The sequence below is a fragment of the Corvus cornix genome, chromosome 1 (genome assembly GCF_000738735.6).
Source record: "Corvus cornix cornix isolate S_Up_H32 chromosome 1, ASM73873v5, whole genome shotgun sequence".
Lineage (NCBI taxonomy): Eukaryota > Metazoa > Chordata > Aves > Passeriformes > Corvidae > Corvus > Corvus cornix.
The window spans coordinates 86111955-86256133 of NC_046332.1; the positions used below are offsets into that span (position 1 = coordinate 86111955).

General features: G+C 40.5%; 1 protein-coding gene across 2 annotated transcripts; it reads left to right on the top strand.

The window, feature by feature from the left end:
* The first annotated feature begins 3477 nt into the window (after positions 1-3477).
* On the top strand, positions 3478-119001 carry ATP10A (ATPase phospholipid transporting 10A (putative)). 2 transcript variants are annotated; one of them, XM_010394200.4, is made up of 21 exons: positions 3484-4329; positions 48237-48441; positions 66205-66290; positions 72604-72710; positions 72815-72946; positions 75267-75400; positions 76998-77250; positions 87536-87753; positions 89225-89419; positions 90896-91457; positions 96755-96858; positions 97030-97156; positions 99368-99552; positions 100893-101214; positions 103157-103233; positions 106588-106713; positions 110974-111174; positions 113306-113386; positions 113477-113581; positions 113926-114113; positions 114811-119001. In XM_010394200.4, the coding sequence occupies exons 1-21, from the start codon at positions 3887-3889 to the stop codon at positions 115514-115516; spliced, it is 4557 nt and encodes a 1518-aa protein (XP_010392502.1). In that variant the 5' UTR covers positions 3484-3886; the 3' UTR covers positions 115517-119001. The 2 variants fall into 2 exon arrangements, with proteins under 2 accessions (XP_019138499.1, XP_010392502.1); XM_019282954.3 differs by lacking the exons at positions 113306-113386; positions 113477-113581; positions 113926-114113; positions 114811-119001 and adding an exon at positions 111742-113290 and having other exon boundaries at positions 3478-4329.
* The last annotated feature ends 25178 nt before the right edge of the window (positions 119002-144179 follow it).

Below are 144179 nucleotides of genomic sequence, written 5' to 3' on the forward strand. Positions count from 1 at the left end.
CACATTTTAGTTCAGGTTATCCAGTAAATCTAGTCTTTGGCTCTTGGCTCCTCAGGCTTTTCAAAACAGTTTGCTTCTGTTTCTTGACGGTGATACTTTGTAAGATCCATGCATCATCCAAAGTGATTTGAAGCCAATTTCCTTTCGCCTCCTTTCCTCCAGAAGACTCCATAAGAAAGAGATGCAGATGTACTGCAGTTGACAACAAGAGCAACATACTTGTCCTTTTGTATTCAAAAGCTAGAGCCAGACTTGTGCACGTGTATTCTGTACCAGTTGAAAGCTGAATTTGCTGCCTGCCTGCCTCTTATTTCCAACCTTGCATACTTGGACTGTGTGGGCAGGGAGAGGTCAGATATGAGTTTAGGTACAAATATTTGTGCTTTCTCAAACCCTTTGTGCACAGTTTTATTTACAAATGGAAAGGAAGGACTAAATTCTTATAAGTGTCTACGTTGACAAAATTTTTGGCTAGAAAAGCCTAACAAACACTAGATTTTACAGGATTTTTAAAAGAAGGTTAACTCTTGTTTTTATTTATCATGGATTACATTTCATCAGGTTTTAGTATTAATATCCAGAATATTGCATTCCTTGGGTGACTGCACAGAAAGCAGAGGGTGCCACATCCTTTCCTCATGGCACTGCCTTGCAATATTTTAGCTTGTCTGTATTAGTTAAAAAGCAGTTTACTAGTAACAGAGAAAGCCCCAGTCAATGATATGAGACGAGCTTTTCAGCTCTTGACCAGTGGGGTGTGGCATATTTTCTACTTTTTTTATAATGAACTTTTCCAAGGGTGGCACTTAACTCTGGCAATACATACTCAAATACAAAGGCTTTAAACTGCTTTTAAATAAACAATATAGCAAACAAATGCAGAATTCTTCAGAGGCTCCCACCCAACTGTTTGTTATCTTTCTGCTGCTATATCTGTTGGTAAAACCCAGCTCACGGGAATTACACAAAAACTTTCAGCTTCTATTCAGTATCTTTAAGTTTCTCTCCTCTTACTCTGTTGCAGAAGAAACCTTGTTAATGTGAATCCTGAGCACTCCAAAACTATGCAAGTAAAACAGGTTTTAAAGTGTAGTGCACTGATTTATAGATCATTTCTTAAAATTGTGGGATTGTAACTGACAATTTTGGGATACCTGGTGTCACAGGTTTGGCCAATACCACTAGGTGTAAGCACAACTCATCCCAGGTTAGGCTCTCCAAACTTGCACAGGTGTTTTCCTTAAAGAAATGGTTTAAGGGTAATGTGAGAATTGTCTTTTCTTACCTTGCCTTGAGCACTGTGTTTGAAAGTTTAATGATACTACATATCTAATCCTTAATTTACTTTCGGTTACTGTTTGCTGAATATGCAGTGCTAAGCCGGATTTACACACCATTTCTTGATGATTTACACACTATTTTTATGTGGTGGACTCAGTGACTGAGCACTGGCTTACTTCGCCTCCCAGCACAGGCTCTCACTACTCCACAACACTGGTGTGCGCACCATCTTTCCACTCAGATGTGCTATACTCAAGACATTTGTGAGCCACCTGGCATCGATAAAGATATGAACAGTTTATTCTACTAGGTGATGCGCTTTGACAAGAGAAAGGAAAAAATATGACTGGTTCTCCTCTAATCACCAACCACTGTGTAAACAAGTTGGAGGGCTGTCTGGAGGAAAGATGAAGCCTGAACAGTGCTTTGGCTCCTGGAGGCCAGGGGTGAACCAGAGACCCACAAAACAGTGGGCTGCAGAGGTTGGCAGGCCAGTGGCAGAAAGTCCAGCAATTCACTTCTGGAGTATCCACCGCTGCCTGCAAGGAGCCCTTGGACGAGTGAAGCTCAGTTTATGGGAATATTGCACAATGATAAAATGTCCTCCTCATCCCATTCCAGCATTTCCAAAGCACAGGAAAAGGATATTTGTTCATTCCAGTTTACCCTTTGTTAACCCCAAGTGTAAGCAAACATACAAACAAAACAAAACAAAACAAAACTAACACAGAAAATTTAAATTGGGAGGGCTTTTTAAATTTTTCTCTTTTTTTCCCTCTTAACATTTTATACTTTTTTCCCTTACCAACAAAGAAGTACACTTTTCAAAAAAAAAAAAAAAGGCCAATTTTCCCTTTTCCCTTGCACTAAGTAAAACCTTGTTGTTTCAATATTCCAAGAGCCGAGAAAACCAGGAAATTCCTGCTAAGTTTGAAGTAGCATCAGAAGAGCTGACAGCAGGATTGGTAAAGGGTTTGTGGCTTCACACAGTAGCAGTATCAGGTTATGTGCTGAACTAGTATTCACCTAGTGCCTCATGGCCTGAAAAAGGTTCATAACTAACTGGACGCTTTGAAGAGCAATTACAAACATACCGAAAATGGGAGAAGGAAGGATGGAAACATAGCACTACATACAGGCTGTGAGGCTCAGGTAATGGCTTTCACTTCCTGGTCTTCGCAGAATTTGTCATGGCAGCATCTGAGTTGTGGGACTACGTACTTTCCTCAGAAGATGCCCCAGTCCTGTCCTGACCTCATACCAAGACTAGATGTTTATACTTTATGCCTGTTTTCTGTGACAACAAGAAACATGCTGACAGGTATAAAGGGCTTGCTTTTGTACTCAATATGATCCCACCTTGGGATATCATAGGATCAGGACAAAGGGTCCCACCATACAATGCATCTGTGCATTTTAGTTTAGACACAGCCTGGAGCGACCTGTGGCAGCCTTTCATGCTGCCTGAGGAATCCCATATCCAAAGGGTCTGCTCTTAAATCCCAACCTAAAGTGATGCTGTAAAGACTCAAGTCACACTCAGTAGCAATTATTTACTCTCTTATTATTTGTTCTTTAAATCTCTGCATTTATTTACTACATTTCTTTACTTGAGACTTTAGACTAAATATTTCGATCTAGATTATCTTCTCTTCTGTATTTCTTGCCTGTCCATCATGACCTGTAACCGTATCTTTCTCCAGAAAGTGCAGGGCGTAAAACCTCAGAGCAAGAGACTGGCATTTTCCAATCCTTGCTGGAAAGACCTACCCTACCACAAGGGAATAGAAAAACCCTCAGAGGCAAACGTGCATTACACCACACCACTGCCAGGGCGTGTGTGGGGGGGGCAGTGCCTAATGCTTTCCATCGGAAACCTCATTTTTTTGGTTGCCCCGTTTGCGGTTGTCCCAAAGCACCATGGCCGCCACCAACAGACTGTCTGGCATACCAGACAGACGTGAGGAGCTGGGAGATTATGTCCTCTATCTCCCATGCTAAGCACAGGGATGGGTATAAACGTGGCACACGGATTCAGGCAGAAAGTGGAGTGTTTCGCCGTGAGTCAGCTGGTAAAAACTCCCACCAGCTGCTGCTGGGGCACTGCGGATAAAGCGCAGCGCCGACGCTTCAGTGGGAATTTTCTCTTTCCTCACTCGAGCCTCTTTCCTCTTCCCACACGTAACTACAAGTCATAAGCCGCCGATAAAGTGTCCTCCCGGGTCCGTACGCCGGCACGGCACGGCACGGCACGGCACGGGACGGCGCTAGGGGCAGGCTGTGCACGGAAGGGCCGCTCCCGTTTCCCTCTCCCCCGGCCCTGCCCGCATCCCCCGCGCCCGGGACGGAGAGAGGCCCGCGGGCGGAGGGCTCGGCTCCCCGCCTGCCCACGTCCCCTCCCCGAGCCAGCAGGAGGAGGAGAAAGCGAGAGAGGTCCCGGCAGAGCGGCTAGGAGCGGGTTCGAGACAGCCCTCCTCCCCCCGCCCGCCCCCGGAGGGGAAGAGGAAAGGAGAGCCGTGGCGGGCGGCGGAGGATGATAACTTAGGGCCGTGCCTGGCCGTGGGAGCTGCCCGCGCTGTCCGGGCGAGGACACGGGGCGGCAGCGATGTCCCAGGGCACGGCAGGAGGAGAGGGAGCGCCCCAGGTGCTGCCGGAGGGGAAGGAGAGACAGAGGAAGAGGAGGCGGAGGAAGAAGAAGGAGAGTAAGACGCGGCTGGTGCGCTCCAGCCTGCTGTTACCTGAGGCCGAGACAGAGAAGTCCAGGAGGACGGTCCTGGCCTGCAACCGCCTCAAGACCACCAAGTACACGGCATTGTCCTTCCTGCCCAAGAACCTCTTTGAGCAGTTCCACCGCCTGGCCAACGTCTACTTTGTGTTCATCGCCCTCCTCAACTTCGTGCCAGCCGTCAATGCCTTCCAGCCGGAGCTGGCCTTGGCCCCCGTGCTCTTCATCTTGGCGGTCACCGCCATCAAGGACCTCTGGGAGGATTACAGCCGCTACCGCTCCGACAAGGAGATCAACCACATGGAGTGCCTGGTGTACAGCAGGTGAGGCAGGGCGGGTGAGTGCAGGGGACGGCAGCGCCGTGGTGGCAGCCCGCGCTGGGGTCCCGCCGGGCACCAGGACTCAGGCCAGCAGAAGTGAGGACACAGGGCAGTGAGCAGGTCCATTGTGGAGGGCTTTCATTTCCACTTCAAGGGCGAAGAAACTTCCAGTTGCCTGTGTCTCCCAACTCTTAACTCAGAACTGCGGGAGTTCATACAGTCCTGTACCTACAGGTGAAAGTGAATCCATTCTGACCGGTGGGGTCCCACAGTACATCACTTTATGCAAACACACAGTTTGACAGCTCACAATTTACAGTGTGAGCTGTAAATTACATTCATGTATAGTTTATGGTATTAGTTTCCTTATAGTAACATGAGAACTCATGCAATCTCCTATTAAATCTTCAATGAGTGAAGGAAGGATAGAGGCCAGAGGCTTCTGAATTTCATTTAGGTCTGTGAGATTTCATGACACGTGAAATTAGCGAGCCCAAACTTTGTCTTTCTAAAGAATGAGCCAGTCTTTCCATTGGACATTTACTTTTAAGCGAATGTTTTTTATTGATCATCTCAAATGTCATCATTCCCTGTGACTTTGCTGTTTCCCAGTGCTTGTGATGGAGCATTAGGTCATTTATGTCTCTCAGAATTAGTTTTTCTAATGATCTGGACAATACATATAGAGCACTGCTGTGGTATTTGTAAATCACACTGAAATGACTTTTGCATCAACATTTATGTTCTTAGAAGCCAGCTTTACAAAATTTTTGTTTTGCTTTCCTCATAGTGTGAGTCATCTCTTAGTAGTCCAAGGCTAAGGTTTCCTGGGGAATGAAAGAAGGATATATTTTCTGAGAAATCAGATTTTAGTTTCATTTCTGATGTTTCTAAGTCTAACAGAAATGAAACACGTGCCAAGAAGCTTACACTCTGATTCCACAGACTTGTCTGGGAGGGTCTTCTGGGCTGACGTAAGCACAAGACAGAGCAACTCTCCTATTGCAAGAAAGGCATGTGAAAAAAAAATACACTGAAAAAGAACTCGGAAAAGGCTGCATTTCCAACATCAGCAGACTCAGCTTGTTATTTCACAAACTGGTATCATGTAAGAAATCTCACCCAGGGATATTCCTCCACCAGTAGATATGCATGCATGAAAACACAAGTAAAATAGCCTTATTTCTGTAAACTAAACCAAAACCAATCCAGTCAAATCACACTCGTAGTTACTGCTAACCTATACCTGTGCCTACTGCCTTGCTTGTCTGTAGTTGTCCTTAACTCTGAACACTTCTGGTGTTGAGGAAGATGGATCGCAGGAGGTCTTGTAAGGGGCTATTCATGCAGAAAGTAAAATAATGCTAATAAGGATGGTTAATCTAACCTTTTCCAAAAAAATCAGTTTAGAAATAAGCTCTTGTGTCTCCTAGGTTGAAAAGCAGTAAGTGCCTGTTGCAGAAGATGTTCAAAATATTAACAAATACCAGTACTGGGATATTAATTCTGGAATGTTTTTCCCCCAGCAATTTTCCATATCCCTCTCTGCTGCCAAAAAAGTAGACATGACTATGGGAAAAGGCTTTGATGTTAATATCTCTTGTGGTCTTTTGTGAGTCCCAGCTAAGTGCACTGCCCTTTGTAATGCTTGTACTATTGCAGAGTAAGTCAGAATTGTTCCTTTTACTGCAGAGTTTAGATTGCTGCTGAGTGACACTTACACAGATAATTTGGGAGTGGTTTTCCTTTGCATTGGCATCAAAGGCACATGTCGGCCAAATCCTTGTGGGGTGGCAAACATGGAAGTGTGTGAGCTCTATCACCTATTCAGGCACAGCTTTCTGGCTGGATGCAGAGCTGAACGGTGTGTGCTTAACAGCCCACCACACAAGCGTGGTTCCCAGCAGCAGCTCACCTATTTTCACCTTCCAGCAGTCCCTAGGGAAAGCTTCCCTCCCACAATTGAAAAATACAATCAAAACATGCGGTTAAAGTAATTTGCTCACATGTTTTTAATCTGCCCACTTTTTCTTCTTTTGTAGCTTTTTTTAAACTTCACCTTTTTAAACACCCTCCAGCTCCAGTGAGCAAGATGGGACTAGAAACTTGCTACTTCTGCAGATAAGAGCTAAGATTCCTGCTTACTTGAGTGACGGGGTACCAAGGTTGAGAGATTTATATCAAGGTCATTGAAGTTGCTGGGCGTGAGTTCAGAAAAGCTGTTTTCTTAGAAAGGTGTCATGCCAGGAGAAACACAAGGGATTGATCCTGACTTCTTTGTTTCCTTAGTCTCTTTGTTTCTGGAAAAATGTTGAAGCATGTCACATAAGGAAGTAATAAATGACAGCTTTCTCCTCACATCGATTTAATGCTGATCCCTTATCAGTTTTACTACCTTTTGAGCAGACCAGACTCTCTCTGTCTCTCCCTCCCCCTACTTGCCACTTCCTTTTGGTAGGGGCAGACTTTGATGCAAATGCTGTCCTTGATAGAAATGCTGCTGTAGGTTAATGAACATAGCTGCAGTCCTGTGTTCCCCTAGGACTGTCAGGGAGCAGTAACTCTTCTCTTGCTGGTCAGTATTTCATAGCTTGGAAAGAGGCCTTCTGCAGGACGGGATGTATCTGACTTTCAGGACTCTGTGCTGTGATGGGCTCCCTTTCCTGCCAGCCTTCAACACAGCTGCTAGAGCCACCTCAAACACAGACTACAGCGTTCAAACACACTACAGCAAAATAACGTTGAATTGTAACAGTCAGCAAAATGGAGACTGGGACGTTTGCTTCAGTAGCAGAGAAAAGCCCTCTGTCTCATGTTCCATGTTATTTAGTGACCAAGTAAAGATTCAAGTAGGATACTATGTGTTCTGTCATGTATCCTTTTTATGTGTAATCCATACGTGCTTTCCTGGCTGCTGAAGTACCTGTCCTCTGTTAGGTACAAGCAGCATTTAGTGATGCAAAACCTACAGGACAGAATGCAGGAGTAGGCAGAGCCTAGGGCAGCGCATCAGGAGGAGGTTCTACACGACCCCTGCAGTGTCTCCTGGCTGGTGCTCTGGCACAGCCTACACAGGCAGATCGTGTCAAGAACTGATCTGGGTGAAAATGCTATTCTCCTGGTATGCTGACTGCTTGACAGCTGGCCTTCTTCCTCCTGCCTGTCCAGTGGACTCAGATGACCCATTCTCATACAGCCACTGTGGAATCAATGACTCTGTGACTCAGAGTTGGCAACACTTATGAGACAACAAAACAGCAAAGGATGATGCAACCTAAAGTAAGAAGTTTAAGAGAGATGCAGCTTGTTTTGACAGAAATAAGACAGTTTTCATTTAGAAATCCTGGATGTGGTGGAGAGTGGAAAATACCTCAGAAAATTATTGCTTTCTAGAGTCAGATGAAAAGGGAAAAGACCTGATTCTTTGAATAAATTGAAAGAAGCTGTTGAGTTTAAATTGGCAGCTTATGTCAAGGAGTGAAACACACAGGAGAATTGCAGACTTGCGTTGCTCTGTGATGGACTTAGCAGGTCTGTCTGTAAGAGCAGACAGGGTCTTGAGGAAGATCTCTTAGCCAAGAGGAGCTAATAGGACCTCTCTCCACAGGCCTTAGGGCACCTCTCTCATTTGGCAATACAGAGGAAATGAGGCACTTACTTTAGGAGGACGGTTTCACAGGTCACCTAGAATTTCAGTTCTGTACAGGTGCTTAAGCTAGGAATGCTGGATGACAGCCAAAACTCTTAGTTGATTTAAATGGAGGGAAGTTACAAAGGCATTAGAGCCTAGCCTGCAGAAAATTGTTTTTGCAAACCTGTGATCACCTTAGACTCCTCTCTTTGTTCCTCTTCCTCATTTCTATTGCCCAGGGATTGAGGTTGAATACTGGAGATTACAAATTTGCAATCTTCACAGCAAAATCTGTGTTAGTGTTGGACTTGGGAGGATGGAAGGGTGACATTTTTCTTTGCAGTTACTGTCCTCCAGTGCTCACTGGCTCTCATTGGAGTCGTGGATTGCACATGTAAATGTCTGCTGTTAAATATTTGATAGAACTAAATTTGTGGCTGGGGCAGAAGCTTTGATTTCAGTGTGCTGATACAAAATATGGTATATGTTTACATGACATGTAAATAGAAGATGAATAGGGATAACTACAATCACAACAAATAATAACACTTGTCCATCAGGGAATTACATTTTATTACTGTCTCGGGGCTGTGCTGGTGAAATAATCTCTTGTAACATTTTTCTAGGAGCCGTATGTTCAAAACCAAAGGGCTTTGTCTTTTAAATCTACTCTCTAACCCTTACCATGTCTATCAAAGAGTATTGCTAAAAACTGTAATGCCTCTGCATACTGATGAAAGAGTGATAACTGCTTCTCGTGTCAACCTGTGACTTAGAAAATCCATGACAAATTGCAATTTATGACTGGATACTTGTCACCCCTGAGGTGTGGAAAATGTTTAATGGGGCATTCAGACAGCTATCAAAGCAGGCGGTTTTGCATTAAATGTTAATTTCTTTCTGCAAAACTGACTGGGGAGGAGAGAAGAGACTGTGATGTGGGCGACATTTACTATAATTTCAAAAATACACTTCTTTCTTCTCTTTGTCAACTCACCTGTGAAAGCAATTCCAGCCTTGGAGGAAAAAGATGCAGCAGTATTACCAAATCCTCACAAAGCCATGGTAGATCCCACTCATGGCCTCAGAAACAGCCAGATGATGACTTGCTTGCAACCACTTCACTTCTTAGGTGCCTTATTTTGCTGGCAACACCAGTCTCTGAGGAATTAGGTTGTGAATATCTCCCACTGCTACCATAGTCAAGAGCAGCTTCTTGTCCCAAAATGTGCTGGCAGGTAAGACATTTCTCACTAGAAGAAACAAGCTTGTCTCCCTTCCAGAACACAAATGTCACTAGAAGTGATTCAAAAGGAAAGTACCTGGGATTACTCAGTTTCCTCTGTGAGTGAATTTGGTGCATAAAAAGCTGAAAGCAGGAAGTAGTGGTCTGAATCTGTTGGTGAAGTCAGTATTCCTTCCCTGAGTTTCAGAAAGATGCCTCTCTGTTCATCTTACTGTCTTTGCCCTTCACTTCAGTTTGAGCCAGGATGGCAGTGAGTAAACTCAGTGAGCAATGTAGTAGAGGCTCCTCTGTTAGACTGATAGTGAGCAGTTTTATTCTCCAGTAGAGTTTATCCAAGTAGCAAGGGACGTCTGTGCTAATCTTCTGAGATGTAGCCAGCTGGAATGCGCAGGACAACCCGTCTCTCTGTCCAACTGTATGTATGCAGTTTATTTGCTATTCCGTGTAGGGTAAATTTTCTAAGTGCCTGAGCTTCTCTATTGGAAAAGAAAAATGCTTGCCTCTTGTTACTAAGCTCTTTCATTTGTATTGGATGTCATGAGAACTGTTGTAGGCTATTTCACATGCCTCTGGCTGACTGCCAAAGAAGATGCTGTTAATCTCCACTGAAAGACCTGGTGATGTCCCCAAATCAATTTTTTCTGTTATACACCACACTCCAGAGAGACACCATAATCTCTTGTGCTAAGCAGACCATAGCCCAGAATTATAGGTGGCCACCTTGTGTGAAGATCTACTTGTTGTTTTGTGTCTTTATTAACTTGAGACCATGATTATTGTTGGAGGTAGCCAAAAGAGTAACAGCTCTATTTGTTTCTGTCAGAGTGCATTTCCAAAGAAAATACACAAGAGAATTGTGTGTACTGTTCAGCTCTGCCTGATATTGTGATTCCACCTTCCACCATGTGTCACGTAGTCAGCAGAACTGAAAACCAGAGTTGAAACCCATGACAGCCATGCAAAAATCAATGTTTATGGAACTGCTCACTAGCTAGCATGGCATAACTTAGTCAGGACGTTCCTCTCACAAGCAGATCAATCCTCCAGAAGTAATAATTGGAGAAAGAAGAAGGGTCCCTGCCACTGGGCAGGACTTTTACAGGTACCTCCTCCAGGCTTACTCAACCCTTATGGATGGGCAGGTTGCTTACCTTGACATAGCACAGGGAGAAGTCAGATTGCCACATCTCCCTGCTGTGTAATCCAGCATGCTTCCAATTTGCAGAATAGTTACTCTGTGTAAGAGCAGTCTAAGGGGTGCCTCTCCTCTTCCCTGCAACACCAGGCCTTTTGGGAATGTTGTGCTTTTTGTGTATGGACACAGTAAGGTCAATGCAGCTGGGAAGCCAAGTGCACAGCTTCAGGATTACACCCAGTCTGCAGGATTTATGCTGTGCAGCCTTGGTTTTAGCAATTGCATGTATTGAAAGCAATTAAGTTCATGAAAAGCAGAACAATTTGTTTCACTTCACATAGTTGTGGAGGTGAACCAGTTTGCATGGCTTACCTTCAGCCTTAGTGTTCTCAATTTGGGAGTTGTTACTAACGCAGCTGTGGTAGCAGCCAGTCATGTTTGCACCCAGAAGTGATCCACAGCAGAAATGTGATTTGTACCCGCCAGCAGTGCCTCACCAGAACATGGAAGCAAGACAGATTCTCCATGCACTGGGCCAGGGAGAGTGCATTTCAATGAATGGCATAAAGTGAGGAGCCTGCTAAAAGCCAGGACACTTGCCTCTCATGGGTAAATTTGTGTAGTTATGGGCAGCAGCTTCCTCGGTTGCACATCAAGCACAAAAGTTGACTCACACCCAAAATTCAGCCACAATGCATATTTGTGAAAGATGCTAGCTTACAGCTTCTCCTAAGCAGGTGCTAGTGCTGGTGTGCAGGGGAGAAGTGCAAAGGAGGAGATTTAACAGCCCTAATATTGAGATCCACTGAGAAAATGTACGTTTCCAAATGTATCTTTGATTCTGAAAAAATTAGATAAAGCAAACCTCAGATTTAGTTGGAGATGACCTGCATGTTCCTGAGTGAATTGGTTTAATCCTTGCTGTGTGTACAGGAAGTGGGAATGAGGGGGCTTCAAAGTAAGAGCTTACAGTGCCTGTAAGATGTGAGCTGAGAGGAACATCTTTCTCTTTTTTACTCTTTCAAGGATACACATACACAGCCTGTCCAAATCAGGCTAGCCATCCAGCTAGTAGGGTGTTCTGTCCTGTGGGCTGCTGGGGATAGCTAGTCCTTCTGAGCTGGGAAACCACCATCTTGTTCTTTGCTCCAGCAGGAGCAGTGTTTTAACTCTGTTTCAGAGCGGTTGCAGGTGAACAACCCTGCCGTGGTCAGCCCACATCCTTCAGTCTACGTTGGTTAAAGGACAGTCCTGAACTGGCAAAGCTGCATTTTGAAGGGTGGGAAACATCTTCCATCTCCAGTGCTATTTTGTTACAATTTTATTCTTGTCTGACCACAATTTCTCTAGAGTGACAAGTAGGCCAGTCTCTTCAGTTCAGTGGCCAACATTTGCATCATGGCCAGTCATTTCATAAACCCAGACTCTGCTGGAGATTTGTTTTAACAGGCAGGGAGGTCACTTGTTTTGTTTTTATGTTCTGGTTGTCTGGAAATACTGACCTACTTCAAGGAAGAGTTTAACTCCTTGACTGACAACTGACTTCAGTTCTTATATATCTGTGCTGTTACATTAACACTGAGGGTGTGAACACTATTGCAGAATATTTGGTATTTCTGTATTTTTGATGTAGGTTTTAGTTTCGACTTTCTGAATAAAAAGAGAAAGTCCACGATGAAGTGTCAGCTTTTGTATGCAGAGGTCTTTTATCTTTCTATGTTTTCTTACGCTTCCTGGGCTTTTTCTGGGTCTCACAGCCATGTACATGTAGCCTCAGACCCTGTCTTTTCACCTTGCAGTAGCAACCTGAATATGCCTGTTTTGGCCACGTTAGCTGATTTTGTGTGTGTGACTAGCAAGTCATTGGCAAAGTTGTTGTGAAATCTCCCAAAATACTGACGCCAACAAAGGAAGTGCAGAACAGCAGTCACCTCAATACATCAGTGAGTATATTCTCAATATCTAGACATGGAATAAGATGCCTCAGAAAATTTGTCAGTGAACCAATTTTAGCAGGCAGATTTAGCAGCCAAACCCTTAGAGATGCAGAAAGTTCATTAACTACATTAGAAAGATGTAACCTATTTGGGCAGAAGTAGATGACAAGAAATCAAATATAATCAACCTAAGTCTGATTCTGCAGTTGTAGTGCATTGTTTTTGCGTGGGCCTACACTTACATTTGGAGATTTGTATGGTTCCTGTATTTTCTTTTTCTCCCTTTTTAGGATTTCCATGTTCTCATTGTCAGCTTCTCCTTGCCATACTTCCCTCTGCTGTATAAGTGCAGAGCTGTGAAGCTAAAGCTTGATCTTACACCATTTACCAGAATAAAGACATATGTTGACTTTATCTGCATGTTTGAGAGCATGTAGGTCTTCCTTCCTTCACTCTCCGAGGTTCCAGTTTTATCAGAGAAGCATGGACTGGGGTACCCATCTCCCAGCAGAGCCACTGATTTATATCTTGACTCTTCTGCAAATGCCAATAGTTGCTTTCCCTGTAAACAGTAGTGAGCCAGTGACTGTAGCTCTCTTGCAAGAAGCCCTCTTAAGTGCTAATTAGGTTCTCTCTGATCTGACAAAGGTATTTCCTATAGGAATTTGTAATATTCTTTCTGGAACATGAGGTGAGATTTATTTCATGTGTCTTTTAGCTAAAAGGTACATGTCCAGTCTGACCAAATCATCTACACTTGTGCCAAAATTGGTGGAGAGCATCGAATGGTTTGGGGGAGGAAATCTTTCCAGCTTATTTGAGACACTTACCTTGGGTAAGTTTGGATCAAGAGCTCCTTACCTCTCTCCAGTGATGATACAGGTGAAGCTCAACTAGATGGCTTGCTTATACAGCTAAGTTCAGGTAAGGTAAATCCCATTAGTAAACTTAGAGGGGATAGATATTACTTCCTGTCAATTAACACGCCATACGGTTTTTGACTGTAGAAGAGTAAGTAGCCTGTTCTGCTCAATATACTTAATGATTTATTTAAGAACTATTATTTGAGAAGCACAGATATGAGTACACTCACCTGTCAGGTGAGGGGATAACCTAGCATCCAGTGTTTCATCTCTTGCCATGTTCTGCCCTCAGCAATAGTCATTAACTTACTGTTCATACTTGTGAAATGTATTTATATCATCTATTGCAGTGTTGAGAAACAATATAAGAGGTTAGTTGTTGTCAATAAATAGTTTTCTTCTTTGAATGACTGATTACATTTGCATTTCTGTGGAGTTTTCCAGACTGTCCTCATAATGTAGGGAATCTTGGTATTTTGGGGGTCTTATTTGTTCTTTAACTTCAGATTCAGCTTTTGGGGATGAGTGTTGAAACATAAGGTAGGAGGTTCCTAGTTCTGTCTTTTGTTTGCCTGGATGTACCTAAATATTAGGTCAACTAATAAAATTACTTTGCAAGCTGTGTCTCTGAAATGTAGAGGGCAGTTGTGTGTTTGACATAATCAGGGATGTTGCAAGAATGAAAGTGGGGCTTCACTGTCAGGTGTCTCATAAATATCAGATAGGGCTATTGGGCTTCTGGATTTTGCCCAGTAGGTTCAGATATTCAAACCTGCAGGTGATATTGCTAGGTTATCAGGGATCGAATCAGAGGAATCAATGGTGAAGTTATTCTGCTAATTTTGCTGATTTACCCGCGGTTACCAATTTCTCTGCTGGAATTTTAGTGTCCGTCCCTATGGGAGCATAAGCTCTTGCAGATATACCATGTAGCCAATATGAGGTGCAAGCTTCATAAGATGTCATGCCACTGTTTGCTATCTTCAGAGTCCTAAAATCTGTCCAATTGCAGCATTTGACCTTCTGCTCTTCCTGATCCTTTTAGGCTTAAATGTACTGAATCCTATCAGGTTTTTCCTACATGTATGTCCCATTTATTTTCAGTGCATGTCTGCTTTTTGTGGATACTGGCTGTGTGTGTAAGTTCCTCTTGCTGTCAGATCCTGTGCTTTCTAAAATTCAGGCTCAACAGAAAAGACGTACCACAGCTGAGCCAACCATCAGCCTAGTAGTGCTGATGTTTAATCTGCTACACCCATGTTCCATGAGTCCAGTTTAAAAGTCTGTAATAGTACTTTATGGACTGAACAATCCACGATATATCTTAAATTTGAGGAATACCGCTGTGGACTGACATCTGCCAGCTCATGCCACAAAAATGTGTGTGAGACCAGTGAGAGCAATCTGCAAAGAATATTGCAGTATGGGACCCCCAGACTGACAGTGCGTCTCAGTATGTAGAGCTAACAAAGCTAGCACTGAAATATAGTCTAGGTTGGAAACCCAACAGCCAGTGGATTTTGTGTATTTGCAAAGTATTTGGTTGTTAATGTGGTTTTTATTTTGTTGGTTTTGTGTGTGTGTTTATTTGTTTTTATATCCAGTTAATAAAAAGGTAGAAATTATCATTTAATACCCCAGTTTCAAAACTGTTAGAAGAATCAGCCTGATCTTTACCAATTTCACTAAAGATAAAACTAATGCGAAAACTTATGTCCAGAATATTTATTTCCTTTTAAACAGAAGTACTGAAGAAGAATCTAGCATAGAATAGTGGTTTTGAAGCACATACAGTCTCTAACTTTTAAAGCCTTTGCTCTGCATTTAAGTGTAAGATTTCTCTAAAATTCACTATGGTTGTTCTAAATTCAGTCCTCCTTGGAATGCAGGGAGCAGAAGAGGGGGAGGGTTCCTGAGTTTATTTTCAATGGCATTTGGTTTGGCTTGGAGGATTTTTATAATGCTAATTTGGTCGTTCCATATTAATTCATGTTCTTCCTCTGCTGCTCCTAAATTGGAAACTTTCCATTTTACATCTGGCAGTCTTGTCCTCAGTTGTTTAACCTTTATGCTTTATCACTAGAAATAGCTGTTTTGTGCATGGAATCCAGCCTCTTAGTCGTAAAAACATTCCCTTCGGCTGTCCTATCTGGCAACTTCTAGAAAGGTTTTCAAGTTTGGGGTTTTTTTTGGTTTTGTTTTTTTAACCACTATTTGCATTTATAGAAAGCATGCCTGAGTTGACAGCGCTGCACCCTACCAAAAAGTTTTAACCAAGAAAACTACCAGGCATACTCTTTACCACTGGTAGGAAGTACAGAAAGACAACCAAATGTAGAGACTGAAGTGGTTAAGACCTGTGATGTATCGTCCCGGCTAGTTGAGCAGTATTCAAATTAGATGCAAACCTGATTGCTGAACATTTGGGAGCACAGTTCTTACTTTTCCAGTTACTGAACATACATCCCAGATGCCCAGGTCTTCTTCAGGATGTATCCTCATTGATGTCTAACTCCTTTCTGACCTGTTCTTGAAACTCATGAGTTCCAGTTAGATTCCTCAGCAGTTCATTCCCCTGGGAGCATGGACAATATGAAAATACAGTCTGTGAAGGAGAGGTTCCCAGTCAGTGTTTTCTGTAACTTTTATTGCTGTGCTACACACCTGTATATAGTTAATGGGAGCTCTAAGGTGGTATGCAAACTCAAATAAGAGGCAAAACCCAGAAAAAGAGGTTTGTTTGGTTCTTTTTAAGTCTGACTTCCTATGCAGTTGGTTACATGAATGCTAGTTCTTAAAACTCTCAGCTGTAAAAGGTGTGTTTATGCAGCACACATTCTGCACGAATCATGGCTGTCCCAGCTGGTGTTTCTCAACACCTTCAGAGCCCCATGCAGAGGTGCTTGCTGCTCTGGAAGCAATTTGGGCCATTAGTGCTGTCCTGTCTCTTAGCAGATTTTGTCAGCTCAAACGTGGCCAAGTTCACATGACTAACATTTTTCTGTGTGTGGATGGGGCACAGCTGGTGGGGGCAGCCCTGCGCCCTGCTCTAATTTATTGTCCTTAGACTGATAAAACCCAGTAAGAAAAAAATGTTCAGTAAATGCATATACAAATTACATGATTGTGCTTAATTTGAGGGTGTTATTTCAGCTTAACTGTGACCAAATTGATAGTAAACCATGATTCCCATTACTGGCAGTTAATGCAGCACTGTTTCCTTAATATCTTTGGATCAGAAAGTAAATTGTATGAAATAAAATCCTGTCAAAACACTCCTTTTTTTTTTCTTTTTTAAGACATATAGATAATAAGTGCGATTTGCTACATCAGCACAGATCAAATTATCAGGAGACTCATGATTCAGGGTTGAAAAGCAGATGGAACAAGCTGGATATAGGCTTAAGATATTCAGGTGAAGCAGATGTAAGCAAGTGCTACTGCAAGTTGTTATCCTTCTATCATATTTCTACCATCTGAATTCATTTTTACTGAGAACTTACGTGAAAAAGCTGCTGTTAAATTCTTAGGAAGGGAGCACAACATTCTTAGGAGTTTTACGAAGCTTAAAAAAAGTAACGTCTTTGTTTTGCAGCAGCATCAGCAGTTCATGTTCCAGAGTAATGTTTACCCTGCAAGAAGCCTGTAGGAGAGCTCTATTTGAGCCATGAGTTTTGCACCTGGCTTTCAGAAATAAGACACTTTTTGCAAGTCAGACCTTCATTATGATTTACAGGATCACCTCCCATGGCCTTAAACATCACTGGCTTTCATACTTGACGTCTGCGTGCATCTGTCTCTGGTGTTAGGGCAGTCCCTGGTGATTTGTGTGAGGAACTCAAAGGTACATTCATTCCACCCTGCAGGGTCTGTATGGACGCTGCAGCATGCTGCTGTGTTGGCATGGGCTCAGCCCTGCACAGAATGACTCTGATGAGCATCTCTGAGCTGCTCAGTAAGGATTGACAGCCAGCGTGAGGCACATAACGCCTTGTCACAGTCACACTGCTTGGAGAGGAAAGCTCACCGTACAGCACTCAGTACAAAAGTCTCCAACTTGAGTTTCAAGATTATTTTGCACCTCAGAAGAGTCTCTGAGCCTGGTTTACATACACTAATCAAGAAGAAATATTGAAGTTACCATGTTTACAGCTGTATATGGCACCATCAAATCAACAGTCCTTGAATTGAGAAAATATTAAAAATATGATTGGGAGTTTAATAAGTCTTTAAATGGATATGAATGGAGTCATTGTTGTTTTTCTGTAAGGAAGCAGAGGGCATTTTGTAAGTATCAGTTGAGTGCTTTACAACAGGAGAGGTACAAGAGAAAATGGCCAGGGTGACAGTTTTGCTGTCTTGTCAAGAGAAAGTGTGGCTTCACACATAGCAAGTTAGCAGTTTCTGGGACAGCTGTCTTATTGCATAGCTGTGCTGTATCAAGAATCCTGTGAGCAGTAGACAGCAAACAGCTGGTTTTGGGGAGCTATGATAAAATAGCAGAGATAGGTCTTTTTCTGCAGGTGTTCAGAGTCCAGAAACTCATAGCCAACATAACCAGTGTTTTCATGGTACTGAAAACAGGCAACACACAACAGCCAAGAAATTGGAAATCCAGTATTTTTTTCATGTCCTGGGATTATGCTTTGGCCAGTTCAAGCTTTTGCTCTTGGTTTTACATTTCCAGGAGAGGTGTTTTACGTCTGAAGTTGTGTCTTGAACTCTCGTGGCAAAGGGAGGGCTGATGGTTAACAAAGAAATCAGTCTGCAAGGGTGGTACCGGCAGTCCTTAATTCAGCCTGCTAGGAGAAGGAAGAACAGAGCCAAACTTCATGCATCAGTAGCACTGACTCTGTCTCCTGTTTCACGTTATTAAAATAACACTTCACTGTTTTTTAAGAGGCATTTTCCTAAATGCTCTCTAATGCCCATAACAATTTTAGATGCTGGGAAGTAAATATTTTTATACTACCAGTAGGTTTTTTTGTTTTGTTTTTCCACCACTTGGCAAGCACTGGTATTTGGGGGGTTTTGTATTTTGTTTTGGTTATTCTTCTACAATATTTAGGATGGAGTAGAAATTAGCTTTGCTACCAACACCTTGCAGATACACATGCACAAAATACTTGAACGTGCCAAAACAAGTTATTTTTTGCATCAGCATTCCTGAGTTTATTTTCTGCTTGCATGTTTTCACAGAATGCTTCTTCCCAGCTGCTGTGGACAAAAAATTGGGTCTGCAAGGTCGAAAAACCAGTGGCTTTTTAGTTAGTACTATAGAGGTCAGCTCTGGAGGTTGAAGAAAAATATGCAAAATTTAATTATTAGAAGGCCACTTAAGACCAATGTTAAGATAAGTTAAAAAATAAGGAAAAGACAAATGTGGTTCCAGTCTTTAATATCAGTAAAATTAATTCTTAGTGCTTTATAACTGGGTCTTGAAATGAGCCGTGGGAGTAAACTAGGGCTCTGTGGTTTTTATTTACATCTAACCCTTGATTTCTTTTTTGATGGACACTTTTCTGTATCATGACAGACTAATTTCACTTCTAAGCACATGAACTCTCTTTGCAGCAAGATGGGAACATCACCTGTATGAGAAAATCAGCAGTGTCAAGGCAAGCTATATCCTCCCCCCAAGTTGGGGCTTCAAGGGTACCAGTGAATGAAGATGTGCTTGCTGTTTCCTTCCTATTTATCCTGAACACTTTTAAGTAACCCATTTGTGCAAGAGATGTGTTCTCTCCTGCCCCTTTTTTCCTTTTCTTGTTTGTTAGAGTCTCTTGCTGAATTGCTGAAAGGATTTGGCAATCGTTTTGGGAAAGAGGACAGTGTTGAATCTTAGAAGACACTTACAGGGAGTCAGCAGATCTCCACTTGGGTCTTCAAAAGGGTCTTGAGCAAGTTGCATAACCCTTTCTGTGTGTCAAAGTCATAGTCCTCAAAATGGGAAAACCATGATTTATTTAATAGAGTTTTTGCAGTTTGAGCCAGGACTTTTAGAAGAAGTCTTTGTTGTGATTTGATTCTGCTTAAAACTGAGTGGGAGTTCAGTGTTTTGATTTTCTCATTTCAGCAATATTCAAATCAGCTATCTTATGTGGAAACGTTTAATTTTAGTTTTTTTTCTTGGATTTTTGCATATTAGTGATCTGATTTCACCATCTTTTCAAATGGGGTAGCAAATAGGTTATGGGAAAACTACAGTTTCAGTTATAAAGAAATCTATATCTACCATCTGTAAGGGCCAGAGGAGTCCCAACACTACTGTGGTAAATGGGTTATCATTATTATACTTCTCCCACAATCCTCAGGGAAACTCTGAAATAAAAAAGATTTTGAAAGGGGATTGTCAGGCACCCCAGAAAAAAAAGGTGGGCATTTAGTTAAGACAAAGCAAAACATTTGGAGGTGCCATGTGCAGAAATAACCACTTCAGAAATGCCTCTTTACTGAAGAAATGTTACAGCACAATAACAGTTGCCAGCTGGTAGAGATGGAACACTTTGGAAGTAGAGGTGCAATTCAAAATAAAATCATATGTACAGTAACAAATTAGAGGCAGAAAGAGAGATTCTCCATCATGTTCCTTAGCTACAAATAATCCTGTGAAATATTTGTTCCAAAGGTCAAATAAAAAAAAAGACTTCAAAGCAAAAAGGGTCATACTGAAACTGTCTCTAGAAGATTTATTTCAGGAGGTGAGAAACCTTTCTCATGCAATAGTCTTACAGGTTTTAACTGTAGGTAATGAGAAGTTCTGCAAACATCTGGGCATGAGGATCGCTTATGTCATCAGGCTGAAAATGAGGGGGGTGGTTTTGGAAAAGTTGTTCAAAGAAAGTGCTGATAAGTGCGGGAAACATTAAGCCAAATTCAGTGTTCACTTACCTTCCCTAGGATTGGACTATGCAACAGTTTTAAACTCGAAGATTTAGATTGGACATTAAGAAGAGATTCTTTTAGGGTGGTGAGGCACTGGAACAACTTGCCCAGAGAATCTGTAGATGCCCCATCCCTGGAAGTGGTCAAGGTCAGGTTGGATGGGGCTTTGAGCAACCTGGTTCAGTTGAAGGCATCCCTGCCCATGGCTGAGAGGTTGGACTAGATAGTCTTTGAAGATCCCTTCCAGTCTAAACCATTCTCTAATTATATGCAGCAGAATAAAGGACATGCACATGAATATCTGCTCAGAGGGAAAACTGGGATTCTCGGAAAGGGTGAGATTAAGGCATAAATTAGCCTCTGTATCCGCCAGCCAAACTCTGTTTATAGCTTTGAAGTTGTTTGGTGTTCTCTGAAACCATTTAGATCAACATGAGATTTCTCTTGAAAGTCTTAAGCCATGTGGGTATTAGGCATCCTGTCCCACTAAACTCGTAGTCCTGCACACAATCCTGGGCAAAAAGATGGGCATTTCCAGAGAGCTGCTGGTCTTATCCATCTTCTGCTAAGAAGAATCGCCCACCAAAGATGTCCTCCCTCATCTTGCCATCTGCTACAGAGACATCTAAGCAAGTAGGGCGGATGAGCTCCCTCACATCTGGAGACCTTGAATAAGGTGGAATGAAAACCTTGTGTCACCAGGGGAGTAGATGTGGATATGCATAAAGGTGGTCTTAACTGGACAGTATTTTACCTTTATACTGATGGTTAGAAAATTGAATCATACTGACAGACCCATGCCGTGTTTGTTGTAAATATCAAACTTTGTTACCAGTTTTAACCTAAATGTTAGCAAGTTTTAGGCCTAATTAGTGCTGTTCTGTTGCTTTATACAAGCTGGGATGTGCTCTCTGAAGCAGCTCAAGTAGCTGCAAGTATCACTAAGATGCTTTTTAGTACCAAATCCCATGCTCCATTATAGACCCAATTTTGTCTAAACTCCTGTAATTTTGTTAGAGCACCTGCTGTTTTTCTAGCAATTGTCATGCTTCATTTTTCACTGGAGAGACTACTTTTTCTGTCAAGTGTGATTGAAGCTAGCAAACTGAGCAGCAAGTCCAGACCCAGGCCATCCCCAGCCTGCATGAGCATGGTGCCAAGGGAGCCCTCCTATGTCAACCTCGTGTTACTAGTGGATGGAGCCTTTCTGCCCATGTACCTCTGCCACCATTCGCACTGAAGAAACACAGGCTTTCAAAAGCTGTGAGCGTACCTGAGTCCTAGCAGGCCTGTAGAAGGGCTTTGGACTATAACAGTTCAGGTATACAAGTACTCGAATGCTGGGACTCAGCAGTGTTAGTCTGCTCCTTTTCCCAGCTCTGACAGTCAGCTGGTGTGCTCTTGGACATCTCCTGAAATGCACCCAGCAGTAATTTTCCACCTGCATCTACAAATCCCAGGAGATGCGGGAGGCATTACGCATCGGTTCCGTGGAAGATAAAAACAAGCTTATTGTCAGTAGCCTTAAAGTGCTTCACAAGAAAAATGCTTGCACATAAAAAATAAGAGAAATCACAAAAATCTCTGCTGTCACTTATGCAAAGTAAAATGGTAAATTTCCTGCTGTCTTGTGTTTGGGACTGCAACTGCTTCCGGTTTTGGGACTGAACAGTGCAAAGACTATGAGACAGTCTCATTTGATCCTATCCAGTTCAGCTATTTTGATTTATCTCAGCTAAGTTGCTGCCCCAGCACCCTTCTGCGCAATTTTGAAACCTTGCAAATATAACAAGTGGATAGAATCTAATTTAGTGCTTCTACTCAAAAAAACCCCCCATGTACTCAATCATTCAGTTATCACACTTACTGCTGTTATGCCATTGTTTATTTCCAGATAGAGCAATGTTGAACAAAAGAGGTTTTTGGTGTTTCTTCAGGGTGAGAAGGTGTAAGTTTATTCTAGAAATACAACCTAAGCTGACTCGCACATTTTCTGTAAGGAGGGCTGTGTGTCATGCCTCAAATAGAGAGATCTTTACTCAACAGGTAAGGATGACGAGTTAAACCTCTTTCCTCCAGAGAGTACTTAATTGCTTTCTCTTGGGAGGGAAAAAAAAAGCCAAACAAACAAGTAAACAGAAAATGGAAGTGTTCCAAATATCTGTAAAAGTTTTGTTTTCATACTGTGCTTCAATCTCATTACAATTTTTGAGGAGTAATGGTGGTAGTCAGACATTCCTTGGATGGGAAGTGATTAGGGTGCAAATTGCTGTAGAAAAGCACTATTTCCAGTAATAACACAGCAGGTGTTTTGAAAGAAAGCTGCTTTAACCTTTCAGATTGCAGAGGCATCCCAGTAATTCTAAGAATCACAATCAACAAATGCCTAATTTCACTACTGCTTTCCTAATTAAGAGGGGAAAATGGTGTAAGGAAGCTGAATTTTGAAAGACATTCTCCTACAAATTAGCAGTTTCCTATTTCTAATCTATCACTAGAAATAAAGTCATTTACATGTAGTTTCAAGACCTCCATGCTGGATCATAGCATGTTGCTAGCATTGATGGGCACGTCAGGTACAAAAACCTATGTTTTGATCAAAGGCAAAAAAATACAAAGGCAGTGCATCATGGAAAACAGATTACAGTTAGTGATGACAAGATGATTGTTGTCTGATAATTATGTTGTCTTCAAGACACGGGATGCAACTTTTAAAAAAGTTTTCTGTATCATTTGCTGTTTGATGTGGAAAATTTTGTCTTAAAGATTTCATCTGAATGCAAATCCTTTTGAAATCATCCTGATGATACAATGAAAAACTTGCACATTGTTTTCTATCTGAACTTTGTTTAGATTTGGCTCTTAACCAGTGAACCTTGTCCTTTCCTTACCTCATCACCTCCCTTAGGAAGCCTTGTGCTGAGTAGCTTTTAACAAATTTTCATTAGGTCATTTCTTGTCCTTCCTTAATTAATTAATTTGACCCGTAGTATAGCAACTCAGTATTACCCCATTATTCACAAAGTCAAGGTGTAGTTAGATTTTCCTCCTACACAGGCACATATTATCTATTCAGATTACAAAGCAAAGTTCTTCATTTAACTCTTAATGTATTCTTGAACTCTTAATGTATTCTTGACAATCCAAATTATGAATAGTATCAAAAGAATCTAGAGGCTTGTCCTGCTTGGACTAAATAGCAGTAGTCCCAGTATTTCTAATGGATGCAGGATTAGTTTCCTCTTTTTACATGGTAAAATTTTAAGCATGAGAAGTAGTGCAAACAGTTAAAGTAAATTACTCTATTTGTCATATTTTAAGACCATAAATTATACATTATTTTGCACAGTATTCTGTTTTTCACTACAGTATTTTGCCTAATAGCCAACCATCTATTAATGTAGGGGGAGATTTGCAGTGTCAGACATTGTGCAAGATATTCTGAGCACATTGCCACCCATCCTAGCATAGGAGCATAGGGGTAGTTCAAAGACTTTTGCTTGACGGAAATCTGAATGCAGCAGAGATCTGCACCAAAGAACACAGAAATCACTGTGTAAAACCTCAGTGACTTCAGTGAGTTTGGGATAAAACACTGGAATTTCCTGAAAGGAAAATAAATGGCAAATATTTCTAATTGTAAGTAATTTTAAAGCAGACCACTTTGTTCTCCAAAATTACTTTTAAGGAGCTGCTAGAGACCAAGAACATGTATAATTTGGTTAGTTTGATGTCTAGGATATTTTTTTTTCTGCTTATTCTTCTTAGTTGAGGGAAAAAAAATATACTCTCTTACAAGCTTACCCCTGATTGATCACAGATAAATTAAAGAGCTTTGATGTGGCCAGCAAAGCATACTTACTGATCTAATAACAAATACAAGTGTTTTTGGAAAAAAGCTCTTGGGCGTATACTGAAATTACATGTTTGTTTTTCTCCCCTCTTTTGAATAATAAAAAAAATTAGACCTTTTCTTTTTTTGGAATGTTTCCTTGAGCTGATTGTTCTGCTTCAGCTATGCACACACTCCATAGCAGAAAGGATAAACAAGTACAGCTTTGTACTTGGTCCAGAACAAGAAAACCTACATTAAAAACTGTTTTCATAAAAGCCACTAAGAACTTAACCTGTCTTAGGTTGCCCTTGCTTGGCTTTTCTTGCATGTAAGGCTTACTGATACCAGGCCTATTTGCTCTTATAGCTCCCAATTTTAGGGAAGAATATGTAGAGATTCGTAAATTATTTTGTTTGTCCTAAAATTCAAGGTTAGGTGATCAAGTTTACATTCCTCAGGTTTTTGTTAGGCTTTCTTCTTTAGAGGGAGTAGCTGTGAATTGCAGCAATGCCTGATGATAAGCTCCTAGGTGCTCTTTTAGCTGAGCATTTTAAAATCGCCAGTGCTCAGCATACTGGAAAATGAGGTACTGGGAAGACGTAGGTGTCAGTGCCTCACTGAGCTCAGTAAGCTGGGGACAGAAACTTGCCTGCCAGTAGAAGCCATATCTGCCTAGGGTTCACTATAGTGTCAGAGTCTTCATTTTCAGAAACTGTGTTACCTTGTGGCTGAGGTGGAACTGGCTCATGACACCCTGTCCCTCCTACCTGTCAAATAACCTCCTTCGTGAGTGCACCACACTCTGCCTTGAAGTGCCTGTGCTGCTTGTGCTGACCACTGCTATGAGAAGGGCAGCCTCCTGTACCTTCCTCCAGTGCTCAGAAATCCCATTCTTTCCAGCCTTAGTTTTTTCATGGACACTTTTGTACTTAACTTGGTCTTGTCCAAGGATTTACCCCCTTGCGGTTAAACACCCATTCTCTTCCTCTCAAATTTGCTCTGATGGGAGTAATCGAGCACCTCACTTGGCTTTGTTTTGTTCCTCGAGAAAACCAAACATAGCTAGTGGAAAAGAAGTGTTTCTTTGATTTGCTTTTAGATCATTTTAAAAGCTCAAAATGAAACCAGAAGCTTTCTGATTAACACAAAATGATCACTAAAAACTTGAAGTTGTTCTTCATTGAGGATGAAGGCCAGGTTCATTCAAGGCCAGGTTGGATGGGGCCCTGAGCAACCTGATTTAGTGAATGGCATCCCTGCATATGGCAGGGGGTTTGGAACTAGATGATCTTTAAGGTCCCTTCCAACCCAAATCATTCTATGATTCCATGAGGAACTAAAATCATTAGGGAACAGAAATTTGAAACAAAAAACACAGAAAAGCATGCAACCTGTGAAAATGACAATTTGTCTGCCATATGGCATCTTTAAGATTCACAGTGTACTGTGAAATAGCCTTTTCTTGAATTTTTTGTTCTTAGGTAATCACTGTTGATCTTCTCTAGAAGTTTCATGCCTGTCCTCTGGACTCTCTAACCCTAATTTTTTGCTGACCTCCTTTCTCCCCCTACCCCCTGGGCCCTGTATATATATGGCAGGGCCTTGTACCCTCAAAATATTGCTTCTCTCCCTGTCTTTGACACAACAGCTTTCTGGAGTGCTGGGCTTTGGAAGGATAAGGCCTCTCTAATATTCAGTTTGTAGTAAATTATCAGCTGTTTTTGAAAATGTAAACTCCTGCCTTCCAGTTTAAGTTCCATTTGGAGAATTTCAGGTTTAATTTGATCCAGTTGTCATTTTTGTTGTGGAAATAGCTTATCTGTGTGCTGAATGAACAGTGGCTGGTTTTATTGAAAACTAGAAGCCCAAGTGGGTTTTTTTGTTATTTTGGTGTTCCTTTTTTTTTAATCCCCTGAAGCTACCTAGTTGATTTCTGTTGTGGCTGACTCCAGAACTCCTAATGAAAACCAGAACAGAACAAAGTTTTTGGGAGACACATAAACCTAATATTAGTTTGGAAGGAGTAAATATTTATCCAGGCAGAAGGAGATGACTTATTTAAAGACTGACCTAATTTATTACTTAGGAAAACCACCTTTCTGTATCCACCCTGCAGCCAAGAATTGTCCTGTTTTGGTTTTTTTTCCTAAGGAATATTTTAGTTTAAGAAATGAACCACACAACCCAGAATATACTGGCAGGGGCAGTCTCCCAGAATGGAACTACTCATTAAACTCATTTATCCTCCTAACAGAGCACTCTTGAGTGTGTTGCAGTGCATTAGGGGCAAAGCTGGATCACTGAAAGGTCACAGCTCTCAAAGCCAGTAGCTGTAGTGGAAGTCACTCTGGTCAGGGTTGGGTTTGTACTAACAGTTTCAGAGATGCTTGTCCATGACAGACATCTTCACTCAGCATTTCTGTTCAACACCTCATTTCTAAGCTACATGCCAAGTAAACCTCCAGAAAAATAAGTCTTGGAGAACATGGAGGGGTCAGAGAGGTTGTTTTTGTTTTCCTCATGTCATACTTGTTTAAGGTAAAACACTGGATGAGGCAGGGTATCATAAAAGGTAGAGTTTCTTATTTGAGGCTAATTGTTTGGTTTTGTTTTTAGGGTTTTTTTTTTTTTAATCCTGGGCAGACTAGTAACAAAAAGGAGCATTCTGTATTTGTGGGTAGTAATTGAGGTGTTGGATAGTTTGTGGTCCTAGCTTAATGGGCAGTGGACAGGCCACCACAATTACTGGAAACTGTGATGCTTTCTCAGCCAAAAGGGCTTGCAGAGGCTCGAAGAAAGAATTGCTTTCCTCCAGCAGAAACATCCTCTGTGACATAAAGCAGGGGACAGCAGTGTGGTTACACATCCTGTTCTAGTTGCAGCTGAGCGCTGCAGATCTTGTTGCCCCCAGGACCCCCTTCCACTCCCTCAGCTGCACCATTTAGCTGCTTTTAAGGTCTCTTCCTAGCATAGTTCAGTCAAAATGATCCAGATGAACTCCAGCACTTCTAAAAGCGGGATTTTTTTTTTCTAACTGACCTGACCTAAGAAGCAGCAGTTGTTCCAGCAATTGGAGTGATGATCAGTCACATCTTACAGGAAGGCAGTGGTGAGCTGTCTGCGGTGAGCTGCAGAGGGTAACCATTCAACTTGGCCCAGCTGTACTCAGAGCAGGCAGAGCCCTATCTTCCTAAAGCAGCACAAGGAAAGCATGAAGTTCCACTGCCTCTGTTGTGCTAGTACTTGGGATGAGCCGTGGGGCTATCCAGCCTTTCCCTTTCTCAGGTGTGAATAAAATAAGTTTCTATCAAAATGCGTGGGTGTTGTGCTGCTTGAGCACAATGGCAGTCCTGGTCTAGTAGGCCCATTGTTGTGTATTTGCTGCCCAGGTACAGCAGATGGGCATCTGAATGGATTTTCATTGTTTTGTTCTGTCTGTGTCTCTTTGTACCACACTTAAAATGCCTTCCCTCTTCCACTTAACAGCTCCCAGTATTTGTAAGGTTATCACACCTCTGCAAATGATTTGAATGCACTGTGCAACATACTTAGTTATTTTTATATTTCCTAATAAAGATCTTTCCATGTTTGTGTTCTCTGAACTCTGCCCAGATTCTCATCCCTTTCATTCCAGGGACTGCTGAGGTCCCTGGCAATATTTCAAACTGCAGAGCAGCCAGAGGAGTAGAAATCCCTGCTATGATGGAATAATCTCTGTGTTTAGTTAAAACTGTGCTGACCTTCAACTGTTGTAAGGTAGCATTGCCATCCACACCCTCATCTGGTGTGAGTGACACTTGTGCTTTGGTGTGTTCTCACATCCTAATCTCTGTGTCATCTTCACCTGTGACATGACCGGCGGATATCACAGCCCTCTTCCCCCCATGCAAGTCCATTTAGGAGATTATTTCATTTCTTCTTCATATGCATAATTTTCAGAGGCTTTTCAAGAGAGGGGTTCTTCAGAGCTGATTAAAGTAGTAAGAAGTCTTGTACTTAACCTGAGCATCTTGCATCTTTCTGCAAGCACTGAATTAAGAATCCCTTTCTGAAATGAGAGAGCTGTCTTAAAACCTGACTCAATACAGCCTAGTGCTAATAAAACCATCAGTTTAATTTAACATGGCTATGCCTGTGCAATAGAGCAGCAGAAGATAACTTACCTCAGTAGGTCCTGTACTCTGTATTTGACTGGTCTAGTTTACCATGATGCATGCACTGCCTACAGATCATTAGCTTTAATGGTGACTAAAACTGGAGTTAGCAAGCACTCCTCTGTGACTCTCTCTCTTTCTACTGCATATACTGTCATTTATTATTAACCTGTGTCAACAGCCCTTCCAGTAATTTATAAGCCGTATTACACTGCTCTTTACACCTGATGTTATTAAAAGTAACATTTTCAGAAAGCTTTTGTAAAATACTGTATTGATGACAGCACTTAGTCAGACTTTTATGTGCTCTCTTTTCTTCTTGTACTTTGAAGCTTTTGGAAATGCAATCACATTTAGAATTATGTCCTTGTAGGTGTTTTTCTGCAGCTGTTTGTTGCCAGAGAGGTCAGCCAAAAATCTGCAATTATCATCAGTGAGAATTTTGTCATGAAACTATTTGAGAAGTCTGTGATTCTTTTGACGTTGTTATTCATTCTGACATTTAATATATTTCTTCATGTATTATACTATCACCCTAAAAGTATGATTCCAACTCATAGTACACAAATCTTTTTTAAACTAAAAAAACCCCAACTGAACCCAAAAGGAAAGAAGTGAAGATTTTGAGTGTATCTGTGTACTCTATTACACTAGTAACAAAATCTAGCCTCAATCTCTCATCATGTCAATTCAATTACTACATGTCACTTTGACCACCATAATAGTTCACACCTTTACGTAAACTCCAGTTTCTCAGAGAGTGCAACAAAATGGTGTTTTTAGTTAAAAATTGGCCAGACACTGTCAAATAATAATCAGTACAATACAATCAGTAGTTTTATTCACAGGGATTTATTAGTCTATCCAAAGACATACTTGCTAAGTTATCTATTTTAGGCACAGAGTTGAATGAGACATGTTAACAGTTAAAATAGTCACAGTCTGCAGACAGTTATATTTTTTCTCATTTTTCCACTAAGCTATTAAAAAAAATAGCATATGATTCTGCTTGAAGAAAGGATTGAATATCTTTGTATAAAAAGGTGACATAGGTTTTTAGTGTAAAGAAATCCGAGAATTCACCTCCATAGATTGTAGACATTATTATTGAACTTTGGCTAATTTCTTAGATTCGGTCAAAGCAATTAATTAGCCTCAGAAGAACACCTTTTTGAATTTTCTGATCTACGTGCAATAAGTTTTGTTAGTCTAGGAATAATAGATTTAGTGATACTTAGAGATGGTACTCCATCCTCTATTGAAATACAGACATCCTGTCTACCAGGAGGCCTTAAGACAAGTTTCCATTAAAAGCAAAATGACAGCAAGGTCATTAAAATATCCTAGGTTTTTTTGGACAGGAAGATCTGCCACTTGAGGAGAATATGCAAACCAGCTTCCTGCTTCTGCAGGTTTGTTTAAAGTGAGATAACATGATTTAATTGTTCCAGTGTTTTATGATCTGGCAACTTTGATTGTTTTCTACTATTTCATACTTTTCTTGGCTTTAGAAAACAAGGTGTCATCTTTGTTCGTTTTCTCTGGATTTCAGATGACGATGGTTTTAGCCTCATGCCAAGCACAACTTGTTTTGGTTTAGGCTAACCAGTCAGTTCCAGCCACAGTCTGTCACTACTTTGACGCTTCTGTAGCTGGTAGATGCTGGAATTTGGCTAAGGCTCTCTCAGTTTTAGCGCTTTGCTGGACAGGTTCAGTCTGTGATAAACAGGACTGCCAGAGTCCCACACTTCCATTTTTAAGCAGTTACTGTGCATGCTAGCTCAAATAAATTATCACTTGATACAAACAGGTTTTGCAGTCCAGTCTGGGCTTTTGTGGCTTTAAAAGTCTTATAATGCTTTGCTGGGGAATTACTGAGTCCAGCCTGAGTGCCAAGTACCTTAGTCCAGCTAAATGCTGGGTAACTTTCTGGGTAGCTGTCAGCTGATAGAGCTCTGCTGAGCTCAGCACTGAATTTTGGGGTGGTCAGGCTGGGTACAGAACACTCACTCCACTGCAAGGTTAAATCATTTGAGGCTTTCTGACTCAAAGATAGCTGTCAGTATAGGCATGGGAAAAGATGAAATATTTTCACAGAAAGTTGGGATCCTGCTGGATTCCTGCTCTCCCATATGCTGTCATGATTTGCTTATCTCTCTGTTCAGGATTGAAGGAGACACAGAGACTACTGTGTCTGAGTTGACCAGCTAAAATGATACAGCCTCATCTTGTTTTTGATTGCTAGATTTCTTTACATAAAATTCACTCTATTAAGAAATAGTCTACTGATGAGCCATACTAATTATAAAATCCCAATCTATGGATTATATCTTTTTACCTCTATCCTTTGGTAAGACTTTTTAGTCTCACCATCCTCAGTTTCCAGATTGATTTAAAATAAATTCAAATTCATTCTAAATCAAAGCAGGAAAAATGGATCTATAAAGTTTCTGTAATGTTTTCCAATTGAACTCATGTGGAAGTGAAGTGTGATTGATAACAAAGTATAATAGGTTTTATTGTACATATTGGGCATAAACAATTATTCCTGATTCCTTTAATTTTATATGAAATGTACAGAACTAAAGATGCTTTACCATGTGAACTAAGGCTGGCTGTGAAAGACACAAATCGAGAAATCTCCTTTACCTTCCTGTGTTCCTTGGGAGTAAGTGAGCAAGTCTCTCTGCTCAGAGGTGGATCTTTGCAATGTAGCATTTGCAAAGTACATTTTGCTTTAGCCTCTCTCTGAAAACCAGTATGTCCTGTGTGTGAAACTGAATGTGAATAGTCCATTGAGATTATCTTTAATGTCTTCTGTTGGCTTGGCTGAAAGTCACTTCAAAAGTGCAGCCCTCAACGTATATTCAGCATGTGAATTTATTTCACAGTCTACATCTCCACTGTGGCCCACAAACTGGTCTCAAAAACTAACACGGCAGATCAAGAAGACAGAGCTGCACAATACTGCCCTGTTTTGCAGGCTTAGCAATAAAGCTTAGAAGTCCCCAGCAGAAGTAGAGTCACAGAAATAACAATCTTTTATTACTACCCAGCATTAGTTTCTCCCCACTTTCAAACTGGACTGAATTTTCCCTAAACCAGAACTTCTGTGATCTTGCTTAAGTTAAAAGATTTCCGTAATAACCCTTCCTCTATGTTTTCAAGTGGCCAGTAGTTCCCTTTCTCTGGTTTTAACCTTCGTTACACTTTCCTCCATGTATACCTGTATACATGCGCACTTTCCTCTTTTGTGTGTATCTCATGTACCTCTTCTCAATTCTCACACACTTCTCAATTCTCTGTTCCCATCTAGCAGACTCTTCTGCAGTCTGTCTCTTCATCAGTGTCTGAGACATATGTGTAAAATCAGAGTTCTCCTAAAAGGATATCGATCCATCCTGGAAGGGATCTGCTTATTGACGTGAAGATGGTAAGAAAGGAGAGAAATCCTTCATTCTTCCTAGTCAAAAAATCATTTATAGACTAGCAAATGTAGGGTTAGAAGCCCTCTTGTAGTCTGAATTGAAAAGTAGTTGCGTTGCAACTGCTGCTTTGATTCCACAGGTCCCTTTCCCAAATGTGCTTCATTTCACAAAGTATCAAATGCAGTTTCTTGCAGGGCTCACATTTGGTGCTGCCTCAGAGTGACCCTGCATTACAAACCATGGTCTGGTCTTGTCCTTGGGTTGCCAGCTGCAGTGGAGCAGCATATGGGCAGTATCACAGGCTGTAAAACCTGTTTCCTAGAGAATGCCACTCTTTCTAGTGGTCCATTTGATAGTCTCTAGTGTCTAAATATGCCTGTCATTAGTATGTTCTAATAAACTGTATGTTAGAAATTAATATGTATGCAACAAGCCCTTTAACCCTTTCAGAGCTCAGTGGTTTTCTTTTGTTTTTAGAATTTATCAGGTTGGATTTTTTGAAGGCATGGTCTGTAGTGATGGGAGGAATTTGGAGCTGCCTGCAGCATTTTCCATCCAGATTAAGATCATGTCACTGTTTCTGTTGTGTCGTGTTTGAAAAGATGAAGGAAAATGATGTGCTGTATGTAGAGTTCTCAAACAAGTTTTTAGGCCAGCAGCAAATTTTTTTTCTCATCTTAAACAAAAAATGACTAAAGATTCTTTCCAGTGCTTCATAAAACATTCTGCTTATTTTTATGCAGAATAAATGAATATAAGTCTAAAAATGTCAAGGAAACATATTTTGTTTGGATTACATTAGAAAAAAATTTAGCTAGCTTAACCCTGAAGAATTTATGCATCTCTCTCATACCACACTCTTGCTCAAATGTCACAGCTTTTATGTAGGTCAGGGGTTTCTGAAAGTGCCAGTGGTGTATGGCTTTTGTCTCTGTAGACAGACTGAGCTGTGAGCAGCACACAAGCCAGTAGCATGCTGACAGAGGGACCTGATGTATGCTGGAACGTGTCTAGACCGAATTTCTGTCCTGGTGGCAGAAGTAACTCTTGACATATGTTTACACAAGAAATGGATTTTGTCAAGGGTAGGTGGGAAAGCGTTTTCAGAATTTCTGCTGTGCGTTTAAAAAGCAGCTGGGTCTGAATAAGTGCCTGCAGATAAAAAATTATTTTCCTCTGATGAGTAAGACCCACATCACAAGGGGATTGCAACCATGACTTTCAGTTTTAGGAATTTTACAAGCTGGGGTGTCCTCCTTACAAAGGCTTATCCTTAGTTAACCTTACAGATATGGAACTAAATGCAATCCACTCAATGTCTGGAAAAGTTTTATCCAGTAGATGAGTCCTAAAAAAAGTTGCATAATCAATCATGGGGTGCTAACAAGAAAAATCACTGTCTACAGAGATATAGCAAAGACTAGATAAGGAAGGTGTTTTGGAGAGGGTTTAGCATTCAACTGGATGTAGCAATGAGAAGCCATTGTGTTCAAAGCTATTAATTGCTAAGGATAAAGAAGGAAAGTGTAGCAAAACAGTTATGGAAAAAGGACGGAAAAAACCTGGAAGCAAGTGTCTTGATAAGAGTTTGCTTTAGGGAGGGAAAGAAAGGCATACATTTAAGGTGTGTTTTTTTAGCATGGAGATAGGAGTGAAAAATAACCCTCAGTTACAGCTTTGCATAATAGAGATGAAAATGGTCATGTGCCAGCTCTAAAAAGCTGGGAAATATTTTAATTTCTTTTTAATTTCTTTCAGACTTGTGGGGAAGGGTTCTGGGTAAAAATTTTTCATTAGGTCCACAACTTCTACCTGCAGGACTAGACTGGTTTAATTTGGAATAGCATATTGTGAGATCAGCTTGAAGTTCAGTTTTAAAGCTAATACTCTCACTTTTTAAGCTAGCTTCTGCTTATAGGTTGTGACACAAACATTTTGGTCTATGTATGCCAGGCTGCTGAATACTGGTTTTTTCTGCCTATGAACAAGGTGGCTGGCACTTGCTGAGGTGCTTCACATCTCAGGAGCTCTTTTAGGACATCTTTTAGTCTGCTTGTTCCCCTTCCATGATTCAAATCCTTTCAATAAACAGTCTCTTTGAAATTGCTTGTTCTAAGCTCAGTTTCTGGGTGTTTCAAAAGCCAGTCACTTTCTTCTTCTGGCTGCAATAAAGACCTTGATTTTTTTTTTTTTTCCTAGGATATTGGATTTCAATATGTTATCATTTTCCCCCCAAGGAAGGTATGAATGCGAACTACAGAGAAGTTGTCTTTCTGGAATTTGGCCAGAAAGAGTACTTTTCTGCCTGAGTTTAGACATCTGTTCAGATGTGTTTCTGAATTTGGGCCAAGATTTGTAGCCTGGTTTTGGAGTTCAGTGAACAATAAGTGAAAATCGTGCACAAAAATTGGTTTTTAGAATGTTTTTCTAAATGTGGGAACAATATTTGCCAACAAATTATTTAGTCATTTCCAAGAAAGACAGCTTGATGAGGAAACCTTTTGTGTAAAAAGAAACAAAGGACAATATCCATTCCTATTAGTTGGCCTGCTTAGATTTTAAATTCTTCGGAATTAATTAAAAAAGTGTTTCTGTGAAACAGTGTTCACAAATGACACTATTTCTTTGTAACAGGGCAGTAGTGAAGAAGAGTTTATATTTATAGGCTTTTTGTTTAAATATGTACAAATATGTAGACATCTGTCAACTAAGAAGCTCTTGAAAATATCTTGGTTATAACTGACAATGATTTTACAGAAGTGTGGATAACTACTGTGGGAATTACTATGGTAAAATACACTTCATTTTGAAAATTTATTGTCTGGTAAAGTGGTGGAAACAGGCTATCAGAATTTGTACTGATGGTGTATTGTTCTTTATAAATTAGTTTTTTTATTGATGGTAGTTCAGTAGTTGTGGACAAGTGGCAAAGATGACATGCTTCCCTGCAGAGCTCTGTAATTACAAGGTCTCTGAAGAACTATGTTAACAGGTTGAGATGTACTGTCTGCGTGAGCTGACTGTATCTCATAATGCTATTAGAATTATGAGATACATAATTCATAGTCATTTTGATTGTAAATCAGTGGCACAGGAAAAGACTACATTTCTCTCTGTGAAAACATTATTGTGAAAAGTATTATTCTAGCTTAGTATTTCATATTCTACTATAGTCTGACTATATATATATTGACTGGCTAAAGTAAGTTTGGAATATTAATAAGATGAAGACCATCATCTTTAATTCAGAGGAAGCAGCAGGTAGTGTGAAAATATAGTCAAGCTGACATTAAAAGCTTTAAATGAATTTTTATCCTGATTTTTTTATACGTAGATACCTGCAGTATCAGTCTGGTTTTGAATCTGAACTACTCAAATGTTACTAAAGGCATTTCCTTTAAATAGTAGGATTTTACATTTCCTGGTTCTCACTTCTTCAATATCTCTATTATTTACTTTCACCAAGAATTTTGAATATAAAATTTGCATCTCTAGGCATACTTGTTTTGACTCAAACCTTCAAAGATTCATGTCACTGCATATGATTTGCATGGAGTTTGGTCTTCTAATTCTTCTTTGATGGAAGTGAGGAACATTTTTATATTCTGTGAATTTCTGTAAGATGGCCTTATGTAAGGCTGAATTCAAATTGCGTTAGGACCTAGAGCATAGCCAGTTGAGGCTTACACACACCCAGATTTCAATCTAATGCAGGATCCAACCCAGTCTGTGTACTCAAGCAGGACTATTGGGAAGTGCTCCCGGGACCCAGTTTAGATGTGACTTTATTGGTCTTCATTAAGAAAGTATTTTTGGGAAATACCTTCTTACTATTTTATACCAGAATTTTAGAGATTTTCAGATTTTAAAATTTTGTTTTGAGAACAATATGCTAATTTAAACATGTCTTAGTCTAAGATACAGCCTGAGGCTGTTTGCTTTTCCTTGCATTTGTATTCTTTTCTTGTTGGGGCAAGCAGTGATGCAGAAATGTAAAGACAGGCTGTATAACCTATGAGAGCAGCTGAACACAGAAAAATTGGCCAGATACAGCCTAAGATAAGTCAGTATGTTTAAAACTTCAACTGTGCTTCTCGGATCAGCCTTCAGTACAAGTTAAGTCCTATTCTCTGCGATCTCCATGGACAAATTAGGATTCTTCTGAGTTGTAGTGCCTTCTACTACTCCTTCCCTCTTGTGAATGTACTGATGCTGGAGATAGATGTTTCTGCTTCAGATCAGGGGGTCACAGTGTTCATGCATCAGACAAGGGATGCATCATAGAAGCATTTATGTTGGAAAAGACCTTTAAGATAGTTGAGTCCAACTGTAGCACTGCCAAGTCCACCACTAAACCATGTTCCCAAGTGCCACATCTGCATGTCTTAAATACCTCCAGGGATGGTGATTCTACACTTCCCTGAGCAGCCTGTTCCATCACTTAACCACCCTTTCAGTGAAGCAATTTTATTGAACAGCCAACCTAAGCCTGGCACAGCTTGAGGCCATTTCCTCTTGTCCTGTCTCTGGCTGCCTGGGAGGACAACCCCCACCTGGCTACAACCTCCTTTCAGGTGGTTGTAGATAGCAATTAGGTCCCCCGAGCGTTGTTTTCTTGAGATTAAACACCCCCAGCTCTCTCAGTCTCCCCTCATCCTGCTTGTGCTCTAGACCCTTCACCAGCTCCACTGCTCTTCTGTGGACACACTCCAGCACCTCAGTGTCTTTCTCCTCCTCACAGTGACTTCATAGAGCTAGATTTAAAATGTCAGGCAGCTCTTGGGCTACCAGTGCAAGCACTAGTGAGAGCACTGCAGGAACCTGCTGCTCTTCCGTGTTTGGTTCAGTTAGCGTGATAGAGATGTCTCTTCTGAGAAGTCTCATGGCTCTTGTGTGTAAGAAACTATATGGAAAAATAGCAACAAAGAAGAGATAATAATAGTAAATAATATTTTAAAAAAGCTTTAAAAGAAAGATCTTTATGTTCATATTTCAGGTCCTTAGCCATCTATTCTGTTCCTCCAGATTAGGAACAGACTTCTGAGAACTCAGTTGCCACAGAATTGCTGCCTTCCTTTCTGCTGAGCCAAAACTGGTTAGGGGGACATAAGTATGATGGGGCAAGAGCAGTGGCTCACAAGTGAAGTCTTACCTCACCCCTCTTTGGGAATTCGTCTTGAGGCTTAGGACACCAGTCATACCAATGGCAGAGCTCTAAAGCAGTGTGCAGCATCTGATCAACAAAAGTTTGCCAGACGCTATTGTGATACACATTTTGGCTGACTTCTGACTGTTCTGGGGCCTCTTCCATTTGCAAGTTGGCATTCAAGGTAAGGTCAACGTTTGCCTACAAATCCTGCCAAACCTTTCCTCCATCACCATTAGAAGCACGCAGAAGTGTCCCCGTTTGCTTTGCCTGCTAGCCAGTAGGCATCCACAACTGCCAGGTTAAATTCCCACCTTTGTTGTACCTGCCTGGGGGTGTTTGGTGCAGGCATCTAACTGAACGGATGTAGAGAAAGACCACGATTTTATGCAGGATAGTACCTTAAATCTCCCTTTTTACACCTTGGTGTCAACATAAGTTTGCCTGAGTGTGCCTGAGTTCGAGGTTTTCCTGTTCATTCAGTCTCCATTGAATGTACATCCTCATCAGACAGACAAAAGGAATTCCTTAGTAACTTTGCAGTTAAATATAATTCATACAAATTGAGAAACAAGTGCACCAATACATGCTTCTAATAGCCTTCAAAATCGGTAACCTACATATTACAGTCTCGCACCTTTCTGCTGAGTCTCACCGCATAGCAGAAAGAACTGTTCTGCAAATATATAGTAGCATCCAGATTTTTCTTCTGCAAGATTCTTCCAATAACATTACAGCCCAGAGTTTTTCTCTCTTTCTCTCTCACTTTTTTTTTTTTAAATCAATACCAGTTCTTTAAGCGGTTTAATTTTGTATGGCACTGTAATAGCAAAGTCTAGTGTATGGGCTAAAGCTAATTTCTGGAATTGCAGCCAGAAGAAACTTAAAGGCAACAATATGCAAAACATAACCTCAGTTGTTCTGAATGTATGCATTGCACCCTGGAACCCTTTGAGATCTCAGCTGGTACTCAGTATCTTTCCTGCCCTTGACCTGTACTTTAGATTGTCCAGAGGAAAACATGAGAACATCCAAATGAGATGGATGTCATGGATGGATGTTGCCCAGACAAGAACAGAACTGGAAGGAAAATTTAGAACTTAATAGTTTTAGGAGGACCTGAAGAAGGTTGAACGCTTATATTCGGTCTGAGATGTTGGTTTTGCCTATTAAATGTGAAAATGATGAATTCTTAATGTTCTTGTTAACATTAAATAGCAAAGCTGTATTAACTTCTAGAGTGCTTTATTGCAGTGATTAGGTAAAATGTGGCCTTTAGAGTTTTAAAGGAGATGTATGGTACAGTTAGATACAGAAGAATAGTCTCCCCATCTGAGTATCAGTGGACAACTCCATCAGGATTGTGAATGTAATTAGCAGTGAATACCTTTCCTGATAGAAGTTCTTTCCATTTTTATTTGTTTTAAGAACTGGAATAATTTTTTCAAATAAAAACAATTGCACTTCTTAAGGAGTACCTGTCTTTAGAAACTCTTTACAAATGGCTTTTTGTGTTTACATAGTGAGTATATTAAAGCTTTTTCATGTCCTGAGTCAAGTTGTCCTCAGATCAAATGAGGCAGATGTGCAGAACAAGAGGAATGAGAAAGCATAAAATTTCCATTGAAATGTCTGAATCTGTTAAAGAATGGGATTTTCCTCAGTAACTGTGCAGAGCCGTGCTTAATTTACCTTTTAATATACCTTTAAAATATGAAGAGCTGCCTTGGAATGGTCAGCTGATTGCACTGCCTTAAATGTAGTGGGAGAGCACCAAAAGGAGGATTGAGTCCACCAGATTTGTTTATCTAGCTCACACCTGAATTTTAGGCACTCAGACACTATTCCTAAGTCTCCTCACACCATTAATTATTGATTTAGAGAACAAGGACCCTGGAAAGCTCCTACGTGGAGCTCATGTCTTACCAAAATTTGTGTCATAGGTTAGCAAGCATAGTCCCGGAAGGGACGTCCTTGCTAAGGGGTGCTTACAGTTTCCTCTGGGAACTGATAGAACCTATCAGCTGGCCAGTTTGAATATGGACAATTCTCTAAGCCACTTAAAGTTGTGATCACCTCTGTTATCCACATTTAAGAATAGGCAAACTCCCCCTCCAAGCTCTCTCTCGTTTCCGGCGCTGGGACAGGTGGCTGCGGGGCCCGAGCAGGGCCCAGTGGGCCCGGCCAGGCCCTGCTTGGGCCAGGCCGGGCCGGGCCACGGCCATCCTGAAGCCATGGACCTGTTCCAGCTGTGGAACCCCCCCACTGCCTTGCCGTGGGCAGCCGGAGCGGCTCGGCTCTCCCCACTCTCCACTGCGATAAGAAAATTCAACATTCCAGCTGCAAAGCTGCAAGGCCGAGGTGAGATTAACCCTTTTTATTGCTGTGAAGAGCTGAAAACCTGAGGGAAGAGAGAGAGGAGATGCTTAAAGCTGAAATTCTCTTGTGAAGCTATGATATATCAGAGTCTCCTGTTGTAATTTCATGAAGATATGGGGGGTGGAGTGTTCAACTCGTGAGCAGAAGCACCTGCGCTGAGATAGGCAGATGCTGACGCAGCTGTAATTTCATGAGAAGTTTGGACAGGGAGAGATGAACCAGATGAGGACTTTTGCTCCAAACGGGAAAGGAGAAAACCTCAGTCCCTAGAGATGAACCAGATGAGGACTTTTGCTCCAAATGGGAAAGGAGAAACCTCAGTTCCTAGAGATGCTCCCAGAGATAGTCCTAAAGATGAAGATGATGAAGACCCTTTGCTCCCAGGGAAGGAGAAGGGCCTCTGTTTTTGTTTCTGAACAGCTCAACCTTAAAATTGTACCCCAAAAAACTTCAAGAGTGGACCCTCGAAAGCAGTTGCGGGAAAAGCTGCAAGTCGGGGGAAAGGACTCACACGCAGGCAGAGAGACTCCTCTTCCTGAATGGACTGAACAATATTTGGAAGTGGGCGGCTGTCTCGTTGTGATAATGTTTTCATAGCATGAGCAAGAAGAGACTTCTCTTTCTAAATGGACTGAACAAGGTTATTATGGAAGTGGTAAACAGACTGAACATCTTAAGGGTTGTCTTTGAACATTGTCAGTGGGAGAAGGGAGGAAGGTGGGGGCAGGAGGAGAGTTCTGAAGGTGGTATAATTTTTTTTTCTTCTTTTAGGTCTGTTAATAAACTTCTTTATATTCTTTCAAGTTTGGTGCCTGTTTTGCATTTCTCCTAATTCTTATCTCACAGCAGATAAACAGTAATGAGTATTTTGGACCAAACCACTACAATTTGTAACCTAAATTCTCCCTAGGAAGAGTTCCTGCTTTTTCTTTAACTGTTTAGGCAGCAGGCACAGATTCATGAGGTTTGTGTCATTAGGTATCTACTGTTTCAGTGGGTTCCCTTCAGCAGGGCATGATTTCTTCTTCTATGTTTTCAAAGCACCGAGCTCCGCTGAATCTTTTTGCAGTGGCTTGGAGCAGCACTTTAATGGAAATACTCAATGTTAATATCTGTGATGGCTCTGAAAATCAGACGAGAACCTTACCTGGCTGTGAGACAGGTCATATCTAGGCTGTTCTTCCACTTCCACCTCCTTGTATGATACCATTTAGAAAGTCTCAGCACTAACCATTCACGATCTGTCCTGCTATATATAAAGCAGCTGATATTCTTCTCTCCCAATATATCTGTTTACTGGAAGAGTGATAGGGCTTTTTTAGCATATTTGGCAGCAAACATAAGAGGTTGAGAATCATACCACTTTCAGGAACCCTAATACTAGACGCCTCTTGGAACAGTCTTGTATTGAAATCAAGTTCTAGAAGACAGATTTTTCTTCCTTCAGTTTGTATGAAGTTCCATTACATGTTCTGTTTTTATGTTTCATGTTGTTATCGCAACAACAAGTTTCTTGGCTGAAAAATCATTTATTCCGAGTAGTAAATGTTTCATTACAGTTAACAATAGTGATGTTTCTTTCAACTTGAGGTATAATGGAGATAACACTGCCAAGAAAAGTTAAATTACTGCTTCCACATTATAAGCCTGAATTGCTGAGGTTTCCTGGGTACCTTTTCATAGCAAGTTTCACTAATAGCAGAAAAATTAGCAGTTTTCAGAAAGTATGAATTTGATAAAAGGCACCTTTATGCCTCATCATTGCTATATACACAGATTTGCTTCTAGGAAATGTAACAGACATTTGCACATGCTAATCCTCTAAAAAAGAAAAAAGGATATTTGAAGTCCATTAAAATAATGCCCTTAAAATAATGTGAAGATTATGGAGTCTATGTAGAAACTTGAGTGATGGAGAAATTTCTTCCTCTTCAGTGTTTCTCAAAAACACACTCTGCTAATCTGTTTCGTCTGATTAACATCAGATTCAGAGTCTCTTCATGATTTATTTTCATAAAAACAGATGTCATCATTTGTGGTGAATGGAGACATATTCTGGGCATTATGTAACCTCCTTTGGCATTAACTTATGCTTCATGTTTTTCCTTCATTTTGCCACAACATTGTAATTGTACCCAAATGGTTCTCAACATGTTTCCATAGATACTTGACATGTTCAGACTTTGTGGAATGTATGCCATGGTCTCACAGATAGCTCTTGTTTTTAAACTCTGAGTTCTGCTACACCCATAGTTTTCAAATCATAATCAATACTGGTTGTAAGAGTTTTGTTCACATATTTCAGTGCTGTCCCCCAGCTCTTCTTTTGTAGCCTGTGATAAATTTTGCAACATCTCTGCTTTCCACTGAAGTTTGCATAGAGTGCTATGGGCTCCCTTAGTGGGAACCCTCTCCACACCTGCAGGTGTTGGGAGAGGTGGGGGACTGAAGGTGGAGGCTCCAGAGCAGGCAAGAGAAAGAACAGATGATTTGGGAAAACAGTATGAGCATGAAGGACCTATGGAGAAACAGCTATGATGTTAAAAAGATAAAGATAGTCTGGCCTGATGTGACACTTCTGTGTTTGCATTAGTTTGAGGTTCTCCATCAGAAGTTGATGCTCTGCTTGGGCCCTGCTAATTAGCTCCAAGTTTTTTTATTTAGTTCCTAACCAGAAGACTTGTCACAGCACTTGTGGGCAATTGATTGGAACATATTTTAAGTCACTGGGAGCAGAGATGTACCTGAATCATTCTTTTGTGCTACTCCAATCTATTTCTACCTCCTGATATGAAAAGGAAGGACCTGGCTGACATCAAGAACAGATACAAAGTATGCTTTGTACATGTACAACAGCTCTTTGACTGTCTTTTGTAGAGAGCTTTTCCTCTTCCACAGACTTAACTTCTTGCTGTTTCTTTAAAATCCTACTGGTTCAATGGCCAACCTCAGCTGGCAGGGAAGGCAAAGGAGTCAGATTTCTTTTGAAGTAAAGAAGATTGTTACTTCAAAAGCAGGTCCGCGGATGGGCTTGGACTGGGAAAAGACATTTTATCTGGATGTTTTGAGAGGCTTGAAAACCTCTGGGTTGCAGCTGCAATGTATGTAAGAAGGGGTATGCTCTGTAAGCCAGGTCAAACAGGCTGAACACCCCAAAAAGTACAAGAGAACATCTTCCAGTCTTCTGGTACACGTATTTTACAAGCCCTGCTGAGATGAATGTAGGAGCCTATGCTGGGACTAAGCTAGGGCAGCGCTACATAGAAGCACGGGTGCCCCAGCCACTGGATCTGATGAAGCAAATCTGCATCAGCCATTCCCACTCATTAACTGTAATATTTTTCAGTGGAGAAGTACAGGAAGTAAGAACTTATTACCTAGTAGTCCCCATCCTCTCAATCTAATGTATAAAATTTCTAGTATGCAGACCTTACACAAGTGGAACAGATTACAGCTCTATGGCCTTCATACTTCTTTGCCAAGTATTGCTTATGATAATTTCCCCAAACTTAAAAAAAAAGAAATTATAGAGAAAAGGCAAGATATGTTTTATCTTAAGTTATTATTATATACATATATATAGAAGTTATCTTAAGTAATTTTTAATAATTCCTTATTATGCCCAAATAGTTAAAATACACTCAAAAGAAGTAAACAATTAATTTTGTAATTTCTAAATGGAGACAGTTTGAAAATCTTCAGCCTTTTGCAGATATCAAGTGGTGTCTACATGTCCAGAAAGCAAAATTATGGGCATGATCGTTATCATCTCATGTTGCAAAGGAGACCAGAAGAAGAAAAAGCATAATTAATATGAAAAGGAAATGCCATTTATGAGTTTCTGTGTTTCTAAATTAGAAACATTAAAAAAAAAAATCATCAATAGTTTTTGTTTGTTCAGTTTTTGCTGAACCAAGTAGCAGTTTTGCTGCTAATCAAAGTCAGTCTCAAATTTGGCACTCACCTGCAGGCTGTTCTGCCTCAAAACAGAGCATTGGCCAAATATATGCAATAGGTAGACTAATGCAAATTTTTAATAGGAAAGAAAGTATTTTTCTCTGTGTTCATACACTTGAGAGGATGTTTCAGACTCTTCTGTGTATATTCAAGAGCAGATATGCCAGGATAATGGCACTTTATCCTTGCAGTTTGACTCCTGCCAGGGCCACATCTGCTGTTGGCTAACAAAAGTGTTGATGTCAATGCAGCTGTACCAGCTGACTTTTCAGCTATTCATCTTTAGATTTCTGTAGTGTTTACCTGTAACAATATGCTCAGAAAAGTGAAAGCACTGGAAAGTTCTACTTCCAATTGTGGCAGAGATGAGCATGAAGATTTAACCCACTTGACTGTTTAAATCACAGCTGACAGATACATTCTTTGCATGCAAGCGTATTGATAAAGATTAGGTTGTGTGCAGAAGGATGCACTTTTTTAATATTTGAGCTCAACATAACACATTATAATACCTGAGCATAGCTGTCTGAAATTAATAGTTCATCATTGTGATTTAAATGGAGAATAGCAACAATATCTATTCCTTCTGCTGAATGGCATTAGTTCCTGGTAGCATATTGATTTGTAGGACTTAGATCTAACTCTCCCAAGATTGAAAGATTTAGTATCTCTGACTTCTTCCTGTGGTTCATCATGGTTTGCAGCATTTGTTTCTTGTAGTATTAGCCTTAGGTGTATTGTAGGTAATAAAATGTATCTTCAGGCTCATGATAAATGAGGGCAGGTAGAACTAGAGTTGTGGGGTGTCAGCTTCTGGGCTTAATATCCATGTCAGAGTTTCCAGTGACCATTTCAGGGGACTGGACTCACTGAGATGCTGCCTCCCATTCCTGTGTTCCTGACAGAATTCTTTGAGCCTTTCAACAAAATATTCCGAGAGGTTTGCTGATGTTTACTTAAACTTGCCAAAAGCTTTTGTTAAAAGTCCCTTGCAAACAGTGCCTGCAGCTGCCACAAGTGAGTGGTTTAGGCCACTTCAGGAGTCACAATGAAAGGTATTACCAAAAGCAGGTTTTAATATAAATTTGTGAAAGCATGACGTAACAGAGTTTGATGGCAAGGTTCACTCTATTACTACAGAGATGAAGCATAGAGGGAAAGTAGAATTATAATCAATTTTGCATGATTTACACAAGAGCCAGGGTAAGGGTAAGGGTGCAAGGGGTAAGAGAGATTTCCCCATTGAGTCATGAGTTATGGAGTGGACCCCCTGCTTTCTAAACTTCTAATGGAACCTAAGTGCAGCTCAATCCAAAACTTCATCTCAGACTTTGTCCACGGGATATCTAAAAGATTTAATAGGGAAATCCTGATGTTGAGTCACAAGATTCTTGCTTTCTAAACTCCTGAGGCAACCTAGGTGTGGCTGAGTCCAGTCTTAGCCTCAGACCTGGGCAGCGGTTTATGTCTGAAGGATTTAGCAGCACTCAATAATTGACTAATTTAATATTTACAAAGTGATTCAATAGGATTAACCTTAATCAAAATAGTAACTCAGTTATCTGTAGGGTGTGTGTGCGTGTGTGTGTATATTTATATATATGCACAAAGGTACTTGTTAAAGTTCCACTTTGTTTCACTGGAGTGTCAGTGAATTACTCACACTGAATGTCTTAGCATTTCTCAGTGGGAGAGGCTTGAGTGTCACGGGCTGGGGGATGTTGGCCCAGGCTGACTCACCAGCTTTTGGTGACAGTCCTCCCAGTACTGCAGCATGACAGTCTGCAAGCTCTGAGCAGCATCCCACTCTGAGGGACACGCTGGTACAGCCTGCTGTGGTCTGGTAGAACTCAAAGGGCCTCACTTAGGACCACTGTTTATAGGGTCACAAGATGATTGGCTTTTTTTTCATTAGTCCATTTCCATCCTGACTATAACCCAAGTTGATAATTACTGAAATTATCCCAAAGCCCAGTTTCACTGGGGTTATGATTCAGGTGGGTAATGTTCCAAGGCTATATGGGGATGACCAGTTATTTCTTGTTCCCCTCCTTTGGTCAGGCAGCAGGTGTCCCTTATATGAACAGTGCCGCTCCACCTTAGCCATGCAAGAGTTCCTGGTGTGGTCAAGGAACATTTCAGCACCCAACTCATTACACAAAGGCCTAACAAGGATTATTGAAATTGTAGAGCAGGCTTGAGGAGGTAGAGCAGAGCCCAGGAGGGGTAGGGAATGCACCACCACAGAGCCCTGTACTGTGGCTGCAGTATTGCCATTGTTTTGGACTCCTTCTCTTACAGAAAGTCTGGCATTTCTAACTCTCTATATTATATAATTTTACTGGCACAATATAACAGCAAGAATAAACATTTACTAGGTAATATAAAACTTGGACAACAAAGTTCTGTCTCTGCAGAATCAAAGGAAAAATCTTAACCTTATCAATGGGGTCACTTGGTGTGTGTGTAGTGGCTGCAGGTTATGATGGCTGTCCAAGGTGAGCTAACCTGCATGTTCAGAGGACTAGGCTGAACATGTTAAAGGAAAGCTTCATAGGGCCTGATGTATTCATGGTCCAGATAGTCTCCAAACCACCCAGTGAAGACAGTATCATGCCATACTCTGCAGAGAATGCTTGCAGTGACCACTCACTGGCTGCAGTGAGACAAGTCTCAGTTCAGAGCTCTGCTAGAGGACACAGAGCAACCCGGTCTAAAGAGGATTAGGAAGTAATTTTCCATGAAGACAGTAATTTTCCATCCACTATTGACCCTTGTTAGCAAAGAGCTGATCAAGTGGAATACGGGGCCAAATTGTTCCCGTGTGCCTAATGAAGGGGGCTGGGCCCTGGTGCATGTCCAAGAGGTCTTACATTCATAGATTTATTGAATCATAGAATGGTTTGGCTTGGTAGGGACCTTTAAAGATCACTTAGTCCAATACTCCTGCCAGGGGCAGGGACACCCTTCACTGTATCAGGTTGCTCAAAGCCCCATTTTGAACACTTCCAGGGATGGGTCATAGACTGCTTCACTGGGCACTAGCCTCACCATATGAAATTTCTCCCTTACGTTTCATCTACATCTATCCTTTTTCAGTTTAAAACCATTACCCCTTGTCCTGTGGCTGTAGGCACTGGTAATAACTGTCTTTTTTACAAGTCCCTTTTATATATTGAAATACCACAATAAGGTCTCCCTGAAACCTTCTCTTTTCCAGGCTGAACAACTTCATTTATTCAAGCCATTTGGCCTTGTGTTCACTTGTGTTCCTTGTGTTGCTTGATATCCACCCTTCCTGCCACAGTGTACATAGCTGTGGCAGTTGCTAAGCATGTGAGAGATGAGGAAATGCTAAAATAGCAATGCTTTTCAAACAATAGAAATTAAATAAAAAATAGTAGTGCTTATAGCATAGTATGGGACTACTTTCTATTTTTATCACGATCGTGCTTTTGTACTGCTGCTCCTTGTACATTTATACATCACCCAGTTTCACAGTTAAATTAAAAAGGATGAAGAACAACAGACACATGTAAAGGGATTCAGAGTTACAGATTGCAGAGCTAACAAACGCTTCAGATCTGCAGTGCAGTAAGTTGTACTGTATTATGGCACACTGGGTTTCAAAGCAATTCATACTCATTAGCAGAGAAAATTAAATGTTTGTTTCAACGTGATTATGAAGAAAATGAGTAATTTCAACACCTAGTAAGTGTATTACCTGCCTTTGTTAGATTATCATGTTTTACACTTGGTTTGTACTAATCCTTTTCAGGTTTTATCAAAATAGAAATCACAGCCATAATTTTCATTCTTTCCCTTATAAACTGGATGTTATGAAAAGACAGTGAAGAAATTCTGGGGTATAAAACCTGATCTGATACATCCTTGTTAAGCTACCTGACCCTTTATCGTTCAGGATTTTGGCTAAATACATGAATAAATGCCAATTAAGTTAGTAATTCCTCTAACACCAGTGAAGGCATGACTGTCAGTAACTCCGAAGTAACAATGTTGTCAGGACTTCCCTGTTTCCACGTGGTTACAAATCTATTCACATTACTGCTGAAAGTGATGTATTTTAAGATAATGTACTTTAAAAAACATAAAACAGCTGTCACCACCTCTCCCCACCCCTCATCAGAATCCCATTCTGCCAGTTAAAGTGCTGTCCCAGGAGACAGTCTCTGGTGACAGTGCCAGCATTGACAATCATCTTGGTCCTCACACAGCAAAAGGCCTTCTAATGGCTTAGAAAAGTGTCAGAATATTAGCTTCCCATTTTCAGGAGGTATTTTACCAAGTCAATATTGGGGCTGTTTTGAAATTTATTTCTTTCAAAATCACAACAAAATAAATCACTTTCCACAAATGCCAAGAAAGCACATGAGTCTGTGCCTGCTGTAAAACTAAAATCTGAAATTTTAGCTAAAATTAATTAAGCAGTCGTGTTCGTTTTCCCTCTTACTCTCAAGAAAAATTTAAAAAATAAAAAAGTAGCAAACTAGCATGACCTTTAAAACTAGAGAGGTTTAGTGCTTGTACTCCAAAATGAAAGGTTCAGGGTAACTAAGCAGGAATTAGCTATGTAACACACAGCACTCTGGCTAGAATGGAAATAGAGCAGGAATACTTAAAAGAAATTAGAGTGTGCTTTCCCAGTAGAGCAGCTAGGACTGCATTTTACCACACAACATGTCCTTGTAGTTCTAGGTTTAGTGATAGATAGTGGAAATTCCTCTCAGTTAGGGATCCTTGTTCAGATCTGACGTGCAGCAGTATACAGTTTGTCCCTGTTGGAAAAAGAGAACAAGGGGAGCCTATCTGAGGGTGCATCAGAGGGTGGCACATGAGGGAGAACATTCAGGAGCCATTCCAAGCAGGTGTCCTGTGCCCAGACCTGTTCTCATTTCCTCTCTTGCCCTAAAAGTCACTCCTTTTCACACAGTATGGGCATTGGCCCTCTCCCCTTCATAGGGTCATATGGGTGACTCAGAGCATGGAGGGAGAGAAAGGAGAATGTGTGAAGCTTCTGTTTACCCTGCTTAGTCAAGTCTGACATCAACATGATTTTTCTCTGGATCTTAAAAGAGGGTCTTGGTAACTCAGACCTGGTTCTGAGTCACTGGGAAATGGCCTCTTGGCATTCTGCATTGACTTTTCCTAGAGTAAATTGAGAGTTCCTGAGGACTTTTGAAAGGCACTCCTATAACAGGTATTCCTGTTACAAATCAAACCAGATTTATCAGAAGGATCTCAGTCTGTGCAATTTTTAAATTTAAAAGTCTTGTAAATGTCCTTTTTTTTTCAGAAATGAGAAGAAATACATAAGCAGATACTGGAAAGAAGTGAAAGTCGGAGACTTTGTGCAGCTTCGCTGTAATGAAATTATACCTGCTGACATATTGCTGCTCTCCTCAAGTGATCCTGATGGGCTGTGCCATATAGAAACAGCTAACCTGGATGGTGAAACTAACTTAAAACAAAGACAGGTGGTGAGGAAGTTCTTAGAGCTGGTAAGTCTCCATTCCTAGCTCTCATTTAAGATAAGAATTTCTTTTGAGTAAGTAGCTGGTTACCAATACACTCCACACCAGCTAAATCTGCTTGATCTAATAGCGCTAATGAACTACTGTTATGGTTGTCATTAAAATGCTAGCACTTGCCGACAACTGATCTCATCATAGTATCAGAAGTTTTACCATCATTTTTCCTTGAATCTGAGTAGGAATTACTTGGGGCAATTGTGTGTGGTTGGAAAATGCTGGAGAATTTAATAGCTTCTATTGTAGCTTGAGTCTTGAAAACACATTTTAACTGCCCAAGGAGAAGATACTTAAATATAAACATGTACTTTTCCTGCCTACAAACCAGATCAGTTTCAATTAGGAATCTGCCTCAAATGTTGCAGAATATCCCCTCCAGCAGCTGGAGCATTAAAGCTTGTAAGATTTAAAGGGACAGCACACATTCGTTCTGGAGGTATCGGTGCTCAAAAACTCTTTTACTGCTCTCACACTGTGCTTATCTCTCCCCAACAGCACTATTTTGAAACAAAACATAATCCAGATCAGTTACTGTCAGCAGAATTAGAGGAAATTACCTGAAGTTTTACTTGCTTTAATGATCTTATTGAAATAGTATTTATTTGTATGCCCTCCTCTCCCATCCCTCTTGCCAGCTAACTCCAGTTTCCTGTATTTGTCAGGGAAAAAAAATTATTTTTTAGAACTGAGCTACATCAGTTCTCCTAGTAGCACTTCTAATTTGAGGGATTTTGCAAACAATGGGAGCTGTTGCTATTACCACTGTCATCAAAGGTAACTAACTACAGAAGCCTGTGGTTGTACTGAGATAGATCAGCATTAATGAAGTTATTATCCAACCAACAGGATAAAAGTCAATGTGCCTTCCAAATAATTCTTCATGGTAGGTAGACTCTCTCTCTAAATAGCCTGTAAAAACATGAGATTAGGACTAGTTTAATGATCAATGATCTCCACACAGAATTTAGACATGACATGGCAGCTACCACCTTGTCAAGAAGCTTGATCAGCTACAGGCCAAATGTTTCAAAAACTCTTACTGTTTCAAAGTTAATTGAATTTCTGCTCAAACCTCCCATCCTGTTCCTGCTGAGAGGAAATCTCTCCCAGTGGTTAGAGCTTCGGGGAGGTGCTCAGATGATGTATCACAGTTTTCTGCCAACACAGACTCCTCGCATGACTTCAGGTACATTATGTAGGACAAAAACTGTAGATTTCATTTAGGTAACTGAATACAGGCATGGTTTTGCCTTTGTGGGTGCAGTTATAAGCTAAGGGCACATTCCATCTCTGTCTCAAAGGGAAGGCACCAGGTCCTCCACTCATCCACAGCAGATGGTCAGATTTCTGCAATCCAGGACCACTGGACACACATCAGTAGGTGTTGGTAAACATGGTGAAAGGAATTGATGTGTCCAACTACAAATTATCAAAAGACTAGTTTTCAAGACCCTTGTTACCCACAGGAGTCCCTTATACTGCCTTGGGATCCCCAGCTCCCTGGCAGCAGAGTAGTGATTCTGCATTCCTGGAAGCTGTCAGGCTGAGAGGACACCTGCCAAGCCTACAGACTGCCCTGCTTCTGTGAGCTGTGGCACCTAGATGTGTGCCTGAGCCATCGCTTGTGGAGTCACTTCTGTGTCTTCAACCAGCAATCACATGCATGCATTAACACAGCAGGAAAACCAGCAGGAGTACCCCAGCAACATTGTTTGGCATACTCAGTGAGGTTTAAATTGCTGATCCAAACTAGGCAGCTGAAAACCAGCTCTGGGGTTTGTACAGTTTGGCAAGACTGTAACGTTTAGACTGTTGTGTGGAAGTGACTGGCATTTCCTCCTCAAACAGGTTAAAGGTTATCAAAGACTGAGTTGGGCCCCACTGAGGAAGAAGGCTGAGGAAACAGTTCCTGCCTAGGGAAGCATAGTGCCAAGCACATTTCAGTATATATGGCATGGCTAGCTCAGCATACCCTGCTTTACTGAGGAAATTAGTTATCATGTAGATACTTGCAGTCAGCTTTGTAGACACCTAGCACACTTTGGACTTCCAGCCCATCCTCCTTCTCTGTCTTAGTTCTTTGTATTATAAGATGAATATGAAACTTTTCTATCTCAGAAGCGTGCTCAGAAAAATGTGGATAAATATTTTTTAAAAATAAATTTCAGATCACAAGGTGCCAAGCTACAATAGCAGTGAGGTCCCTAGTAAATTTTCAGGGGTCAAACTGAGGTCAGTGACAAAAAGCTCATTCATTCCAATGAAAACAGGGCTGGTTCTCAAGGACTCAAGTATTGAAAGAGAACTTGTAAGAAAACCACATGTGATTACCTCCCCTCTCTTAAAATAGCTGAGAAAGCAGGAAATATCCAAGCCTGGGTTCCTACATCATCTAAGTTGTAGACAAAGTGCACACTTGCAAGTATGAAGTCTTCAGCAGCTGCAGCATCACAGAACCTCTCTGTAATAGCACCCCGTAAGTTATCCAGAAGAATACTTGCCATCCTCATTAAAATCCTGGCCAAAAACTCTCTAAGCATACTGTTAGTTCATGCAGCAGCATTAGCTTTCACACTCCATACTAGTAGGAATAGGCTCTTACTGATTTTTGAAGGTATTGCCTTGCCGAGAGACACTCAGCAGTGGGATAGAGGGAGGTGCTTGGGAAATGCTGGATGAATAGTAAGACCACAGCCAAGTAGCATGGAATAAGAAGGTGTTGCCTGTCTGTTGGACTGGGTATGTCTTAAGTTGTCAGAACTGGAGAGAACTTACTGTCAGATCTCATAAAATCTTTTGGATGACCAAAACTTTCTTGCACCTAGCGCTGACCCTCCTTTTGTTGAACCTCAGAGAAGCTTATTCCCAAATCTCTTACAAGACCTGCATCCCAATCTGTTCATGCATTGGCCGAGAATGCTTTTACATTTTTGTATTAACGCTGTGCTCAGCAGAACAAATCTCAGTTATGCTTATAGCTGTTTGGTTCTGTGTCATTCTGCAGCCCTGTTGTTCAATCAGGAAAACAAACAAATAATTTATGTAGTCCTGACCCTCTCTTTCCCACACTGCTAAACACTTTCCCTACCTCCTTTACAGAATGACGTGCCTTGTCATGTGGCTTATCACAGGACAAGAAACAGATTTTTTGGAAGCTTCTTTTCAAAGTATCAGCTGTTAATAGCTGTCTTTGAATAATGTCTCTGTATCAGTATCTCAAGTATTTAAAAGAAACTTTTACAAAGGTTGGCTTGCCTGTGCTTCATATGTGAGCTGATAACTTTGGAGCACACGCCTGTGAAGCAGGTCGATGAAGGACAGCTATTTCTATACCTGTCACTCAGCTGGGCATGGGAATGTAGTGGGGGTGGCAGTACGCACTGTTGTTTTAAGCTACTGTTATGCTTTCTTGATTCTGTTCCTGCCGTGTGCGCGCCCACACAATTTACAGCCCCACAGGTCTGTGCTGAGCTCTCAGAGAGAGCCTGGTTGCCACTGTGGGGTCACTGAAGTGGCGTGTGCACTGGGCAGTCCTCTTGCAGCCACTGCATTTTTTCCGAAGACCAGCAAGGCCAACGCTCTTACGTTGGGTACAACTGTCCTCTGCAAAGGTCGCTGCTCCTCCCGCATCCCCTGAAGGATCTTTGTGGTTTTCTTTTCAGCAGTAACAGTATATAAGGTCCATAGTCTCAGAGAGGAAAAGGCTCCCCCTTCCAAACCTTTGTTCAGAAAAGTAGCATTCTGATACCTTTTTAGCCTGACTCTTGAAGAAGCAATAAGAAATCATAGAAGCTTTCTGTATCCTTGTCTCCAGTGCTTTGCAGGCATTATTTTACTCTGAATATATGCTCAGAAGGCCCAGGATCAGCATTTGTGGGCTTGGATTGTATCTCCCCACTTGTGAATTCCAGGAAACTGTTTTCCTTTATAGTGCAAGTGGCCATAAATACTGCTTATTTTAGTGCTGCTTTGAATTGTCTGAGTAGTTTATAGTAGACTGGAACATACTGCTTGTTAGCTTTACGTGTTTGTTAATGAATGCCATCTGTCTGACATAAACCTGTACTTTGAGTACGTGATTCTACACCTTATCGATGCACAAGCTGAGTCACTGATATATTCTTCTGGCTTCCATATCTGAAGACACCAGTTTGAATTATACCTTGTTGTTGTAGACTCAAAATAGTCAAGAAAAAAGAAAATCGCTCTCTGAGTAGATGAAAAAAAGAAAGAAAGAAAAAAAGAAACCAGGAGATTTTACAAAGGCCTTGACATTTTTTCCTCCAAGACTTTAAATGCTGTGTTCTTGTTATTCTGCTACTACAGCAACAGGATGTGTTAGAAATGTTTAAAATAGTCAGAAGCATATTTCTGCATGCTATGTCTTTAAAACGAACAGAACAGTGGACTGTCTTCACCCTGAAATAAAGATCAGGTCCATGTGTGCAGCATGACTCACTGGCAAGTGCAGCACTGTGCTAAACCCCTCTGTTAGTGGTCTAACAGTGTTAGCTGTGACCAGTAAACATCTCTTGGAAAAATAAAAAAACCAAACCAACTCTTTGTAGGTATTCTACCCATTTCCTTTTAATTTCAAACCCACCCTCGCTGTTGCCGAGTCACAGCAGCCATTTCTGGTGCACTGGATCTAATAGGAGACACAGTAGGCAGGAGGAATCAATGTGTTTTCTGTGCTACTCTGCAAGCTGCCGTGCCACCACACCCTCCGCAGTTGCTTATGGAATGTTTTCCATCCATCTGAGACGTCATGTCAGCCACTCTGTAAAGAGTGGATAAGCAGATACAGCTTGGGCTGCAAGAGCTCAAAACTCCCTTTCAGATTTCATAAACTTGATTTAGGATATTTTGATAGTATGAATCTAGACTCATGAAAAACATTTACATTTCCTTGCTCCACTGTTTTTACTCAGTATGCCTTTTAACAAAATCCACAAAGACTCACTGTGGATTCTGGAGCAGCTTATGGTGTATTAACCACTGCCCCTGTCCTGGATGTTTATGTGGAAAGCTTCAGTTCAGCTGAAAGCTTAGCTAAATGTAGCAGCTGCCATCCCCTGTGAGAAGGTGTGTGTATTCCTGTGGGGGCTGGTGGGGGTAGGAGTTGCATTTTTTTCCTTCTCATTTTCTCCTAAGGGTAGAACTTTGTTCAAAACAAACTTATTACTAGCATGATTAAACAGGTTTAGATAAGCCTTGCAAATTACTTTGTGACTGCTTATTTACTTCGTCTGAAAAGCACATCTGAATTTGGCGTCTGCCTGTTTGGGAGGTTCATTTGCATGCAGACTAGCACCAAAATAACTGATGAATCTGATTTCCTCACAAGTCAGTTTGTGAACCCTTCTGGAATATGTATAAATGCAGAACGTATGCTTACTGCAGGCATATTTTTTTTATCAGTCCCAGCCTGGAAGTTGGGCTAAACTGACAGATCCAGCTTTCATTCCAGCCCTTCCTGGTCCAGGAAATATATTGAGTACAGCTGGACTTAGAGAAACAGTCCCTGTTCCAAGCATTAAGCCATTTATACCATTTCTTTTTCTTCTGTGAGTCCCAGGCAGAAGCTGGCCCAGAAGGGAAGGTTGTTTTCTAGAAGGGCTACACTGTAAGCCTGACTTGGTGGCTCCAGGCTCCTCTGTGTATGAGGTACTTTGGCAAGGGCAGCTCATGCTAATTGCATGTAAACAACTCACAGGGCAGCCTTGGTATCTCAGTGTAGATGTTGCTTTTGCATTCAGTTTTTACTCAAAAAAAAAACCAAAACAAAAAAACTCACAGGGAAAATAAAGCAATTTTCACATTGGTTTAGCCTAAACTTGAGCTAAGATTTCTTGTGCAGCAATCTGCATTGTATAAATTAGCCCAGTTTGAGAGAACAGCTGAAGTTAAACTAGCTCAACTTCTAGGCAGACTAGTTTTCAACTTACCTGCTGATAGGAGCTTCTTATCTCAAAGAGTCTGAATGGGTCTTCTAAAGCAAGACAAGAGAGGTATAGCTATGTTCTCCCTGTTGCTTCTTGTCTTGCTGGGACACTCAGGAGATCATCCACCTGCAATTAGTAGGAATAGTACACTGTTATAATCAAGTAGATGGGAATTAATCAGTATACTCAGAGTTGTTTGACTCAGTCTTGTTTTGACTGTGAGTACTTTAATAGGATAGAATCAGGCCACAATAACAGCAAATGCCTCTCTAGCATCTTTTGAGGTTATCCCTTGTGCCTTTCTCTTTTTCAGTATTTTGAGAAGGTTCAGAAGGTGATACAAATCGGCTTGAAAATTCCAGATATGCACATGTTAAAACATCAGATTAGTGCTCCATCCCACAGGTGTTGCAAAAATTAATTTCCCTAAGGGAAAAGAAAGTTTTTAAAAAGGAACCAAGCAAGCAAAAGTAAAGAATGGTTTTCGTTATGCACTACCAGAATATTAAATTAAAACCTATTGTTTTTTAGTTTTACAGTTTAGCTGAAGATTGTAGAGAAAAAAGTCTTGTAAAAAAGACTTGTGTTTGTCAGTGCAAAATGCAAGCATGTCACACTCTGAGAAGGACTTTTGTCTGAGGTAATGCCTTGAACATTCAGTAGGTTTCTTTGATAGGGGTGAATCATTACAAAAATCTCTACACCTATATTGTTGTGTCTTTTTTTGGATAGTATCTTGTTCAGAGATGACTTGTGTGGAAACTGTGGACATGTCTAGTTAAAGAGGAAGCAACTAAAGTCTCTCTAACAGAGAAACAAACATACAAGAGATGCGTGCAGAGCGACCTGGTGCAGAGAATGACCCAAGTCAGTGCTGTGGCAAACTCTGTCTGAGCTGAGCGTGCTAAAGGAAGGCTGAGAACCAATTTTTCACTCCACACCTAACCATGGCATTTAGTCAGCAGTCTCGCTCTGGGAGGCATGGGGAAATAAAAAGCTCAAGAATGATGGTTCACTTCCTCCTTGGTCAGCTTTGGGCACGGTTATAATCTCCTTCTAGTTTCCATTGCACAGGTGTTCAGGCCGCAAGTTTGAGTTTTGAGAGAGCTTCATTAGAGAGACAAAGAATTTGAATAACTGTAAGAGAAAATTTTGGGTATAGTAATCTAAGCAGTAGCAGGGAGGGGGAGAGCAGAGGAAGAGTCCAGTTCAGAAGAGTCCTGAATACTTGACTTTTGCCATTGGCATTGGTTGTTTGGTTTTGTGTTTAAATATAGGTTAACAGGGTTAAATTGATGAATCTGAGTGTCATGGCTGTGAAGAACCTCTCATCCCTAGGGTAATCCTTCCAGCACTGGTGGAACAGTGGTAAATCTATCTAAGGAAATGTATTATTCCAGTGCTTGTGCTGCATCAGACCTCTGGAGAGGCAGGACATTTCATTCTCTGTATCAATAACCCAGGATTTCTCCATTTTGCTGTTTCTCTGAAAAAGTTTTAGAAAAGAAAAGAGCATTTCAGGTCCATAGAGAAAATAAAACGCTATACTGCTTTCCTGTTATAGAAAAGTAAACATTTACATTTAAAGCAAGTTAAGAAGAGATTTTCCTTTTTTTTTTGGTCTTGACTTCTGATCTAGCCTAATTCAATTTTACTGAACAACTGTTTATTTCTAGAACTGTTTATTCTTTAGCCATTCATTGGCCTGAGAACAGGAAATACCTGGAATATATGTTCTTGGAAATGACATTTTGTAATATAACACTGAGAACTTACGATTTTAGGGCCAGGATTTTTGAGCTGGAAACACGTCATATTACACTGGTCTCTGAAACCACAACCCCAGATGGCAGTATCAGTGGTTAGGAAAGGATGGAAAGACCTTCTTTTCCAGAGCAGAAGGGTTCACAGTATTAAGCCACATGTAACCCCAACTATATTGGTATGGTCTCACTTTCCTCTGAAAGTACTGAGGTTGAGAAGGGGTCTGCTTTTCTGCCAGAAAAGGCAGAAGGACAGTATGAGGAACTCCTGTATTTATTTCAGCATCAAGGATGTGAGCTCTCATCCCACTTCTCTTCTCTCCACCTGCTGCTACTCTCCAAGTCTTTCACACAGTTTAGTTGTGGTAAGCCATGGCAGTCATTAGAAATTTGCATTAAAATGTTACTTACATGGGAAGTAGCTGGCTGTATGTCTCAAAACTGCTATTTCAATGAAATCATGAACATTTCTGTTCATTGGTTATACTTGGGTTCATACTTTCAAGCTCTGCTATGGCTTTCTGATGGTCAGATACTTTCCATTACATGTGTGGGCTCATGAGAGACAGAGCTGTGGCTGTCCTATAGGTATGTGACTGGACAAGATACTGTTCTCCACACAGCACTATAATGCTTACACTTCTATGTGGTGTTGAATTAAAAACATCAGTAGTGCCTGGAGATTTATAGGCAGCAGTGCTAATACCCTAATTCAGCTTTCTTAATGATACAGAAAATGGACTGGTTTATATCAAAGCAGGGAACACAGCCTTTTGGCTTTCAAGAGAATTTGATTAACGTGCACCATGGTTCAAAAATGCTTATAAGTTGTCCTAAGCATTTTCCCTTCCTCTAATTAACTTTTTCAAGCTTGTTTACTTGCTATATTTTCGGTATGACTTGATCTAATACCAGATTGAAAACTATACCCGAAATGGCCTCATACAGCTGTGGCCTGTATGGCTGAGATCATGGGGATCTAGCTTACAGACTGCTGCAGTGTAATAGGAGGGGGTAAAAATGACTTTGTCCTGCTATTAGCTGCGTGGAGATGGGTCATGTCAGCTACTAAGAAACAAAAAGCTGTGGACTATCTCCTGGTGCTTCATAGGAAGTTGTTTCGGTGATCTTTAAGTTAGATAACTGATAATGACATGGAAGGAAAATGAAACAAATTATCTCCTTAATTGATGTTCTTCCTGTTGGTCTTTTGTCTGACACTTGTTCTCATTGGTTGCACTTCAACATCTCACATTTTTTGAATGCTTGTAATAATGAATATATGCATAAGAATCATATAATCATGGAGTAATTTGGGTTATAAGGGAACCTTTAAAGACCATTTAATACAACACTCCTGCCAAAGGCAGGGACATCTTTCATTAGATCAGTGTTCTCAAAGCCCTGTTCAACTTGAGTCTGAACACTTCTGGGGTATCCACAGCTTCTCTAGGCAACCTGTTGCAGTGTCTAACCATCCTTTTAGTAAAAAATGTATACTTTTGTCTAATCTAAATCTACTCTCAGTTTAAAAATGTTGCCCCTTGTCCTGTCACTGCAAGCTTTGGTAAAAAGTCTCTCTTGGTCTTTCTTACAAGCTGCTTTTATATATTGAAAGGTCTCAATGAGATCTCCCTGGAGCCTTCTCCAGGCTCAACCCCCAACCCTCTTGACCTTTCTTCATAGGAGAAGTGTTCCAGCCCTTGGATCCTTTTTGTGGCACTCCTCTGAAACCCGTCTTACATGTCTTACTTAAACCAGAGCTGGACACAGCACTCCAGGTGGGGTCTCATGAGAGCGAGGTAGAGGGGAAGAATCACCTCCTTCACCCTGCTGACCACACTTTTTTGATGCAACCCAGGATACAGCTGGCTTTCTGGGTTGCCAGAACACAGTTCCAGCTCATGTCTAATTTTTCATCCATTGGTATCCCCAGTGCTACTCCCCACGGCTGCTGTCAATCCAGTCTTTATTGTTATTCGTAATTGCCCCAACCCACATGCAGGACCTTGCACATGGCCTTGTTGAACTTCATGAGGTTTGTACAGACCCACCTCACAATCCTGTTGAGGTCTCTCTGGATGGCATCCCTTCCCTCCCACATGTCAAACACACCACACAGTTTGGTGTCATCTGCAAACTTCTGAGAGTGCATTCAATCCCACTGTCTGTGTCACTGATTAATACTGCTGGTCCCAAGTACAAACCCTTGGGGGTCACCATTCATTACTGGTGTCCACCTGGACATCAAACCATTGACTATAACTCTTTGGATATGGCCATCCAGCCAATTCCTTAGCCATCTAACAGACCAGATCAAAGCAGAAGACTGTATCAAAGCAGAAGTCCAAGTGGATGACATTTATGCAGAGGGTAAGACAGGTGGTGAGGAAAGCCTGCACAAGAGTAATAGACTCTGCTGTGCTGCTGTGATCTAATTCAACTGGTCATATTCATAGACATATACATATTCATGTATGTTGGATGTCCACACTTACCTGAACAAAGCATACAGACTACTGAAGACAAGACTATGCAGGGACTTTGTAACCGTTTTGCTGACCCAAAGCATAAGGCTGTCCAGAGAGGTAAAAAGGGAAGCAAACCTTGGTCTCTGCCACAACGATGCATTTTCGTTCCCCTCAGCTCTTTTCCTAGTTTTAGAACTGGCAAAGGCCATTGTGAGTTTCTTTCATAAGATTCATGCAATCGGCTGGTGTCTGAAAAATAAAACACCCTTGAATTCCTTGAGAAAGTGTTCTTCATTTTGCTACTGGTAGCTTTAACATGTTAATTGCAAAGGAGCTTGTTCAGTAGAATAGATAGCAGATGCAAATAGACCAGAGGGGAAGCTCCTAACCAAAGTGTTCTGCAGCCATCCCAACTTCCCCCCTGTACTGTGCATACCAACCACAGCCTGCTGGCCTCAGACTGACTGTTAATCTTTGCAGCTGCACCTCCACCCTCTCCACGGGGCTAAGAGGGAAGAACAGAAACAGCAGAGATTAAGCAGAGAAGGTTCACTCTGAATGCCATGTTTGCAGTAGGGCAGGTATGTGATGGTAAATGTTGATAAAAAATATGAATCCAAGTGAAGACAGCATGCCAGTGTCCACCTTGGGGAGATTTTACTTGATGTAACACCTTGTCACACTGGAGATGCTCATGAGCATCATGATGCATCGTGCTCAAGGACTGACAAAACTGTGACAGTGCTGATATAAATGCTGGCCTGTAGTATTTGGAATAAAAGGTGTCCTTTCATTAGGACTGGTTCTTTCCCTCTGTGCTCCCCTGAAGTTGCCAGTGGCTGGAATCTCTCAGTTCCTTAGGCAACTGCTGAATGTTACAGGTTTCCCTCACATCCTAGAGACCTTTCTTAAACATGATACTTTGTAAGGTAAAGCTGCTTTTATCCAGATTCCCTGTCTTCAGGCTGAGGTAGGGTCATCAAGCTTTGATGTGTTTAACTGCATCCTGACACTACAGCAGTGTCGCTGTTGTACCGAGGACGGCTAGAAGAACGACACAGGTTTCAAGTTCAGGAGAAATTGGATAATTTAATTAATTATAAATCTTATTATATGCCTTAGGTCGCAAGAGCGGCATGACATTATTGGTCCCTTGATCAACCACTCCCAGAATGATTGGCTAAGACTCCACAACATCCATTTTAAAACAACCTTCCAATGTACCATAACAAAAACTGGAAAACAAGTTAGTAGGTGTTAGATAGAGTCTTGGTTTACAAAAACCTCAAACTGTTTTCAGCTAGCTTGCATGAGAAAGGAGAACTTCACAGAATGCTGCAGAAACCTGGAAAATTCCTCTGCATCTAGGTTTTTAGTATCCCCACAGCAGCTACTGTTAGGTTTTACCATTCACAAGAAAACCCCTGCATTAGCAACCACTCTCTCCTGTCAGGACTTGGATGTTTTGGGTTTTATTTGTAGAATGATGCAAGAGCAGTGTTTGGCATTTCTCTCTTCTGAATGAAGGGTCTTAGTCCTTCCCATTGCCATTTCTTCTGTCAGAACTTCATCCCACAAGAAGTCAGACTGTCCAGGAGTCTGGACTAGAGCAGGAGCAGGACAAGGTATATTCAGAAGCTGACCTGAGCTGTTGTGCTACTTTAAAATTACTGTGCAATGTTTCTGCCACTAATCAACTAACGTTTTCTTCCAGCAGTTACAAAATGGAGCAGAAAGACTGCTAGAAAGCTTTCTAGAAAGGAGAAAGCACTGGAGAGTGGGGAGAATTACATCTGTCTGTGAGCATGAAGTGAAAAGCCGCTGCAGGAGCAGTGTGGGTTGTACACAGTTTTGGGAGTTGTTGAGAGGCTTGGTTTATGGTTTAGTTGAAGCGCTGAGCTGATACTGAGGTTGGTTCTTACAGACTATGAACCCATTCATTTATTTCAGTGACTGGCTTTTGGAACAGGCAGATACCACTTTCTTAATTGTCCAGATGTAGGTCTGTATTTCAGTCTTGACATACAGACATACACTGTTCCCTTACCACTCTCCAGCACTACTATAGTCCATAAATGAATTTATTCACACCATCATAATTTTCAGTGCATTGCTGAGGGTGGCCATCATCCTAAGGGACGTTAGAACTTGCATGTGTGTATTTTCAGCATTGTTGACATATTTTTTTGGTACTTTTGTTCTGTGAGAGACTAACAGCAGTTTCTTCAGCTGGCTGTTATAGAATTATTGAGATCTTCCTAAGCCTTGCAAGCAACCTGGATGTTGCACTGTTCCCTCATATTATTTTCTACAAAGAGGAAAACTTAAGTCAGCCAGAGGAAGATCAGCTCCCTAAAATGTACTTGACTTGCTCAGTTGTTCCAGTGTTTCTGAATACTGAACATGTGTTAATTTTAAACAAACAATACTCAAAAAAAAAATCTAATTGTAGTAGTAGTTTTCAGTGTGAAAAAGAGAACAGTTAAATTCTGATGTACAGCTGGATCTTCTTAGTTCCTAAACAGCATAGATCCAACTGTTTCTTCCTTTTCTTGTGAATTAGCGGCACAGATAAATTTTGCCAGAGAGAATAATGCAGTTAAGACATGAAAACATTTCACTCTTTCAGTATATAAACAGTTCATATGCTTTGGATACATAACATCAGTATGTAATTCCAGTTGCACATTAATAAAAGGTCAGATTAATTTTATATGGTAAAGGCAGGATACTACTATATAAAGCAGTAACAGGATGGACTGATGCATTAACAGGATGAGTTCTTAGTGCAGTTAAAAGCTTTTAAACTGGAAAAGCTATTTTTCTGGCTGAGGCAGATTTTTGTCTATTAAATATTTTCTTTGAGTTATCCCCATGACTCCATTTCTCCTTTTTTGTTTCCTCCAGACATATATGCCAAAACAAATCCCAGAGCCCTCATCAGCCCTGCACTGCAGGGAGAAGTCTGGGTAAGATCCCCAGCATAGCCAGTAAATACAGTGTGATAAGCGGGTAACTGTCACTGTCACCCAAGGGCATCCTGGCTACCCATTGCTATCCTATTGGAAGGAAGGACTGAACATCAAAGTCAGGTTTCTGCAGCAGTAAACTAGGGCAGATGAATAAAGGAAAACATTTTAATAACTATGCATTATTAATATCACTACCAGGCTATTAAATCACCCATACAACAGGCATTTAATGAAGGGAAATACGTTGTTTGAACATTGTGTAATTGTCAAACTGACTCATCTGGCATGCTTTGCTTCTTGAGCTATGACAGTTTCGTGAGGTTGCCAGCAGAACTGAAAAGGCTGGCATTTCACTGTAGAGATTCAGAATGATCTTACAGCTGAAATTACAAAGTCATTTTGGAGACAGCTAAATTCAGTCTGCTTTTTTTGTGACAAATCTCTATACTGTCTTCATTGTCCACCTGTTGGTTTCCCACTCTGTAAAGGCATTGTAACATCTTCTTCCCCTCAACACTTCACCTTTTTAGAGTATAAGACACAGCCTAATTATTGCAGACCTAAGATATTGTTTTAAATGGAACATTTTGTCAGATTTAATAGCTAGTGCATTGTTAAAAGGCTAGTCACAAAACCCTTCTTCAATTTAACTTTAATTTGAATTTCAGCTTTGAAGGAATCAATATTTAGCAGGTTTTTGCAGTTTGACTAGGTCTGCTTATGTAAGGAAAATAAGCTTTTCCATCACTGCATTTAGACTAAGAATGAATTTCCCTAGGTTTTAAGAAAGTGGAAGAAATAGGATTTATGTATAGGATGTTAAACATTTTCCTAGCAAGAGGAGTACTGAAGAAATGAAACACATTCCATGGAGTCCCTGAGTATATAAAATACCCAGTGTAAGAATCACTGTGTGTCCTCTTGGCAAGTTTCAAACTTCCAGAAATACCTATGAAGGTATTCTGACCTCCTAAGAAGTCAGCAGGGGTTTTTTTCCTGAGGAAAGCAGTGGACTAAAGCTATCTTGGCAAAATCAAGAAGTGAAGTCAGGGATTTGATGAAAGACAGTTTCTTATTGAATCAAAGCCCTTCTTTTCTTTTATTTTTTTTCTCCTTTTCCTGATTTTTTTTCATTTTGATATGACATAATATGGCAGAAGAGTTGAGCAAGAAGTGGATTTTACTCCTCCAGTGTATCTTGAGTATAATTTAATACTCTCCTGAAGCATCATCAATTATTAGAGCATTGGCCTGTGCTCCAGGTTAAGCACTACCTAGTAGCAAGACATCTGCCTTGAGTGAAAGCAGTAAGTTTTGCCTTACTTTATTTTACAGGGGCTTATCCTTAGAATTAGTCTTGGCAAGTAAAATGTACGCTGTAGCAAAAGTAGAACTGGTTGTTCAACAGAAATAATGTGACTGACATGAACAGAATTTAGCTCTGGCCTTTGCCATCCAACAGTTTTGTAAAATGCTCTGGAGAAATTATGTGCTATCAGTGAATCTCTCCCCAGGTTTTGCAACCAGAGTCAGTTGTTCAGATCAGTGGTGCACAAGGCACAAGTTTGGGACACCTGCCAAGGTACCACATAAAAAGTGCTACATGCCTCCAGAAAATTAAAAAAATGCCTCCAGCTACTTTTTGTGTATGACCCAGCCTTGTTGATGTGCACAGAGGCATGATGACAACACCACAGAAGTCAAGATTTGAGGGAAATTAGGCACTGGAAAGCCTCATTTCGGATTGCAGTCTGTCTAGGCATGGAGCTTTTCACCCCTCTTGGTACTAGGAGAGCTTTAATGCCCAGCAGTTCTCTAAGTGGGAAGTAAGATACACAAAAATAGGCACATCAGATAACTACTGCACAAAGGTCTGGGGAAGTTCAATGTTTGACCATGTTTTGGTCTTGTTTCTTTTGTCTTAACAGTGATGCAGAAATTCAGTGTAAGAGAAAAATTAAAGGTAGTGGTGGAGAATTTTCTTTTCATGGACTTTTACCAAGAAGAAAGAGGAAATCTGTGCCGTGTAAAAGCAACACTTTTGGTTTTAACTTTTGCCTAACTGCAGCTTCTCTTAGCTGTTAATAAACATTATCACAGTTTATGTTTCAATTGCTGCCAAAGTGTGAGTATCAGCATTAAAAGGAGCAAAACTTTGATCATTGTGAAATCTGACATTAAATTTGTGCTTCTTTGTAACAACTGAAAGCAGTCATACACAGGCTGTGTTTGACGTATTTGTTCTTTCATTTACCGAAAGGTATTTTCACATCAAAACAGTGTCATCAGCTGTAATATACAGTGTATATCTGCCCTCCCATTCCACAGGGAAGAGATGGAGCAATTTGATTTATTAATAAACCAAAGAGCTTTTGCCATAAATCAGAATTTATCAGGTTTTTTTTTCCTTATGTAAACTACTATTCTAATTGGATTTTCACTCCTAGATATTATCTGGCTAAAGACCGTAATCACATATTTCAAGTTAACAGAACACAAATATACAGACAGTTAGATTTAATGATAAAGGACGTTTAGTTCCAAAACTGAGTCATAAATGAAAAGAATTCAACAAACAAAGGAGGGAGAAAGACAGTATTGCATGGTACTGATGGGGAAGTCGGGTACATTTAGTCCTCTCTAATCTTGACAAGATCTTCTTTTTTTGGGAAGACTTTAGAAGCCTCTGTATTTTAAGTACCTTTTTTTCTTTTTATTTGTGAAATATAAACCTTGCTGGCAGGTTTTCTTAGCAGAATGGGGATTCAGTTGTCTAACTGCTCTAGAAGATAATGTGTCCAACCATGCTCTCTCTGCTGAGTTCAGCAGCCATACAGAACCTGCATTTGATTACATTGGGTTTTATTATTAGCTGTCTCTAGGATTCCCTCACTGACATTCCTCAAAGATGTTAGGATTTATTTCTTTTCTTTTTTTAAGACCATTGAATGAAAATTTGTGCTAAATTAAATGTATTATGTACAGTACCTTATAATAAAGAGAAAATAAATGTTTCCCATTCCATCCAATTGATAAATGCAGTTTAAGCTACAGTGGTGAGTGTTTATAGATTATTTTTCCTATACCTTTTATTCTTTTTCTCCTGCCAAGGAACATACTGGGGCAAGGAAGGAAAAGATCATCTTCTCGGGCAGCAGAGCAGGTGTTATTTCTTACAAAGGCTCAAGTTCTTGACTGTCAACCTTGATGTAATTTGGGGAGTCTTGATTCTCAGCAAAGCAGTCTCTACTCAGAGCTGTCCTTTGTTTTTACTCATTTGGGTTTTTTTTTCTCCTTGTTTACAAGCTAAATTCTGCATGTAAAAATCTTTCTTTTTCCAGTGGGCTGTAGCTGTCTCTAAGTGACAGCCCATTTTCACAGTTCTCTTTATCATCTCTTGTTTCTTGAGAGTACAGAAAAGGTTTTCAGAAGTGTCAGGCGTGGGTGGTTTGAATTGTCACCTATATATTGTAAGTCTGTCTTTCTTCCAGGTGTAACCAGTAGGAAAATGGGGGGGTATTGGTTTTGATGCTGACATATCCTCTAGTTTCTTTTATCTCTTACTTAAAATCTGTTTTTTCACCTGAGTAGAGTCAACATCAAAAAATCCCAGAGACACCTGTGTGTTTCAGAGAAACTGGCAATAAGATTGTGTCTGTCCTTTGGTTACTGATTCTCAGTCAACTATTCTCACAAGTTTACTCTAAAAAGTGGTGGTTGGGGTCTCCAGCAGCTCAGCAAAACCATTATAACAGTGCTATCACTGTTGAAAGCTTAATAACATGATAATTCTCAATTAGTTCTTTTATTCAAATGGTATGCAAAGCAGCCTTATAAAAGTAGTCCTCATTGATGGAGATAAACAGCCTTCTCTGCAGCACTAGGATCAGATATCTGTGCTTTTAATGTGTAGTTTGATCTGGCAAAGAAAGGAGAACCTTGATTTTTATTTAACCAAATAAAGTAATTCTGCTGTGATATGATGTTTTTCCTCAAACACAACAAGGTGCTAACTACAGGTAAACTTAAATAGTCAGCAACAATACCAGCTTCAGAGTAATGAGCTAGATAATCAAGGTTTTTAAGAGATAATTAAGAAAAAGTTATTCTGCTATATGTGTGTAATTTACTGTAGTAGATTAATTTATCTCTGTTGGCATAAAGCAATTAAGAAGTCTTACTAATGTTTCAAAAGCTCATATTAGCTTTTTCATAATTGGCAGTATATTGACTTATATTGTCCTAGATTTTCAGTGGCTTCACTGAACATAAAGTATAATGATCATATTTAATATTTTGAGATTTGCCAGGTAAATTTCACTTTTCCACTCCAGACCAAATTCATTTGACATCTTCCACTTGCAGAACAGAGGTCATCTTTGTAAGGGAGATTTTGGGAGGCATCTTTGGAGTTTTGTTTCCCAGGTCCCTTTGATTTTCAGTGCCAGTGGTCTGCATCTTTGCTTTGATTGCCTTTGGAAGAAACCTGGACTTTATTATATTACAAAAACTAGAAAATAAAGTTATTTTGGATACAATTTTCAAGTCTTTGCTCTAAATATGAACACTCTTATTATTTCAGGACTCAGAATTTGACCCCTTGAAGTTCACCAGTGTAATTGAATGTGAGAAGCCAAACAACGACTTAAGTAGGTTTCGAGGTTACATGTGAGTATTTCATGTAATATCCTTCATTACACACTCCTGTTCTCTAATATGGAATAAAATGCTTGTTTGTTTGGGCTGTCTTCTGTAAGTTCCATCATCCTCACGTCTAAATAGGGCTGCATATTTAAGGCTGTTTTAGAGGATCCTCACTTCAAGGTGAGATGGGAACCTCATATTTCCATTCCTTTGGATGGATTTATTTGCTACCTTCAATCAGCTTACACTACAGAAATGAATGTATTCAGAAGCACTGAAGTTACAGACACTTTTCTCCTTTTCCTCCATGGATCAAAAAAACCCATCTGGAAATGGGAAGAAATAGAAAACAAGTCCAAGAGAGGCAACAAACAAACACAATCTGTTGTACACTTTTATGAAGATGGGTCTGTTGGATATTTCTTTCAATGTATGTGTCATTGAGGAAAATCAGAAGTCAAAACTGTTATTTCTCCAGCTATGGCACTGTTTCTTTCTTCTCATTCAGATAAAATGAAGTTATTGGCTCACACGATGGGTATGCTCATGCATTACCACATCACCTATGGCCACTTGACTTAATTCTAAACAAACAGAACTACATTAACAGGGTGCTCATCTCTGGCCAATCAGTCCTGCTCAGAAACAAATGTCTGAGGATGTGCAAAGCACTTTGCTTCTAATGTAGCCTGGACTGTAGTGTACAGGTACGTTGATTGTGGTGGCTTAGGAGATGCACTCTTGCATGATTTATTTTTCTACAGTCTGTTACCACGTGGAGAGTGAGAGCCCAGGATACATAATTTTTGCCTAAATTTTAATGGAGAGAGTTAAGCTGACGCTAATTCTGTTTCAAATACAATGATTTATCACCCATGTTGATTAGGAGTGATAAGCAGTATTAAATTGTGTAAATGTCACAAGGTAAATTGCTGGAACTCAGGGAGTTTTTTATAGTGATGCCATTTACCACCACAGTTACTACTCTCAGATGTCACAGATTGTGTAGGACGTACTGTCAACTGGTGTAAATCAGGACAGTTTCTTTGAAACTACATCAAGTTGTAGTGTGGGAAAATGTGTTCCTTTATTTAGCAGCACAAAGCCCTACAGTTCATGCAAAGAAGAAAGTTTAGTATTAGACATTACTGCATGAGGGTGTGTAACTGTCTCCATTAATAGAGAGCCTGCTCTACTGCAGACATGCCATTTCCAGATATGGAAATGGAAAGTTTGGCAGCTTTTCTAGCACACTTTATGTGTGAATCTTAGTCCCCAAAATACTGAGCAGAATACTGTAGAAAATATTCATAAATTTGTCTTCCATTATATATTTACTTATTTACTCCATGTGGAAAAGGCCTGTGGCATGTAAGTTACAGAACCATTTTAAATTACATAGCAGAAAACATGGTAATAACCTTTTGATGATTATTGTTTAGTACTGATTCTATTTCATCTTCTTTATATTTTATAGTTTCATGAATGATGTGAATATATTTTGACACAAATTTTGAATCTGGCAGAAAGCATCAGGTGATTTCCAGCTCTCATCAGCTGTGTCCCAAGAGATTTACAGCTAAAGGACCATGGGCCATTAGAAGTAAAGAGTGGGGACCAGCCCCTCAACAAATAAATTCTCAGTCCCCTGATTTATCACAGAAGAAGGCTTTTTCCCCCCCTCTTTTTAGAGTTCCTTCATTAGTATAATGGAATCAGGAGTCTATTTCAAATCATACATTAACAAGATGAATAGCAATTAACACATCTGCATTGAAACACGTCACTGCCATGTCAAACTCGGATCTTAATTCTTGTTTGAAATCTTACCAGTAGTTGCTGCTTGAAAGAATGGTTCGGATAGCTACCAGCCCATAATATCTCAACTGAAAAGAAATTTTACCAAAATATTTAAATAGAATGCCATGAAATAATAGACTTTCCAAGAGATCCATATGTAAAAGCTGTGCTAAAACATTACTGCCAAAGTTTCTTACACATTTTGACCACTTAGTAGGTTTCAAGTTTTGATTTAAGATTTTTTTTTCCTGTTTGAAATACAAAGTGGTCTTTGCTTTTAATGTCTGTGCTGTCAAATCTTTCAGGGAATAGAAATATTTGTGTGTGTATGCTGTAAACATTTAAAAAATTCTGTTCCCCACAGTTTTCCTGAAACAAAATCACTGTAGGTAGCCAATGTAGCACATGCAGGCCAGGGTAAAAGGAGACATGATAATAATTTTTAAAAAATACTGCAAAATGCATTGAGATGGGCCTAGCCCTACCCTATATCTGAGAAAGTGTAGTATGTGCACATTACTACATATGAATTCTTCAGCTGTGTTGCCACAATCTGCATTGAGCACACTTGGGCTGTGCAGGTCCACAGGCAGACTACCAGTTCTATTCAGGCACTTGCTTTAGTTCTCTTTTGCAGTTTCTGCACCTCCAGATAACCGAAGAACATTCCCTCACTTTTATTTTCCCTATAAAAAGTATTCTGTGTAGGAATAATAGAACAAAACCTAACATGCCCACTGCCTGTATGTGTCTAGCCAGATTATGTACGGTATGCATGGCAAACATTCAAAAATCAATTCCAGGTTCCAAAATAGCAATATTTGCTTTAAAATTTTGTTTGTACCTTCTTGTGTGTATGTGGGCAAGGAGAAAAGAGAAGTAGTAATTGGGATTCTGACTTTCCAGCTTTTTGAAAATAATAATTTTATTCTTAGACGAGAACATAAAATTTTATCTGATCATACCAAAGTAAGTATAGCTTGGAATTGGAAGAAGAAGAAGAAGGAGAATAATACATGTTTGTATTTCTATTTCAAAGGTCATCCTAAGGTAACAAACCCAAATCAATATAAAATCATGTTACAATTTTTTAAAGAAAAAACAATTACAAATCTATAGTGATGTCTCTTCAGTGTGCTATAGTAACACCTCCACTACTGGAAAAAAACCCCAAAACAACCTGGACTAATTTTCATCAATTGAGAGTCAGGAAGTTTCTGACTGATAATGTTCACTGAGACCATGTTTAAGATTGTTGAATATTTTCTTTGGGAGTGTCAAGCCTTGGAAAGTAATGCCAGCTCTACCATTTCCTTTGTAAGACACCTGATAAATGAAAAAGTGAAAGAAAATACTCTCTTTTGAATAAAGTTTTGATTGTTTACCTTGATATTAATGCTGGTAAACACATAACAAAACATGATAGCTGAAGTGAGCTACCATCGGGGTAAGTTTGGTGTTGCTGTAATTAACCAGAGGCTTACTTCTGTACAAACACTTTCAGAGTGCTGTAGCGTAGTAGTAGTTAACTGCACCTGATCTGCCCACTGCTCCTAATTCGTGGTGCATTTGTATTTTAGATGCTAAGATACCACATTTTTGCATGTAATCCATGTAGAAAGTGCAGAGAAAAAGAGCTTTATACCTGCACTTGCCAGTGTGTTTCCTCATAGCTTAGCCTTTGCATTCCAGGCGTCTGAACAGCTTCAGCCGGACACTGTTTTAAAGCATGGCAGATAAAATTTTCCTTCTTTGTCTGTAACTTACACTGGCCTGAATCCAGAAAGGGGAAAAACAGACTCTTAAGCCTTTGTAACAAGCTTAAGGTTTATAACTCTGCTGGGCTAGAAATGGGAACTAGGCCGTCTCTCAACCCAGACACAAAGTTTACAATTGGCAGGTTTGTTATCAAAGTGAGCAGTTTTATCTAACTCTAGTTTTCACTATTTTTTAATCCAGACCTTTCTGTCTGTAATTTTTTCTTCCTTTTATCATCAGTGCCCAGCGGTCTTATGTGTATGTTCTGTTACGGAGTCACTGGGAGTGACTGTAGACAAGAGGGAAACAGTGAGTTTCCTCCAGCCTCTGTCGGCTTCTTTCTCCCAGATTTCGATTTAATCCATGTTTTCTAAAGGTGTGGTGAGCAACAGTTGAGTTGTCTGACTTCATTTGGATAATGCATGTAAGGATGAGATGTGGTAAGAAGGCTCAGCCTGTGGGTGAGAGCAGTAAACTGAGGTTTTAACACCTACAGGTTAGTTTCAGATGTTGCACAATTGCTTTGGAGTTGTTTTGTAAACTAGGGTAGTAAGAACAAAGATATAATTGCTTAGAACAAATACACAAGTAATTGTATGTGAAGTTTGCCATGTGCAATGTACCTGGCACAGTCCACTGTTACTGTGAAGTGTAAAAAATTAACAAAGGTTGTAAAATTATAAGCCAGAGCAAGTACTGCTTAGGTAGGTTCATCTCTAAAATGTCCCATTTATTAACAGGAATCATAACAATGACAGAATCCTAGTAGCAATGTAATTTCGACATAAATTATTTCCCACAGTTTAAGCACAGACAAATTAACACCTATTGGCATTCTGCAAGAGGGATGTTGGGCAGCCCCCCAACTGATGCTGCTTTGGCAAAAGGTGAGGCAGTGGGTTAAGGAGGTTTGCTCAAAAGAACAGAAGTAAAAGCTCTGTTCTTCTATCTGAGGCTGGCAGGGACGATGGGCTGAGAAGGAGAAGTTCTCTCCTGACTAAAAAACCACCTTTAATTTTCGTGTCAGAATTGCAAATTTGATGGTATCTACTTCTATCTTTCTCCGTTTCTGGTCTCTAGTCAGATGTTATCACTGCTGCTGCTACCTCAGCAGTCAAACCCAGTGCTTTTTCTCCGTCCCTGCAGAGAAAAGCTAAGCATACTAGTTGAAACACCAATGCTATATATATATATTTTGAGCAGAGGGTGGGTATAATATGTTGTGCTGAACTAAAAAATGCTCTCTGTGTGTGTGTATATATACACAGGTATATTCTGCTCACTAAAAGCATTGACTATTGAGGTTACATAGCATAACCAGGATTACAGAATAATCCGCAAGTAGTCTTAATAGACTAGGACAAGTACAAAGAATTCACCAATGTGAACCTTTTCTTCTTACAGATCTCAGGATATTTGATATAGTTCCTAGGCCTGAGATCCTAGAAGTATGTACTTAAATTAGAATTTTGGTCCTCATTTAGAAAAAGAGAAGAGTCTAACAGGGAAAAGCATGGATACATAACCCAGATGTGAAGGCTTAGAAAATAGTAAGCAAATAAAAGGAATCCACCTATAAAAAGCACAATTTTAAGCCAGTTTGCAGATTTCAGGGGACATAGCATTTTAAGTGCTCAAATCCAGGTAGACATAAAATTTGGTGTTGCAGCAGCACAATGTTAATTTTAGTGCAGCATATGTAGTTTCTCAGGATTTCTCTCAGACTTCCAGCTTTTGCTAGTTTTTTATAGCAGTCCGTTTTTTAGTCTTTGCAAGTGTGATGGTTTTGATGGTCTGAAAGTGAGGACAGAACATTTAAACAATCCAGACTTGCTTTAGTCTTCTCTGAGGCATTGGGGTACTTCAGTTGATAAAATGAAGTTTTATTCATTTGAAAATGGTTTGAAATTGTTATTTGGTTTGTCTTTTTTACATAATAGAAATTCTAATACCATTTTTTAATTGTTACTATTGTTTAGCATTTCCCTGTTAATTCTCATAAGGCTATTTTCTGTATTTCTCTGTCAGCTGAAATTTCAGTCAGGCCATACACAGCAGATAATAAGTTGCAGTAGAAATGTGACTTCATTCCATTTTTCTCATGTATTTTGGTGTTAGTCAACAAGAATTTTCAGGGTGCAGGCCATTCTTAGATAGTTGGTGTAAAAGTTCTGAAAATAGTTTCTCTTGTTCTCACTGATGAATACATGGAATATTTTTCCTTTTCACTGAACTGATGTGTCTTATCCCTGGCACATCTTCCTTAGTATCACTGCTTCTGAAGCAAAGTCTTTTCCCAACTTCACCATATCTCTTTCTAGGATTTCTTTAGTAAGCACATGTGGAATAGTGGGTTAATCATATCAACTACACAGCTGCTTTTAGGTGGACTGGATTAACTGTGATTGCTCAGTCAGTGTACACATGCACAGGAAATCCAGTGCATTTTCCAAGTATTATCTAGTCTGCACACATGCTGTCAATTTGGCCCACGTATCTCTAGTGAACATTTGTCCAGGACTTTTGTATATCCAACAGCAACTGGTACTGCTCCAGCTGAGCTGCTGCATGTCAGGGATCCTTGGGTAAGTAATTTCAGTTTTCAAAGTCTGACAGAGAACCTTCCCGCAGGAAGATCTAAGAAAATATTTTGCCCTCAAATTGAAAAAAATTCTTAAACTTTGAAGATGCTTCCTGGGCTTGTTATATTACAAGTATGATTTGACAAGCTTAATGTTTTGACATGCTGTGTTTTGTTCTGGTTTTAAATTTTCTGTAGTATTCATAAAAGTGGAAAAAAGGATGGACTGTTCAAAGAGAATCTTTTGTTACGTGGATGTACCATTAGAAATACAGAAGAAGTTGCAGGAATAGTAATCTATGCAGGTAAGAGCTGTTTTTCTGTCTTATGGGGCATACCACCTTTTTATAGTTTTCTTAAAATAATAGCAGAGTTCCAGAGGACACATTTGATGCAATTCTCTCTGCAGGGCATGAGACCAAAGCTTTGTTAAATAATAATGGACCACGTTACAAGCGCAGTAAGCTTGAAAGACAGATGAATGCCGATGTCCTTTGGTGTGTCCTCATACTTCTAATCATGTGTCTGTTTTCTGCCATCGGTAAGTGCTCTTTACTAGTAGAAACTTAAGTATTACACTGTCTTGGGATTCATACACTTAGCTTTATGGAAAACATACATGTCTGCCAAAACATAAATCCATAAAGCTGTGTCTGTACTAATTTTTGTCAAAAATCAAAATGTCTTAATACACACACTGATCTAAATACCTTCTTAGTCTCAATCAAATATATGCTATTAGCACCAGAGATCTGAAGTCTTATACTACCCTTGACAGCATCCAAAAATGTCAAGTCAAAACCCCACCCCAGTTTATATGCAGTCCCCTCAAAATTACAAGTGTTAGAGTGTAACATGTCATTAATCAGTCAGCAAAGTAATTTATGAGCAGAGAATAAACATAATCAGCACAGTGGTATTCCCCAATACTATTTATTAAATTGAGGGCATAGTGCACAACATGGACTCGCTGTCCCTGAGGCTGCAGCTTTAACATAGAAGAAATAAGCAAAAGTCTGCATAAATCCAAGTAGAATACTCTCTAGCCTTCTGGGAGTGTTTAAGGAAATGCTGCAGTTCAGGTTATGTCTCTTCAGGCCTTTTTTCTGTTCATTTGTGAGAATTGAGTTTTACATTTGGCACCCAAAGTGATTTTTATGTATGGCATATGAATTCCACATCCTTAATATTTGTGTGTTCTGTAATGTTTGTATGTGAGTCATATGGCATAAACACCAGAATGTTTCCTAACAACCGTGGTGTAGTTTCATAACAATCTTATGCCATTTTAATACATCTCTGTGTGCCTTTTTCCAGGTATTGTTAAATGCTGCTTAAAGATGAGCATTTCCAGCTGTGAATCAGCCAGCTTGTTTCCACTGAGTTCATGACACACTTTGGTAGTGTTTCAGTGTTGGGAGCCTAGTCCACAGGGCTGAAGTGTCGTGGTGAGGCTTCATAGCAGGGAGGCACTGCTGGCAGCTGTCCCCTCTGTCACTGCCCCCGCGGTGCTGTCCCCAGAGCAGCAGCAGCAGCGGGGCATGCCCTGTGAGTGTGTTCAGTGTAGCTGGGGCTCCCCAGAGGAGTGAACGTGAACGGGAGGAGGAGGCACACAGTAGGTGACAGGCGCGCCTTCCCTTCTGTCCGGTCTGCTACGAGGCTGGAAACCGCCAGCAGAGGGCCAGAGCAAACTGCTCGAGGTGCTGACAGCCACAAACAGCTGGAAAGAAATTTGCTCGAGCCCTTTGAGTTGCGTGGTGCTCTGTAGAAGTCAGGCCATTTTCGCACCTTCTGTCAATAACGTATAACTGCAGATATGACACTTAATTCTTTTGAAAATCTAAGGTTATTTATAAAACAAACCTTGATGTAGGTCATTCTCGGTGTGGAGCTTTCTATTTTTGCTCTCAAGAATAAAAATACACACATCAATAAAGACATCATGCATGTGATCTCATATTGGTAGTACAGGGACAAAATAATCTGCTCACTTACGTGTTTTTATTTTTCAATGCTGGGTCTGTGTATCAAGGATCTAGTCAAAGGTGGTTTACAGAAGATTACTTTTAAAGTAGACCTTTGTCTTTTTTTCTGATTTTCGACATATAGTGATAGTTTGACTGCTTTTTGTTGCAGAAGAATTCTTCCTTATTTTTTATGCCTTAAAAACATCAGGCATACCATTTTAGGGATTTTAGTATTGTAAATATTAGTGCTGTACTTAAAAAGGCAATGTTCTGTCTCTTTAGCAAGAATGTAATTTTCCCAGCAATAACAATCTTATCTTTATTTAGTTGTCAGCACAATCAATTAAAAAAAAACATTTCGATCAAGACCTAGAATTGCTTCTCTTCTTCATTCCTCAGCTTCCATGCTGTTGACTCTGTTGGTACTGCTAATTCGTTAGTTCTGTGCATGTGGTAGATATTACTCACACAGTAAAATTAAAGTCTCTTCTGAAACTAGTTTACTGATAGTTGACTGGTGATATATTTAGTACAGTGGAGTACTTCCGTTTTAACACATAGTGTATCACTGAAATTAATCACTTTCTGAAGAGGTGTAGTTTTCCTTAGTGATTACAGAAACAGTCTAAACTACTGAGACTTGCCAGCTCACTTTGTTTAGATAAAGTTATGTGAAATGAATCTCGCATGCTGTCTTTAAAAGCCAAAAGCCCTTTCTCAAACCCCAAATCCCAAGGCAGAAAAAACCATGGATTTGGGGCATTTTTCAAAAGTCATGCAGAATATTTGAAAACAAATACCAATTTTCTACATAACTCTTAAGAACAAATTCATACAATAAGCATTTTTCCTTGGAGTTAATTTGCTTTTTTCTCTCTTCCAATTCTTCTCCAGGTCATGGTCTATGGGTATGGCAGTATGGTGAGAAGAAGAAACCAATTTTTGATGTTCCAGGGCCTGATGGCAAATATTTGTCACCTGTTTTAGCTTCAGTATATTTATTTCTGACGGTGATCATAGTGTTCCAGGTAATCAAGTTGTACATGATGTTACCTCTGTTCCTAGTTGGCTGTGATAAAGTTATAAATCTGCAATATGTGTAGTACTCGTTTTACCAGTAAGGCATGTAAGAAGCTAATCAAGCACCAAAAAGATCCCAGAAGGTTGTAGTAAATAGCACAGGGTATATTTGGAGGCCTGTCACTAGTGGTGTCCCCCAAGGTTCAGTACTGGGTCCGGTGTTGTCTAGCTTATTCACCAGTAACTTGTATGAAGGGGCAGATGCCTCCTCAGCAAGTTCACTGGCACCAAGCTGGGCGGAGTGGTCAATAACCCAGAGGGCTGTGCAGCCCTTCAGAAGGACCTCAGAGGGTTGGAGAGATGCTCAGAGGAGATCTGCCTGAAATTCAACAAAGGCAAGTGCAGGCTCCTGCACCTGGGCAGGAACAAGCTCATGAACCAGAAAACAAGCTTCACTCTTCCTATCTGCCCACTGTGGAACAATTGTGGATGCCAGTTTAGGTACAGTGTTCTGGTATGAAAATAAATTTTATACTTTTTTAACAGCTTTTCAGATAGACTTCTCTTAGCAAATCCATGTGTCAGCCAGGTAACAAAGTATGTTAAAAGATTTTGGTCCTGAGGAGAAATATCTTGAACGGTGAAGGTGGTAAGTTAAGAGAAGTAAAAAAACCTCATGTCACTGAGATGTTACTGAACTTTGCCTAGTGGGACACTAGAGGAGGTTGCTTTACTGGAGGCAGCAACTTGTTTATAAAAGGGAATGAAAAAGAATGTTAAAATCATTTTTACCCTGAGGGATTAGGTTATGATATTGGTTAAGAAAATTCACCACAGAATTCTTTAAACACCTACCTTTCACTGAAGTTTTTGTTTAAATGACCACATTTGCCACTTACAGACTTGCTATAATTTATCCCTCATATCTAATTCAGAAGACTGAACAATGTATGCAGTCAGGAATTTCTATCCTGAAAAAAATATCTGCAGAAAAAAACTCATGTACAAATTAGGTATTTTATGTAGTTTTGACAATCCTCAAGAAACAGTTTAAAGTCTTTTCATGTCTCCTTCTTCAGCACTTACAAAATGTGATCTTCATTCAAATAATTTGCAGTACAAAAGCCAAGGCTAAAAGATATTGCTCCTATGGAGAGATCAACATTTCTCATTTTGTTTCTTGTATTCCTGCAAAGTGAATTTGTAAACAGTCCTATTATTTTTGGAGAACAAATGTATTCAATCCTTTCACATCTGCAGTATTCTGATTGTATGGTCTGGTTTGGGTTGGGATTTTTTTTTTCTTTTCCTTCCCCAGCTAGTTTCAAGCTCAGCTTATTAGCCTAAGAAAGATTTGCTTCTGTCCACGTTTTGATAATCAGTTTTCTAGATATAATAACATATTCCAGCTCTGCAATTCACCATAGGTTTTCTTCATCTAACACAGTAAATAAACTCTTTAAAGATGATAATAACTTTAGCGTAGATGTTTAAAGTACATAGCTTCTTTATGTTCCAGTCTAATACCAAGTTAACTAGCTTTAATAATTCATTGTGTCCTTGCTTCTGTTTTCTCCTAATTCTCTTTCCTTTTGTGTATTCTAGGTTCTGATTCCAATTTCTTTGTATGTATCCATTGAAATAGTTAAAATCTGCCAAGTATACTTTATTCATCAAGATAAAGATTTATATGATGAAGAAACAGACTCTCAGCTGCAGTGCCGAGCTTTAAATATCACAGAAGACTTGGGTCAGGTGCAGTTTATCTTTTCAGACAAGACTGGGACACTTACTGAAAATAAGATGGTTTTCCGAAGATGCACTGTTTCTGGAATAGAGTATTCCCATGATGATAACGGTGAGCTCATGGTCACGTTTTCTATCTAACAGTTGTACTTTGGGCAAACTGAAGTAGTCATAAAAGTTGCTGTAATCTTAAATCAAAAAGAAAAACAAAAGAAATTGCGCATAGGCACTCAGCAAACTCCGTAACAGCTGTTTTCAGATCAGTGTAATTTGATGGCTGTGTTCAGCTAGCAATGACTATCTTACCAGAGTGTTCTGTAATATCTACAGTTTGTTGTCAAGACTTTTAAAGCTTTTGGCTTTAGCTCCTGATGTAATAAACCGCTTGAGCACGTGGGTAATGTAAGAAAATTGAATAGTGCTGCTGGTATCACAATTTTTTGGTGTGTTTGAATTATACAGTGTAAAATAACACTTTTAATTATACAGGCAGATTAGTGTCTGATTGAATACCTGCAATGAGATTATCCTTTTGTGCTGAGAAATAAATGCAAACAAAGCTGCTGGTTTTCATATTAACAAGAAACATAATCTGATAGAATAGAGTATTTTAAGTTACCTTTGTCAGATTCTTTTCAGTGCTCCTGTGTGAAAAGTGTCTGCGTCAGGTATGTTTGCTCTGTGAACACTGCAGTTGAGAGAATATCCACAAGTATCAGCCTCTTAAAACACTAATAACTTACTGTTTTTCATGAGGCAATGTGAGAGTTGTCATCCCTCTATTATTTCTTCACCCTTTTAAAATTAGGAAGTGATTTCCTGTTTTGTGATGTTTGTAATTAGTGTTATTTTTCTCTAACGTACTATTGTTATCACTTTTGAAAGAACAGATCTTAACTCTTCAAATCATGTTCTGTATGCAGAAAAATATTGATAGCTACAATATTTCATTCCTGTTTGCAAAAAATAAGTTTCTTACTCTACACAACACACAAAAAATCCTATCTGATTAGGAAGTTTTCTCAAAGAACACTACAGAATTTCAGCTTACAAATAAGATACAGAATAAGATAAAGAATCAAAATAGACTGGGAACTCTAAAACATGCTTTAGAAAGATGATAAGATATTAAATTGGAAAAAGATATTTTGAAGTATTGGGTTGTTCTTTTTTTTCTCCTGCTTTAAAGTAGTACTGAGGCCTTAAATTTAAGGCACTCTTTTTCAAGAAACTAGATCTTTGGGTAGTGTTATTATTGTTAGAGAAAGGACTTAGAGAGAAGCTGTGAGTTCCTGCCTCTGTACAGTAGGTAAGAAAGAGAAAAGAATTAGAACTTAGAGTACATTGCTGGACTCCTAATTCTGCTTGTGACACTCTGATTATTCATTCTTTTTTGCTTCTTCTCTGCCATTGATTGTTTGCTTGTTTATACTAATTTCAGAGTGTATTCTGTTCCTTGCAAGAATGATGTTATTGCCAATTAAAACAGAGCAGAAAAGGTATTTTTATGAGCTTGGTATCATCAGATAATATGTAGGCTGAACTCAGGCCCCTGCGTTGAGTGTTGAAATTTCAGATCCTTTTTCTTCAAATGTAGTGTATTTAACAGAAATCTAAGTTTGTGCATGCTTTCCTCTTATGATCTCATATTACAATATAAAAGTTAATGAAAATAGAGTGAATGTCACTACAAACAAAAGTGTCAGATAAAACATAAACTGACTATTTTTTTCAGTCATTCTTTTCACCTATGGCTGTGTTTGGGCTTCATTGTAACTCCAGTCAGTATAAAATTTCTGACAAATTTTTAAATTGACACAGAATATGTACATAGCATTTTATTCTTTTGGTTTTTTCCCTCTAGGGAAAATAGATCTTTCTCTATAATTCTTTATATAAATAGTGATAATTTCTGTTTATTTTGTTCTCTATAATCAGTATAAATAACACAATAAATACTGTTCTTCATTCAAGTATTTTGTTAGCTCCATTCTGTAGTTTGATTTTATAACCATCTGTTACCTTTCCTGCTGCTGAAACCTTCTTGTTTAGATATGATAAAACGTCTATCACAGCTCTTTCTGGTTTTAGGGTGTGCATCAACAACATTTCATTGCTGTGTGCTTACTTGCAAATGATTTGTCAGCCAGTTTTCTGTGTCTTATATCAGAGTATCTGAATTTCCCACATGTTTTAACTGATACCATCCTGCTCTGCACCTCAGGTTTTGTGGAAGACGTCATGAAATAGAAAATTCTAAAATCTTTCAGTTACGGGGTGATCTGAGGTTGCCGTATTTGCAAGAAAACCAAGTAAAATGCCTTTGCCTTTTTGGATCTGTTTCAAAGATGACATTATGACTTCACCTATCCGAGTATTTTTTTCCTGCCTAATGGTTTGTTACTTGGAGTCAAACTTTGAGTAGCACTTTAGATGAAGAAATTAATTTTAAATTATTTTACATGGGTCATGATGCAAAAGCTGCGGATAACAGGTCGTTTTCCACTGTAAAAGTAGATGCCTAAGGATGAAAATATCCTTGCTCTGACCTCTTTGACTTAAGTTTGTTTTTCTGCTGTGGTGGGGTAGCAGTGCCTGGCATTCCAGTTGTTTGACCCTGCTCATGATAAGATCCTGTTTTCAGTTTTGGATAGCTGTACAAAACTTCTAACTATTTGGTTCAAATTTACCATGCCAGATGTTTGCCTCAGGCATAAATTTTATGAGAGAAATTTCAGTTATAACAGCACCATTCAGCCATATCCAAGAACAAGGCTAAGATGTTGCAGACTTTTTTTCCCATGGCAAGATGTTCTGGCAAGTTTTCCTCTGAAGTCAGTTGGAGGTCCTATATTCTTGGGCTAAGCCATGCACACACAGAGAGCAGGATAGTTATGTCTACACTGGCAAATTGAGGTCTGAAATTTCCTAACTTCTGAACTTTTGTTTTCTTTTAAAGCATTTTTTTCTGCATAATCTTGGACTGCTGCAAATCTGTTAATTACTCAACCAACAGATTGTGGATAGCCATCATAAATTTTCTCTATGCTGCTTTATAAGCTCTCCTCCCTAAAATTTATTCAGAGTTATGAGAAATTATCCCATTTTTTTCTGTTCTACAGGGATTGTTATTATACTGCATTTGTCATTGTCATATCTCAGTTCCTTGCACTAAGGGAGTGCATTAAGCAATGCACATGAGTTCCCTGACGTGTAGATTGGTCTTTCCCCTTCTTCCTCTCCCTATACGTGCAATGCACAATTTTGGGGGTTTGGGAGCTACTTTAAAGGCATATGCTATGTTGTGTTAGGTTTGGCATATTTGAGGCGCCATGTCTTTTTCTTCAGTGGTAGGAGTATCCTTATTTTCCTTGGAAATTCGTACCACAAAGCTGTATAAATTCCCCATGTGAAAGGTGAGCTTTGTGATTATGAGGGAGAGTTCTGTTTTGCATCAGACACGGATGTGTTAATCATGGTTTTCATCACAGAGATTTATGCAGACCTTATGCGGGGTTGAAGCAATTATTACATGCTTTAAAATAAAAACTGAAACCCTGAGCGAGACTTAATACATTTTTAGGTATGGGAAACAAGTTTTCTTGAATTTTCTGGAGAAGACATTTTCCTCCAGAATTCTCTATTAGCTCTAAGTTTCTTATGACATGGATGGCGCTATGCCCAGGAGTATTGAATTGTTTTGGTCTAGACAAGAGGTGACAAAAACATGAATAATAGAGGGCAGTAAATTGCACTAGTGTGGGACAGAATCAGCTGGAGGCAGTACAAAGTATTACTCATGGGTACTGCTATGTGAAAGCTTAGCACTGAAGAGGAATCCAGGAGTGCTCATGAAGACTGTAGGGGAAATGGTGAGCATACTTAATAATAGTTCCATGATGGAAGCGCTGTGGAATATTCATCACTGTTGAGGTCACTTACAGTATTTTGATGGTGGATTATGCACTGGTTTGGATCAAATTTTGGGAATTTGTACTGCACATTTGGGTCCTGTGGAACGTTGACAAGGATGGGATTCTAGTTACCTAATTGTTGATATTTGCATGGAGGATAGTAATCTCGTAAGTTTACAGTTACTGGAGAAAATTAAACATTTGTGGGATGTAATTTATCAGATTTGTTTTAGACATGGTTCTCTAATACGTGCCTGTTTCTCTGTGGTTTGGAATTCTCGGTACAGACAAAGAGAATTCTCATCTCATGTCTGTGTGACTGTTGTGTCTCCAAAGGTTCTTCTTGACTGGCAGAGTGTTAATTCAGGAGCAGAAAAGAGGAGCACTCCAAGCGGAAAAATGATTGTCCCATTTGTAAATGTCCTGGATATTTACAAAATACCCATTGGCACTACACTCTGGTTATATCCCAGAATTACTCTTCCAATCAGTACTACCTTCTAGCCCAAAAGAATGTTAGCACAAAAAGAAAAAGAAAAAATGTGTTGTTTCCCTGTATGTCAAATCTCATGGCCATACCAGAGCTCTTCCATTCAGGCTAGGAGACAGCTTCTAACAATTCCTAGAACTAGCCATGCCCCAAGTCTGTCTGCTAATCCCGAAGACAGTAAGTGCCCAAAAGCCAACTGTGCTTCTGAAAGTCTTAACACGATTTAGCTACAACCAGATGGTCTTGGCCTGACATTTGCTGTAGTTGTTTTCCAAATGCTGAATTAATCACACTCTTGCCTATGGGATGTGATCTCTGTTTTTCTAGTTTTAGCTACCCATTGTATGAAGCTGTTGACAAAACATGAATTGAATCTCCATGAATACAACCACAGAAATCTGAAAAATCTGAATTTTTCATTCTTTGAATTCCTCCCCCTTCCTTCCAATGATTGTGAAAAAAACTATAGACAACATAAGAATAAGAGAAGTTTATGGAAGTGAAGGCAGATGATAAAAACCTCAGTGATTTTCTCTTGTCTAACAAAGTTTCTTAATCACTAAATCTGAGAGAGAATGAGTTTCTTTCTGCTGTCCGGTTTTTCTTGATGAAGGTTGGCTAGCAACTAATTTTCATAGGAAAGTATATAATGTTAAAAAAAGTCTGTCTTAGTTTGGGGGGCTCTTTTGTAGTGGAATTTTCTTACACTTTTTGTGTGCAGTCACAGGAACATAGCCTGCATAGTTCAGCCATATTAGAGAATTTTTTTTAAGGCATAGAAATCGAAAAACCTTTTCCATAAATGCAGCAGTTGCTTCCAAAGGGATTTCTCATCTGCCACCTTTAAAATCTGACAATCTTCAGAAATCAGGATAGTCCATTTAGCCTTTCCCAGAAAGCTGAAAACCTTTAGCAGAACTGGGTACTCCAGGCACTCTGTGTAGCTTTTTTGTAGTTTCTCATTACCTTTCTTACTGCTTTTTGAAAAATTTTAGTTGGTAACTAAGGAGAGAACCAGTATGAGCTGATGTAGAACTCAGTACATAGAGAGTGCCCCATTTTAAATCCTATAAAAGACAGAATAACTCATACCTAGAGACAAGTACTACTTTTCTCTAAGCATATACCTATGCTTAGACGTATTTCAATTGTTCTACTGACAATTCCTCTGAAAAATCTCAAGGAATTACCTCCGTTTCTAAGTGGACTAAAGAGTTCTTAATAAAGGACTTAAGGTTATTAAGCCCCTGGGGATGCCAAGGGGTTAGAGGAAGGGAAATCTTGGTGTTTTCTTAGCTCAAGACTTGCTCTTCTGGGGAAGTTCTTGCAAAGTAAATTAAGATTGTGTTAGCACACTTGTACAAATTTATAGCATTCTAGCTGCTTGACTGAATCTTTATGTAGACATTAGAGTGCACTTCAAAGTGAAATAAGCTTGCACTTACAAAATAACAAGGAAATAAGGTGGTGTAATGGTGTAAGGGCTACACATCTAGATTTACTTTGTGACAGTTCAGTAGCAACTTTATTGAATGGTCTGAGGCAAAATGGAATTTTTCCATGGTGAAATAGTGCCCACACACTGACAGCTTAAGTATTCTGGTTTAGGGGGTCTGCAGTTTTATTCTGCTTGAAGGGAAATTCTTTACAGGTTCCTAATGCCACATTTCTAGTTAGTGGAACATCTGGCTGTGTGGAAACAGTGTCTCTGTCAGCCTGCAAAATGGACTTCTTGTCATAGAACATACATGGCATGGAAGGTAAAACAGAAAGAAAACAAAATCAAAATGATATGAAAGAAAAACATTTTTAAAATAAAAGAATTTATCTTCAAATATTTAGCAGCTACTGCAGGAGTTTTATCTGTAGCTTCCTGCTGTCTTCTGAAAGATAGAAGAGGGTTAATGGAATAAGTATTAACTGTTGTTTCTTCTTTGTGCTATAAATATAAAGTGAACTACAGGATAGTGAAATTTGACTTTCATGAATTGCATTGTTGTGTTACCAAAGTTGTTTGTGTCTTTGCCCTTAATAAGAAACTCGATTGAAAAAAAGATCAAGGCCATCAATTTTCAGTGCTGAAACTGAAAAGCATCCCACAACAATGCCTTTCAGGTTCACGTTCACAGGAAAAGGTTCTCAATTGGAGAGAGCTGAGTGGGTGGAGAGAACAGCATGTTCCCAGAGAAGCACGCACTGCACAGCTGAAGCAATGTGAACCTTAGCCATAGCACAACGATTGATTTCAGTATTTCTTTAAACTTCTTAATTCTTGCTGCATAATGTATAAAACTGCACTTGAGAAAATGTTGAAAGGTGCTCAGGTTTTTTGTTGTTGTTGTTGTCAAGTTTCCCTTGGTATAAACTGAAATAAAACCATTTTTATCAAAAGAATTACATTTGATTTGGTTAAATGAGATTCTAGTCTTGTTCGTCTTTCCCTTTTCCTCCTTTTCTCAGTGGCAAGGACAATTAAATGGATGTGCTACAATAAAACCTGTATAGGGAGCAAAAGGTAGCTATTATTACATAGACTAAAAAGAACCACACTATCAGTGTAATGCTAATAAATAAACTGAGTGCTGCATTAGGAAACAGCTTTTGCTATGTTGAATTAAAAAAATACGTTCAGATGTAATGCAAGAAAGAAGAGCAATGAGGAATCCAAAAATATGGTATGCAGGCATAACTATTGTACAGGAAATGCATTGTCTGCTTAACCATGGGGTTTTTATACAGGGAATAAAACTATATTCAGTTCAGGATCTTTGAAGTCCTATATTTCAAGATGTATTTTCAGAGCAGAAGCTTACAGTAAGTATGAAAATGTATCCTTTTAAAAAAACCTCTTCTTGGAAGGGAGTTGGACCAGCTGAGTAGTACATTTTGCAAAGCTGAAGTAAGTAACTGTAGCCAGTCCTTTCCCTGTCAAGGAATATTACCTGTTATGAGAAGAAGCAGCACAGAGTTCTGCCAGCCTACCATTCAAATGTCCAGCATCTATGGTGAAAATATTATCCCTATGGCAAATCCAAGCTTTTCTTATGCTTTTCCTGAGCATGGCCATGCCCACATGTCGCACCAACTCTGCTTGAGACTGGTTTTGCTGCTGAGGGCCGTAATGAAAATGAGGCACAAAAATGTTTTTCTTATGATTGATTTAAATCTTAAATGTTGATAAAGTGCAGAAAACCTTACTGGTGTGTCATCTTGAGCAATGCTTTTTCAGCCTGGGGTTAGCAGCATGTAACTAGGAGCCTGCAGAAGATAATGAAGGCAGAGCTTGCACTGTCTGACTTGGCACTGCCCTCACACAGGCCCCATCCCAGGGTGTGCACTCCATCATACATCCCCAGTGCAGAGAAGAGAAGAGAACAGAAGGACAAAAGCCTTTCAGTGTGCTGCTCCGTTCTGGTTCTTGAGGCATCAAAGTAACACGCTGGGATGTCAACGTCTCCTTCCTTCCTGCCTGCCTTCTTGCCTTCCTGCCTGCCTTCTTGCCTTCTTGCCTTCCTGTCTGCCTTCCTGCCTTCCTTCCTTCCTTCCTGCCTTCCTTCCTTCCTTCCTTCCTTCCTTCCTTCCTTCCTTCCTTCCTTCCCTGGGTTTTCTTTGAAAGGAATCTGTTTTGCTGGGGGAACAGTGAGCCATCTGGCACTGTCTGGCTCTCCTCTTGATCCAGGGCCTGGATCTCTGCTTAGTATGTGCTGCAGTTCACTTTGGGCCCTCTATGTAGACTACTTCTGATATAGACAAATCTATAATCAGTTGAATTAAATTCACACTACAGGGATCTGTATTTCCACTGGCAAAAGGCATAGAGGCTTACAGAGCAGAAGAAAGTGGGAGTTAGTGGGCAAGAGTGATGGGAGAGCTCAGAACTGCACTGGCCCAAAGCACATGCATGAAGTTGCAGGAAGCAGCCTGTGGAGGTGAAATAAACTTCATTTACCTGCAGCTCGTTACCATGCAATAGAAGGACCAAGGAGACCAATGACCTGCCTAATTCATTGAGCTGTCCTGTAGGTTCTGTCATGCAAATCAGAGAACTAGGCAGGCACTGAAAGGATAAGGCAACAGTGCTGTGCTTTTCTCTTGGAAGCTGTGTGGCTCAAGGAGCAGCTGCCTTCATAGCAGTGAATGTGCCATTGCTCAACCTCTTTCCCACCTCATAACACAGAGGAACATGTATCCCACCAAACAATGTTAATGAAGGAAACTCCCCAGTCATCCACCGATAGTCTACATCAGCCTCAGGGCCTGGGCTGCAGGGGCTCTATTCAAGCTGTGGGGCAGAAGTGATCTGCAGTGTGTCCTGCAATCTCTGTGTCTCCAAATGCACTATGGCCCTTTCTACATCCAAGGTCTGAATTTTTTGCCAGGAGGAGCCAGAGTGCGGTGGAGGATACTGCATACATGGGCATACAGTTAGAGCAGTGACCAGGTGTGCAGTCACAGCCAGGGCTGAGAAACTCTCCCATTTGCCACATTTCAGACAAAGCCTAAACATGTTTCAAATGAGTTGGAAAAACCTCTGATGTATGATACTGTAGTGACAGAGCTATTGCCATGTACTGTGTGTGGTCTGGTTTCAACTCCTCCAGCTGCTTTCTGACAGCTAAAACATGTTTGGAAATTACAGTGGATAGTGAGTGGGTTTTTCTTTGTTTGTAAAGCTAGATACATTGAAAGTGATTGCACGCCAAACTCACCATATAAAATGCAAGATTTTTCGCAGGAAGTATTTTGAAATAATTTTTTGTTTGTTTGTTAAATGCCTGAATAATTAATTTACATGCTAGTGATTTATCCTTTGCTATTAGGAAAATCTAATTTGTTACACTGGAGAACTGAAACAAACTGAGCCACAAGTATGTAACTTGTACTGTATATCTGTAAAGTGTGGATTATTTTGAAAGCACAATGAAAAGCTTTTCAATGAATACATAATGAAGGAATAAATAGATACCTGCCTAGAGTGGTTTTGCCTGCCTAATGAATCACCCAGATTAATAAATGCCCGTGGTCTTCCGGAATGAAAAAATATGTTGTATATCAGTTAGAGCTAAACAGCCAGTCATTAGAGGGGCAGGATTCCACAGTTGTTTCACACCTCTGCTTTCTGTTTCCTGTTTGATTTCTGTATATTCAACTGCCAAGATTGTTTTCTAGCATTAATTTTTTTAGTTGGATTCTTCACTGAGGAAGCATTCATCTATCATTTGGAAAAACTCTTTCGTTCTGTGTAAACCAGGAATTAGTCACTGCAGCAAATGGTGATAGGAATAAGTGTTGCAGCAGGTGAGGGTACCCTGGTTTTCATACTGCATGCTGCATTGTCCTGCCTATCATGCAGAGAGGAAGGGACAGACTCCAGGGTGGTTTTAACACTAGGCTAGCAGTCAAGAATAGGGGTTCATGTCTCCACTCTGCAGCAAATGGCCCAGACCTTAAGCAAGGCTTTAATGCTGTCTGTTCCTCATCCCTGTGTGTAAAATAGTAGTGCTCTGTAGGTGTGTTGTTCTGAGTACATTACAGGTGTCATTAACTGGTACTCAGTAGATGTGACATTTTTTTTGGAAAATACTTTATTTGAAATTCGTGTTGGAAATTACAGGAAAAATTTCTGGATTATCTCCTACTCAGATTTCAAGTGAAGACCAAATTATTTGGTTGATTCCATCAGGCAGAGCTGTAGAATAGTGTTCAGGGATGCACTGAGTTACTGCAGAGTCTAACTGCCTTTCAGAGAGAATGTGATGATAAGGGAGGCAGTGCATCGTGTTACATTTCTAATTATGTTATCTGCATCCTCCATTAGATATTACCATTCAATTAAGACTACACTATATCTCCTGGTAATGGAATCATTCATTATTACTGTGGAAGCACAGTATAATATTAAAATCAGACCATTTGGAAAAAAGTCACCTCTCCCTCTTTCTAAGCCACTTTTAACATATGCAACATTTGTCCCTTTTTATTTTCACTGATAGCCAAACGCTTAGCAATGTACCAAGAACCTGATTCTGAGGAAGAAGAGGCAGCCCCAAAAGGAGGAACTCTGTCCCAGCGTGACAGTATCTGTAGCCATCAGAGCATCAAAGTGATACACAGGAGCCAGAGCACCAAAACCCACCGGCGCACAGGTAGCAGAGCTGAAGCAAAAAGAGCAAGCATACTCTCGAAGCACACTGCATTCAGTAGCCCAATGGTAAGTCATGAGAACTAAATGCCCAGTGTCCTGTATCTTGTAATAGAGCCATGTCCTGAAAAGGTAAAGAAATCTGTAGCGCAGATTTCTTTATAGATTTCATCTTGGTGTTTTTACTTCTGTGGTCACGGCTGTTTGTACAAAAACAATCAAGTGTTGGCATAGATCTTATCTAAATGCCTTGTCTGTGGGAACAAGCTGGAGGTAAAGACAATCTGAAACGTTTTAGTTATACTTTGATTTTGAAAAGAAAATGTATGTCTTTTATCTACAGAAGCTGAGAATAGCATTGAGGTGAAGGATTTAAATTGCTCTGCATATGCCTCTTCTTTTCTCTTTTGTCAGGGGATTTTAAAACTATCAAGTGCTGGGGTGGACACCACGTATTCCAATTCTTAGACACTGTTGACGTACACCATAGCATAGTTCTTAGTGTGTTTCAGTGGTTATCTGTCGACTGCATGTATTGTATTTTAAAAAGTAAATATCTTTACATTTCAAAATGTTGGTGGCTTTATGTCCTTACAACTTCATTTGGTTTGTTTTATACTGCTGTAATTCTGTGTAAGTTTTACATGAGATGAATGGTAATAAGAGGGGAGAGGAGCCAAGTCGTGTCCATTTAGGGGTTTTGCATTGTTGCACTGTTGACACAAATTCACCCTTAGAGCAAATTACAAATATAGACCAAGAAAGATGCTGTTTTCACTGGTGGCACTTCTTGATTTCAGACAGGAGTAAGCTCTTTTGATAAAATTCCAACCTGCAGTTTTTATACGTGGTGTTCTGTGGTTGCCCATATTCATCAGCTGCTGTGCATCAAGAGATAAAATTCTACTGAGAAAAGAGGCTTAGATCAGTTTATCTTTTAATCTTTTGTATCCTTGCCTCCCTCTGTGTTACAAAATACCAGAGTTTGCTCTGACAAGAATTATATTAAATAAGTAGAAAATACTGATGAAATAGAGTTGAAAGTGCTCAGTGTTTCAATGTAAAAAACCCTCATGAATTAACTTCAAATGTGTGGATGGTTGTTGTTCTCTAACAAACAATTGAAGATGGTTTCATTTTCCTGTGCTGATGTAAAGCCAAACTTTAAATGTCATTGCTGTCTATTTTTTCCACACTTTTGGTCTCTGCAGTGTACCACACTTCAGTATTAGATAATAAATGTCTTGAATTAAACAGGAAAGAGGGAGAAAATTTAGTATGTAACTCTTCTCCTATCCACTACCTCCAAAGTAGATAAATATTGCTACTATAAATATTTCACATAATTTCTACCCATAGACTCACTGTTAACTGTTTATTGTCTAGAATGGGTGTGTTACAGTTCTCTCCACCTCTACTCTGTGGTGTAAGGCCGCCACAAAACTCTTGATACTGACACTGTGTTGGATGCTTTAATTGCTTGTTGCTGCTTTGGAAACATGTAGAAACACAGATACTAATCACTGGTATTTGTTACTAGGAGAAGGACATCACACCTGACCCAAGGTTGTTAGAAAAGGTGAATGAATGTGCAAAGCATCTGGAGGTCATGAGGAACCACGAACAGCCATTATCCCATCTGAGTCCAGAACTATGTGACATATTTGACTTCTTCATAGCTTTGACTATATGTAACACAGTTGTGGTGACTGCACCAAATCAGCCCCGACAGAAGGTAAGGTAAAGAAAAAGGAAAAGAGTTCAGGCTACTTTTGCCTTTGTACTAATTTATCTTGTAAGGTAGGGAAATGAAAACCTCCTGTTCTAGTGAGAAACCGCTGGAACGAGTTGTGAGATGACTCGTAGAACCACTATGTGACTTGAGTGAGTTTAATAATGCATTGGCTGAATGGAGTATGTTGTCAGCTATTTCATTTGCCTCCATGGCAAGATATGCTTTCATCGACAATTTCAAGATACTTCTGAAACTCTCCTGATTTCTTGTACTATAACTTATTCATTTAATAAGCATAAATATACAAGTATGTGAGGAAACTAATTTGTAAATGTGCAAAACTTACCAGAAAGGGATATAAGCTGTCAGTGAATAAATATTTCATATGTATGGATTAAATTAAGAAAAGGCTGAGACATTTTTTAAAAGTCTAAAAAGAGAAACGTACTTGAAAAACATCACTTAAAACTTTCAAATTATGTAAAAGATGCATCTTAAGCTCATTATGAAAAATAATGATCGTTACTGCTTAAATTGGCCTTAACTAGTGTCATTGATGAATGAGAATTTCAAGAACGCAATCCCAAGATGATCTGTAAGACAAAACTATAATGGAATGTAATATTAAAGCTCACCAGCAGCTGGAATTTCCATTCTGGAGAAAATTCTGCACTTTGCTTCTGTTCCAGATTGGAATAAAAAGTGAACTAGTCTGCAAAATTATGTGGGTTTGTGCCAAGGAAACATTTGGAGAATGCTCAGTTCTGCTGTTTCAGGAAAGCTACACTGTTACACAATAATATAATATATATTACTAAGAGTATGCTATTATTATTAATAATACTGTATCTTTGGAACAGATCTGTTTGAACTGAAATGAATGATACGTCTGAAGCAAAATGCTTCAATGCTGAAAGAGACAGGGAAAATTACTTATCGCAACGTTGTCTTTTGAGAATATTTTCAACATTAGCATATTCTCATTAAACTTTACTTAATATTTTCAACATTGGCATATTCTCATTAAACTTTACTTCTACAAGATACCACCCTTCTCAACAGAAAAATATTGCATTAACTTTTTTTCACTACCTTCACTGAATATGCACAAGGGATGACAAGGTTTCATATTAATGGTAGCTTTTAGTATGCACTGCTGATGGTGGTGGTGCAATATTGACAGACTATCCATTAGTCATATCTGAGGAGCTGAAAGAAGAAAAAAAAGTTTTAATACAAACATATGCTCTTTCATACACAGATACAATTTTGAAGTTCTAGTAAGTTTTTTTGTTGTTGTTGAGTCAGTGTTGTCCATTTACTTTCCTTTCTCAAAATACAAATACCATTACTTTTTGCTGTCAAAGAAATTTTATTCTTTATTTGGAGATGCTTAGACTGGCTATCAGTGTCAGAATTCTTGTACAGCTTGTCTTTGGCATTTGTTCATTGGTGCGTTTTGTTCTTCTTCTCAAGGTTAGAGACCGATTTTTACTAAAATCTCCAGTAAAAACCATTGAAGACTTCATACGAAGATTCACTCCAAGTCGCTTGACCTCTGGATCTAACAGCAGCAGTTCATCTAGTCTAGCTACAAGCAAATCAATGCACAGATTTGGTTTAAGCGTGCTTTCATCTACATCTACGGATAGCACTTTATTAAAACTGGAAGAGAAGCTGGCATACTCTGCACAGATGAATAACAATGGCTACAGCTCGCAGCAAGGCAGGACAGCTGTGGGGGGTGCACCTGAGGAAGGAGAACTCCGTTACGAAGCAGAGAGTCCAGATGAAGCTGCCCTTGTCTATGCAGCAAGGGCATACAGCTGTTCTCTGGTTGGAAGGCTGTCTGACCAGGTATCAGTGGAGCTACCTCACCTGGGAACCTTAAGCTTTGAAGTATTACATACGCTGGGCTTTGATTCCGTCAGGAAGAGGATGTCAGTAGTGGTCAGGCATCCTCTCACAGATGAAATAAATGTTTACACTAAAGGAGCAGATTCAGTTGTTATGGATCTTCTTCTGCCCTGCTCTTCAGGTACACCTCTTACTTACCTTTGGGGGGGTTGGGAGGCAATTAGTTTCTGAAGATCTCACTGCCTCGTCTAGCAAGTAAACTTGCCTGCTTTCATTTGGTAGAGTGGCAACCATTACCCTTCTTTTATAATACTCTGTAATTATAGCAAATTTTCTGTAACTAATTGCTGGTTCCTTACCTCACAAGAATGAGTGAAGATAATTTCTGTAGAAGATCTCCTACTAGAAAACTTTATTTTAAAGGAATTTTTTGCAACTCTGCCAAAGCAATTTACATTTCTTTAGAAAAACCTGCCTGGCAGTGCTTGGACAGTTGAGTATTTTATATGAAACTGAAATACTTCTTATTGCTGCTTCCCTCAGTTTCATTTTTAAGTCCTTACGTCCTTTTGATGCAATATGTCGCATTAATCAGCACATTTATTGGTGTTTAACTACGATGCTAAAGTGCAATGTGACTCAGTCAGCCATCAAAACAGAAAGGCTGTGGCAAAAGATGGAGAGATGCTGTTCAGACAAGAAATCTTGGCTTCAAATACATAGTTGACTAGCAAGCAATAGACATGTAGCTGTGAACATGGAATTTCCCTAAAGCATGGGGAATTCTCCAGCACCCAAATGTCCTAGGGAGCAGGGACTACCTTAAATAGCTACATGTAATCAGTTGGTTTCAAGAAGAATCCTGTAAGCTTTCAGAAGTTAGAGGAGACACAGGGGTTCCAGTTTGCATTAATCAGTTTGCATCTAATTTACTGTATTTTCAACACTGAATTTCATCCAGTGTTTAAAGATTACCCCAATATGAATGGACAGAGCCCCAAAGTGCTAGAGGTACTTCCCATGTTTCACTAATGCATTGACTTTGTGGTTACTTTGACATGAATTGGAGTAAAAAATTGTGAAAGGCTTACACTGTGTAGTTTTAGTTTAACGAAACACAGAAAAATGTTGGCATTAGTTTTCTGGTTACAGCCATATAAATCAAAGCTGAGCCAAAAATATCAAGAACTTGTCCTTAACTAACAACAAAGTATTCATGAATAATTTTTTAGCAAAGATCTGATATGACAGAAGGCATGTAGAGCATCTATGGAAACTTCTTTCCTTCCAAACTACTAACAGCACTGAAAATTTCCAATACCTAGGAAATATTGATTACAAATTAGTTCTCAGAATGAGAACTGAGCATTTAGAAAAGAAAAAAATATTTTATGCCAAGTCTTAAATTTTTTTGCCACCATATAACAGACTATGTTCGAAGCTGCAGTGTCCATTCACAGTAGACTCAATGGATCAAGGAATTTTCAGGGAAATTTCAGGCTGGTCTAGAACCCACCTAGGTAAAAACAGTAAGGCCAGTTAGAAAATAAAAAAATGACAACGTTATCAGTGGTGATGTACGTCAGAGAAAAAGAAGCACAGTTCCTGAAGGTCAGTGTGGGAATGAGTAATGTCTGTAGCTGGACAAGTACAGGTGCCACCATCATTACAAGCAAACAAATTGAAAGTGGTTATGAAATTGTGCAGGAGGTTTTTTGTTTTGGTTTGGGCTTTTGTTTGTTTGGGTTTTTTTTAGCCCAGATTGAACTATGAGTTCTGGTGTGCTTTGGTTTTGCAAGCAATGTAAAGTGCAGCCACTAGAACACTGTAAGCAGTTCCCCTTGTTTTCTAGTCCTCTTAAGCCCCTCCCAGCTTCAGTAATTCTGTGAGTTTCAGCAGATCTGTCTGAAAAAACATTTGACATTTCTCTTGAGTGTCTTTCAGTCCTGGAACTGAATTCACTGTCTGCCTGCAGTTATCCTAGTGTCAGTGGATGTAGAGGAAGCCTCAAAAGATTTATGCCGTGGCTGTTATCTATATTGTGGGATCTGTCTTTGTTGTCATCCAGTTCACTGGTAACGATGGAACATGAGTGTGAGGGGAGATGTAATGCTACGAGAATTCAGTCATTTATCATTTCAAGGAAATTACTAAAAAGTGAATGGACATGACAACTAATCCCACAGCTTGGTTTTTGCTCTCTTAGTGCTTCAGGGACATGTGAACTGCACGCTAGTCAAGTGTGTGTCTTGAGACTTTTGCCCTTAGACTGAAGGATCAAGGCATGTCTGTAATCTCCCAGCTCAGACATCACATGACATGAACCAAAGATTCCTGTTTTGGAGGAAGAGTATTTTAGAATATGACATGAGAAGCAGCTTAAAATCAGAAGCAGAAGTATTATGTTTTAGCTTCCTTGTGTCTCATAGAAAAGTATAAATCGTCATGAGCGTTGAAATTTAAAAAGATTATGAATTGACTCCATTTGCTCTGCTTGGATATCTAGTTAAGACTGTGGAGCCTGGTGTATTCTGATAGCAAACAGATTTCCAAAAGCCTTGAAATTATTCCCAAGAGTGTATTGTTTTTACATTATCTCAACAGTCACTGTGTTCATAAATAAGAAAGTTACTGTTTGAGTCAGTACCCAGCTCACACAGGATCTGTGAACATAAGTCATTGAGAAAACAATGACTGTGCTGGCTTTCTGCAGCTCAAGATTATGGAAAGAAATGAAGAAGCAGAAGGCCACTAGCTCTCTGTCTTTCTTCTGGAGAAGACTTCCTTGCTGTTTTTTCACTGGCATGGTGCGTGTGGTCACACTGCTCAGAGCAGACACTGCATCCCAGCTAAAAAGAATCTCCACAACTGGGTTTTGTCTGCAAGAGATTCCTTCCCCCCTTCTAGCTTCTGAGCACAAGATAAATCTCAGGGTAGGACTGATGAGGCACATGAACAGATACAAGGGGGTTTAGCTGTCACTGGTATGCTGGTGGAAGAGCGACATGCTGGAACTGAGAATTTGCACAGAAATTCTGTAGAATGCACATCTCTACTTGTAGAGAGTTGCTGTCTTTGTTCATTGAAGGAGGTATGAGCATTTGACATTATGATTACTGCATTAACACCTGTGGTATTCAGACAGCTCTGAAGTGATTAACACCACTTAACCTTAAAGTGATAGAAACAGCTTTTGATGTGTTTAAGCAGCTATTGAAGTTTGCATCATTTGAAGTCAGTGAGCCACTAAAATAGCTACTCTCGTAAGACAATTTCATGTGGGATATGCAAAAAATATGGCATTTTTCTCTAGAATGTTAATGTATCACAATAAATTAGGAAGAAGGCTTACCTGCTTTATTGTTTAAGTTAAAAAGATGACTCACTAATACAAGAAGCCTCGAAGAAGATTTGCTGCAGTACTTCTCCCAGAAGAAAAAATTCTTACATTACGCAGCAAAGTCACATGTGACATAAAGGTTATAACACCCTAATAGAAAAGTAGCTAAGTGAAACTGTATTAGGCTGGTGGTTCCTTGTATGCATACTTCCATATATAATGTCAGAAAGGGCTTTCCAATTGCAAATAATACTTGTAGGGATGTCCTTCGGGAATAATATATCTATATTGTCCCTTTGAAACAAAGAGTGATTGCATAGGTAGTATTAATAGGTAGATGGACAGGCCCGTGAGAATATTCCTACCAGTCAGTATTCACCACATGAACTTAATCAGAGATGGAACTGAAATGAACACATGTTGGGAATACCACAGTCTTCACAGAGTCCCTTGGGAACAACTGCATATGTATACTCCCAGCTTTGCAGACATAGAGAGGATAGAAAAGTCTTTAAAGGTGAAAAAATAGCTTTACAGTGAGTAAAATGTTCTGATACATGGTTGAGATAAATGGAACAAAAACCAGAATATTGGGATTCCAAACTCACAGTTCCCTTATTTTGACAAAATCAATCCATGTATGTGTTTGTGGTGGAGCATCTGAATGCCCAGTTACATACTCTGCTGCTGTATAAATATGGAAGTGCTGAATGCTGTGTAGCCAGACAGATATATATATGTATGCAGTCAACATATAGCAGGATCAAATTCAGTATGAGTGCACACCGGGTAAATGGGCACTGAAAAGTATAAACTGTAAGATACTTATGCCATCTAATTTATATACCAGTATTAAGTGCTTAATATAATGGTATAGTGCCCACAGGCTCTCAGTATGAGAGGTGAGCACATTCAGTGCTGAATTGAGTCTTGAGGTACTCAGACTTCTGGTGAGGAGTGGTCACCTGACTCAGTGACTGGTTACTGTGTAAGTACCAGTAACTCAAATATTGCACTTAAGAACAGCTCCAAGTACAGAATTATATCCTGAAACGATTCTACATCCCCTGAAAATATTCAGACTTTAGTAAAAAAAAAGTGTATCACATCAGGGAATAGGAAAACCTGCCAGAAGGTACCAGTCATTCTCACTCAATGGTTCCAATCTAAAAATTTACCAGCTTGTACGTTTACTTTAGTGCTAGCCTTGAAATTCATATTACTTAATATTACTACTACCGTACCTTTTTCATGAACTTGTCTTTATCCTAGCTAATAAAAAACTGCGTTTATTGCTTGTTTTTAATTTTTGGAGACACCATTTCATGTAATAAGATAGAACAAAACGTGCTGCCATCATATTTATTACTCTATGTTGATCACAGAGTGAGCACGTTGCACCAGTCCCAGCTCAAGAGAGAAAAGAAACAGATGCTCACTCCTCGTTTTGAGTGGTTACACATGGCTTTAAGTGAAGGGTAAAGCTAAGTGGAAATTTTGCTGATGCATCTGAGGTAAAAGCTAGCTGTGAGGTCTGCAAGTGCTAATTCTCCTCTAAATGAAATCACAGTCATACCCAGAACTTGGTGTGTTGATTCAGGCTCAGAGGAAGTATCAGTACAGCACTAACAGACAAAAGGACCTTCATGCACTTAGATACACACAACAGAGCACTGTTTCCACTTCTTTCAAGATACTAGCCTTGGTGGAAAACTGAGTGCTATTTTTAAGTGTAGTTTTTATGCACATGATGAGCTGTGGAGAAGCGGAAAAGCATTTGCTACTAGTGTATTTAAAATCATACTTCTATTTCTGACAGCATTGTTTGGTGTGAAGATTATCATGATTTCTCAAAATATTCAGGCAAAAGAAATACTTAAGGAGTAAAAAAAAAAAGGTCTTTCTCACGTATATTCGCAGTGACTTTTTTGAAGAGAGAAGACAGAAAAGAGAACAAAAAGATAATTTTTTTTAATGGAATGTTTTATTTCAGTTTCCCAGGAAATATCAACAGCTCTTTAAAAGTATCAGTTATAAAGTGCTGGTACAGTAAGTACTGTATATAAGTTTTTATTCTCTGAGGCAATTCAGCTGCTGTTATTTTTCAATGAGTAATTTATGTTTTTATTCTTATCTAGATGACCCTCGGGGCAAACATCAAAAAAAAATCCGAAGCAAAACCCAGAATTACCTTAATCTTTATGCTGTAGATGGGCTGCGCACCCTCTGTATTGCAAAAAGAGTAAGTAAATGCAGGCTTTTAGTTTGCTTTTAAGCAGAGTCTTGACAAAGATTACTGAAGGTATTTATTATTTTATTGTTCTTGATTCATAACTTCTTTTTCATTTTATTCAGTAAAGGATGAATGCCTTTGCATCATGTTGACTGTGCCCTAACATACTCTTTGTAATAGGTTCTCAGCAAGGAAGAGTATGGCTGTTGGTTAAAAACTCATTTGGAAGCAGAATCCTCTATTGAAAATCGTGAAGAACTTCTGTTTCAATCAGCACTGCGGATAGAGAAGAATCTGCATCTGCTAGGTAATGAAATGAGAGCTGGACATGAAATTAAAATGTAATAAAAATTCTGAAAGCTTGGCTATGAAATCCGTTCTTTCCCTTAAATTGTTTCTGACAGTATAGAAATTGGCTTCTGTGGGACTTTATCATGGCTGTCGTGCAGCACCACGAAGGAATGGGATATAATTAACATAAAAGACACCCTGTTTTCCTTGGTCCTGCCATAATTTTATCACTAGTGAAATAAGTGGAGTAATACCAGGGATGAATTTGACACAATATCATAAATGGGAACTGCTGCTCTAAACAAGAGGAGGATTTGGCCCAAGCTGTCTACAGAATTTCATTAGCTCAGTGCCACTTCAACATGTCAGAGACTTCCGTGACTCCAGGGACACCAGAGACATGCATAAAGCAAAGCTCATAAACTGCATCTGTGAGAGGCATCAACTTTCATATACATCAGGTTCAGCACATGCACTCAGGGCCTGTGTATTCTGTGGCAAGGGTTTGCAGTTAAAATCAGTGTATGTAAAAAGCATTGCAAGAGCTAAGTCATAGTCTTTTGAGTTGAGATGTTGAAAGCACTGAGATTCTAAAATGTACGTATATACACTAGTACTCCATGCATCCAACTACTTTCTCTGGCAAAGAAAGTGGGACAGCCATAACACTGTTGGAGAAAACAACCTTCACTAATTGCCAGCCTGCTTGTCTCTGGGAGACAGAGCCACCTCACCCAATTTTTAATGAATTTACTGCAGATCTCCAAGGCTCAACATATAACCATATAACATATAACATATATAACATATAATGGAGAGTCAAAAAAATATATAGTTCATTTGGTCTGACTTAGATATCCACTTTAGGATTAGGTGAATCATGCCCTTGAAGTGTCTGGTTCTCTCCCCTGACTTAAAAAGGGGGCATGAGTTGCCTAGTTCAGCCCAGAGTAATCAAGATCTCACCATGGGTGTACCTGTTGGCTCTGCCTGCAGTCTGAGGTGAAGAGAAAAAAAAAAAAGTGAAATTGAGCTGCTAGACAAATAAGTGAGCTCTGGCCAGCAGTAAACTATCAGTTCAGTCATTCCCCAAGAAGCTCATACTGTGGTTTGTAGTTTGCAATGATCAGTCATCATTAGGTTGTGGGAATAAAAATTTAGTCTGGAATATATTTTTCTTTGTTTGGATAGCAGTAGCTTTCCCAACACTGCCCTAAGAATGTGTTTTCATGTAAATGACTGGTGCTCAGACTTAAGTGGACTTCTATTGTTAATTGGGTTTTTTTCAAGGAGCAACCATAGGAGTAATAATCAGCTGAGAAAAGTTGATTTTGTTTTTCTTCTTGTTCCAGGTAACTTGCTTGTCTGTCACTTCCTCATTTGCTAGTAGCAGGGCTTGCATTTCCTCACACTGAAGACTCTCTGACATTCAGTAGAGCACTGATGTAGCAATGGTGACACTGAGCTTAGTCCTGAGTGGCTTTTTGCCACTTTTCATATATATGAAAATCTCATCTCAGTCAACTGATTTATGTAAGCGTAAAACAGATACCCAGTCTCTTAAAAACAGGTAGAAAGATGCATTGAAAGCATGAAAATACACATTTTACTCTCACATCATGGTCAACAGATTTATGACTTATTCTCTGCTATATCTCATTTGGCCACCAGTGTCTTTCTGCAAGAGCAAGGAGCAGCAACAAGGCATAAAAAGGTTCATGTCTGCAGCCTAATATGCTGTTGCCAAGATGCAGTCCTGCTGTTATTCCCCTTCAAGAGAAGAATTTCTTGTGACCCACTCTCTTCTCGTGGAGAAAAGGCAGTTAAGACCCTTAGGAACTGAAAAGATCTCCAAGAACCAATACCTTCTCTAGCAACATTGAGCAGAAATGATGCAGATATAGAGCATAGAGACAATAAGCCTTGTGAACCTCTGGGACTAGGAGTGGCGTCTGGTTGCTTTTCAAATATTGAATTCTGGATTTGTTGTTTATTGTTGATGCAAATGTTTACCACAGCTACTTTCCTTTCTTCTTCCTCAATACCCCCAAAAAGCTGCCCAAATCTTGCAAGCATTGGTAGTTTAGCTGTTTCCTGGTAAAAGTGACTGCTGGTTGTTTTGGGGTTTGGTTTTTTTTAAATCTAATCTTAAAACTTCTGGGTTTTAAGATTAGATTTAAAGTGTTCATTTAATATGGAATATTTTGCGTTTTTTTTGTGTACTTAGGTGCAACTGGCATAGAGGACCGTTTGCAGGATGGTGTTCCAGAAACCATTGCACGCTTGCGCAAAGCTGGGTTGCAGATTTGGGTTCTTACTGGAGACAAGCAAGAAACAGCTGTTAATATTGCATATGCCTGCAAGCTACTAGATCATGATGAAGAAATTATCACTTTGAATGCTGAATCACCAGTAAGCAGATCCACTGTACAAGTTTACTAATGAACTAGTTTTGCTCTGTTTTCAACTTGCACAATTTAAAGTTTGATGGCTTTTTTCCTTTTCCTCTTTTTTTTTTTCTTCTTTTCCTGCTTCATCTATAATTTTCAGGTAGGACATGTCTTTGAATACTTTTCAGTGAGTGATGCTTCTAAACCTTAATCTCATCTATCATAAACATACTGAAAACATGTAACTGTGTATAGTGAACTCCACCACGAATGAAAATATGCCATAGCAGCATAAATCACTGTCTTCGGTATGCATTCTCAAAACATCCCTAATTCTGTTTATTGGCGCTAATAGGTCTAAAAAGCAACCTGTTATTAAAACATGTTGAGAAAGAAAGCAATTGATAACCTATTGAGAATTTGTGCTTTATTTAAGCCACTGAAATGTAGTATTTAGGTAACTCAGTCATTCATGTTTTCTCAGGTGGCTTTTTCTCTGGAGAGAGAAGCAATATTTAAATTCCGATGCTAACACTGAGAGGCAGAAAACTACATCTACAGTAATGCCTTGCTTCCTAACAGAGCTTTTCTAATCCTTCTGAATTACTGATCTTTCCTGTGCTCAACTTTTTGCAAGCAGTCGCAAAGAGTTTACTGATACGGTCTAACATACAAGGAACCAGACTGATAGTGCTGTAGTCCTTTTATGGGGTGATAAAATTGGACTTCAGATCAGCAGAGGAGAGGTAGGCCATCAGTATTCAGTTCCAATTTCTTTCAAAAAGGAAGAAACGATAACAGCATTTTCCATTGTTGGGTGTATCAACTGAATTGGTAAATTAATTTTCCATGGGTTTTCTTTTTAGTCATACTTTGCTGTAAGACCAATAGCACTTTTTTTGAATGCTCATGTATTCTCAGTAACATCTTCTAGCTGAGTATGGCTAGGAGAGAGATTTCAGCTTAAATAACCTTTAATTGGCCTTTAACAATGCATAACTCTTTGATCTGAGTTGTGGGCGTATACATGGTGTTCATCACCATAGTTAACTGGTACCAATTATATATCATTTCCCAGCACTGTTATTCTGAGAAGGAGCTAAAAGAAATTAATTTAGCGTACAAAAGTGCATGTTAAAGAAGAATTAGATTTTAAGCCTTTCTACTCTTTATTGTTGTCATACCTTGTGCAAGAATTGTGTTCAGAACAAGTAGAAAAGAAGATTATTAGAAATTAAAACTTTTAACAGTGCAACAAATAATGCATTCCCCATATTAGTTATGCCTAAACATATATCAAACAGAAGCCTTTGAATACATGTTCTTTTCTCTCAAGCATTTGTATTTTGAATTTTTTTTCAGGAGACATGTGCTGTCTTGCTGGAGCAGTGTCTGCAATGCGTAGAGTCTAAATTTTCAAACAACACAATAGACGGAGCTACTGGAAACATGACTGTTGGGTTCACCCCTCTCTATCCACCCTCTTCCTCTGTGCTTTCCAGCTTGGGCCTAGTGATTGATGGAAGGACTCTAGCTTATGCCCTGGAACCCATGCTAGAAGATAAATTTCTTGCACTAGCCAAGCGATGCCGTTCAGTACTGTGTTGTCGCTCTACCCCACTCCAAAAGAGCATGGTAGTGAAACTAGTCAGAGACAAACTCAAAGCAATGACCTTGGCAATAGGTAAATACCTCAGTTTAAACTAGCCTGCCCTGATGTATACTGTGTCTTGAAAATTTTGATTTTTTTGACATGCAGTAGGACCCTCCCAGCTGCCTCACAACTGAAACAGCCTTCCAGTTTTGTCTGAAAACATGCTGGACAATTCTAATATATTTATTCTAACATATTTACTCAAAACCAGGATAGAAGTCTGGAGTAGTATTTAGGATTTCTTCCTACAGAAATTAGGTGATCAGGACCAGTTATGCTAAGAGGTTTTGACATGTCTGAACACAGCTGTGAAGAGCTGGGTTATCTGATGCTGTGCAAAACACCATTTTGGAGTCACTGTATTACACAAAAAAAAATTTGTGCTTATTGCTATTTCATCTGATCATACTTAAACTCAAGGTTCTGTATTTATCATCACAAGTCAGCCATACAGCACAGGCTATGACTTGGCCTTGTCATTATAGAGAGTGGATTTACAACTGCTATCATGCCAACGCTTACACTTCTTCCCACCTAATCACTCAATTAGCAAAGGGGAGACTTTGGCAGTTGATCTGTCTTAAATTTGACACAATCTTCCATGTTTCTATGATTTTTACACAAGTCATCCAGCTCTTCTTTCCCTGCTTCAAGTTTAGGTTCGTGTTTCATTAGAAGATACGATTTCAGCATACACTGTCATAAATACACTTGCTTTCATCTACCTGTATTGGTTAATTATAGCTGGAACATATGTGGGTGGGACCTGCCCATGGGAAACCCTAAGTACATATAATAATTGCCAGATTTGTGTGACATCTACATCACCAAGTACATGCTGATTATCATAATCTTTATGCTCAATATATCTAGCCCAGATATGCCTCCCTCCCACTGAATTTATATCTTTGGCTAATTGACTGTGGACATAATCATTTGCATATGTTGTAAAGAACATCTGGCTTGTTAACTTGAATTATCCAGAATGCTTAAAAACACTAGTGGAGACTGAGCAGCTTGTATTTTCACTCTTTCTGAGTATCTTGAGCCTATGGGTTGAGCTCAAGCTCCTGCTCTGGCTTAGAGCCTAGCTGTATGCATCCTCCCTTTTAACCAACATGAGCTAACTTAGGGTTGTGTCACACACTCACAAAGACATCAGCTTTGTCTGGTGAGTGGATACTACTCTTTACATGTGCCAACACCAGGGAAACTGGTGAGATGTGGTGTGCACCTCAGCCACTGAAGTTTAAAACTACGTGTTGTCATAAGCCAATACAGTTTCATTTTCCACTAGTACACTGGCTGTAAATTTGAGGTTAATAAGTAGATACATACCTCATTCTGATATCCTGTCTACGGCACCTATCACTTGTGGTATCGTGATTGGAAGCAGAGTAGTGGGTGGTGACTCTGCAGCCATTCCAATTAAATCTACCAGTCTTCGGTGTATTAAAGATCTCGGACTGGTCAACCCTACTCTCTTGACTTTTTCTTTCATTCATCTACTTTTTAACTTTTTTTAGTATTTTTAAAGTGTAGACATCTTCACTGGCTTTAGGCCTTCTGGGACATTTAATTCTTGGTCATACCTGATTGCAGGCAGACTGTTAATCAGGAAGTAGAAGTATTGGGAAGCTCATTCTCAGCCTTCCACTGTTTTACTATTAGTGCAGTTCAGGCCTGACACCTGAATTTTAGGTATAACTAAAATGAGATGGATTTGTTTTATTGTTACTTTCCTGTAATTAAAAGGTGTACAAAGATCTGAATGTCTTGGAAACTTTGCAAGCTTTGAACCTTATGTTCTATAGATGTATCGTTTTCTACCGCACATCTCCCTTACTATACCCAACCAGCACTTACTAAATGTCTCTCTATACTCAACCAACAACTGTTTTTCCTTTGTTTTGTTGCTGCTAAAAGTAGGTGATCTACTAGTGACAGCAAAACTGTATTCTGTTATCTTTAGGTGATGGTGCTAATGATGTCAGCATGATCCAAGTGGCAGATGTTGGTGTGGGGATCTCTGGTCAAGAAGGCATGCAGGTAATGTTGCTCATCCAGTCGGATGCACTCCCATGAGGGGTTGAAACAGACACTTCCTATAGGTCAGATTGTTCAGACTGCCTCTGGATAGTCAGCACAAATAAAGAAAAAGCAGCAAGTTGTGCTGAGGAGTCCCAGTTGTGTGTTATAAGGGTTCTTTCAACCTGAGTTTGAGCTCACAGTTGTTCTCAGATCTCTGATGCATGTACACACACTCTACCTTCTCAGAAAATTGAACTTACCATATCCCTTTAAGGAATATGATTAAAGAAATAATTAGCTAAATGCTTGTTTACAGGAGGAAAAAAAATCTCAGTTATGCATTATTTAGGAAATAAAGGTTCATCTTATTCTGGCTTTTATTCTCCTCTCTCCTGTATTCCTTGGGTATACTTCTGTGGAGTGGCTGCACAAGCCAATACGACTGACATAGCTTATTTGCATGATGTGGTGGTGACCCTTAGCCCAGCCACCCACACATCTCACTCACTCAGCTTATTCAGACAGCAAAACAGAAATTGTGGCCCTTTGCAGAACCACTGCTCCCTACACCTTATAGTAAGTTTTGGTTCTGGCTACATTTCCAGCCACAGGGAATAGCAGATTGAGGGTACTTGCCTTGTAGTCTTCTGGATGTGTTCCACCCATGATTACTGCATTTTCCACTGTGTAAGAGGCACTTCTCTCATCCCCAGAAATGATGTATGTATTATCTCAGCCTCCTCTACTGCTACTGCAGATCAGTTGCAGTGTTAGGACCAGACATGGCAGTAAGACACAGAGAATGAGGAGGATACCTCATTTCCACAACCTACCTTGTATTTGGGCGGGCTGATTGCATGAGAAAAGAGAGTAGCTGAGTATATGTCAAATAGCTCTGTTTGAAAGTGGGAAGTGTTTCCATCCTGAGGACCTGAGCAGATGAGCATGCTCCTTAACTTGGTTACCCGTGGGTGGTTCTCTGACCCAAATTGCATTTTTTGCAACACTGGCTGGATGTTTTGCTCAAAAGGGAAGAGAGGCCTCCTTCACACAGTGCACAAGTTGGCTATAGAGTTTTATTTCATGGGATTTCATGAATGCTGTAATTTATTTGGGTCAACGCCCAAACTTATGAAACAAAAATTAAAGTGAGCTATGAACTTGGGTATCAACTTTATGCATTTTCTGACTCCAGATCAGCAGAAGCTAGGACAGGTCACTGGAGAAAAGTCAGTAGATATTTTTCTTCTTTATCATACACTTTTCAATGTGTATGAATCTTCAAATTACTTCTGCATTGTCACTCTGCAGGCAGTCCAAGCTTCAGAGAGCTCAGAGAAGACTGGTTTTGTGGGCTCCCCTCCAAACCTGTCAGTTCAAAAAAGTCTGCTGCAAACTTCTTCAGTCTTACCACCTCTTATGAACTTACCAATAAGCTCTTGTCATCTATGTATTAATTCAGATCAATTTTTTTCCTAATGCAGACATACATTGCTCATAGGATTTTTTTTTGACTCCTTGCCCCTTTATGCCACTTTCAGTTGAGCTCATACACTTACAATAACCAGTCCTCAAATTCCCCTGGCTTTTGCAGTGTATTCAGGTCTGAAAGCTATTTTCTCATTAACTCATTAAACTACCTGTTTTTTTCTAAATGAAAGTTCAACAGAGTGGAAAATGTTTATAGATCCCTTCCCTTCCTGCAAGTCCTAAGGAACCACACAGACCTCTTTACTATAAACAACTGTCAGATTTGTACACATGCAGGTACTCAGAAGGCGTTGAGCATTTAGATGTCTAAGACAGCAATACTGTCTGATTTATTTTCTTACCACATTCTGTGGAAGCATGTGGAGCTGGAAGAAAAAAAAGAAGTAAAATGTGAAAAATCAAGGGGCTATTTTGAGACTAAGTAAACATGCAAATGTAACTGGATAACATATCTTTCTCTCTGTGTTTCTCACCATCATAAAAATGGAATGAAAAAAGAAAAAAATCATGACACTTCTCAGAGTGTGCTGAGAAGTACTATGTTAGAAGCACAAATGAAGCTAACGTTTTTGTTTTGACATTGGATAGGCTGAGATGGGGTGGAGGACAAGGAAGCAGACATTGCATAGCTCTGTTCTCCTCAAACTGCAAGATAGCTGTATGTCTGCAAGACAAATCAGACTTCTGTGCAGGGAGATTATAACAAGTGTGTCTCAGTACCTGAGAAATCCTAGGATGTGTCAACATACTAAAAAGTGTCTCAGTCCTTATATATATATCTACTGCTTAAATTGCAATGCATTCTTACACCTTCTCTTGCATACTGTTTTAGAGTTTATTTTGATAGCTTCTACAAGCACTTACATGGGAAAAACTGAGCCCTTTTGATGTTTTACCAAGAAAGAGAATTAGGAAATCTTAAAAGGAAATATGTCTCTCATTTGAAAATACAGACAAAATATAGCCATCAGAGTGTAAGGAGGATACTGCTCCTTTGGAGGTTTCCACTTTTCCTTCTGTTTTTGCTGAACTGAATTGTGAGAAGAAAGGTGATACCAAAATAGAAAATTAAATGTAAAATAATATTAACTGAAACCTTAGTGTGATCCTAGGCATAAGGAAAATCATGAAACAACCATGATAACACAAGTAGGTCTCACCTAGATGTACAGTACCCTGAAATTTAGTCAGAATTAGAGAGAAACTGTGTGATTCATTTTGTCAGTGTCATCTGACAGTCTGCACAGTCCCAGAGGACTCTCATCTAGTGTGATTTTTTTCTCATACACAGTTATAGAAAATGTGCGATTTAAAAAAACCATCAAAATATTGGTATCTCAGGACAGCCAAAGTAAACTTTATAAACCAGGTCTGCAAATAAAATTAAAACTAATATTTTTATTGTTTTGTCTTTTGAAGTCGAATAATTATGATGCAACCACTTAATTGTGCTGTTCTTATCTTATTCTCTGGAAATTGATTTTGCCCTGTAAGTACACTGTAGTTTTTACAGAGAAGGATGTTACAGCCACCAAGATCTTCATACATGGACCCTGAGCCTTCATGCTCGTCCAAGTGCAATTTCCAGCCATTCTCCCACCTCTTGCTTTTTGTTGTTGCTTGTCACCATCTTCAGTGTAGGCTGTAATCTCGTCTGGGTGAGGACTGGGTTGTCTTGCATGTCCTGCCAAGCTGCTGCATTTGCTCATGGGTATTTCAAATCCATGCAGCAATAGCTGCATTTCATAAGCACTGTCATGAATTTCATTCTTCATAAGTATAACTTCCACTGACTGTAGGAGTTGACAAGATGACTAGATGCATTGTTAGTGTTAGAAGTGGTGCTTTACAATAATGATTCCAACCTTTGTTTCATTAAAGGCGGTGATGGCAAGCGACTTTGCAATCCCGAGGTTCAGGCATTTGGAGAAGCTTTTGCTTGTTCATGGCCACTGGTGTTATTCCCGACTCGCCAACATGGTGCTGTATTTCTTCTACAAAAATGCCGTAAGTGTTTGACTTGGCAGCTTTATGGCACCACATGTTTCCAGGGTTTATTTTGTGCTAAGTGAGCATTAGGTCAGCCTTCAAATGGTTTATAAATAAGCTGCAAAGAAATTTGTGGAGCTGAAAGACAGCTGGCTGCCATTTGCAGAAATACGGGACCCACTCCATAACAGCTACAGTGTGCTGCTGAATGTGCAAATTAGGTAACACAAATAACAAGCCCTGCTGAAGAAAAGTTTCTTTATAGAGCAGTTTTGCAGAATTTAGCTGGCTGGATACAGAAGTCTTCAATGCCAAAGACATCCAGAACTGGTCCCAAGTAGCAGTTGAGTGTGTTTTCTCTTCCTGACTGTATCTCATCATTGTTTATGAATCATTGTACATATTTCCTAGTGACTTGAGATAATTCGAGTCCTTTCTGTATCTCAGATGCAGAGACTGGGAAGGCTTTTTTCTTGATTTATCTCACTTCCAACTAATCAAAAGAGTTCATTAGAAAGGAAGCACACAGTGGTAAAGAACAGATGACGGGTCTGTGTTTCCTCCCTGGTGTATGAAACAGGACTCAATCCAGTACTGGGCATCGAGCCAGAGGCAACTCAACTCCTTGGCCTCAACAAAGGCTCTTTGCATTGATCTTGGAGTACAAAGATGATTGATTGAAAACAGCCTAACAAGGCAACCAAGAATACCACCAGCTGGGTGGGACTCCCTGGCAGGCACATATATTTGCTCACTTGGCAACAGCTACAGATCACTTTGGGAGTAAGGTGTATGAAGAAGCAGGCAGAAGAGGACAGCTAGATCACTCATACCTCTGTTTTCTCCAGAGGGCAATGTATGAACTGTGTGCAGGAGACTGGATTTTTTCCCCAGTATCAGAAAAAAAGTGGGTTTCAGTTTTTTAAAAGTTGCTTTCCAATTTTAATCTTTTAAATTAAAGTAATGCACATAAGACACTCCAGCAATCAGCAGTCAGAGATGCTGTTTATACATCCGATGCTTTTGTTCAGCTTGGGTAAAATCTTCCATTTTCTTTGGTACAACTGCCCTTGATTACAAGTATTATTTCTCATGCCATTTTTAGACATTTTCACAAGCTACCGCCTCAAGGCTAGAAACTGAAGAAATCTCTTTGTGTTGGCTGTGTTTTGGCAGCCTTCATAGCTTTCTGAGAAATACTTGTTGCTTCTGACTCTAAAATTGTAGTTGGATATCCAGCATATAGACATGAATATGTCTGACACAGAGCCTGCCCTTAAGGAAAGATTGTTAAAAATGGAAAGATAGGAGCACCTGAACCTTTTGCAAGGAGACTATTCTGGATGATTCTCCACAGTCAAGATAGCTACACTGCAAATGTTCTGCAAGTTTTCTGTTTCCTCAAATGTTTTTTTCCCCATTTGCTCATACTATGAAATTTTCCATTCTCTACTAGAACCTATCTAATTTAAAATTTAAACTCCATGTTGCTGCAAAAGCCATTTGGAAACTCAAATGACTTATCCAAGAAGATGTTTGGCTTCGTGGAGATGAGAAAAATGCAAGTAAAATACAAACTAAAACATAGCATGACTGGAAATATCTGAGCTTGATGAAAAGGCATTTCATGTAAACAAAATTTTACCTGCACAAGCATGCTCATCTTCTTCCCTTTATACTTTGTCTCTGCAAGACAGCACTGAACATTTTTTTGACATATGCTTCATTCACTGAGACATTCTGTCTGGGACCACATTTATAAAACAGTCTCATCTTGATGCCTTTTCCTGGTCTTAAAATCAAGAGGCATACATGGTTAGAAGGGGAAAAGGGATTTTACCTTGGTATTTATTTTTAAGGATCCTTAGGTGTACACGACCAGGTCATATGCATCGAGATGCACCCCACCGAGCCTATCTCTCTCTTTCCCTGTGTCTCTGTGTCTCTCTTTCTCCCCCCCAACATTGGGTATAACATTATAGGTTTTACTAATTAGCATATCTATCAAAGATTCCCCAATGAGAGGCTCAAGTGAGCCCCCCTCCCCAAGGAGCCTTCCCCTGGATGGTTCTATCTTGGTTTACAGAATGTGTTCTGGAGAGGACCTTGGGGTCTGGGGCACACTGATCCCCAGCTACGAAGCTTCTAAAATGTTTAGTCTCAGCTTGACAAACAAGTCCAAGAATGTAGGCAAAAAGCACTAGGAATACAGAAGTTGTAAAAGGTATAACAGGGGTATAAAAGAAAAGGCAAAAATCTTCATGGCATCAATCTAGCTGGGAAAGAAAGGAAACCTTTTTTATTTAAAATGTTTATGTAAATTTGTTTTGTCTTTTTCAGAGGGGTAATGCACAGAGGCAAGAGAGAACATTTGAAATAAAATTTAAAACTTGTTTAATACAAAATAAACTTTTAGGAGAAAAAAATCTGATTTAAGCTTGATTGCTGAAATTTCATTTATGTGTGTAGCTTTCTTCAACAGCACTATTATGACCCATAGTAGAGGTGGTAGGAAGATTTTCAGCTGATTGTATTTTCATCAAACTGCCTATTTGCGCCAGAGCCAAATGGTTTCCAAGACAGGTTAGCAAGGCTCTAGAGAGAAAATTTAATAGGTCCAGGATTAGCTTCATTTTGTTTTAAAACAGTAAGAAAACAGTATCTAAATTCACATGTTTGTTTCATTTTCTTTTTTGAGAAATTACTCAAGAAATTTTGTTTGGTTTTGGATGTGGAAAAGAAATAATTTTCAAAATATGTACAGTTTGGGAAATTGCCGTGTCCCAGACAACTGTACTGAAGAGGGTAGGCTTTAGTAACTCAGTCTTGTTTGGGCCAGATAAATATATTTACAGAAACAAATTTAGAGGTCATGCTTACAAAAATACTACCATTTAACTTTTCCTAGGTTAATTTATAATATGGGCTCACTAACAGTGAGGTGTATTTGCTGCTCATACACAAGCCACTTCAATGTAGGATGTAAACATTGCCTGAGCATATATCTACTTTATGTATATATATGTGTATAAATATATGTGTATAAATATATATACACACACATATGTACATTTGTGTACTGCAGGACTGACCTCTTACTCTGTGGCAATTCCCCTTTACGAGATAGGCTTAGTCTCCTTAAAGCAGCTTTCACTGACTAAGCACTCCATAACCTTTTTTTCCTCCTATGTTTAATTTTCAACCACATTTGGGCACACAGGTAGAACAGATCTGTATTTTCCTCCGTGTATCTAAAATTCATGAAGGGTTAACATTCTCCATCTGGCTGAAAGCTTTTTGAGAACAGAATACAAAAAGAAGAGGAAATGAAAGAAGAGGTCATGTCATTTCCCATCTTCATGGTTAAAAGGAGGGAAACCCTCAGCAGTGTCCAACAGTTTTCTGGTTTTAATCACTTTACAAAGCATAATAAAAATTGTAGTTTTAGGAGAACCAAGCCTGGGAATTCATTTCCTTCTCTAGGAAGCTGGCCATCTTTTTCTAGGCCTCAAATCCTTCATCAACGTCTGAAATCAGCACCTTTCCTGAGCCCTCTGGGTTTGTAGAAGAAACAAGTTGTGTGGTTTATTTCTTTTTGGGGGACTCCAACCCAAGTAGATGAACAACCCTTCTGCAGCTGTGTATGTAGCTGATTTCTACATAGAGCGGAAGAGTAAGGGAGATTGAGGAATCTTTACAGCACTGCTAGTTTGCTGGATGTCAAAGCACAAAGACTGAATAGTAAGACAACTTTTCTAGACCTTACAGTTTCACCTTCCCTGCTGCTGCTGGTCTTATGTTAGTCTTGCAAAAAACCTCTGCATTTATCTGTTGTAGACCAGAAAAGTGTCCCGAAACATTTCCAGCCAGCAGAGGGTATTATTGTGGAAATGCTTGTTCTTCCAGTTGTCATGTAAGTGCTGTGACATCAGTACTTACTTACCTAGAGGTCAGTAGTGGTTGGGAGAGCTTTTTACAGTTAACTAAATTGCACCTCAGTGTTTCACTTGAACTGAAAGTTAATTTTGTGTGATTCCTGAGATCTGAGGTTCCAGCAGCACAAAGTCTTGCAGGTGTGCCAGATGTTTGCAGCTTAGCCAAGTGGTCCATGCATCAGGAAGTGAGTTAAAGAGTAGGTATCCTCAGAAGGATTGCTCATGTGTTCAGCTTTCATAGATTAAGTGCTTGCAGAACTGGAATCAGAAAGGTTTCGGAATGCAGTGGGATGATGATCCTCCTTATCTTGTTATATTTACAGCATTGCTTGTTCTGTTTCAGATGTTTGTGGCCCTTCTCTTCTGGTACCAGTTCTACTGCGGGTTCTCTGGCTCATCAATGATTGATCAGTGGTATCTGATCTTCTTTAATTTATTCTTCTCTTCTCTTCCACAACTGATTACTGGTGTGCTGGATAAGGATGTGCCAGCTGAAGTGTTAATTGCTGTACCTCAGCTTTATAAAAGCGGACAGAATATGGAGGTAAAAACTTCTTGATTACTGTAATTTCTTTCCTGAACATCTTTAGTTTCAGCTGAAAACCAGCCCTGCTCTCAAAGGGTAGATGACTGATAAATACAGTCTGAGAAGTCAGTGTTATTATTTTGTGATATTTCTTATCTGAGTCAAAATGCCAAAAGTACACCTAAGCAAAAGACAAACAAACAAACAAAACCCCAACCAGCCATATTTTTAATACGTGACAGGAGAGAGCACTGGATGATTTAATTCAGCCTAAACTGAACACCTCCTTCATGGTCCAGGCTCACAACCAACCACAAAAATGAAACAGATTGCACCTTGTAGCTAGTGTGGGCTTTCACAGAATAACCTCACAGTACTTACTCAAAACTTCAGTCCCCAGCCCTTTACAAAAAGAAGAGAAAATGGCCTTGGGAGTAGCACAATAAACTTAGTCTCTGAGAGAGGTAGTCACAGATGACAGATTCAGCTGAAATACCTGTTGAAAACACCTTGTCCCCATCTGCTTGAACTGTACAATGAAAACAGAGGGAATTGCAGGAGCCAAACCATTCCTGTTAATTACAGGTACTGTGTACTGTGGGAAAATCTTGCTGCTTAGCAGAATTATCTATATGGAGATGTTGTTTTGAAGGCAAAAGTCTTCTTTAAAGTATCTTACAAAGCTGTCTTCTGAGAGGACACAGTAAGTGTTTTTTACCTCCAAGTGTACACCTGTATTTGGTACCCCACACATGTAGTGGCATTGCTAGATACTCTCCTGGAAAGATGAAAGGAGAATTTTAGTGTAACTTACTTTAGTCCATTAGTCCAAATTCTGTCTTTTTCATCTGTTGTTTTCTGTTTTCTACATTTCTTCTGTTTCACTGCATCACACTTGAAAGATCTGTAATATTAATGCCTTCCTTTCTTGCACATTTTTAGGGTGATAGAAATCTTGCAGTGCCTTAAGGCTTGTTGGGAGGTTATGTCTGCCTGTCTTCAGCTCTCAAACTGAGAAGTTTCCAAGGTTCACAGAACAGTTATTTCTCATAGACAAGCCCAGAGATCCTTCTAAGGTTTTTTTTAAAGCTATTGATGATATTCTCTTTATAGTTACCTAAAAAGGCATTTTAAAAACTTAAAAATCCTGTTTCAGGTAGGATCTCTTTCAAAAAGAGATTCAGGGCCTATAGAATTATAGAATAGTTTAGATGGTTCTGGAGACCATCTGATCCAGACCTCTGGTCCAAACAGCTTCAAACCTAGATGAGGTTTCTCAAGTCTTTAACTAGTCCATTCTGAATGTCTCCAACACTGGAGATTCCACAACACCTCTGAGCAAACTGATGCAGATGTTAGTTCAGAAGTAGGCCAAGTAACACCATAATTCTTTCTAAGCATCTTGCAATTCCCATTTTTAGTCTGCAATGATATTTTCCACAAAGGGAAGAAGACCTCATGAACCCAGTTGTTGGACATGTAGAATATATACCAAAATTGTATAAATATTTTGCCATTTATAAACTATTTTTCCTTGTTTCTAGGTCCCTTATATGACCATACATACCCCTGCAATTGTATATTTCTGTAAACCAAAATGTTAGTTTAATACTGGTTTTAGCAAGCAATTTTATGCACACACTTAGAGAGATGTGTGTGTATGTATATATGTTGTATATACATATTTATAGCATACATCACTGCATGAATTTCCACTAAAGACCATTGTTGTGGATGTTCTCTAAGTTTATGTGCATTTTCTGTTTTCTCTTCTCTGCCAATAAATACCCTGTGCATATGTGGTGTAGAACCCATTTATTCATGTTCATTAGTTGTCTGACTGTAGTTGCATAAAATAGGGCACCTCCATAAATGTTTCCTGGCCTGAGCATCAGACTCAAATTACACCCTCTGCCAGGAAAAAAAAAAATAAGGCAAAAGACTTCCATCCCAGAACAGAGTGACTTGCAGGTAGACTGTTCATGCTTCGTCCCCCAGGGTAGCTAAATGACTGGCAAAGTTACAAAGCTATTTCCCCAAGCCCTTAAACCTTGAAATATGCCCCTCAAAATACCTATCCTGGCAGATATCCAGGATCTTCATTGTGATCTGATTTTCTTAAATTTTTTTTTTTTTTTTAATGATGCAGGAGTACCAACCACACATGTTTTGGATGAACATGATTGATGCTATGTATCAAAGCCTGGTTTGCTTCTTCATCCCCTATTTTGTAAGTGTTTGGTTTAAGCCATTCTATTTCAAGCATTTGGAGGAGAACTGGCAACTCAGCTTGGGCTAAATTCTGTCTTCCTTTTTACAGACTTACTATGATTCGGAGGTGGACATCTTCTCCTGGGGAACTCCCATCACCACAATAGCTCTTTTCACCATCATCCTGCATTTGGCTATTGAAACCAAAACTTGGGTAAGGTACCCACAGCCTACATAGAAACTCACTGGCACATACATAGTTCTTCTCTTAGTGCTTCCTTTCAAAAATATAAGACGATTGCTTCTTTCCCTCAGCACATTCTACTTTTAGCAAGCATTTTAAACAAACATGGAGAAGGTTTTAAAGTATGATCTGCAAACAGCTTTGTAGTGTTGTATTTATAATAAGAATTTATAAATATACAAGGCTCTAAACTTTTTGCTGTGCATGGATTTGACTCCAGAAATTAAGGAATTTTGATTTAAATAAGTCACAGCAAATTTCTCAGAATATAAAGAATAATTATACTTTTGTTCTTTTTTTGGTTGCTGTTCTAGACTTTTCTTCACTGGACATCTTGCATCTTCAGTATCATTTTATTTTTCTTTGTGGCTCTGGTTTACAATGCTTCCTGCCCAGTCTGCCATCCTCCATCCAATCCCTACTGGACTATGGAAAGGCTGATGGGAGACCCTATGTTCTATTTTGCTTGCATTATATCACCAGTTGTTGCGTTGCTGCCCAGGTACTGTATCTTCTCTCCTATCTTTTCTTGTATGTAAAGGCACTTTATGCATATGATTGGGAGAGCAAGAACATTTTCCACCCCCCCTCTTTTGTTTTGCCTGCCAGCCAACTCACTTTCTTTCAGCAGCTGATTATATGAAGTCAGGTTGTCAAACCTATTCTGTGCTTCTGACCACAGGAACAGACCACAGCTCCTGACCATAGGCCACAGGAGTGGGATAATTGTAGACTGTTGGTCAAACCTCCTGGCCATGCAGAGGTTTGCTGCCCTGTGAGGTTTTCTGTATTGCTTCCAGATTCAGTCCATCCTCACACAAAAAGCACAGTACAGAAATTCTCATAGTACGTTGTGGACCTACTTGCCTATTTCTAGATGTAGGAGGCTTGCTCTGCAGACTTACCGCCTTTGCCTTCGATTCCTCATCAGGAAAGATGAAAGACTGTGCGTAATCACAAGGTGGATCACTGGCTAAAGAGTCAGATTTATCACTCTGCTTAATTAAGTTATTAATCAAAATATTAGCACAGCATTCAGAGCTGTCCATCTGCAAGCTTTCTTGTGTAGAGCATAAGAACAGCACATAGAACTGTCTTATTTTTCTGTGTTGTACTTTTGGCTTGGATATTTTCTCGTAATAACGTATTTGGTATTTCCTTCTTTCCTTTCTTTTCACGTGCCCATTTTCCTCTTGCAGATTCCTGTACAGAACCCTCCAGGGAACACTATTCCCAACCCAGCTTCAGCTTGGACGCCAGTTGAGTAAACTGTCCCCAGAGACTCGCACCCAGCTTCTCACCAAGTTGAATGTAAAGGAGACAACATGTCAGACACGGCTCTTTGCAGACAGCTTCTCACCGAGCCTTGGCTCAAATGCTAGTGATTGTTCTAAGGCTAATAACCAAAGCACTCCTTTGCAAGCATCTCCTCAAACAAGGGAGTCACTTTTCCAAGAGCACACAAAGGCAGAACAGAAAACAGATCAGACTGCAGCTGCCTCTCCCCAGGGTGCTGTGTTGTATGAGGAAAACAAGCTCCCCTCATCAGCCAGTAGTCTGGAAAGGTCTGTGGGATTTCATGAAGTTCAATGTGGCACTTCAGAGGTGGAGTCGTTGCCTGTGGGAACAACATTCCCATGGAGCACAGCAGTTGACCAAGCAGACTTCAGTTTGTTGAAGTGGATCACATCAACTCCACTGTTCAGTCACATTGGGACTGTTCTACAGGTGTCATCCAGCAGTTTACAAAATGAAACACAGGACAGTATGTGTGTGCTTGGCTCTTCTTTGCATGTGGACTTCAAAGGCTTAAAAGAAGAGAGCTCAAATAACTTGCAGGGCAAAATGAAAGGAACCCCAACTGATCATTGTAAAAATGACAATTCCGAGACCACCTTTTTATGACGTGGGCCATAAAAATATTTATATATTTTCTATTTGCACACATTTATAGTGAGATTACTCTATTTGTTTCCAAAGGTGAAACAGAAAATCAAAGGTACAAAATGATTATTTAAGAATGTTTAAATACAGTTTATTGAAATAAGAGCTTTAAATATAAAAAGAAACACTTGAAAGTTCCATTTATATTGTTTTATTTTTTCATCTCATTTTGTAAGAAAATGCCTTATCTTTATTTTTCAGATGCTTCTCTTTTATTCTGACACATACTGTAAAAGCAAAGGATCTATCTACCATATTTGAAAGGACTAGATTCAGCAACAATTATTGATATCATTATAGGCAATTCAGTAATCAAGGAGGAAAAACCATGATAATAAAGAGTCACTGTATTCCATCCATCATCTGCTTGCCAGGGTGTTTTGTCACTGAGGCAAAGCTATGGAATTATTATACACCTCTCTGTAAATGTTAACAGTATCTTACCACCACATTAATAATACTGATATTTTATAAATGACACCTTGTTCTGATATTGCAGCCATAGCATTTGGTGTGTCATGATAAAACAATAAATAAATGACCATCCGTATTGCAAAGTGACTTCCCAGTCTGGCATTAACTGTAACTCAGCCCTTCCCTTGGAGTAGCTGGCGTTTGGCTGGGCATGGCCTTACATCATGCTGTACAAAAAGCTTGCTGCTTGTTTGTAAGGAAGGATTTGGTGGCAAAAAGCTGGTGCCTCATGTCTGCTGTAGAGTTTGGGTGGGGAAGCCTGTGATCTTCAGTGCTGGAACCCTATCACAGGTGCTGTTACTGAAGGGGTCTGTTCTGCTTGCTAGTGGGGTGAAGGACTGACAGAGAGGAATTTTGTGAGATGCCTTTGCTGTTGTTTCAGCCAGGTTAAATCGAGTTCTTGGCGATGGTGAAGCCAAATGACCAGCTGTGAGGGTACATGCTAAGCAGAGGTATTTGAGCCTGGTGTAAAGCAGGCTATCCAGTCCCAAAAGCAGGAAGCTGCACTGCTTTCTGAGGTTATGCCTGAGCTGACCTCACGTGGTTGTAAATCCCAGACTGCCACTGGTACATGGGTGTGCGGCTACCCTGTGCCAGGCTGATGGATCCCAGCCTTGGAACGCTGCTTGGTTCTTTCACACCTGGTCACCATGACCACATATGCACTATGTGCTGCACTTCTTTTCCTCTTTGCAGATTTTCAGATGGCCTTTGCATTTCTTGCCATCAGTTGTGTAAGGCCACAACTTGTTCGTGCCATGCTCTGTGCCTGGCAACCTGCCTGCCATGTGGATTGCCTCAGCGTGGTAAGACACAGTGCCTACCATCTGTCACTTGCTAATCCGCTCAGGATCTTTTTTTTTCAAAGATTTATATACACTGGCCTCTTTCCCAAAGGCTGAATTGATAATATGATACTGTAAAATGCCAATGAAAGGAAGAGATGAAAGCAATGTAAGTAAGAGCAGTCAGCCTGTAAATGTGTTACCCTCATGAGACATGACACATCCTCATGTAACTAAACTGCATTTTGGGATTAGAATTGACTAGGGACAGGGAAAAGGCATTAGGGACTCACTATTGTAGTCTCCTGTGAACAGCTTTTAGCATATGATTGATTTGAAAAAAATGAACCTGAAGCAGAACTTCTTTCTTTTACCCTTGAGTTAAAGAGGAACATTGGTTTGTATGTATAGGTTTTAGTGGAGGAAAGCATGCCTGTTATTGACTCATTTGTCACTGGCTGAAAACATGCTGGCATTTCTCTGCTATAATAACTGTGATGGAAATGGGGCATTCGAAGTGTCCACTTGGTTTCCACAAAGGCAGGTGGGCTTCTGCCCTGTTGGTGCCAACACAAGCCAGGAGTGTGAGTCTTGATACACACCTCTGAAGCAGGGCAGATCCCGTGCCCTCAGAGCACTCTCCACTCACTGGAAAGGGAGCCTGCAGAACTCAGCTCAGCTGTAGAAACCTCCTTTGCACAGGTCTCTAGCTGGGGGAGATACCTCCATGTTCAGGTATCTCTCATTGTTCTACCAGCCTTCTTGGTCTTGATAGTAACTGTTGGGATGACTTTGCAGGTAATTTTTTTGCAGGGTTAGCTGGCTGTATTTAACACATCCTGTGCAGAGATTGCTGTTCTAAATACTCATCTGTGTGGAGATGCAGTGTCTTTTAATGTCAGAGGAGAAATCAAATGACACTTCAAAATGTGTAAATGTTGCCATCTGGTTAGAAACCTTCATCTGCTTGTAAAACAGGATCTCACAGAAGGACACAGTGTCAGATACCAGGTGGGCAGAGTTCATAGGTTTGCAGGATGTTAAATTCAGTCTAAGAGTGTCACGGGGTCATAGCTGGAGCTTGCCAGCGATGTCACACGTGTGCCCTCTCTCAGTTACTGCAGCAGCCCTAAGAGCCAGGTGCGGATCTCCTGAACTTACTGACTCCTCTGCACCTTTTCACAGCAGAGTTGGTGTCCCACAGGCTTTCGTGGGATTTGCTGGCAGCAGAAAGGGCTGGAGCATCACTGGGCTTTGGCTCAGAGCTGTACTTCACACTACTTTTTTCAAAAAGAGCCTAAATTCCTCTCTGGCCATGCCTTTGCGGTACAAGATTTGGTTTAGTTGTTGTGCTTTCAGTGTTTCGAGGATTATTTCTGTAGGAGAGGGATAGAAGGGTTCCTTTGGGACTGAGAGGTGCTCATGCACTGCCAGATAGATGTGTTAAGTTGCCACTGTGAGTGTGAGTTGTACATCTGCATCATATATTTAGGGAAACTGTAGATCTCAATCCTCAGCTGCTGTAATCATCATAGCCTTTCCAATACCTGCAAGCTGACTAACCCCAGCTGGGAATCAGGCCTCCATAACTGCTCTATTTTTTGTAAAATAAAAAAAAAAAAAAATCCTTAGAGATATATTTTGGAATACCTAAGGTGTAATTAACCCCTTTGTACTGAAAGATAAAATATCTTTATTATGGCAGCAATCCTTCAAAAATGTATTAATTTAATCTTAAATAAACCAAATAATCCTGCTGACCTTAATGTAGCAGTGGCCTCAGCAGGGTTGCTTGTGTGCCTACAGATAGGTAGGAGGACGTGCCACATTGAGACCAACATGTGCCAAACCTGCACAGCCAGTTACCTGAAGGCAAGAACCAAGTCAGCTGGATGTCAGCAAGCAAGTTGTCTCCATTTTTTTTTGGGAGATACATTGTAAAATCATATAAATAAAATGTAATTTAAACCACAGTTTGGAGGGGAAAAAAAGCCCAAATAGGTTTCACATTTGGAAAGAAAATATTAAGCAAACTAATTATTTACATTTTAAATCAGTTCTCTCTCCAGCTGCCAGAAGACAAACACATCAAAGCATGTTACTTGCTGGGCTTTAGGGCTTGTCAACATTTTGAAGCTGCTATTAATATTTGAAAATTTTTAGCTAAATAAATACTAATTTCTTTTTGAAGCTGTATACATTGATTTTAATAAAATAGAATAAACTTGTAAAGTTATTCCTGTTGGTGCAATTGAGGAGTTGTTATATCAGGCAAAACAAAGCTTTAAATTCATGAGACTAATCCACAAAAAGCATGCAACTGTTTATTAAAAGATTCCACAAGGCAATTAAAACAATACCCATGTTTGGTCTTTTACCAGCAACAGCCCCCTGTACACTGAAATATTTGCAATGAATTCTGCAAGCACTTCTGTGTCTGCTTGACGTTGCTGGCTGAAGTAGTCCGGATGAAATTAATCACTGAGAAGAAGAGAGTTTTGAATTAAGCATCACAGTGTTCCATACTTCTTAGTCTTATTTATGGGAACCAGCTTCTCAGTGATTTATCCATTTAAAAAATTCCTTCTGGATGTATAAAGATCTTTTAGAAACAGCCAGAAGTCTTCTATCAGGTTGGCTCTCTAGTCTCAGAAATTTTATCTCACACATATTCCAGGGCACTAGAACTGGGCATATAAATATCAAAATGGAAACAAAACAACCTTCCACTATTTTTTCCAGGCTTTTCCAGCTATACATCACTGCTCTGTGTGCCCAGTCATGAATCTTCTTGCTGCCCTCCTGCACTGGCTGTGGAACCACAGCCTTACGCCCTGATTAAAATTTCCTCAGACCTTTTCAGATTATTCAAACAGAGACTGTTCTTGCTTCTATTACATGACTTCCTGAACTACCTTGCACTGAACTTTGATTTATCATTTATTCACATCCAGTTCACTGCTCAGGGCAGCAGTCTGTGCATGCTCCCAGTACATCTCCTGAAGGCTCTACCCACTTAATCAAGTACTGCTTTGCTGTGCCTTGAGCCACCTTTCTAGTGTCATGCTCACCTTTTGCTGCACTCCAGGCTTATAGTTCCTCTAAACATTACTGACTGCCTGATCCACACACACAAGATACAGAGGATTTGAGGAGGTTTACTTGTTAAAGTTGCTATATAAAAGGGTTTTGCATGAATACTGGTTTCAGTAAATGGAGATGTTCAGCTTAAAATAAACTGTCAGAACTGTGTGTGCTTGAATCATCTGGGAGTGACAATTCATAGAACATAAACATAAATCTGCATCAAAACTTGAAATAAATAAATACATTTTTTAAAGTCTCATGTTTTTGCAGCAGTTGGTTCTTGGTCCAGACTGATGTATGCCCCAGGCATTTTTCAGTCCAGCATTAAATGAAGCTGTGTGCTTTTGAAGTGGAGCACACATGGCAGTTCCAAAAACAATGCTGATAAAGCCGTGCACTGTGATGGTGCAGTAACAGCTATGTGTCGAAGGCACTGCAGAAACCATGAGAGGCAGGGCCATGCAGGTGTGGTAAAGTGGGTGAGGAAGGAAAGGCACTGCCGGATGCTATTCAGAAGTCCTACAGCTGGTGGGGAGATAAGGGGATCTTCAGAGCTTTCCAACTGCCTTTTTTGCCTTCACAAAGGTTCTGCACATCTCCCTCTCTGCCTGCTAGTGGACTCCATCAAGCTTAAATTTTACTGGAGCTGCACCACAAGTGAATTTGGTTTGTTACTTGCAGCTGAGAATGGATAATGGGGTTGGAACTGAACTCATGCTGACTCAGATGGAGGTAGGTCGGCACCTGCTTTGCAAACAGGAACGTGCTGGCTGTGCCCCAGTCAGGAGCTCTCCCAAGCCAGGGACCAGGGCAGGTACCACTACTGGTCCCGCAGTTCCTCCCTGTGTTGAAAACCAGGGCAGGAGCCATAGCAAAGGGGCCTCGGTGCCATCCCAGGGCAAGCAGCCCTCCACTGCTCACTAGGCTGAGACCACAAATTTGCCTGCAGTGTCCTGGTAGTGACCAGGAAGGGAAGCAACAGCTAACATGGCAGAGAAACTTCCTGCTCCATGAGGAATCCCCTGTGTCATTGCATAAATGCCTCCATGTTTCTCCCCCGTGCTCTCCAGTATGAATCCCGGCCGTCGGAAAGCCCCTGGGATGGTTGCACTTCCTGCAATGCAAGATGCCATGGGGAGTCCTATGCTGCCTCCTGAAGGGGCCCCTGAAGCACCTGTACTGAGGCCACTGCCCCAGGGATGACAGGCACCTTTGCCAGTAGCAACAGCTCCATTGGCCACCCCATGTGCCTCTCACTGAGCATTCTTTCTGCTGAAGGAGACTCTGTGTGGTCACAGCCCACGTATCTTCAGCTGAAAAACACAACAGCAAAATGTTTTGCTCTGGCTTAAGAGGTTCAACGGGGAAAGATTTACATATGTCTCTGGGTCTGGACACCCATATCCAGACAAGGGTTGTCCAGCTCTCCTGGGCCGTGAAACCCTATAGTATATCACACACTCAGAGGGATCATGGTGCTTTGTGTGCTTTAAAATTTCCTGTGGTTTCCCAGGGGGCTGGCCACCCCTAAATCTCAAAATCTAGAATTAGAAGCCACTGTTGAAAATGCCAACAGTGCCATGAGGACTATGCTTTATCTATATGGAAGAAGAGCAGTTAAAAGAAAAGACTAACTTTTAGGGAAGGTTTTTCCATATAGCTGCATGAGGAATTATCTCTATTTTGAGCAGCAGCTTCCATGTGGCTTTAAGTACAGGTGTTTGCTCTGTGCAGTAATGTCTCCCTTGATACATGAAGTGCAGCACTACATAAATCCTTCCAAGATGAGGTTTAGCATATCCTCGCCAGGGCAGGCAAAGACAGCCAGGTCCTGCAGCCAGCTCTGCTGCTGGAAGGACTTTAGTTGGGTCAGCTCTAAAAATCCTGTTTCATCAGCTCATCTTGCATAGTGCCTGTCTGTGATGTAGCCCTGGGCAAGGTATGACTAAACAAGAACCTTCTTAGAAGCAGATTAAAGACATCAGCATTTAGCTTGCTCATGGCTGTTGCTGCAGCATGGAAATACACAATGCAGGGAAATATTCTGTTAGTGAACACAAAATGCTTGAAAGAGCCTTCTGAGAGACTGGGAAAAGTGTCAGTGAAGAGCTGGCCAAGGTGAATTAAAGCTGCTCAAACTGGGTGGAATGCCCATTCCCTCTGCAGGGAGACGTGCTGGGACTTTAACTCCTCTTCATTACCTGGGCAGTTCCCCTAGTCAGGACAGGGTGCAGGTTTCCAGAGGCAGCGTTGACTCAGAGCTGGACCAAGGAGCCTCTCACTTTGGCCCCACAACCTTTAAACACAGCACTGCTGTAGCTAAAGTTAGCATTTCCTGGCCCAAAATTCCCAGTGATATATTGCTTGTGCTTGTTCATCACATTTTCCAAAAGCTGCAGGTTTTCAAGTCTCCAGTTTATTCCTGGACCACCCATTTTATGTGCATGAAGGCACTGAGTTGTCCCTGCAGCCAGACTTGCTTGGATGCAGTTCCCACCTTTCCACCCTTCCTCATTTTCCTCCCCAAAACACAGTGCCCACAAAAATCTACTTGGACTTTCAGAAACTCAAACCACAACAGAGATACTGCTCACCATTTGCATGCCTAGAAAAAAGCAGGAATGAAAACAGCAGAGATGCCTCTTGTTTAAGTAGCATCTTGGCTGACACGTCCTTCACACCCCACACAACTGCCCACTGAAGGGCCTGGCGCTGCTTCTTGTCCTGTTCTTTATGTGCAAATGCTCCAAAACTTGAGATCAAGAAAGGGGATATTGAGCTTTTCACTTTAAAAACCTGAAAATGCAAAGCTCTTTCTTTTTTTTTAAATCAAATTGCTGATGAAAATGTGGGGGTTATATTTACTAAAAACCCAAATTACCAACAAACTCTCAATCAACCGTGTGTACTGTTAGAGCTGCATGAACCATTTTTAGCCCGAGTGGGCTGGGTGTTTGCAGTTTGTAAGATCCCTGTCATTTTACAGACACAATTAACTTCATAGCTGGATTGTTTTGCTTAACACTCAAGAACTCAATAAAACCATTATAGCTAAAATCTCCTTGTAAGATGAAAGAAAATAGAAAGTTTGAGTTGGTATCATCTGGAAACTGAGGGCAAATTATGGCATCATGGGAGGCACTGCAGACAAAAACTCCTCTCCCCTGGGGGCCCATGGAAATTATCAGTCAGTGTAGGTACCAAGACCTGCAGTTCATCTGAAGTTTTCTGAGTTTTGAAGATTATGAGTGAATTAATTCATTTATATCCAACTGTACTGGTGGTGTCTGCAACCATCAAAACCAGGGGGCAGCATTTCCTGCCCATTGACTGTTGCTTTCAGCAAGGTCCACAGTGCAAGGAAGCCAGGCTCTTGGATTATTCAGTGCTAAAGAGAGAAAGAAAGATGTCAGCTTTTCCAAAAATACCCCATGTGGTTTTATTGCATTCAGTTGGCTGCTGTTGTAGCCCACCAGCAACCGCCCCCTTGCCAGATGGCTCCTGCTCATCCAGGACTGAAGTCGAGCGGTGACTCCTGTCATGAGGTTTTGGGACACATCAAATGCTGAGAGGTTTCAGTGCATACCTCTGCTGTGGGAGCTCAGGACTTCTGAGCAACGAATCAATATGATTTCTCAGAAGCCATTTATTGTTTACACTACACTCTACTTATACATTTTAGAACTGCTCTACACGTGATCACGCGTTGCTTGATTGGCCTCTCTATCTTGTCCACGCGTTCTGCAAGCACTTTTCAGATAATGTGATTGGTTCTAGTCCAGTGCAGCACAGTCCTTCTTTATCTATTTCTTGCTGTCTCGGTATTCTGTTTTTCACCTTCTTCTTTCCCAATTCAGCGCAGTTTACATTTCAGTAACCTTGATGAATTCCTGAGGGCTCTGATAAGAATAACTAAAGGTGGTTTGGCTGGGGCACACTATCAGGGTTCAAATACATTACAACACTTTGCCCCTACCTGCCCCCAGGAAGGGGTCACAGTGGGAGTGGGCCCAGCCCTCTCCCAGCCTCTCCCAGCAAATCTGCACCTTCTGCACCTTCTAGCCCCACACACACCCCTCCAGAGGCAGCAACACAAGCAGAGGAAAGTCATGTCCAAATACATTTCCAAACAAGCACCCATGGACAATTCTCCTCCCCCAGGCTCCCTCTTGTCATCCTAGTCTGATATAAAAATTGACTGGGATCTTGCTTCAGCCAGTTTTACTTCTCTGAGTAGCATTACCACAATTTCATCCCATGTACTGCAGCTAGAGTTTGTTCTTTGTCCCAGGGGCCCTTCAGAAAAATAAAATACAAAAGATCTCATTTTTGTGAGTGGTAGGGCAGCTGAAAAGGGACAGTTCTGGGACATAAGTCCTAAGTCTGTGTGCACCAGGAGGTGCTTTACCATGTAAACAACTTTACAGGCATAGGTGCACCACCAGTATTTTCCATTCTGTGGAATGTGCAGAGAAAACCTGCTTAAAAAATTAATAGGATTCATCCCATCTCCTTCTCTCCTCCAGCACTGCTCTGAGTGTGGGATTTCTCCTGCTTGGCAGCCCTGTGCCAGGGACAGCTATTCAGTTCATCATCCATGTCCATCCCAAGGATGGGTCCAGAGCTGGCACCTGTAGCACAGTCTGGAGCTCACTGTCTCTAGCTGGGCCAGGCCAGGGGTAACTCTGTGCTCAGGAGTTGTCAGAGCCCACCGCTGTGTTTTGAAGAGGAGAACACTTTTGTTTTTCAAAGAAAGCCAGAAGGAAACATGCAGACTTCTTTATGTTTAAATAATAGACTTTTGAACGCTGCTTAGACGTAATTCAGTGTTGTCTGAAGAGAGAAGCAATTTACATTTTCTGGTGTTTGTTTGGAGCAGGAAAAAAGACCCCAAGAAATATAAGTGACTGCATTACCACATTGTGGGCTTTTTTTTTTTAATCACCTGCTTGAAGTCCGAAAAGGCCTTGTATCCTTCTATTCCCACCCCTGGCTTTCATTTCCAGGCCCTTGTTATCTACAAAGAGAAAGTGCTTCTGCATAGAGGGAGAAAAAAATTAAATAAAAAACCCTGTATACTTATTTGAAAGCAATGTGGAGATTTTAAACCTGTAACTAGGTGCCTTGAGACAAAATCTCAACTTCAAGGGTCTCCAAGCAGGAAAACAACATTTTGCTCCTTACAAAGTCAAAAAAGAAAGTGTTAACTAAAATCTGTAATACTTTCAATTATATTTGCTTCAGATTTAAGTGAGGCTTATCCTTAAGAAACCTCTTTGAGACAAGTTTGTGAAGACTATTTAAAAGATTGGGATATTTTTACACCGCTGTTAATCTGGAAAAATGCCGCACTACACTGAGAATTGAGCTTCCCAAAATAGCACACACACTGCTAGCTAACCCTATACCTAATTACTACTTTTGTCCCGTTCCCCCTTCCCCCATTTTTTAAGGGTGTGGATTTGTAGGAGAGCTGTCCCCAGCCCAAAGGCACTGAGGGGCCCTGGGCTCTGCATGGGGCACACCCAGGGGCTGGGTGGTGCCTGGGCACAGCGAGTGCTCGTCTGTGTCAGGCTGTGACAAACCTCCAAAACAAACCACCACACAAAGGCAGACTTGTCTGTTGCCTCACAACAGTCACTAAGAGTTTCCCATGCAGGGCTGCTCTGTTCTAGAGCTTTTCCTTGGCAGTGCAGGGCAAGCAGACTTTAGACCCAATGAAGAAATAACATGCAAGCCAGCAGAGAAAGAGTCATAGTGGGGAGAATTAATTATTCTTCCTGTATTAAAAAAGAAAAAAAGATGCCACGATGCTGCTGAGCTTTAGTAAGGTGTTTTCTTTCTTTTCATCTCCTTGACAAACATGTGGCTCCATAAATCTTGGCACTCAGCATTCCTCTCTCCAGTCCTTTGTAACCAAAGTGGAGACACATTTATACACCAGACGAGGAGTGAGCCATCTCCCTGCCCTAAATCACCCCAGTGCATATATTCAGTCAAAGGCCACAACTGAATAAACCACCCCCTCACATTCGGCTGCCATCTCTGTATGAGCCAGGGAGGGCTGGTTGGGAATGTAGCCCCTTTCCCTGGCACCAGCACAGCCAGAAAGAGTAAATGAATTCTGCTCCAGTGACAGGGCAGCGGGCTGTAGGAAAACATGATGGGATTCAGCAGGTTGCTACAGGATGCTGTGGAGTGCCACAGGATGCAGCAGAACCTGGTGGAGTACAAGATGCACTTGTGCCACAGATGCTGCCGTGGGCTCTTCAGGCTACTGGCAGGGATAGGATGTCACCCCTGCAGAGACAGCTGTCATCATCCCTGTGTAAATTCCTGATGTGTAGATAAAAGCCCAGTGCACGTGCAGAGGAGCTGGGCATGCACAGCTGTTTGAGCCTGCTCAGGGTACAGATGTCAGATTTACTCCCTTATACAGAAACCTGAGGGCTTTGCAGGCAGGCCTCCGAGAGGAATGCGTTCATGTCCGAGGCATATTTCTCATCTCACTGAAAAGGGCAGTGCAACTTGACATCTCATTTTGGCACCCAGCATGGCTTTGTCTTGCATTTGCAGGCCAGAGCAAATTGCCTCAAGGCCTATGTAAGAATTATAGGCTGAACTGATCATCTATCAGACCACCAGGATGAAGTTTCCCTGCTTGTTTCTGCCACTGGGCCAGGAGGAAAACTGACAGATGACTCCCACTCAAACCATTAAATGAAACCCAGCAGGTACAGAGCTGCTCTCCTGACTCTCATGCCACCTCCCACCTCATAGCCAAAAAGTCCCAACCACCTCTGCAGACAGAAATTCTCCTTTAGGAAGCACCCAGAAGCAATCCCTTCTTGTTTATTCCACACGTGCTTGCTCCAAGAACGTAACAAGCTGAATATCAAGCAGGACCTTCCGTTGATTGTTGACTCGGGATGTGGCACAATTAAAAAAAGAAACAAAGGCTGAGCTAGACACACAGACGAGGCTACCCTAAAAGTGAAGTTTTTATGCTCAGCATCCAACCTCTGCATCTGTGGAGACACACACACACCCTCTTTTTGCACCCCGGTTCACAATCGTCCATCTCTTTCCACCAACCTGAGAAGGTACATTGATTAAACAATGAAGCTATAGGTAGCTGGGGAAAGCTTGACCCTTTTTTCCTATTACTCCACAGACTACCTTAACTTGGGGACACTTCACAATTTTTTTCCACAGCTCATAAAATTTTGTATGATTATTTACTATTAAACTCCCAGCACTTTAATTCGCTTTCCCTCAAGTTAATTGATTAATTTGAGCTTGTCTAGGACCAAGCCAGGTTTCTTTTTTATTTTCTATTGGGTTTTTGCATGGTAAGGTTTTGTGAGTGGGGGACTACAGGCATGGCCTCTGTGAGAAGGTGCCAGGCACTTCCCCTGTGTCCAATGAAGTCAGTGCCCCCCAGCTCCAATAAAGACCTGCTGCTGTCCCAGGCCGAGCCCATTGGTGACAGTGGTAGAGCCTCTGGGATATCAGATTTAAAAATGGACAAAAAACCCTGCACGACAGCAGCTGAAACAGAGGAGTGAGAATATGTGAGAGCAACAACCCTGCAGAAACTGAGGTCAGTGAAGCAGGATGTGGAGGAGGTGCTCCAGGCACTGAAGCAGAGATTCCCCTGCAGCCTGTGACAAAGATCATGGTGAGGCAGCTGTGCCCCTGCAGCCCATGGAGGACCTCATGCCTGAGCAGGATATCCAAGGGAGGTTGTGATCCTGTGAGAAGCCCACACTTGAGCAGGCCCCTGGCAGGACCTGTGATGTGGGTCCCCTGTTGAGTCAGAGGTCCTGTCAGCAAACCTGCTCCAGCGTGGGACCCACTCTGGAGTAACCTGCTCCTGAAGGACTGCATGCCATGGAAGGGACCCACACTGAAGCAGTTTATGTGGGAAGGACTTGTGTTGGAGAAGTTCATGGAAGACTGAAGTTGAGCCTGGGAAGAAGAAAGGGGTGAGGGGAAGGTGTTTTAAAATTTGGGTTTGTTCCTCATTACCCTAGTCTTAATTGACTGATAATAAATTATAATAAATTAAACTAATTTCCTCAAGTTGAGTCCGTTTCGCTTGTGATGGTAACTGTGATGGAGACTCCCTGCCCTTATCCTGACCCATGAGCTTTTTTTTATGTCTTTCTCCCCCATGCCCAGCTGAGGAGGAGAGTGATGGAGCGGCTTTGGTGGGTATCTGGTGTCCAGTCAGGATCAGCCCGCCACATATGTATTCATCTACTCAGTAAAATACCATCAGGTTTTTAAGGCTCTTTTTTCCCTAAAAAATATCAAAAAGCAAATAAAATCAAGTTCTTTTTCTTTACTTTGATTGCTGTAAGCTGTATTGATGTAGGAAGGTGCCAGCTGATTTCTGTGCATTTTTAAAATTATCTTCTAACTGAGGTACTTCTAGAGTTACTAGCCACAACACACCCCTCAGGTAGGTAGCTCAAGAACCCAGCACATGGCAGTGCATGACTACAAAGCATCCCACCCCGAATACTGCTTTTAAGCCTGGCCACTCCCTTGGTTTTCCACTTTTTTGGGTTTTTGGGGGCCTGTATTCATACTCAGTTACTGAAGGAAAATGTCTGCCTGAGGAGTGGATCCTTCCTCATGCTCTTAAATAATGAGGGCCCTGTTTTATTCCCTCCTCTCACAGTAGGAAGCTATAGTCCAAGCCTTGCTCCATGAGAAAATTCCCATCCATCTGGGTAGCACTCTGCATATACTGAAATCTAGGATCATTTTTGCATTCCCTCACCAGAGCTGCCACTACTCTTACAAACCTGTCATCCTCCTGGGCAATGTCACTCTCAGGGATACCCTGGCAGCATGAGAAAGGCCAGCATGGCATGATTCAGTGTAGATTAAAGAAGGATTCTACTATCAGAAATTTTGACAAGAAGCATTTTTCAAAGCATGGTCACTTGTGGCAGTCAGGTCATCTGACAAAGGATTTAGGAAGCTTGAGCTGAAGCATTGCCCCTCTGATGTTCAGGTTTGTCCTATTTCCTTTAGCCACTGACTGAAAAGGATCCTTTGTGCCAATAAAAATCCCTTAATTAACTGCTGTGCTTCCTTGAAGCTCTGAAAATGCTGCCTCAGGTATTTAGATCACAACTACATCATGCATCTGGGGAAATCTGTGGGAAACACTACATTTTGCTTCCTTTTTTTTTTTTTTTTTTTCTTTTTTTAGGTATGGCTGGGACAGTACAGCTAGGAATTCTGCTTGCTAGGAGGGTGAGATGTGCTTGGTCCAGGGCTGTAGGAGTGAGACTCTTTGTCCCCTGCAAAGCTACCATGGGCCATAACATCAGAGGAGCTTCACAGCCTTGGAGAAAACTCACCAAAGGATCTCCTTCCTGGGAATGATCAGGGTCTGAGCCCACCGTGGGCAGATGCAGAATGAAGAGTGCCAAGACTCCCACATCCAGACTGAAAAGTCTCTTGCCTTTCCTTCCCTTCTCCTGAACATGAAGTGCCTCAAAAAAAAAAAAAAATCTACACCATCTGAGTATCATATTGTGTTACTTTTCTTCCGTGTAAGTAGCAGCCTTAGATGGGGCCACTGAAAGGGGAGGGGATGCACCAGGCTGTCAAGTGCAAAAGCATGACCTGCGTTAGGAAACCTGGGAGGGTGTCTGCTCCCCACCCGAGGGGAAGTCCTGCAGTGACTAGCAAGGACTACTGGTCTTGGATGAAGTTATGGCCAGTGGTGAGAAACCTGCTGGATCTCTGGGCTTCATCCAGGTTGCTCCTGCCCTGAAGGTTTGGGTTGCGTCTTGGCAAAGAGTCAGCTGCTGAGGAGACCAACAGTGGCAGAGGAATTCTTCTGTATAATACTTGCCCAGAAACTGCATACAGTCTTTTCCATTTTCACCCTCCCTCAACCCCATGCCCTCCCAATCTCTCCTTGGGAAAATATCTCTAACAGGGCTTTAATGTATTTTCTTTCCTGGGAATCACTTTCTTCTTGCTGGAAAAAGGTGGGAAAATGGAGCTGCCCTTCCTGAGAGTGAGAGATTTTTAAACCTCAAAACACCACCCTGGGGATGTTTCAGCAGCTATGTCTGAACACAGGGCTGAGGGTGTTCCCCAGAGCCCTCTGAGCATTGAACTATTTCAGTTCAGTCCATGAGAGAAGAGCAGGATGCGGCCAGAAGCTGAACGCCAGGCAGAAATCCTGCAGCTTAACCAAGAAATGAAACTCTGCTTTCTGTGGAGCAGCATGTCACTGCTCCCAAAATGAACCTCTCTTCCTGGCAGGAGTTGTCCTGGGTTTCTCTTCATGAAGTGGTACAGACAGGGCCTATAGAGCCATTTATTCTTGAGGTTAGCAACAGAAACAATCCTGCACTTTATTTTTGTGCTAAAAAAGCAGATTATTTCCAAGTTTCACCAGTTTCTGGTTGAAGGTTTGGACTGAGCCCATCACTCAGATGAGAGGAGGCAGAGCTGAACCTGTATTGCTGCTGTCTGTGGTGCCACAGAGCAGTTGCCTGTGAGGTGGCTGCCATGCCCTGAAATGGCTGGAGTGCCTGTGAAATGCCAAACTACACAACCCCTGTGTTGTTTACATTAACTGGCAGCACAATCTCCCCTCCTGCATGCAGAGCTAGGCAGAGATTGGCTCCACACCTTCAGGTTTCGTTCCTGCTGGTCCATAGTGCATCCATCCTGTGCCATTTTTCCCGGAGCAGAAATACGATGTCCCTTGCTTTTGCTTCTTAACCCTCCTCAAAAAGCTGCTGAGGGGAGGACAGTAGAAAACCTCTGTATTCCCTTTTTTCGCTTTTTTCCCTTTAGCATTAAATAGAACACAAACAAGAAAACAGATTAAATAACATGCCTTTCAGGGCATATGTTGCATAATACTATAGAGAGTACAAGCTTTTAAAGCAGATCTCTCCACTAAAATTAAAACAAACTGCTCTAAATAGCATTTTCTAGGCTCAGCGGGGGCAGGGGGATGCCGATTTCCATGCTACTCCTCTACAGCTTGTTAGCAGGCATTCCAAAACATATGCACTTTCCTTTAAAAATGCAGCTAGGCAGTTATTGTCTATCCTTCAAATTATTTGACAACCTGTGCACTTGCATCACCATGTCAAGGATATTCTGCACCCTCTTGCACGCAGGTGTACAGAAAAATAAATCAGAGTTTTATCCTTTTTTTTTTGGTCCCAGCTCTTAGAGCCCGGCCCTCGGTACAGATGGGGAGGTTGGCCCAGAAGCTGCACGTCTGTGGTGCAAGTAATTTGTCAGTGGGGCTTGTTTTCATCCCTGCAGGGGCAATAATATAAAAAGCTGCATCAAGATGGAGATGAGATAAGAAACTGCAGAGGGCCTGGAGTCTTAGGGAGGCAGATGGGTCATTAACATTAGGAAATTACATGGGGTTTTTCAAATATCCACATGTTCCAACTAGATTTTTGCAAACCATGCACGTCTTTCAGAAGAACCCTTCCGACCAAAAAAAAAAAAAAAAATAAATAAAAAAATGAAAATTAAGGGCCTTAAAAGTTTACAGTGTTAAAGCATTAAACACTTCCATTTTTTAATTTTTGAAAAGTTGATGGTAGCAGAAATCCAAGTACAAGTATCCCAAGGAGAGAAGAAAATCATAATAAATGAATGTTATTTTCAAAAAACAACCTGCTTTTAGGGGTCAATAACATCTTTATAACCCTGTGTCTTGCAACTTAGCAGGACCTGAAGCAAATACTATGCCTGACTTCCATTGCCTTATATCCCTCGGCCAGAAAACACCGAAGAACAGCTGAAGGACTTTCAGAGGTAGCCCAGTACCCTCAGCATCAGCATTTCTCTAACCTCTCCCCCAGTTAGAGAGCAAACAAAGCCTGATGTGAAATCGTAGAAGAGCAATTTTCATTTCAGTTGTCTTCCAGCAGAGACCCCGTGTGATTTCAAAGAGCAATATTGATCCAAATATATTTTGATAACAAAAGTATGCACTATATTTGCCCAACTAAAGCACTTTTGAAACCTGGCTGCTTTAAATTGTATTTTGACTGCATGGAGACACCCAGATTTTCCACATTATCTACTTTCTTTTCACCCAGAGGGGCATTTTGTTCTATAACAATCCTTTAATACTTTTAGCAGCATTTAACTCAGCATGGACAATAATCAGAGCAACCATCTATTTACTTGTTAGAGCTGGTAAACTGGAAGAAACACTTGAACAAAAGGAAGCAGAAAAAAGGGACTGAGCCTAGAGAGGTACAGGAGCTACAAGCTGCATTCTGAAACTACTGACTTTTGCTGGTAAAACGTAAAAAGCAGGATATTGGATTTCAGGGACAAAAATATGACTAAGAAATTCAGTTCTTGATCTTTGAGGCTACAAGTCCTGCAAAGACGTAGAGATGATTGCCTTTAGCAATGAGCAGCAGAAATCTTTCATGTAAAAGCCTAGCAGGAGTTCCTGTTGGTACCTATTTCATTTGTAGACATAATTCAGAGACTTTTAACATGGTTAAACTGAAGATACTTACTCTATTACAAATAATTAAAACTGGACCTGAATATCATCTGGTGCTCTGGGGACCATCCAGACTTCCCCAACCTGCCTTTTTTGCAGACCAATCTCAATTAGATTTTAATTCACTACATTAAGATGGAGAAGGCAGCCCTATGTCAAGGGGATGAGTGCTGTTGGTCAGCACAGTGGTTCTCAACCCTAGGTTCTCTGAAGGGCTGTGAATGTCCAGCCTCCAAGGCACTACTGGCTGAACCTCCTGTCTGAGCAACCAAGAACACACCCAAGGTAAGCACTCAATAGGACCAAAGTTTCTTATTTCAAGTGCATCCATCCCAGTCCCAAAGCTCTTCATCCTTTATAGGAGGATCTAAATGATGAGTATTACTCCACATTGTGAGATCAGAGGTTTACTGGAGAGGGTTTCCTTGTTAGGGAAACAAAATCGTCACAGGCTTCATGCCAAGGCTGGAGGACATCCCTTGGGCTTGTCGTGAGGTGCTTTCAGGGTCTGCCCCAGAGGCCTATCAAGAGTGCTTGAAGGGATTTCAAGGAAAATGCTGCACCCCCAAGAGACCACCACAGCAGCAGTTTGGCTCCCACCCACTCTTGGATGTGCAAATTGCTCCATGCAACTATTTCCAGCAGAGCTGTGTTTTGCTGTTGTCAGGCAGTATAGATACTGGAAAGAGGTACACACTTCTCTGTTCATTGTAGTGGAAATCTCCACTGTTCATGTGGAATGATAAAGTGAAGCTTAAAGGAAAATTCTGTATTTTCTGAGGATTTTTCCCTTCATTTAAAAAGTTAGTGATGTGAGGGCCAACAGCCCAGAGCAATCTGGTTGTGCTCAGGAGCTGCTTGGGGTCAGCATGTCTATCCTGGGGCTTCCAAACTTCTGCGTAAACTTGGAAAAAAGACACTCAGAAATGCCTCTTTTTTTGAGATAGATGCATGTGCCCCAGTGTAATGCCTGCCATACCTTATCCTGGTGGGGTGTTTGGAGGCAGAGGCAGCCCCAGGGCAGACACAAGGGAGCAGCTGCCCCAGGCAAGCAGCTAGGTGACATCTCTCTTAGGGCTTGATCCTTCCCACTGCTCAGTTACATGGTCTGTGCCTACAGATGTAAGGGCTTGAGCTGCAACAACCTCCGGGGACATGTTAAAGCTTCCTTGAACTCACTCACTCTTACTTCTGTCCTGCCACTGCATTTGCCAAGACATGGTATCCTGCTGCTCTTTCTGATGTTGCTGCTGTGACCAGACCTAGGCTATCCGTCCATCCAGACTGCCACACAACCCCTGTTTGCTGGTTCTAATACAGGTTTTCCAAAGTCCTGAGGAGGGTTATTGCTATAGAATGCACTCAGCCTAATCAAAGGAACTTGGTAGAGCTGAAGAGGGCTTGATGGAGCTTCCCCAGGGGAAAGTCACCTGCTTGGAGCTGGCCTTACAAGCAAGGAGTGATATTTATTCACTCTATTACAAACCAAGAATAAGCTGTCTGGAGCAGATCCAAGATGACCTGCTTCACTTCTAAAGAAAATCCATCAAATCAAACTGTTGCACATGCCTCTGCTCTCAACCATTAGTGGGAACTAGTATTTCTCATGCAACCTCCTCCTCTCATTTTGTCTTAAGACATCAGCACTGGGCTGGTGAGCTGATCCTGCTAGCTGACCAGAAGGTTGCATCCCCTGGCTTGTTTTACACTGTGGGAGTGCTCTGCTGCAGAAGTGGGAAGTGGGGACTACTTCCTAATGGCAGAGTGAACTAACCAAAGCAGGCAGATAGAAAGTGCACCACAACACCTGCTCTTTGCCTTTCCAAAGAAAAGCAACACTTCCCCTCTCCAAATGTCCCATCCAGGTGAGCAGTCCCAGAGGTGAGTCCCACGTATTGAAAGAAAGCAGGCAGTGTGTTTTTTGTAACTTATACCTCTGATTCTGTTACAGGAGAGAAAAGTGCTTTCATTGTCCAATTCTCACTAGTCTGGCACCTGGATTTCTTGCCTGTTGTTTTCACCAAACACATTTTTTCAGTGTGCTGGGTCTCACCTACCTCAATGCATAAAGACAGTGTAAGCGTGTTTCACAAAATACGTTTTTCCTACTGCTCACAAAAAAATGGGAAGGGGTTAGTTTTGTCCTGGCAAATTTTGCCTGTCAATATTTTTCTTAAAAAAATACAAATAGAACTTTTTTTCCAGTCAACCCTCCTTTCTGAAAATCAAAAGCCTTCCTCTTTCATAAGAAATTCAAGACCATAAAACCCTGCTATATTTTAAGCAGAAAATAGTATTTCCCATAAGGACTGGAAAGCTACTCACAAGGCATACAACCCTTCTTTCTTCTCTGGTATTCATAGACCTGTGTACAACATACACTTTAGGAGCAGGCAATAGCAGGAGCGGGCTAAACTCACATTTGTGGACATGTCTGTGACAACAGAAATAGATCGGCCTCCTAATTTCCCTCTGAGCATTTCTGAGCTGCAGAAGGCTTGAGCCCATGTAAGACCGTCTGAGGCAAGGATCCCACTGTTGCTTTATATGGGTAACTCAGAGCCCTTGATATATGATTTAATTTCAAATCCAGGAATAAATCTGGGAGGGTTGTCCATTTCACACATTTATTTCTAATTTTTCTGTGTTTGTGGAAATAGATAGATACCGTCCAGCTCTGCGAATATCTGGGATATCACCCAGCACAAAAAGGACATCAGCCTGTTGGGAGTGAGTCCACAGAAGGCCTATTATGTTGATTAGAACATCCCTCTCAGGTTGATGGAGCACCCCTCTTACAAGGAAAGGCTGAGAGATTTGGAATTGCTCAGACTGGAAAGAGAAGGCTGGGGCCTTGCAGTACCCGAAGGGAACCTACAAGAAGACAGAGAGAGGAACTTTTTAAAAGAGTGAAAGTAGCAGGGGAAGATGGCTTCAAACTGAAAGGGAGTAGAATTACATAAGATATTAGGAAGCAATTCTTTACTGTGAGAGTGGTGAGGCACTGGAACAGGTTCCCCAGAGAAGCTGTGGATGCCCCATCCCTGGAAGTGTTCAAGTCCAGGTTGGATGGAGCTCTGAGCAACCTGGTCTAGTGGAAGGTGTCCCTGTCCATGGAACAAGGGCTGGAACAAGATGATCTTTAAGGTCGTTCTATGATTCCATGCTATAGGTATAGGTACAGGTATCGATACAGATAAACTTTTTTTTATAGTAAGATACACTTTTCTCCTTAGGAGATATATGAATGTATCCAGGGATGCCGGACTATACCAGCCTCCAGATAAATAAGTATGTATTCACACATACACTCACACATGTTGTCTATGTGTAATATTATAGGAAGATTAGTTTCAAGCTTCCTCTGTTTCATAAGTGCCTCAGCAGAACAGATAAACAAGCACAATACAAGGATATAAAGGGTGCGGGAGTCATTTTTTATAACAGACAGTAACAAAAGTAGCTGATGACAGTTACAAAAAATAAGTGATTGCCTCAGAAACTGGAAGTCTCAATAGTTGAATGGTGCATTTTCTCCTTTTTGACCTCAAGAGCATTCAGGAGTAAAAGGTGATTGTCCTGCTTTGCTGTCTCATTTAAATCTGGTGCTGCAGCTGAATTTGAGCACCGAATGTGTGCTCAAGGATGTGTTTCTCTCCCACTTCTGCTCTTGTTTGCAGACAGTCAGAGAGTATTAAATATTACCCAAAAAGGATGCCAAAATTAAATTCTCAGAGGAAGGCATTTTTCAAAGATTTCTCATCATTGATAATAATTTCATCTAGTAATTTTCAGGGGAAAATAAATCAGAAGCCTTCCAGCTGGTACCTGAGTTCCATGAATGCTCAAATTAAGGAAGCTCAGAACTGAAGGGTACGTTATCAATAGTAATCGTGTTAATAGATGTGATTGCTGATGGATGTGGCTGATGGCCTTGCAAATATTGAGTACAATGCCCTTCTCTTCATTTTTTTTTTAATATATTGCTTGGCACAGCTATCACTCTCATTTTTCTGAACAGACTTCAGGGCAATGTGGTCTCTATGTCATTGATGTGGTGTAATAAGGCCAATGAAGCTTCAACAAACCACGTTGCCTCTCAGTAAAGCGCCTCCCACAGCACATCTTGCTGGGCTGCCCCTAATACTCCTTAGTAGTGACTGATCCACTCCAAGGGAGCTGCCCACCAGATTATATCTGTTACAAATGCTGATACAGCCCATGCTAAAACCATTGCAAGATTTGAGTCTGTTCTCTTACTTCACAATGTCACAAGAACATAGGTAACAAATGTTCAGGGGATGAGAAATTGCCCCTTTGCCTGTGTGAAGGGGCAATGCAAACAGCAGCACTTGGATAACTAGGAACGAAAAGCAGGGTCAGCTCCACATTCCAGCAGACATGCAATGAGCTGAGTCTGTTTGTTAGCTGCTAAAGGGACTCTAGATGACTGTGCAAGATCTGAACTTAATGAGATAAATCCTACCCTTGGGAAATCCAGTGCTTTTCCTGTATTGCAATCACTTGGGCTTATGACTCGGGGGTTTTATGCTGCAAGTGCAGTGTACTCTACACTATCATCTGGTTCCCCACGTTCTGCCATGGGTGCTCCACCTGCAAGCAGCATATCCCTCCTCAATTCTGTCTTGTTTAAATATTTTGTATAATAGTGTATCAAAATGCCATTTACAAACAACCTGCAAGTTCTGCTATTGACAAGATCTTATTTTGAAGCCATTTCAAGATACAACTAAACTTTTTTTTCTCCCCAGACAATATACACTTACAAAAATAATTATTCCTCCCTAGCTCTGAAGTGTGATAACACAAATTGCTACATTGCAAACTAAAATAATTTCATTAGGGAGATAAGCCATATCCATCTCTCTTTTTTCAGCACTCTGAATGACTTTAGCACAGCAACGAGGTATTTCTCTCCTTCCTTCCTCCACTCCAGTCACCAAGTATTCAACACACTTGCAGCTAGATCAAAGGCAGCCAGATGATTCAAAGATTTATAGTATTACTTAGTAAGGGCAAGTGTGAAAGTCAAATGGTAACTTCCCAAGAGAGACTGATTGCTCTGAACTGCAGCTAATACAATTCACTGACAGAGAGTTATGAAGACATTAGCTCACACCAGGGCAAAGGAAAACTGCCATGTGGGCTCTGGTGGTATTACCAACCCCCTACCAATCAGAAATATGGCTGTTTCCAGCACCCATAGACCCCAGTATAGTACACCTGAAGTTTCTAGGAAATTGTGGGTTTCATTGTATTTTTCATTGCTACTGGGGTTACACAACTTGAGATGGTAAAGGGCTCTGTTTGGCTTTGCATGGCCATTTTACCCCTTCAAAGCCCTTCTGCAGTTCCATTGTTTACAACTCCGTTTAATCACTGCAGAGGCAAACTTACTGCGTGTTTCCATGAAGCCAATGTATCTCTGTGGCATTTCTCTCCATCACACCGTGGCTGGAGTCAATCTGAGTGCATCTCCTGTCACTAAATGGCCAACACAAGCTGCTGGTGGACACGCTGCCTGCACACAGGTCTGCACCCAGCGGTGGCCTGGGGCTGTACTTTGAAGAGGAGATACATGCCTCATTCCCGTTGTCCACCAGCTTATCCCAGGGCTCAGCATCTCCACACCTACTTCTGAGACTGCTTCTCCTTTCTTGGTCAGTCCCAGTTGAAGGCTGGATGGATGGTCCCACTGTTTGCAGCAGGGCTCAGCTTGGCCTTTTCCTTTAGTGAGCAAAACAGGAAACTCCTACCTTTTTCTATTTCAGTTTTAGGATTTTATTTTTTTCAACAGGCCAGCTGGAGAGGGAAATAACAGGGAAGGGTTGAACATTTGTTTTCATTTAATGAGTTTTTCACTTGCCCTCAGAGTCTGCTCAGGAGAAAAACCCTTGCAAGCCTTAATTTATACAGCAGCAATAAGGGAACTTATGGGGGTGGGGGAAGGGTGAATAAATCTGTTGTAGCCTTTCTTCCACTTACAGAAATAAAATGTATTGAGACCGTGGGAAGATCTGTTGTCTTCTGGGAGCTTTAATTCTCTGCAGTACCACTCAGTCCAGGGAAGACTAATAGCTGAAGGAGTCCTCCACTGATCACCTCATTACCCTTCGAAGACCATCAAGGGAATAAGAACCTCTGAAAGAGTGTGAACCACCATTTCTAGGGAGACATGGAGAGTTTCATTTCCCTGCGATGCAGGTTTTCTATTTCGTTACAATAAAAAATAAAGTATCTGGATTTGCAGAGACTTCCCTGTAGTTCTCTTCACAAGAACTGCAGGTGCTTCTCTCAGCACAAACACACCCTGGTCTGTGTTCATGTCTCTTCATTTATTCTGGCCACTTCTTGCTGTGCATCAAATTCTTCCTGCTCAAGCTTAGAGCAGTGATTTTTACACCCAGCGATGAGACAAAAAAAGGAGACTTATCACTGAATATGTTTGCTCTAGCCCTGTCTCCCTGGATAACAGCTATGCAAAACAGAAACCTATTTATTCCCTGTTGCTGCTATACAGTCTTTACCCTACTTTGCATTTTGCCTGAGAGAGTGAGTCACAAAGATAGCACCTCCCATTCTTTCCCAAATGCCCTCATATAAATCAGACCCATTTTCTGAAGCAGAAGCAGATCTCCACCTTGGCAAACCAGACAATTTAGTGTCCTGAGGCGATGGTTTGCATCCACACAGAGTTGGCACAAGAACAAAGGGGCCCCTTAAGCCTTCGGAATGGCCTTAAGAAGGACTCAAACTGTTGGAAGAAAAAGCTGTCAGAAATAAGTGCTGGGACTTCTTCCTCACATCCAAGACACCAAGCTTGAATCTAATCTCACAAGTCCTTTTGCCAGAGGAAAGGAACGAACCCTGAGGAGTTCAGTTAAGGAAACCCTTACATTTAATCCTGACCTTAGCAAGCAGAGTTAGACCATAAGTAAAAACCTTTCCATTAGCATCTCGTTAATGGATTGGGTGACACTGATAAAGGGAGGACCAACAGCTTTTTTCATGGTTTTCCAAGGTTAGCTGGGTTATTTTACATATGGGAACAGTCACAGTGAGACAAAGCCCTGTACCTGTGACAGTAATGCTGAAAGACAGCAGCATTTCATAGGGACATTCATACAGCAGGAATAGCCTTGCAAAAAGAAACGGGAAAAATAAATAAATGTTCAAAGCACAAGCAAAACTTAAGGAATGGTTTTTAAGCACCAGACTGAGCACCATTTATTCTGCTAAACATTCAGCAGTGACTTCTCAATGTGACCTCAGTCGAAGACATACATTGCAAAACATGGGCAAGATTACCAATTTGTCAGAGCCTACTCTTCATGACAGGTTAAACCATAATTTTGCTGTAATTCATTCTGTCGCTGAAGTTGCTGATATTTATGACTGCTCGGAAACGTTGATATACCCAAGGATTTCGCAACATTAGCTTTGACATGCCAAATTAGTCCATTGGCTCCTTCCAATGCGAACCTGTGAGGCAGTGGATGAGGACACAGCAGCTGAAGGCTGTGTGATGTCAGACAAGAGCTGTACTAAAAATCAGCCACTCGGAGCCTCAAATTCTGTTAGCAGTGTATTGGGAACCCCCTCTTTAGCAGTTCCCCATGCATTAAGGGAAAAAAACTTGCCTACTGTTCATCAAAAATGTAACACAGCAGAGATGTGGCAAGTGTAAGGTGTCAGCATTAATATTATTGTGGATGTAGGAGGAGACCTCAAGGAATTTCCACCTGTGTAGATGATGTTCTGTACCATCCCTGTGGTAGGTGAGAGAAAAATACAGGGCCAAGGATGAAGTAGACAGTGTTTTTTGTAAGAAAACAGGGAACTGAAGAGGCATGGCCTGCCCTTTGCAGGGTCTTACAGGGAGAGTGGCAGAGACCCTTACATGTCCATCCAGTCATGGTCAGGGAAAGCCAATTCCAGCAGCCACTCTGAGTGCACAGTCTGGCTGCACCTCTCGTCCCCTCTTCCAAAGGGAAAAGAGATGGAAAAACATGTTGAGGCTGGATTAAACCTGCGGGCCTGATGCCAGAGAGCAGCCCCAGGTGTGTTTAATTCAGGTGTAACATCGATGTCCTACCCTGTTATGAATATCACATTATGCATATCAGTGACTTGCTGTGTTGAGTCTGAGTATGGGGAACTTATCCTGACAGGCCTCTGCTGAATGAGGAGGTCTTTAGAAAAACAAACTACAGGCCGTGCTGCAAACTCTTTCTAGACTTTAACTGTAGCTTTAATAGGATGTTTTAAAACATCATGAGTGATGGTTTATTTGCCCTGAATCTGGTTTTGCACTTCTTAATCAGCAGCTTGAATTCTACATTTCTCCGAAGTGAGCCTGGCACTCAGGTAAACAGTAATGCTGCTGGGTATTGTCATTGATAAAGTCTTTTATTGGACCTGCAATTAGCCCTCAAGTGAAAATGAACCTTTCCCAGTGTTCCCTCACTATAAATTAAAAAGCTACATTTTATTCAGGATGGAAGAAAACACAGAGGATTACCCTGGTAAATTCATCTCTCTTTATCAGCAGTAAATTTGTTGTTCAAGCCACTTAGGTCTAGTTACTGGAAACTCCTGTTTAATTATAATCCAGATGTTCTCAAGGCCCTCTTACCCTTTGGCACAACTTAACAAGTGCTGCACAGAGGAAATGCAGCTCTGCAGTTTTCAGGGTTAAGATGCTCTTTGGAGAACACACCAGGAGAGCTGCTCTGAACAGAGGGAGGGTGGGGTGGACCTTAGGTCATCCTGGGGGTTGCTTTAATCAAGGCAAGCTGTAATCCTGAGCCAAGAGCTAGGGGGAGAATAGGCAACTTCTCAGCGCCTCACTGGGGTTTGCCATATGAGCTACTGCTGCCTCCTGAAATGCTGCTCCAGCACGGCACCTGCTGATACACAGGGAGATTCGTGCTTCGTGGAAACGCAAGTGGCATCCCCAACCCCTTCGGAGATGTCAACATGGCTTTTGTTTTATTTGCACTCATACTGCCCTGCTTACTTTCTCTTTTACTTTTTCTAGGATATCATATGTATTTTGTTGCTGAGAAAATGACTCAAATGCATATTTCAGTTCCTATCTGTCTAAATGCTAATTTGTCTCTTTTAAGCTAAAATCCCTTCAACAAAAAGCTTAGAATTCATAAATGACCAATAAAGAAGAAGGTAAAAATACCATGAACAAAGACTTCTAAAGACATACTCTGTACAAAGTGTATAATGATGCTATTGAACTCATTGCCACAGAATGCTGCAGAAGTCAAAGATACAAAGTAGATGTTTCATGCACTGAAACAACTTAGTTTATGACACACCTTGATTTTTCTCCTTTCTTACCTATCCACATACTTTTTGTTTTCTTTATAAAGGCTAACCATTTGGGGAATTTTTTTCATTTGAACATTTTAAAAAGTTCTCTTAAAAGAAAGATTACCAAGTGTTATGAGATTTATTTTGAAGGTTATGGAAATCTCTGTGAAAACCTTCACATGGGTATGCCCAGGGAAGTAGAACTTAGAAAATAATCAAAGTTTTATATTCTTAACTATACTCAGAATTGCTTAATGGTCTCTGCTAATAGAAACTAATAGTCTCTGCTTGATAGAAACTAGTTCCAATCCCTCTGAGGTTAAGGAAGAAGTTTGTCTTCCCACTTGGCAAGGGTGAAGTCTTAACTCATTTCCATGTTCTCTTTTTGTTCAGGCATGATCTAATGAAGCTGCTCAGTGTATACTATAATTGAAAGAAGCAATAGTGAATAAATACATTTATTTTTCTCTATTTAAAAGTAACTCCTGAAAAGTTCCAAGATTTAAAAATACCACATCCTCCCTACAGAAATTTAACTTTTTTTTTTTCTTTTATAATATTTCCATTGATGGTCCAATCACTATATTATTCGAACTTTAGCACCTACTATTACCTACTATTGTTTGTTTTTTAAGGGGATATAATATTAACAACTGCAGCATCTTCCTAAACACATCTCCCAAGCATGTAGTGATTTCTCTAATTCAGACAGTTGTGGCACAATATGGAGTTCAAGAGAAAAAATATTCAGTGTAAACATAAACACCATGTTGACAAGGTGAGTAATGTTGTGGGACAGTGACAAATCTTCAGAAGAGCAAGTGCCCAGTAATTCATGTGAACAGGACAGATATTGAAAGGTCAGGTGTTATAGTCAGAAAGGAGTTTCTAAAATATATAACTTCTGCCTCTGCAATTACATTTCCAGTAGATCCTTCCACTTTGATCAGACACTGGATTGATTATGACAGGTCCAATTTCTCTTTAATTTTAGCAAATTGTTCTGCTATTAGCTTGTTAGACCAGAGGAAGATTCTGCCATCCAGTGGTGAAAAATTGCTCTTTTAAGGTCACCGTTTATACTAAAAACATATTCTACCTTTAACAAAATGAACATATTTAGCAACTGTAAAAACTTTTTCTTTTGTTCCTGGAAGGACTGAAATAACAATTTTCCAGAGAAGTACACACACACCGGTAAGACTTGTGGGGACGTACACAGACCCTTGTTGATACCTTAGGTTTATTCTCTCTTGTTACACAGCACAGCTTAGGACACTTGTGTGCCATGCTTTTACAACGTTTGTGTGAGCAGGGCAAGTCCTGGGCTGTCACAGTCCTGTCACCATGTGTGCCACAGGCCCCAGGACAGAGAGGGGATCAGGTATGGAAATGTTTTCTCCCCAGACAGGGGAGAAGGAGGCAATGTGCTGGGCCTGGATCACCTCTGCCTGAGGCCATTAGCTGTCTGACCACACTCACAGCCTTGCGACAACAGCAGGCAATGTCAGGAACCAGCAAATGCATATCACAGTTTCCCGATAGTTATAATACCACTGCATCCCCATTTAGTTCTAATACCACTGCATCCCCAACCTCCATGACAAAAGGTAGAGTTGGACCTTCCCTGCTTCTGGCACTGGAGGGAGTGGAGGTATGGTGACTCCCCTCCTCTCAGCCTTTTCACACCCTGCACCTCTCTTGTGCCGCTTCTCAGAGCAGTGCAGCACTGCACTGGGAAGGCTGTGTACCCTGTTATACCCTGTGCTGAAAGGTCGTGGAGGCTCTACTATTCAGACTACAGTAATTAAGGAAATAGCCATCTACAGAAAGTAGTCAGCAGCATTTCTGGAGGTGAGCACTGACACCCCGTGGTGCCCAGCAGAGCACTAAACCAGCCCCTATGAGTCTGGGGGTGAAAAATGTGGCAAAGCACTTCATGAGACTTCAGCCACCACAGATCACTCTGTGGAGCAGACCATGGCTGGGCAGGTCTCATTTTTCTCATGAGAGAGATGGAGGCTTTCTTGCAGAGCAGCTGATTCCTGAAGTAGGCCAAGCAGGTGAAATGGAGGAGATGAGCTGGAAGGATCAATGCATGAGGTGACAAGAGCATTAATCAGAGCTGCCATTGTACCCAGTGTCAGGAGGAGGCCCAGATCTCAGCTTCATCTTGTCAGCAGAAGCAAATCGGGAGAGGGGTGCCATCCCAGTCCACTAGCACAGCGCAGCCCTTCCAGAGGGTGCTGTGCATGCTTCCCTTGGCAGCAAACACCATTAATTACTCCTCCAATTAGTCCCCACAAGTCTTCCACCCCAAGCGGAGCTGTCAGAACAGCTGGAATTGTCTTTGAGCTTTGGAGCAGATGGGGACTGCCCAAATCATTTTAGG

Coding starts and splice junctions, on each gene's coding strand:
- ATP10A (XM_010394200.4), top strand. CDS start 3,887: ATGTCCCAGGGCACGGCAGGAGGAGAGGGAGCGCCCCAGGTGCTGCCG. Junction 75,401..76,997: donor CGGTGATCATAGTGTTCCAG/GTAATCAAGTTG, acceptor TGTGTATTCTAG/GTTCTGATTCCAATTTCTTT. Junction 113,582..113,925: donor CTATTGAAACCAAAACTTGG/GTAAGGTACCCA, acceptor TTGCTGTTCTAG/ACTTTTCTTCACTGGACATC.